The 144,179-nt window shown below is 33.3% G+C and overlaps 10 protein-coding genes, 1 long non-coding RNA gene and 5 pseudogenes across 13 annotated transcripts; 5 read left to right on the forward strand and 11 right to left on the reverse strand.

Moving 5' to 3' along the window:
* Positions 1-2,146: 2,146 nt before the first annotated feature.
* Positions 2,147-5,311, reverse strand: LOC114743835 (putative receptor-like protein kinase At4g00960; annotated as a pseudogene).
* Positions 5,312-26,422: 21,111 nt separating this feature from the next.
* LOC114743836 (cysteine-rich receptor-like protein kinase 29) lies at positions 26,423-27,974 on the reverse strand. Its single transcript, XM_028932044.1, has 5 exons — positions 27,818-27,974; positions 27,618-27,703; positions 27,127-27,350; positions 26,877-27,039; positions 26,423-26,734 (listed from the first exon to the last, which is right to left on the reverse strand). The coding sequence occupies exons 1-5, from the start codon at positions 27,972-27,974 to the stop codon at positions 26,423-26,425; spliced, it is 942 nt and encodes a 313-aa protein (XP_028787877.1).
* Positions 27,975-28,152: 178 nt separating this feature from the next.
* Positions 28,153-29,406, reverse strand: LOC114743838 (cysteine-rich receptor-like protein kinase 26). The gene is made up of 2 exons (XM_028932045.1): positions 28,683-29,406; positions 28,153-28,217 (listed from the first exon to the last, which is right to left on the reverse strand). The coding sequence occupies exons 1-2, from the start codon at positions 29,404-29,406 to the stop codon at positions 28,153-28,155; spliced, it is 789 nt and encodes a 262-aa protein (XP_028787878.1).
* A 1,300-nt stretch (positions 29,407-30,706) lies between these two features.
* On the reverse strand, positions 30,707-44,261 carry LOC114743839 (cysteine-rich receptor-like protein kinase 29; annotated as a pseudogene).
* A 7,417-nt stretch (positions 44,262-51,678) lies between these two features.
* On the reverse strand, positions 51,679-54,476 carry LOC114743840 (putative receptor-like protein kinase At4g00960; annotated as a pseudogene).
* Positions 54,477-56,639: 2,163 nt separating this feature from the next.
* On the reverse strand, positions 56,640-58,607 carry LOC114743822 (cysteine-rich repeat secretory protein 38-like). Its single transcript, XM_028932038.1, has 2 exons — positions 57,722-58,607; positions 56,640-56,714 (listed from the first exon to the last, which is right to left on the reverse strand). The coding sequence occupies exons 1-2, from the start codon at positions 58,533-58,535 to the stop codon at positions 56,668-56,670; spliced, it is 861 nt and encodes a 286-aa protein (XP_028787871.1). The 5' UTR covers positions 58,536-58,607; the 3' UTR covers positions 56,640-56,667.
* An 8,660-nt stretch (positions 58,608-67,267) lies between these two features.
* LOC114743841 (cysteine-rich receptor-like protein kinase 10) lies at positions 67,268-70,992 on the forward strand (annotated as a pseudogene).
* Positions 70,993-79,831: 8,839 nt separating this feature from the next.
* LOC114743842 (cysteine-rich receptor-like protein kinase 19) lies at positions 79,832-84,865 on the forward strand. The gene is made up of 7 exons (XM_028932046.1): positions 79,832-80,618; positions 82,898-82,934; positions 83,402-83,468; positions 83,604-83,814; positions 83,894-84,131; positions 84,220-84,370; positions 84,521-84,865. Exons 1-7 carry the CDS (start codon positions 79,832-79,834, stop codon positions 84,863-84,865), a joined length of 1,836 nt encoding a protein of 611 aa, XP_028787879.1.
* Positions 84,866-89,913: 5,048 nt separating this feature from the next.
* On the reverse strand, positions 89,914-93,014 carry LOC114743843 (cysteine-rich receptor-like protein kinase 10; annotated as a pseudogene).
* Positions 93,015-97,438: 4,424 nt separating this feature from the next.
* On the reverse strand, positions 97,439-101,602 carry LOC114743844 (putative receptor-like protein kinase At4g00960). Its single transcript, XM_028932047.1, is given in 9 exon segments — positions 97,439-97,790; positions 97,929-98,079; positions 98,175-98,412; positions 98,569-98,613; positions 98,616-98,778; positions 98,879-99,021; positions 99,811-99,849; positions 100,793-101,191; positions 101,305-101,602. Coding segments are annotated over 9 exon segments (1,770 nt in total). The 3' UTR covers positions 97,439-97,496.
* A 3,671-nt stretch (positions 101,603-105,273) lies between these two features.
* On the reverse strand, positions 105,274-107,682 carry LOC114743845 (cysteine-rich repeat secretory protein 38-like). Its single transcript, XM_028932048.1, has 5 exons — positions 107,315-107,682; positions 106,414-106,574; positions 105,742-106,110; positions 105,517-105,567; positions 105,274-105,347 (listed from the first exon to the last, which is right to left on the reverse strand). Exons 1-5 carry the CDS (start codon positions 107,680-107,682, stop codon positions 105,274-105,276), a joined length of 1,023 nt encoding a protein of 340 aa, XP_028787881.1.
* Positions 107,683-110,591: 2,909 nt separating this feature from the next.
* Positions 110,592-112,740, reverse strand: LOC114743846 (cysteine-rich repeat secretory protein 38-like). The gene is made up of 3 exons (XM_028932049.1): positions 111,933-112,740; positions 111,639-111,713; positions 110,592-110,698 (listed from the first exon to the last, which is right to left on the reverse strand). Exons 1-3 carry the CDS (start codon positions 112,738-112,740, stop codon positions 110,604-110,606), a joined length of 978 nt encoding a protein of 325 aa, XP_028787882.1. The 3' UTR covers positions 110,592-110,603.
* A 2,440-nt stretch (positions 112,741-115,180) lies between these two features.
* On the forward strand, positions 115,181-118,760 carry LOC114743820 (putative receptor-like protein kinase At4g00960). 3 transcript variants are annotated; one of them, XM_028932034.1, is made up of 7 exons: positions 115,181-116,023; positions 116,581-116,700; positions 116,801-116,934; positions 117,034-117,244; positions 117,515-117,758; positions 117,868-118,018; positions 118,146-118,760. In XM_028932034.1, the coding sequence occupies exons 1-7, from the start codon at positions 115,219-115,221 to the stop codon at positions 118,494-118,496; spliced, it is 2,016 nt and encodes a 671-aa protein (XP_028787867.1). In that variant the 5' UTR covers positions 115,181-115,218; the 3' UTR covers positions 118,497-118,760. The 3 variants fall into 3 exon arrangements, with proteins under 3 accessions (XP_028787867.1, XP_028787868.1, XP_028787869.1); XM_028932035.1 differs by having other exon boundaries at positions 117,521-117,758; XM_028932036.1 differs by lacking the exon at positions 116,581-116,700.
* A 4,212-nt stretch (positions 118,761-122,972) lies between these two features.
* LOC114743847 (cysteine-rich receptor-like protein kinase 10) lies at positions 122,973-135,839 on the forward strand. Its single transcript, XM_028932050.1, has 12 exons — positions 122,973-123,054; positions 124,083-124,471; positions 124,564-125,146; positions 125,311-125,348; positions 125,753-125,971; positions 132,735-133,470; positions 133,636-133,764; positions 133,863-133,996; positions 134,095-134,305; positions 134,656-134,893; positions 134,997-135,147; positions 135,265-135,839. Exons 2-12 carry the CDS (start codon positions 124,445-124,447, stop codon positions 135,610-135,612), a joined length of 2,814 nt encoding a protein of 937 aa, XP_028787883.1. The 5' UTR covers positions 122,973-123,054; positions 124,083-124,444; the 3' UTR covers positions 135,613-135,839.
* On the forward strand, positions 128,095-128,806 carry LOC114743825 (uncharacterized). Its single transcript, XR_003740031.1, has 2 exons — positions 128,095-128,179; positions 128,512-128,806. It is a non-coding gene; the product is annotated as an uncharacterized LOC114743825 (long non-coding RNA).
* A 3,477-nt stretch (positions 135,840-139,316) lies between the features above and the next one.
* Positions 139,317-140,057, reverse strand: LOC114743848 (cysteine-rich repeat secretory protein 38-like). The gene has a single exon (XM_028932051.1). The coding sequence runs from the start codon at positions 140,055-140,057 to the stop codon at positions 139,317-139,319; it is 741 nt and encodes a 246-aa protein (XP_028787884.1).
* Between the last annotated feature and the right edge of the window lie 4,122 nt (positions 140,058-144,179).

Raw genomic sequence — 144,179 nt, forward strand, 5'->3', positions numbered from 1 at the left:
GGGGAGGGGTATCCATTTTTTACCAATATTCCAAAAGATAATTAAGTATCAAACTGTGTTTGATAAATAGAAGGGTCAGGGGTGAAACTGCAGGTACGAAACAAAACTTAAAATATAGCATACGGCAAATGCATGGAAATTTCTAGAAATATAAAATATGTATAAAAATTTGAAAAGAAAAACATGTTTTGAAGTGTTGGGAAAAGATTATTTTGAAAAAGAAATTAACTTGAATCACTTCCTTTAAAGACTATCTTAAAGGAATCAACTTGAATGACTTTCGTTAATGTTTCATTCACCTTCACTCAAAGTTTTGCTCTATATATGTGTGTGTATATAATCAGTCAAGAAAAGAAATTAGCCCTAGAACAAATTATGCAAAAGCCAAGGTCTTGTTCAATAATCAACCCATCAAAAAAGTCAAGACCTCCCAATCTATACGGGCTGGCCGTTTTGTATGCATACCACAGTATGAATGGAGAACACATGCGTGCACGGTGGGCATTTAAATTCCAATGTTATAAATTGACCCTTGGAAGACTTGTGTCTACAAATGCTCATATCTTATCCGTAGACTTGTCTTTTCTTTTTTTCATAAAAAGATCAATTATATAAAAAGAAGAATCATATAACTAAAGTCGACATTAAAAGGATTAGGAAAAGGGAATGAATAAAACATCAGTTGCGTAAAAAACTTAATTAGGAAAAGGATTAAGTTATATTTAATCCTGTTTTATTGTTCACTGTTGGCTAAACAAAACTCATCAGTGATTAAGTCGCCATTTTCTCACACTTATACGGACATTTCACTTGCATCAAAATGTTTCACCACTCCTCCTGTTTTATGCTATGCTAAGCTACCATTTGGTAAACATGCTAGTCATGAGGTATCTGACTGAATTGTTAACTATGTAGATACATTTATTGAAGTTAATGCTTCTGTTTACACACAGACACACAGACACACACACAAATATATGTATATATATTGGCTTTTGCTTTTTATATTTTAGAGTTTTCAGTCTAAAATATATGGAAATCAAGATTTTGAGTGGCTAGATAAAGTTAATTAAGGGTCAACAAATTAATTAAGCATAAAGAGACAAATGTAACTATATTTACTGTAAGCATGTTCTGAAATTTTTTTTGTTTTCCAGTCCTCTTTCCTTGAATGCTTCTCGGACTCTAGAAAGGTAATTCGTCTGGTAATTCCACAACAAAGGCTAGCTATCGAACCTTATCTACAACCACAGAGTCTTCAAATTTCAATGGGTTTTGGAAATTCCTTTAGTCCATCTCCCTTCCTTCCAGGCATCTTTTGTTTATTTGGAAACTGCTTAACAGGGCTGTTCCTTCCTATGATATCCTCTCCCTTCACTATCTAAACGTTTCAGGGAATTGTAGCCTTGCTTGTGACCTACCAAAAACCATTGATCATATATTCATAAATTGCCCTTTCACCCGAGCAATTTGGCTTGGAAGCTTATCTATTCAGTTCAATGTCACAAATTTTGACTCCTTTAAAACCTGGTTAGTTAATACACTGCAGAATCTCAATATACAAAGCCACCAACAACTTCATGAGATTATCATTGTTATTAACACAATTTAGAGGTTGAGAAACCAAGTTATTCATGAGTCAAAGATTCTGAACTCGGTTATTTGCCACAAGAAATAAAAAGATCCTCCTTTCTTATTTCCTTGGCCTTCAATATAGGGAACAAGGCCAAACCTTCCATGCAAGGAAAGGTGGAATTCCATTGGCCTTCACAGCAATCAACTCTGCTACCCAGCAGAGATAAATGGGAAATCATATTTCAAAAGCCCAAAAGTCTGACAAAAAGAAAACTTGCAGTGCATGGATCAACCTCAACAACAAACGCTTACTCTGTCTCCCATGGAAAAAGGCCAAGATTGACTCTCCTCACTTTCTACGCATGTCTAGTTATATGCATGTTCTGAAGTTGAAACAAGCAGAAGTGTGCAGGATAAATCTTTGCCCCTCGTAAGACAACTTTTGGAAATGCTGTGAGAAACTTCACTTATTTCGTGATAAAAGCTTCTTATATAATACACATACAATCAATATATATTATATTCGTCAACATATACCTCCTTGTATAATGCTTTTGCCAAGACCAAAAGTCTAGCGAGGATATAGCTCCGTAATTGATAGATCATTTTGTGATGATTGATTAGAGTTTCTTCCTTGTTCACTTGCTCTTGTTGCCTCTAAACTGTTGTGTCTCAAAGTCATCGTCTCAGATGAACTGCTATAATTCACAAGAAATCGACGTTCTGAAGGTACAGGGAGAGAGGAAGAGAAGCTGTTCAGCATAAATGAGACTGAGGCCATGGTTGGTCGATCAGCTGCATTTTCTTGAACACAAAGCAATGCAATATGAATGCATCTCATTATTTCATTTCTTGAACCATTGCTTATCACAGGATCTACTATATTTGAGGTTGTCCCTTCCTTCCAATTTTTCCATACCTAAAAATGTTGTTCATTAATGGCAAGAATATTAGTCTTGAGCTACTTTTCCAACTGTATATATGTTAGCTGTTATATATATGTGTGTATATATAGAGAGAGAGAGAGAGCGGACATAAACGTAATTCTCTACTTTTGAGAGGGAAGAAGCATAGACTTACAAAACTTAATAGGTCCAGATGATGCTGTGTATTCTCTACATGAAAGGTGCAGCTGTTTATCTTGCCACTTATAATCTCTAGAACCAATACGCCAAAACTATATACATCTGATTTTACTGAACATTAACCGTATAGGACATATTCTGGGGCCATATAACCACTGCTTATTAAAATGAACAAATTTAGCTCAATATAGTAGTTATTAATAATCTTGTAGCTTTCAACCACTAAAGTCATCATTACGTACCGAGTTCCCACAATTCTATTAGTATTGCTTCGAGTTTGATCTACCTTAAATAGTCTTGCAGTGCCAAAATCTGATATCTTAGGATTCAATTCATCATCTAAGAGAATATTGCTTGCTTTGAGATCACGATGGATAATACGTAATCTTGAATCCTGATGAAGATAAAGTAGACCACGGGCAATGCCTCTTATAATCTTGTATCGTACTGTCCAATTCAAAAAAGCTTGCTGATTTGGATCTGCAAGATTTCTTGTTATATTCTTACCCGTTTGATGCTGTGATGTTTTAAAACTATACATGTCTAAAATATGGATTCTCATTCAAACAACAAAAGCAAAGTGACGGATATGAAAACTATGTTACTTACCAAATAAAAAGAAATCAAGACTTTTATTGGCAAGAAATTCATAGATGAGTAGTTTTTCTGTTTTTTCTAAACAGAAACCAAGTAATCTTACTAAATTCCGATGGTGAAGTTTTGCTACTAACATCACTTCAGTCTTAAATTCTAAATCTCCCTGTCTAGAATGCCTGGACAACATTTTCACAGCAACTTCTTGTCCATCAGGAAGCTGACCCTGCATTTATTTATTGGAGAAGAGGCATGTAAATCATGAACACATACACACTCTTTTTTTTTCTTGTTCACTTTCAACAATATAATGATGATATGTACTTCCAAGTATCAAATTTATTTTACCTTATATACTGGCCCGAATCCTCCTTGTCCAAGCTTATTTGCATCAGAGAAGTTATCAGTTGCGAGCTTGATGGTGTTATAATTGATTTGTAGAATCTCAGCTGGTTTAATTTCATCATCATCCTTCGCTGTAGCTTCAACTAAGGTAGAGCAAGTCATGAGTTCTTCAAATAGCATAAAGTACAAAAATCTTTTTAAACTCCCCACACTTTGTTTTGCTGAAAAATCTCAACATAAAAAATTTCTTGTGTTTGTTTTGCCAAAAAGGTTTTATTAATCGAAATTATAGTTAATGTTTTAAGAAATTCATTTAGACTTACTTTCATGGGTTTTCTTCTTTCTTCTAATCATAAAGAATGCTATGAGAAGGGCGATAATGGCACCATCTAGCACAACCACAACAATGATAGTTCTTGATTTATTGCTACTTCCTGCAAAATCAAAATCGAATTTGCAAAGAGAACTCATTGACATTATGTTACTAGATTACACAGAAAACCTCAAAACAAAATGACATTTTTTTAATTTCATAATTGCACTTAATAATATATTCACGAACTAAATTTTATATTCAAAAATTCATCTAACGAAACTTAAAATGAATCATGTGCATTGCATAAGGAGTTTAATGGGGTTATGAAAAATGTATCATGTTGAAGTTTAGTAATTTATATTTTTTTATGCTTTTATGTTTAGAGTATATTACTAGAATAAGAATGAGTACCTTTTGTTGAAGATGCAGGTTTTGGAAAATCAAGAACTCCTGGCATGTCACACAAAAGAAGTTTTATATTTCCTCTTCAAGCTTATCCGATCCGATCACAGGAATTAATGGCAGGTTAAATTTTTCATAGTGGCCACCATACACATAAGGCTATAAGTTTGAGAGAGATACCTTCTGGGGAAGTAGTATTTGTTGATGGAGGAAGAGCAGAGGAGAGAGTTATTTTTGTTGAATTGACAAGTGCAGGATCATAGAATAAGAAATTCTCAAATCTAATATTGCAGCTCAATCTGATGACCCTCCCACCGACCTTGTTCTGACAACAATTTGGGATATAAAAAATAGAATCCCGCAAACAATCAAAGCAATCTTGCGCATTCAAATCAGGCGTGCACTGAACAAGGCCATACACAACTTGTGATTGATGAGCTGATGCATTTCCTGCAGCCACTTTACTATAAGAGTCACCATCCTTAGCCTTGTCTCTTAGAGTTTGCATTAGATCTTTAAGTGCAACGTTGTATTTGCTTGCATCTGCTACATTAGTATTGTTGCTAGTACAGTTGTAAAAGTCCTGGTCTTGGTAAGTCCCAAACATTTGACGACTTGAGTATCGAAACATGCATGAATTATAGTATCCAAATGCCTCCTTCTGATATGGACATAGCTTTGGGAGAAGGATTGTGGCATTATTGAGACAATTACGACAAGAATCTGGCTTGGCATCTCCTCTACACATTCCAAGTGCATTAATTGTGTTGGGGCTTTCACCATAGGAGGAATTGTAGAAGCCATAGTCAATTTTAGTGTCAGAGGTGAAATTAGAAAGAAGGGTATTGAGGTTGGTGTGGTAGGCACTTGGTTTTGTGTAGTTACCACTTTCATTAAAGCACTTGTAAAAGTAGAAGTCAGGTTGGGCTGTAAGAACAAGAAGATGAGAAAGGAGAGAGATTAGAGCCAAGAAAATAGCAGCTATAGTTGTCATCAAGGAATGAATGAAATCTGACAAATGAGATTTGAGTGTGGAGCTTAGGATGCAGCAATCTAAGCTTCCTAGTACAATAATATCCTCAATATAAAACACAATACAATTGACAAGTCTGAAGATAAGATTCCAATATTCCTTGGAATACAAGTTGACAAGTCTAAGATAGGAATTTCTAGGAATACAGGTCTTCGAGGGGTTATTTGATTTCTCCATTCACACTGTGGTTTTTCCAAGTGGCCGACCACCATGTGCAGGTTGGGACGTTTTAACATTCCACATGCATGATGCTTTTCAGGAACTTAGTCTTTTTAGAATTTGTACTGGGGCCAATTTAGTATTTTGACTTTTCTTTCATTCTTTTTAGGTAGAAAACTAGATAGAGTTTTCTTTTTCTTTTTTTTGTTTTTTAAAGAAAAATGGTAGGAGTATTTTTTTGACTGGTAAAATATATGGTTGAGACTAAGCTTAAATAGAAGCAAGACTTTGGCGAGACTGAAACAGTTGACCAAATTAACGTGAAAGAAACTTTAAATTAAAGAAAGTGACTAATTTCTCAAAGATAATCCTCTTTCACACTTCAAATTAAACAAGTTTTTCCATTCTCTTACTCAAAGATAGCCTTCTCTGTGTCCTAGGTTGGAGCTCTACCATCGGTTCATGGTATTGTTTAACATTGTTGTCTTTTTTGCCATTACAAGCCTCCCTCCATTGTTGCCTTCTCTTATTTCTGGGTTGGAGCTGAGCACTATTGTGGGTTATGCCTGCGTGGAGAGAATGTTCATCCTTTTTTTTTTTTAAATGTTTTGTTTACTTTTCGTCATTTTTGGAAATGGATTAATCTTTAGGCCCCTATGCTTCAATTTCTTAAGATTCTTAACAATGGCTTCTCGAGTTCTCGTATGGTAATCATCATTTTAATATAAGCATGTTTTTTAATAATTTTATTCCAATAGAATCATGTTTGGCATAATTATGCAAATATTCGCCATAGTAATCATTATTCTCTAAAATTGGGAATCTAGAATGTTAATCCATTATCCTACTTCTTTATTACTCCATATATTGCATGTGATGTGTGAAACAAAATGAAACTGAACCATAGTGAATTCAGAAAGCAGCATTTATTCTGTCACAGAAAATCTGTAATTCACACGCAAGACCAAGCCTAGACTTCTATAGAGATCTAGCAAACTATTCACTAATTGAGGCCTCCTTTTTATGCTTGTTGAGTAGAGTTACGTACTCCCCCTCCTTCATCTTCCTCTTTGGTTTGCATCTCAAGCGTGGTGCTGAAATTCATTAAGCATGGAGGCTGTGAAGGTAAAGGGAGAGACGAAGAGTAGCTGTTTAGCATAAGTTCAATAGAAGCCATGGTAGGCTTGTCTGCCGCGTTTTCTTGAACAGACAGTAATGCGATGTGAATGCATCTCATTATTTCATCCCTTGAACCATTGCTTATCACAGGGTCTACTATATTTGAGGCTATCCCTTCCCTCTAATTTTTCCATACTTGCCAGAAGTTCCTCATATTATTCCCAAGGTACTTTTACAGTTTTGTGTGGTAGCTAGTTATGGCATCCATATATATAATCTTATCACTCTCCACTTTTGACAATTGAAAATATATACATAAAGAAGGTAGATACTTACAAAGCTTAAAAGATCTTGTATATCCTCCTCATCAATCATGCTACTATTCTTTTGGCCACTTATAATTTCAAGAGCCAGCATACCAAAACTAAAGACATCTATTTTTGTTGATATTTGTCCATGTATAGCATATTCTGGTGCCATGTATCCACTGTTTGTCCATGTAAAAAAATCTTAATTAGAGAAAGATGATATTAAATCTAATAATTTGTTAGGTACGGTGTTAATAATTGTAAGTAGTACTTACTAAGTTCCAACAACTTTGCTTGTAGTGTTATGAGTTTGATCTAAAGCAAATCGCTTTGCCATGCCAAAATCTGCTATTTTTGGATTTAGATCTTTATCTAGAAGAATATTACTTGCTTTGAGGTCAGAAGAATATTACTTGCTTTGAGGTCACGGTGAATAATGCGTAATCTTAAATCTTCATGCACAACCACTAGCGAACTGATGGAATGTTAAGTCCTAAAAGTATAATCACATAAAATACAAAAAATTAGAAAAGAAGGCATATCACCAAACACCTTTCGAGCATAGTAGGAATGCAGAATTTTACCTCATATATCGAGGTATATAACCCCAGGGCAAAATAAGATCTCATAGCTAGATCAACAACTACAAAATATAGTTTTGAAACTAATCAATATGTAATGGATTCAAAAGGTAGACACTCACAATACCATGCAATAGACAAAGAGGCGGGCAGACAATGCTTACACTGAATGAAGAATTAAATAGAAAAAAAAGACAATATGGATGCAGGGCCTAAACTTAAACTGATGGGCTTGGATCATCTGAATCGTCCCCTCCGGCTACGGGATTGTCTCCGTTCATATCTTTCCACAGGCTCAATGGCTAAACCCGAAGACTGTGAATGGATCAAACACAAAGCCCTGAGATACAACAAAATTGTCCTTTGGTGAACTTGCATTGGATTGGGTCGAGAATTTGGACTTCATGGATAATTTGGATCGAGATATGGGCTAAAAAGGTAACGCCCAATTTCAGACTTCAGTCCTCATAAATGTGATTAGATTTTCTTTTTTATCTTGCATGATAAGATTTAAATTGTCCTTTGGAAAATTCAAATCTAAACTTTTATAATTATAGTTGTTATATTATATATGTTCCTTTTTTTCAGAGTGGTTCTACCTTTGGTCTTTAACATAAAACCTAATTAATTAATTTGGTGAGATTAATGAAATTACTAAATTATTTAATTATAGCATATGTTACATGATCTTTTTAAAATATTTATATAAATCATTTGATTATATATCAATTTATAAGTGAGATAGATTAGCTGGGATAAAAAATGATAAATATAAACAGTGTAAAATAATTTAGCAAATTTCTTAATTTATCCAAATTAGTCAACTGGTCTTATATTAAGGATCAAAGATGGTAATTAGAAGATTATTTTTATTTTAAATTTTTTTATATTGAAGTAAGAAAATATTTAAAACATAAAAAAATTACAATAAATTAAATCTAAATAATCAAATTCTAATCAAGATAGTTTAGATTTAGAGCTCCTAACGAACGCGGAAACTCAACCCATTAGCAATCTTACGGGTTCAGGCTTAGGGAGAGAGAGAAACCCCTTTTAACTTATGAATTGAAAATTATGCCTAAAAAACATTAAAAAAGAACCATTATTTTGGCTGAAACTAGTTTCAGTACTCATCAAAATGATAAGCAACCAAGTTCATCATATTTCGACCATCCAAATCTTATTTTAATGAGTATAAAATATAAAATAAAGATAATATTTTAACCATCATTTTTTGGAAAATAATTTTTTATTTAAAAATACAAGTAAAAAGAATTAAATCCAGACCATCTAAATTAGATTTGAATAGTCTTAAATATGATGAGCTCGGAGTACTCATCACTCTGATGAATACCGAAACTCATTCTAGATTAGATTGTAACCACTTAAATGCAAATGACTTGTAAAGACTTTTGGGATTTTGTATATGAATGTACTAGTTAGAGCCTCTTCCTGAGTTTCATTCTTATATTTGTTTCTCTAAAGTCTGAATGCTTAAGGGACGCATAAAAAATGTAGTTATCATTGACGTTGCGCCTGTAATATACGTAGTCTGTGAGTGTTCATGTTGATTATCAGTTCAGGTTCAATTCATAGCAATTTCATTTTTTTATCACTTATTTAGGAGGCGTAGCTGTTAGTAGATCCAACGACATAAAAATTATTGGGAAAAAAACATGTAGAAAAATGTCACGGGTTTCAGCCACGGAATTAACCTCTTGAAAATAATTTTCAAGTAAAGTTGCCTGCATTAAATCCTGCATGACCTAGCCTTTCCTGAACCCTAACTGAACGAAGTACTCTTTGTGCATTATTGGGCTGCCTTTTTTCGTGTTGATGTTCCACATAATTTATATTTAATTACCATAAACATTCTTTAAAAAAATAAATTATATAGTATTTGTATTCATTTTGATTGAATTTTATGTTATTTTGATCGTGATCGATCACTTTGATTGAAATACAGACTTTTAAATCATTACCTCAACCAATTTGATTTTATAGTACCTTAATTATCATCAACAATCATAATGCAATTCGTGGAAAAGTGTTTTTGCTTTAAACTTATCCAATCACGCAGATAGGCGAGTCAAAATTTTCTAAGTGATCAACCCAATAGTCAATAGACATATATAAGCTGAAATTATTTGAGAAATAATATTGGAATATTTCTAGTAATACGCGCAGACAAGTCTACGGAATCGTTCTGATTCCAATGGCAGGCTGGCAAAGAACATTAACACGCTGTTTCAGTTTTTTTCTAATTAATTTTTTTACGCAACTGATGTTTTATTCATTCCCTTTTCCTAATCCTTTTTATGTCGACTTTAGTTATATGATTCTTCTTTTTATATAATTGATCTTTTTATTAAAAAAGAAAAGAAAAGACAAGTGTACGGATAAGATATGAGCATTTGTAGACCCAAGTCTTCCAAGGGTCAATTTATAACATTGGAATTTAAATGCCCACCATGCACGCATGTGTTCTCCATTCATACTGGGGTATATATACAAAACGGCCGGCCTGTATAGATTGGGAGGTCTTGACTTTTTTGATGGGTTGATATGAGCATTTGTAGACACAAGTCTTCCAAGGGTCAATTTATAACATTGGAATTTAAATGCCCACCATGCACGCATGTGTTCTCCATTCATACTGGGGTATATATACAAAACGGCCGGCCTGTATAGATTGGGAGGTCTTGACTTTTTTGATGGGTTGATATGAGCATTTGTAGACACAAGTCTTCCAAGGGACAATTTATAACATTGGAATTTAAATGCCCACCATGCACGCATGTGTTCTCCATTCATACTGGGGTATATATACAAAACGGCCGGCCTGTATAGATTGGGAGGTCTTGACTTTTTTGATGGGTTGATTATTGAACAAGACCTTGGCTTTTGTATAATTTGTTCTAGGGCTAATTTCTTTTCTTGACTGATTATATATATATATATAGTTTAAATTGGAGCAAGACTTCGAGCGAAGGTGAGTGAAACATTAACGAAAGTCATTCAAGTTGATTCCTTTAAGATAGTCTTTAAAGGAAGTGATTTAAGTTAATTTCTTTTTCAAAATAATCTTTTCCCAACACTTCAAAACTTGCTTTTTTTTTTCCAAATTTTTGTACATATTTTATATTTCTAGAAATTTCCATGCATTTGCCGTATATCATATTTTAAGTTTTGTTTCGTATCTGTAGGTGACTTTCACCCCTAACCCTTCTATTTAGGGGTGTTCATAAAGCCCCGGTTGCCCACTATGCTTGTCTAAGTCCGCAAAAAAATGCCTAGACCATCCTAAAAAAAAGGCCCAAAAGAACTAGTGGGCATGATCAGGTTGGGCAAATTGTTAGGTAGGACTGGGCATCTAGCATGGTATGCTGCTTTGTCCATTTGGCTCTCCCCGCAAAAATATATATAATTTTATTTATATATATTTTATTTGTCTCATATTTATTTTCTGAATTAAATGCACTGTTATATCAATATTTAATGTTCATTATACTAATTTATTTTTGAATGATTGTGAGAGTTAGAAACTAGAAAAACAATTAAGTTTAATAAAATATACAAACAATATTTTTTTGTTATAGTCCACTCCTCTTAGCTACTACAAAAAATAGTTTCATAGTATATTAATTAATAATAACAAAATTAAGACCAAGTTGTCATTTTAATATAAAGTTACATTAGATTATTTAGAGGGACATGAATAATTAGTTAATTAATATAGTATATTGACTTATTGGATATGAAAACCCGTCCTAACCCGCATTTGCCTAGCCCAAACTTAATGGGGCTTTTCATAGACAGGACTAGGCAACGAGCTGTATTTTTCAGCCCATTTATTCTTCGGACTGGGTATCCGGTAAGGGTCCTGTCCTGCCCTGCCCAACCTTATCCATGTGCAGCCATATTTCGATTTATCAAATGCAGTTTGATAATTAATTATCTCTTGGAATATTAGTAAAAAATGGATACTCTTACCCATTTTCAAAGTGCTTAAAGATTATAATTAAAATTTTATAATTGAATGCAGTTATAACTTCGTCATTAAAAGTAAATCAAAGGGAGAATCTGAAAAAACTACCTTTCAATTTCAAAATTTTAAATTAGTCTTGTTCATTATATTTTAATGACAATTGACAATATTTAAAAAATAAATAATAATATATTTTTGTAATCATTTATTTTAATATTTTAATTTTTTAGCAAGCGCATTATTCCCAGTGAGGGACATGGTCATGATGAAGAAATTAACTTTGAGTGAAAACTGAAAAGGACAAGCATGAAAAGACTCGAATAAGTCTGAAAATAAAAGTCTCGCCATCTTGGTACTCACGCATGTTTGGTTATTTGGACGCGGCATCTCGTCCTGAATTGACAACAACTTCGATTAATTTATGAGTCAAAGAGATACGAATAAGTACACAAATACAAGTGCCCAGGACTTCAACCTCAAAACCCTTCTTTATATTAACCTCACTTCCGACCCTAACACTGACCGTGGGTTCTACAGTAAATCTCAGGGTATGTGTTGTGATGAAGTTGTCATTTTATTTTAGTAAATTTTGAGTTATTAATTTACTGAAAACATAAGTCAAGTTGTCATTTTAGTAAAATTTAATGCAATTTACGCGAAGTGGAGGACGAACTCGTGTTGGCTTTCACCTTCGGCTTTAATACCAAGAAAGGGAAAAAGAAAAAGATTTCTAACTTTTTGAAAATTTAAAATAATATTATTTTAAAATTCTAACTTTAGATTTTGAAAAAATCACAAAAAAAAGACCATAAAATTAGAAAAATTACAAATTAAGACTCATGACAATATTAGTATAGGTTTTGATAACAATAATAATATGGGTTTTAACAGTAATTCTTGTAAATCGATCTAGGTATGGGATTGTTTAACTCGGTTTGACTTTAAGTCTCTCTCCATAGTGGGAGCTTTTCTCTCTCCTTGAGTGGGAGTTAGTTACGACGGTTATCGTCGCCTTCTGTGCCTCACTGCTCCGTCGCTCCCTACGACGGTGAGGAGGGAGCTGAGTGATCTCTGTCGCCCACTGCGACAGAGTAAAAGAGTGAGATTCTTGGTTACTCTTCGTAACAAAGGATCAAGTGAGCAAGGAAGAAAGGATTTTAGGATGGCTCGGGAAGGAAGGAATGAAGAAGGAGGATCAGGGAGAAGGCTGGAAGACTTGAACGTAGATCTGGTTTGGAATGAGTCAGATGCGAAGAAATTGAACGGTGGAACTCTAGCTGGAAAAATGATAACAGAGAAGAACCTAAACTCTGCTACAGTGATTCAGATGATACGAAAAGGTTGGAATCTGATGAGTAGAGAAGATCTTGAGATTGTGGATATTAATCGTAAGGCTTTCATCTTTAATTTCCGACGTAGAGATGAATACTTAAGAATTTTACGTGGAAGGCCATGGTCAATCAATGGATGCCTGCTGAATGTGCAATGCTGGAATGAAGATACGCCATTTGATGAAATCGACTTTAATTTCTGTCCATTTTGGATCCAATTCCATGGTTTACCTCCTGCAACGATTGATATAGAGAATGCAATAAGGTTAGGAGAGAAGATCGGAGAGGTAAAGTTGGCTGAGGATCCAAGGAGAAATAATTTGATTGTTAGAAGCTTCTTAAGAGTAAGAGTTGTAGTGGATCTAAGGAAGCCTTTGATTTCTGGTTTAAGAACTCCTAGACCTGGAAAGGATCCAATCAAAATTAAAGTCAGGTATGAGAGATTACAGAATTTCTGTTTTGCCTGCGGTGTAATTGGACATGATTTGAGAACTTGCCTTAAAAAGAAGGAGGAAGATGATGAGGTGGAGGTCGAATATGGTAGTAGGCTTAGTGTTCAAGCAGTGAAATGGATGGATGATTTAATAAAAGTCTGCAAGGAGAACTGGGAAGAACTAGGAGGCAGTAGAGCAGGGAAAACATATAAAAAAAGTGGAAGCAATTGAAAATAAAAGCAGTAGTGAAGCTGGAGTAGTCAAGAACTCCAAGCCGGATTGTAATGATGAGGAAGCTAAGAAGGTTGAAGCAACTGATGAAACTAGTCAGCAGAAAAGAAATGGTGAAAGTGATAAAAATCCTACTGATTCTACTAGAAACGAAAATGAAGGAAATGGGAAAGAACTGGTGATCTTGAACAGTTCTAAAGGAAAAATGGAAGAAAGAAAAGAAGCTATGGAAGATTGCTGGAAAACAAAAGAAAGAAAGGATGTTGCTGATGAAAATTTAACCAAAGCAGTTATTGTTTATGGTAGTATCTCTCCTATGTCTGAAGTAATGAAGGGATTGGAGAAAGTTGGCCTAAAGCGAAGATTTGAGGAAAGTGATACTAAGGTGAAAGTAAAGAAAAGGAGGCTTGACTTTGATAACCTGGTAGAAACTGATTCAGTGCAGCATGAAGTAATGAGTAAAAGAGGCAGCAGAAACGTTCGAATGGCTAAAAGACAAATGAGACGGAAATGCAATAGAATGAGAATAGATGGAGACCTAAGGGTAGATACAGAGCTGAATTATGATGTTGTGACTGATAATTCAGGCACAAATAGAGGAAGCACGGTTGAGTTAAATGATTTTGCTGAGGGTCTTGGTGGCTGGCCTCAAACAGCCACCAAAGAGCCATGAGCATATTGTGCTGGAACTGTCAAGGGTTAGGGGTTCCCTTGACAGTAAGAAACTTGAAACAAGTGGTAAGAAGCAAAAAACCCCATATTATCTACTTAATGGAAACTAAACAGAAAAAGAAAGTAGTGGATAAGTTGAGAAGGCGATGTGGAATGGAGGATGGGTCAGAAGTTGACCTTGTGGGAAGGAGTGGTGGTTTGTGTGTTTGGTGGTGCAAAGGAATTAAAGTGGAGGTGCTGAATGCCTCTAAAAACATTATCCACTTGAAGGTGGACTCGGGGGTTATTGAAATTCCAGATTATGTGACTTTTGTGTACGGTGCAGTGAAGGAAAGAGAAAGAGGTAGAATATGGAATACTATAAGGGAGCTCTCCCATGATATACGTGGCTCTTGGCTTTGTACAGGTGACTTTAATGATTTGGCTACTCAAGAGGAGAAGTGGGGAGGACGTCCAAGGGCAGTGAGGAAAATTCTGAATTTCCAGAGATTTATGGCAGATTGTGAACTGATTGACATGGGCTTCCAAGGACAGATCTTTACTTGGTGTAATAAGAGAAGAAATGAGGATCATGTTAAAGAAAGAATTGATAGAGCTCTTGGTAATATTGAGTTGAAAGAGCAATTCCCTAAAGCTCAGGTTTTCCATTTAGAACCAATTGGCTCTGACCATTGCCCTTTGGTGATTGACCTGTGCTTTAGTGGTATAAAAACTCCTTGGAATTTTAAATTTGAGAATAGTTGGATCCTTCACCCTGATTTTGAAGCAACTGTCAAAAGAGGATGGAAGGGGGTGGTAGGATTGGAGGATGACTGCATTAAGGATGTAATCAGAAGATTGAAGAATTGTGAAAAAGAATTGATGATCTGGAAGAGGAAGGCTTTCCCAAACAACAGGAAATTAATTGATAGACTTACTAACCAGCTGGCAGACTGCTATAAGGGCGATTTCTCTGAAGAAGTGGCAAGAAGGGTAGGAGAAATAGAATTTGAACTGGATAGACTATGGCAGAGTGAAGAACTCTATTGGTGGCAAAGATCTAGGATTTCATGGTTACAAGCTGGAGATATGAATTCCAGATTTTTTCACCTTACTACAGTTCAAAGAAGACAGAAAAATGCTATCCTTAAGATTAAAGGGAGTAAAGGGCAGTGGTTGGAATCTGAAAGTGATATTGCCAATTGTTTTGCTGATTATTACTCAAATCTCTTTAAACCTGCTAATAAGAGAAGCTTCGAAAGGGTGCTTGGTGATGTGGATAGTTGCGTTTCTGATGAGATAAATGATACTCTGACTTGTCCTGTGAGTAGACTGGAAGTCAAAGAGGCAGCATTTCAACTAGGAGGCAGCAAGGCACCGGGACCTGATGGCTTCAATGGTAAGTTCTACCACTCATCTTGGCAAGTAGTAGAAAATGAAATCTGGTTGATGGTTAAAGATTTCTTTGAAGGAAAAGGTTGCATTGAGGAACTAAATGGGACTAATATTACTTTGATTCCAAAGGTGGATAGACCTGAGGATGTTAGTCAGTTTAGACCCATTGGCTTATGCAACTTTAGCTACAAAATTATTTCTAAAGTTCTTGCTAATAGATTGAAGCCTTGGTTGAATACTTGTATTTCTAAGAATCAGGGTGCTTTTGTCCCGAGAAGACTGATTCATGATAATGTAATTGTTGCACATGAAATCTTCCACTTTTTGAAAAGAAGGAAGAAAGCTAAAAGGGTTGATTTTGCATTAAAAATGGATATGAGCAAGGCCTATGATAGAGTTGAGTGGGATTTTGTAGAAGCTGTTCTGTTAAAGCTTGGTTTCTGTGAAAAATGGGTAAGACTAATAATGAGATGTATCACCACTGTGAAACTGAATTTGTGCCTTTTGGGAAGAAAAGTAGCTGAGCTCAAACCTGGAAGGGGTTTAAGACAAGGTGACCCATTATCTCCCTATATATTCATTCTTATTGTGGACGTGATGTCAAGAATGATCTCCAAGAATGTTGATGCTGGTTTGTTGAAGGGTATTAGAATCGCTAATAGCTGTCCTATGTTAACTCATAGCTTCTTTGCAGATGATGTGATGTTCTTCATGTGTGCTATAGAAAATAACTGTAGGAAATTGGCAGATATCCTTAAGGACTATTGTGATGCTTCAGGCCAACAAGCTAATTTGACAAAATCAGGAATCTTATTTTCTAAAAATTCCACTGCAAAGGTAAGGAATTGGGTTTGCAGAATCCTTAATGTTAAAGATATTGATGAGCCAGGGAAATATCTAGGAGTTCCGAATGTGTGGGGAAAGAATAAACAGCAGGCCCTTCCTTATATCAAAGAAAGAGTAGGGAGAAAGGTTGAAGGTTGGAGCAGCAAACTTCTGACTCAAGCTGGTAGAGAAGTGATGATCAAAGCAGTAATCAGTGCAGTGCCTATCTATCCGATGCATTGTTTCAAATTCCCAAGGAAAATATGTAGGGAACTAGACAGTATTATTGCTCAATTTTGGTGGAATGGTGGAAAGGAAGGAAGAAAGATTCACTGGAGAAATTGGAATAGCATGACTAAGGCTAAATCTGATGGAGGAATGGGATTCAGAGATTTTGAAGTTATGAATGATGCCCTATTAGCAAAGACTGCTTGGAGAATCCTGAATAACCCTGATGAATTGTGGGTAAGGGTCTTAAAAGGGACTTACTTTCCCAATTCAAGCTTCCTTGCAGCAAAGAAGGGGGGCAAAGCATCCTGGATTTGGAGTAGTGTTCTGACCGGTAGGGACTTGTTGAAGAAGGAAATTTTTTGGAGAATCGGAAATGGAGAAGGAGTTAATGTTTGGAAAGACAACTGGATCCCAGAAGCTAAAGGCTGCCTAGTAGAAACAATAGAAGTCAATGTATCTGATCAGAATAGGCATTGGTGCGTAGCTGATCTGATTCAGGAAGGCTGTTGGAATTTGGAAGGAATGAGGGGCCTGGTTAGTGAGGAGGTATTGGGATGGATTGTGAAGGTACCTCTGAATTTCATCAATAGAAAGGATGAACCAGTCTGGAAAGTTGCAAGAAATGGAAAGTATGAAGTCAAAAAAGGGTATTATGTAACAAAAAACATGAATACTAAAGTAGTAGACAGGGCGAGTTCTTCCACAATTCTAACTGGGGAGTTATGGAAGAAGGTTTGGAGAATCAAGGCTCTACCAAAGATTATCCATTTTATATGGAGATGTCTGGTGAGAGCTCTACCTGTTAGAGAAGAACTTGCTAGAAGAAAATGCAAAGTCCCAGTAAATTGCCCAATCTGTAATAAGGAGGTTGAAACAATAGAACATGCCCTTTTTACCTATCCTTGGGCTAAAAGTGTATGGTTTGGTAGTGAACTAGCTCTGAGATTTGAGAAAGAAAGCTTTGGTAACCTAGGGAGCTGGTGTATGCGGGCTTTAGTGGAAGAAAAATTTCTTGATGATTTCCAATTAGCTTATGTAGCTTGGTTAATGTGGCTGATATGGAAAGAAAGAAATAATGCAGTTTTTGAGTTTATAGCAGTCAATCCGGTCAAAGTGATTAGTGAGACTGGTAAAGCTGTGAGGGAATTTTGGGAAGCTAAAGGATGGAGCAAGGTGGTGGAAGGGCAAAATGAGAATGCAGTGGCTGGGACGGGATAGAAAGCTCCTGAAGGGGATTATATGAAGATAAATTCTGATGGCTCTTTTGATGAGAAGTCTGGTTCAACAGCTGTTGGGGTTGTGTGTAGAAATAAGGACGGAAGTTGGCAATAGGGCTTTGCTGATAAAGTTGTAGCTAATTCTGCTATTGAAGCTGAAGTTCTGGCTTTACAAAAGGCTTTTTGTATTGTAAAGGATCTAGAATTTAAAAATGCAGTTCTGGAGACTGATTGTTCTGAGCTCTACTGGTGTTGCAAAATGAACTCTGTTGGGAATGTTGACTGGAGGTGCAGATGGGAATTGCAGACTATAATATCTGAGTTGAAAGGTTATGGAGGGTTTGAAATTGCCTTGACTCCTAGGAAAGGCAATGAGGCAGCAAACTGGATTGCTGTGGGCTGTAGAAAAGAGGTGTGCCCTGTGGGGTGGATTATTGATCCAGCACCTGCTTTGAAACACATACTGGATGTGGACATTGGTAGCAACAGGAAGTCTGCAAGGCCTATTTCTGGGATTGATGTTCGGGAGTTTGACAGAACCGGTATTGGCTAACCTGATATTGCTCCTCTTTCCGTTGGTTTTTGTACGTTTGCTGTCTTGTGTTCTTTTATTGTGCTTTTTAGGTTGTTTGTTAGTTTGGTGCTTTATTTTGCTGTGTGGTAGGTTGTATGTTTAGGCTTTTGAGTGTTTTTTCTTTTCAGGCCTTAAGTGGCTATTAGTGTGTGTAATTGTTTGCTTTGGTGATTAATAAAATTGTCTTGTTTTGGCCAAAAAAAAATCTAGGTATAATTTTTCTAATTCCACCATTTTTTTAAAAGATTTTTCCTTAGATTTTTACTTTTCTGCCAGCTGTATAACTTATATATAGATTTTATATTACTGGATGGCCCGCCCGCCCCACCTCCAAGAAAGGCAATTGGCCTGGACCACCAGTTTTGTTGAACGAGCTAGCTCGTAACGTTGATAAGAAGGACAGACATTCAGCTGGTCCCTTAAGGTAGACTCGTTGACTTGTGTAAATTTTATTAAAAAAAAACTTTTTGTGATTTTTAATATAGAAGCTGGATGCCAACGACTTTGCAACAAAGTTGTATGAATTCTTTGTTGTAAACGAAAAGTTACAAGTTTAATTTTGCTTGTAACTCCAGATAATTAGTACTTGCACATCGAATTAGAAAAAGAATAATAAAGGAGTTAGATAATTTGGATTAAAAAAAATTAATTAAGCCAATTATTTATAAAAAAAGATATATTAGTTTTCTTAAAATACTCTCTTTAATTATATTGATTGAAACCACCATTTAATACCCAATAAAATGTATACAACCAATGAGGAGAGCTTAGAAAAATATTTATAAATTTAGAAAATAAAATAAATTATGTTATTATATTGAGGACAAAATTCAATCATCCAACTAGTTTTTACAGAGGAACAATCTTGTTGTGACTATCAAATATACTTCCCGAATCTGATTTATAAGGTATTTTTAATACGTTTCACCTAAATGAAAAAAACCCTTCGACCTTATTAATTCTGTTGTAAAATTTAATGACTTTTTCAACATTAACCCTATTTAATAAATGTATTTTATAAGAAAATAACAATCTATTAAACAATATATTAAGAATAAAGTTATGCATTCATATAATAATTAAATTCAATGAGATGAGTTATAATAAGAACAATAACTTCCTCGCAGCCTATAAACAAGGCTAGAGGAGTATTATCTTATTGATCATCAATCTTGCTACTTAATTTCTAATGAATGAACACTGATGAACAAATTACAATCACCATGGGCTGAAATGACCAAAATTATCTTATATCCATCAAAGTAGGTGGCTAATCTGAAATGATCTTAATTAAATATTGTTCACTGGAAAAAAGTACTCTTGATCACAATGTCAAGATTCATTAAATATTCCAAGCTGTGGCAGTGGTTTTGTTTGACAATTCAAATCTTCTCCTTTAGGTTGACTCATAGACTTGTGTAATAATAAAAGCAGGGCAATTCCAGGGTCACTATGAATTCCAGATAACATAATGTTTATCATTTCTTTAACTCTGCTTTCTTTCCTTTATCTCATCATTCCCACCACCGGCCTGTTTATTAACTTCAGCAAATTCATACATTATGATTGTGTCAATGAAAGTGGAAACACCTATACAGAGACAAGCAACTACCACTTCAACCTGAATACTCTCCTTCACAAGCTCACTTCCAACACAAAAATTGACTATGGCTTCTACAATTCTTCTTATGGCCAAAACCCTAACATAGTCTGCGCAATCGGACTCTACAGAGGAGATTTGAATCCAGATTCTTGCCATGCTTGCCACAACAAGGCCGCAATGCTTCTCCCAGCAATATGTCCAAATCAGAAGGAGGCAATGGGATATAATGACGAATGCATTCTACAATACTCATATCACTAAATATTTGGGTTATATGAAAACCCTAAATTTTTCTTTTCATATAACAACCTTAAAAATGCAATAGATACGAACTTCAATGCAACGATTAATGATCTATTGCAAAAACTAGCAAAAAAGGCGGCGGCTGGTGACTCTCGTCATAAGTTTGCAGCATCAAATGAAGAGGGCTTGTTTCAACAAGCTATATATGGTCTTGTTCAACGCACGCTAGACTTGTCTGAGCAAGATTGTGGTAAAATGCTTGAACAAGGCCATCGTGGAACTCAATGATTGTTGTAATTACCAGATTGGTGCAAGGATTATTAGACTTAGCTGCAATGTTAGATACGAGGACTACTTGTTCTATAATAAAGAGGTGGTCAACTCATTGCAACTATCTCCTCCTCCATCTGTCCCAGTATCTACCACCAATTTGACTATATCACCAGGTATGTCTTCAAAACTTAACAAACTTCTCACTCGCTTAAGCACGACTCTTCGTCTGATATCCTGTAATATATTTATGCATCTTGATTTAGTCATATATTTCCTTCAATTTTAGACAGTTTTTCAAATTTTCATTCAATAGTCTTATGGAAATTTGAAAGGATGTCTTCATCCTGTGTTTTATTTATTTCTTTATGCTAAATTTGAGGTTGAAAAACATCCCAATGTAGTTGTATGGTGTGGGTAGCCCAATAGTAAAAAATTCTATAATACCGTTTTCTAACAATATGCAGGTCCCACTTCCACCTTTCTTTCTAATCTCTACCGACACTTCATTTAGAGTGGAAGTAGATTAGAGGGATTTGATCGAATAAGTTTGTACTATAGCACTTCATTTAATTGATAAAGATGAAAAAGATTGAATTGACGTGTGGATAGTTTTGATCATTTATACTTCTAGTCCTTATTAAAAAAGTTAGTTGACTAATTTGAATAGACTAACAAAATTAGGTAAGATAGTTATTTGTAATAAATATGTGTTGTTTTACTTAAAATACCTTCACTAATCAAATGTCATTTGATTAAACATTCAACATATACAACTACTATAAGAACTATCTTAAAAAAATGGATCAATATGGGAGACAGTGAATTAGAATCTTATATTTAGTACCAAATTAAAAATTAAAACTAGTTTTTATATTAAGCACTGACACAGTTGTTCATAAATAGGACCATTCAATTCAATTATCATAACTGGTCCTTGACTGGGCATCAGAGTGCCAATGACAAACAACCACCTGAATTGTGTCGGGAGGTTGGCTTGCTAGCTGTAAGAGTGGTTAGAGTAAAATTTCAATTTACTCATAATGATTGATTTAGAATTTTGTGAGTTCAAGTGATCAATTTTGTAAATGCAACCATCATTTTATTGCAATTTTCCCATTTTTTTCTATAAATAACTTACAAGAAAAATATGAGTGGTAGTCCTCTAGGACGGACCCTACCCGCTTGTAGCTGCTTCGCTGCTCCTTCCCTACCGACCATTAATTCAGCCCCAGGATTGGGCTGGATATCGCATGTGCCACGTTTACCTTTTTTTTTTTGGTTGGTTCCTGAGCCAACCTATCCACCAAATGAATGGTATCAAATTTCTATACAGTACATATATATAGACACACACACGTATTCCCTTCATTTTATATTATAATTAAGACGATTTGTAATGTATAAAATATTGTGTTTCAATTTTTAAGTCTATCGAAGAATTTTTATACGCAACTAATGTGTTTTTGGCCAAAAATGTTCATCTTTTGCAGGAAGAGGAAGCAACAGGTCAAGAACTATCATAATTATCCTCATTGTTCTAGCCGTTGCATTTATCATAACTCTCTCCTCCATCTACACCTACTCTTGAATAAGAAATCAAGAAAAACTATTGAAAGTAAGTCAAGGCAATGTTTCCAATTCCATTACCGTTATATATATATATATATATACACACACACATATACACACACAGAGTTTCAATCCTTAATATAAGAGCTCGTTTGATTTTTATTTTAATACTAAATATAAAACCTAATTCACTTTGTCTCTCATATTTATTCTTTTTTTTAAAGGTAGTCCTTATAATAATCATAGTTCTAACCAATATAGTTAACTAGTAAAGATATTTTAGGAAATATAACACCTATTTATTATAAATAACTAAATTAGTCTTTTAATCTACTCAAATTAGTCAAATAGTTCTTATATTAATGATCAGAGGTAGTATTTTGGAAATTATTACGTTGGCACAAGATCGAGTCCAATCATATGGTTTGTTTTTCATGTTCTTGTCAACTCAAAGGAAAAGGTAGACATAAACAAAAACCTATAAATGATCAAAGGCTAAAGTCGTTTTAAAATTTGTCGTCCCAGCAGTTAGGAGTGGTAATATGGGTCAATCCATAAGTTGGACCCATATGGGTGGGGTTCAAAAGGGTTGTTTGAAGGCTGGTTGGCCTGCCAAGGTGAGTTGGTGGGTTGGCCCCCCAACCTGCAAATAATTATTTACTTTTTTTAAAAAAATTCTGTCTTTTAATATTTTTTATTTAATATCCCAGAAATTATAACGAGATTTTTATTTTTTTCTTGAAATATTTGATTGAAAGCACCAAATAAATTATATAGGTATATTGCTTAATTTTTTAGATAGAATATAATATATAATAACATAATTATAATAATTTTAGGAAATTTTTTTAAAAAATGCGAGTCAGCCCGCTAACCGCAGAGGGTTGCGAATCTAGTCGTGTGGGTTGAAAAGATTTATTTACTGACGAGTTGACTTTTAGTTAATCTTAACCTTTCATTTTGACTGGTTAGACCTGTGGATTTAACCCATATTAGTAGTTCTACCAGTGGTGAGCTGAGGATGTTAGCTCATGATGGATGATATATACTATGGTGATAAAAGGATAGTAGTGTGCTGAAACGAATAATAAATTTAAAATATTTCCTTTAGATTTTATAAATTTTTCAAGCATTGGTCCATGAGTTTTTCTGTTCCTTTTTGTTTTTTTAGTAAAATAAAAGCAAGAGTTACTCCTATTACGTTGGGGAAAAAAATTCAAAACAAAATAGCTTTGGCAATATTATAACTTCAAATAACTTAAAGATGATCCTTTGAAGAACTAATCGATCTCTCTCCTCCACAGTTGAACTTGAAGTTACCCAAGATGAAATCATGCCGATTGAGTCATTGCAATTCAACTTTCATACCATCAGACTTGTGACAGATAACTTTTCTATTGAAAACAAACTTGGAGAAGGAGGATTTGGGCTTGTGTATAAGGTACACTAATAGTTATATATATATATATATATTTGTGTGTGTGTGTATAAAATTATAATAAAAAACTATATTGTCATTTGACTAAGAGGTTTATGTATAGCTATCAAAGAAGTAACAGCATGTCCTAACTTCAATAAATGCAGGGTAGACTCTCCAGTGGAAGAGAAATAGCTGTTAAAAGGTTGTCCATGGATTTTGGGCAAGGAGATTCAGAATTTAAGATTGAAGTATCGTTGGTGGCCAATCTTCAACACTATAATTTATTGAAATTACTTGGTTTCAGTTTAGAAAGAAAAGAAAGGTTACTTGTCTATGAATTTCTTCCCAATAAGAGTCTTGACTACTTGCTATTTGGTAATCATTTAATTCTTACTTTAGAGTAATATGAATTATGTTTATATTGAAACTCTAAATGGGCTTGAAATTATGATAGATCCTATCAAACGAACTCATTTGAATTGGGAAACACGGTACAAAATCATAGGCGGTATTGCTCGTGCGTTCTTTATCTTCATGAGGATTCAAGATTACATATTATTTATCATGATCTCAAAGCAAGTAACATTCTTTTAGATAAAGAGATGAATCCTAAAATATCAGATTTTGGTATGGCAAAACTCTTCTCCATAAATCAAACCCAAAGCAATACGAGTAGAATTGTTGGAACCTAGTAAGTATATTACTGATGACCTTAAACTAATGATTTGAGATTTAATGATATCTATGTTTGATTAACCTTGTGCATACTAACACGCAGCGGATATATGGCACCAGAATATGCAATGCACAGACAATTTTCAATCAAATCAGATGTTTTTAGTTTTGGTGTATTAGTTTTAGAGATTGTAAGTTGAAAGAGAAACAATATCAACTTTCATGAGGAGAAAGCCCATGATCTATTAAGCTTTGTAAGTCCGTTTTTTTTCACATAAGGTATGTCAACCTAGCTCCTTTTGATCTTATATTCTTGCATAAGTGTACATATTCTGAGATTAAGTATATATGCTGTAATAGCTTGCTAACATATTGTTTACTATTGATGATAAACTTCTTGCAGGCATGGAAAAATTGGAGGGAAGGGACAGCCTCAAATATAGTAGATTCATTATTAAATGATGGGTCAAGAAAGGAAATGATAATATACATCCACATTGGTTTACTCTACGTTTAAGAAGATATAGCAGATAGGCCCACCATGGCTAACGTTGTACTTATGCTCAGCAACCACTCACTCTCTCTCTCGTTACCTTCACAACCTGCATTTTTAAAGAATTATAGAACTTTACTAGAGATGTATTATTCGGGGGAGGCTAGTTTGGGAATAATAAGATCCACTAAACAAGATACTACTAGCTCCACTAAGCTACATGTTCGTTTTTCTAATTTTGCCACATTACTTTTGTTCAAGACTTTCTACGCAAGATCCATTGTTCATCTTTGTTATTTGTTGTAATTTAGGATTAAGTTGTATTTAATCCTGTTTTATTGTTCACTGCTGGCTAAATAGAACTCATCAGTGATTCAGTCGCCATTTTCTCTCACTTATACAGACATTTCACTTGCATCAAAATCTCTCATCACTCCTCCCGTTTTATGCTCTGTTGGGCTACCATTTGGTAAACATGCTAGTCATGAGGTATCTGACTGAATTGTTAACTATGCAAGTTGTTGAAGTTAATGCTTTTGTTTACACACAAACACACACACACACACACACATAAATGTATTTATATATGAAAATGAAGATTTTAGGTGGCTAGATAAAGTTAATTAAGGGCCAACAAATTAATTAAGCATAGAGAGACAAATGTAACTATATTTAATGTAAGCATGTTTTCATTTTTTTTTTGTTTTTCAATCCTCTTTCCTTGAATGCTTCCCGGATTCTGGAAAGGTAATTCATCTAGTAATTCCACAATAAAGGCTGGCTATCGAACCTTATCTACAACCATAGACTCTTCAAATTTCAATGGGTTTTGGAAATTCCTTTGGTCTATCTCCCATTCCTTCCAAGCATCTTTTGTTTATTTGGAAACTACTTAACAGGGCTATTCCTTCCTATGATATCCTCTTCTTTCACCATCTAAACGTTTCAGGGAACTATAGCCTTGCTTGTGACCTACCAAAAACCATTGATCATATATTCATAAATTGCCCTTTCACCCGAGCAATTTAGCTTGGAAGCTTATCCATTCAGTTTAATGTCACAGATTTTGACTCCTTTAAAACTTGGTTAGTTAATACACTACAAAATCTTAATATACGAAGCCACCAACAACTTCATGAGATTATCATTGTTATTAACACAATTTAGAGGTTGAGAAACCGAGTTATTCATGAGTCAAAGATTCTGAACCTGGTTATTTGCTTACGAGAAATAAAAAGATCCTCCTCTCTTTTTTTCCTAGCCTTCAGTATAGGGAACAAGGCCAAAACTTCCATGCAAGGAAAGATAGAATTCCATTGGCCTTCGTAGCAATCAACTCTGCTACCCAGCATAGATACATGGGAAATCATATTTCAAAAGCACAAAAGTCTGAAAGAAAGACAACTTGCAGTGCATGGATCAACCTCAACAACCACTGCTTACTCTGTCTCACATGGAAAAAAGCCAAGATTGACTCTCCTCACTTTCTATGCATGTCTGGTTATATGCATGTTCTGAAGTTGAAACAAGGAGAAATGGGCAGGATAAATATTTGCCCCTCGTAAGACAACTTTTGGAAATGTAGCGAGAAACTTCACTTATTTCGTGATAAAAGCTTCTTATATAATACACATACAATCAATATATACTATATCCATCAACATATACCTCCTTCTATAACGCTTTTGATTGGCATGCACATGCAAGAACAAAAATCTAGCGAGGATATAGCTCCGTAATTGATAGATCATTTCATGATGATTGATTAGAGTTTCTTCCTCGTTCACTTGCCCTTGTGGCCTCTAAACTATTATGTCTCAAAGTCATCATCTCAGATGAACTGCTATAATTCACAAGAAATCGACGTTTTGAAGGCACAGGGAGAGAGGAAGAGAAACTATTCAGCATAAATGAGACTGAGGCCATAGTTGGTTGATCAGCTGTATTTTCTTGAATGCATAGCAATGCAATGTGAATACATCTCATTATTTCATTTCTTGAACCATTGCTTATCACAGGATCTACTATATTTGAGGTTGTCCCTTCCTTCCAATTTTTCCATACCTGAAAACATTGTTCATTTATGGCAAAGAATATTAGTCTTGAGCTACTTTTTCAATTGTATATATGTTAGATGTTATATATATATATATAGAGGACATAAATGTAATTCTCTACTTTTGAGAGGGAAGAAGCATAGACTTACAAAACTTAATAGGTCCAGATGATGCTGTGTATTCTCTACATGAAAGGTGCAGCTGTTTTTCTTGCCACTTATAATCTCTAGAACCAATACGCCAAAACTATATACATCTGATTTTACTGAACATTGACCGTATAGGACATATTCTGGGGCCATATAACCACTGCTTATTAAAATGAATAAATTTAGTTTGATATAGTAGTTATTAATAGTCTTGTAGCTTTCAACCACTGAAGTCATCATTACTTATCAAGTTGCCACAATTCTATTAGTATTGCTTCGAGTTTGATCTGCCTTAAATAGTCTCGCAGTGCCAAAATTTGATATCTTAGGATTTAATTCATCATCCAAGAGAATATTGCTTGCTTTAAGATCACGATGGATAATATGTAATATTGAATCTTGATGAAGATAAAGTAGACCACGAGCAATGCCCCTTATAATCTTGTATCGTACTATCCAATTCAAAAAAGCTTGCTGATTTGGATTTGCAAAATTTCTTGTTATATTCTTACCAGTTTAATGCTATGATGTGTTAAAACTATACGTGACTAAAATATGGATTCTCATTCAAACAATAAAAACAAAGTGATAGATATCCAAACTGTGTTACTTACCGAATAAAAAGAAATCAAGACTTTTATTAGCAAGAAATTCATAAATAAGTAGTCTTTCTGTTTTTTCTAAACAGAAACCACGTAATCTTACTAAATTCCGATGGTGAAGTTTTGCTACCAACATCACTTTAGTCTTAAATTCTAAATCTCCTTGCCTAGAATGCCTAGACAACATTTTCATAGCAACTTCTTGTCCATCGGGAAGCCGACCTTGCATTTATTTATTAGAATGTAATCCATGAACACATACACACTCTTTTTTTCTCTTCTTCACTTTCAACAATATAATGATGCTATGAACTTCCAAGTAACAAATTTATTATACCTTATACACTGGCCCAAATCCTCCTTGTCCAAGTTTATTTGCATCAGAGAAGTTATCAGTTGCGAGCTTGATGGTGTTATAATCGATTTGCAGAATCTTAGCTGGTTTAGTTTCATCATCATCCTTTGTTGTAGCTTCAAGTAAGAAAGAGCAAGTCATGAGTTCTTCAAATAGCATGAAGTACAAAGGTCGATTCAAACTCCCCTCATTTTGTTTTGCCGAAAAATCTCAACATAAAAATGTCTTGTGTTTTTTTTTGCCAAAAAGGTTTCATCAATCGAAATTATATTTAACATTCATAAAGAATTTTTCCCAGCTGAAAGAATAAGAAATTCATTTAGGCGATAATGGCACCAATCAGTACAACCACAACAATGGTAGTTGTTGATTTATTACTACTTCCTGCAAAATCAAAGTCAAATTTGCAGAGAGAACTCATTGACATTATGTTGCTCGATTATACAAACAACCTCAAAAACAAAATGACATTTTTTTTAATTTCATGATTTTACTTAATAATATATTCATGACTAAATTTTATATTCAAAACTTCATCTAAAGAAACTTAAAGTGAATCTTGTGCATTACACAGGGAATTTAATGGGGTTATGAAAAACGTATCATGTTGAAGTTGTGTAATTTATATTTTTGGATGATTTTATGTTCAAACTATATTACTAGAATAAGAATGAGTATATTTTGTTGAAGATGTAGGTTTTGGAAAATCAGGAACTCCTGGGATGTCACACAAAAGAAGTTTTATATTTCCTCTTCATGCTTATCCGATGCGATCACAGGAATTAATAGTAGGTTAAATTTTTCATAGTGAACACCATACACATAAGGCTATTAGTTTTAGAGAGATACCTTGTGGGGAAGTAGTATTTGTTGATGGAAGAAGAGTATAGGGGAGAGTTATTTTTCTTAAATCGACAAGTACAAGATCATAGAATAAGAAATTCTCAAATCTAATATTGCAGTTCAATTTGATGACCCTCCCACCGACCTTATTCTGACAACATTTTGGGATATTAAAAATAGAATCCTTCAAACAATCAAAGCAATCTTGCCTATTCAAATCAGGGGTGCACTGAACAAGGCCATACATGACTTGTGATTGATCAGCTGATGCGTTTACCGCAACCACCTTATGATAAGAGTCACCATCCGCAACCTTGTCTCTTAGAGTTTGCATTAGAACTTCAAGTGCAACGTTGTATTTGCTTGCATCTGTTGCATTAGTATCGCTACTATTACAGTTGTAAAAGTCATGGTCCTGGTAAATCCTAAACATTTGACGACTTGAGTATCGAAACATGCATAAATCATAGTATCCAAATGCCTCCTTCTGATATGGACATAGCTTTGGGAGAAGGATTCTGGCATTATTGAGGCAATTACGACAAGAATCTAGCTTCACATCTCCTCTGCACATTCCAAGTACGTTAAATGTGTTGGGGCTTTCACCATAGGAGGAATTATAGAAGCCAGAGTCAGTTTTGGTGTCAGAGGTGAAATTAGAAAGAAGGGTATTGAGGTTGGTCTGGTAGGCACTTGGTTTTGTGTAGTTAGCACTTTCACTGAAGCACATGTAAAAGTAGAAGTCAGGTTGGGCGGTAAGAACAAGAAGATGAGAAATGAGAGAGTTAGAGCCAAGAAAAAAGCAACTGTAGTTGTCATCAAGGAATGAATGAAATCTAACAAATGAGATTTGAGTGTGGAGCTTAGGATGCAGCAATCTAAGCTTCCTAGTACAATAATATCCTCAATATAAAACACAGTATAGTTGACAAGTCTGAAGATAAGATTCCAATATTCCTAGGAATACAAGTTGACAAGTCTAAGATAGGAATTTCTAGGAATACAGGTCTTCGAGGGGTTATTTGATTTCTCCATTCACACTGTGGTTTTTCCAAGTGGCCAACCACCATGTGCAAGTTGGGACGTTTTAACATTCCACATATGTGATGCTTTTCAGGAACTTAATCTTTTTAGAATTTGTACTGGGGCCAATTTAGTGTTTTGACTTTTCTTTCATTCTTTTTAGGTAGAAAACCATATAGAGTTTTCTTTTGTTTTTTTTTAAAAGAAAAATGGTAGGAGTATTTTTTTTACTGGTAAAATATATGGTTGAGACTAAGCTTAAATAGGAGCTAGACTTTGGCGAGACTGAAACAGTTGACCAAATTAACGTGAAAGAAACTTCAAATTAAAGAAAGTGACTAATTTCTCAAAGATAATCCTCTTTTATACTTCAAATTAAACAATTTTTTCCATTCTCTTTCTCAAAGATAGCCTTCTCTGTGTCCTGGGTTGGAGCTCTGCTGTTGGTTCACGGTCTTCTTTAACATTGTTGTCTTTTTTGCCATTACAAGCCTCCCTCCATTGTTGCCTTCTCTTATTTCAAGGTTGGAGCTTAGCACTGTTGTGGGTTATTCTTACATGGACAAAATGTTCATCCTTTTTTTTTTTAATGTTTTGTTTACTTTTCCTCATTTTTGGAAATGGATTAATCTTTAGTCCCATATGCTTCAATTTCTTAAGATTCTTAACAATGGCTTCCCTAGTTTTCATATGGTAATCATCATTTTAATATAAGCATATTTTTTAATAATTTTATTTCAATAGAATCATGTTTGGCATAATTATGCAAATAGTCTCCATAGTAATAATTATTCTTTAAAATTGGGAATCTAGAATATTAATCCTTTATCCTACTTCTTTATTACTCCATATATTACACGTGATGTGTGAAACAAAATGAAACTGAACCATGGAAAATTCAAAAAGCAACATTTATTGTGTCACATAAAATCTGTAATTCACACACAAGACCAAGCCTAGATTTCTATAGAGATCTAGCAAATTGTTCACTAATTGAGGCCTTTTTTTTATGCTTGTTGAGAAGAGTTATGTACTCCCTCTCCTTCATCTTCCTCTCCGGTTTGCATCTCAAGCGTGCTGCTGAAATTCATTAAGCATGGAGGTTGTGAAGGTAAAAGGAGAGATGAAGAGTAGCTATTTAGCATGAGTTCAATAGAAGCCATGGTAGGCCTGTCTGCTACGTTTTCTTGAACACACAGTAACGCGATGTGAATGCATCTCATTATTTCATCCCTTGAACCATTGCTTATCATAGGATCTACTATATTTGAGGCTATCCCTTCCCTCTAGTTTTTCCATACTTGCAAGAAGTTCCTCATTATTCCCAAGTTACTTTTACAATTTTGTGTGATAGCTAGTTATAGCATCCATATATATAATCTTATCATTCTCTACTTTTGACAATTGAAAATATATACATAAAGAAGGTAGATACTTACAAAGCTTAAAAGATCTTGTATATCCTCCTCATCAATCATGCTACTATTCTTTTGGCCACTTAAAATTTCAAGAGTACACCAAAACTAAAGACATCTAATTTTGTTGATATTTGTCCATCTATTGCATATTCTGGTGCCATCTATTCACTGTTTGTCAATATAAAAAATCTTAATTAGACAAAGATGATATTAAATCCAATAATTTGTTAGGTACGGTGTTAATAATTGTAAGTAGTACTTACTAAGTTCCAACAACTTTGCTTGTAGGGTTATGAGTTTGATCTAAAGCAAATAGCCTCGCCATGCCAAAATCTGCTATTTTTGGATTTAGATCTTTATCTAGAAGAATATTACTTGATTTAAGGTCATGGTGAATAATAAGTAATCTTGAATCTTCATGCAGGTAAAGAATGCCACGAGTAATGCCTACTATAATTTTGTATCGCACTTCCCAATGCAAATGAGTTTGTTGAATTGGATCTGTATAATAAAGGTCAATCCTACGTCTATGATCTCTTAAATCTATCTATGTCTATAATATCACTTCCACTTTTACCCAATGTAAGTGAAGAATAAAGATAATATATATAAATCAAAATCATTCTTAATGTAATCAAGACTTCTGTTGGGAAGAAACTCATAAATGAGTGGCCTCTCAGTTCGTTCTAAACAGAAACCAACTAATCTTACTAAATTGCGATGTTGAAGTTTGGCCATCAATAACACTTCGTTTTTGAATTCTAAGAATCCTTGCCCTGAATTCATGGACATTATTTTGACAGCAACTTCTTGTCTATTACGGAGCCTACCCTGTATTTATTAAAGTTTGGACATGTAATTAATAGCACGCCAATTTTTCTAGACAATGTGATTTTATTTGTCTTGATCTAACATTAATGTGATTACATACCTTATATACTGGCCCAAATCCTCCTTGTCCAAGTTTATTTGCAACAGAGAAGTTATCTGTAGCGAGTCTGATGGTTTCAAAGTCAAATTGCAACAAATCAGCCGGGTTAATGTCTTCGTCATCCATTATTTCTGTCTAAGTGACATTCATAAATAAAATTAAAGGCCTTGTAATATATAAATATTATAATTAAATGTTTAATTTGTCCAAAATAAGCAAGAAACTCTTTCTTTCCCCCTATATCACTGTCAGTCATGAGGGACCATAACCAATGTAAAACCCTTAACCTTAAAAACATTATAACCCGTCATAAAACCACTACTATGGTAGAAAAGGAAAGCTGTTAAAATGAGTTACCAAAGTAGAAGAAAAATTTCATATTTTTAGAAATTGACTTTCAAACTCGGGTCAACCCGTAATCTGTTGCATGCAACTAAAAATCATTCATTTACATCTACTAGGCCTCCAAGCCTCCGGCCCGGGTAACAACAAACATCACATCAGCCCATCTAAATGATTCCCAACCAAATAATCCAGAGTTCATAAAACACTAGCAATGGCCTTCGGCCAACCAAAATAAGGAGATACATTCTCTCCAGTTTACAACAAGGCCGGGTAATCAAATATATCAAAAAGTAGTCCTAACTGTGGCAATATATACTAGTCATACATATACAAATGCTAGAGGCCTAAAGCTAACCAAGCTCAAGCCTCTGCGTCTCTTCCCGATGGCCCACGCCCAGAACCTTCACCTGAAAACATTGTAAACCACGGGGTGAGACGGAGTCCCAATAACCAACCTTTCCAATACTAGGTACTACTAAATAGATACTTGTGAGGTGTCAAGTGGGGGCAATTCACAAATAATATAATAACAAGAAAGCCACAACAATTCATAAGAGTGAAACGATGCAATTCCCATCAACCCTATCCCTCACTTTAGGGGATTTTCAAGAGCTGAAGCCAGCCTATCCCTCACTATGGGGGACGTAAGGAGCCATAAAAGGCCTATCCCTCACTCTGGGGGACGTAGGGAGCCAAAAAGGCCTATCCCTCACTATGGGGGACGTACTAAGCCAACCATCATGCATTAATGGAGGCCTTACCACGTGGTAGTAACAGACAAAACTCTCACCAATTCCCAATTAATGCATCATGCTCAAATCATAATCAAAGAATAATAATCATTTCACAATTAACCTCATTCAGTGGCATATCCTTCACAATTCCAAAATTCATTCATCATTAGTCAAAATCCCACAAGACGTTTTTCCTTTTTATACACAACATACAGTTTGAACATAATTACTACTTAGAGCACAAAACATAGATCTACTCACAATACCACAGAAGCAAGTACTAAGGATTGGAAAGTGGTTACCTCTCGCCTGAGCAAGGAACAACAAACCAACGATGTGGCCCCGTGCACCACCAAAACTCACAACTGGTCTACACAAGCACACAAACACACAACCATCATACATTAGCTTTCAAACTAATAATGTGGCCAAAACAACACTTGGGGACACAAAATTCCTATCTCCCATCAAAACTCTACCCAATTCAAAGGGTATAACTATCAAGGCAACACTCTAAAGTCATACCAATCCATTAAAACCTTAATTCCTTTCCAAACATCAATTAAAAATTCAAACCTCAAGGACCCACTATGGAATTCTACACCCAAACATCCCATTTGAGCAATTAAGGTTCCAACAACAATTCTAAACCGATTATACATCCAATTTAACCCTCCTTAACATAACCTAATTCACAAAACTCAGAATCAACCTCTACATTGTCATCCTCAATCCCAAATCATCTATTTCCATAAACCCTAACTCCAAAAATTCAAGATTCTTTAAATCCAAGAAAACTACACCGATTAAATACTTTAACTAACCCAATGCAATCAATTAAACTCAAAACAATCGGTCAAAAACCTCAGTTCCAACACAACCTAGAAAATCCTAGGATTCCACCAAAATTCCTCAGAAATTCCAAGAAATTCCAAGAAAGAAAGAAGATTAGAGGTTAAAATCACTTACTTGAGGTAATGGATCCTTAGAAATGTCTTTCCCAAGCCTCAAAACCGAAACCCTAGCAGAGCTCCTCTCTCCTCCTTCAGATTTTCTAATTTTTGCACAACTGAACCCTCCAGCGACTATATAGATTCGGGACCTTTCGCCGCGGCAAACTAATCCCGAGAGGGATTACTCGCCTGAAAACCCGACTTCGCCGCAGCGAACTCCAATATTCGCCGCGGCGAAAGCTTCCCGAGAGGAAACTCTCGCTCGCCCAGAAGAACTTCGCCGCGGCGAAACCTTCCCGAAAGGGAAGCCTCGCTCACCTGAACAACTTCGCTGCGGCGTCCCTATGACTTCGCCGCGGCCAAACCTTCCAGAGAAGACACTCCCCTCTAAAACTCCCGGTGCGCTACGGCGAAGTAAACTTCGCCGCGGCAAACATACCCTGAGAGGGGTACGTTCATCTATTCCTCCAACATACCTCAAATCCAACCCAAACACCAAGATCAAGATTTAATTACTAATCTATCCTCAAAATCAACCCAAAAAAAGCTATTAAAACCCGAGAAGACTTAGGATGTTACAACCAACATGGCTTTTAATTTCCATTTTGTCGCGCATGGGCCTGGTGGGAACTTCAAAAGCAATCAAAGTTTAAAAGCTTTGACTTAAAGATATTGAAGACTATCCTAATATTTAAAACTATTCCAGGGCGATGAATTGAAAGGTTGACATTGACAAATTACTACATAATAAAAATATTATTTTATGTATCTTCATGTTCTCAAGTCTTAACTTACTTTCAATGGTTTTCTTCGATTTCCTAACTCCAAAATAGATGAAAATCAAGATGAGAAGGGCGATGGAGGCACCAATCACCATGGCCACGATAATAATAATAATGCTTCTTGATCTATTGTGTTTTCCTGCAAAAGCCGAACATGCTCAAAAGTTGATTGATGTGTTTCTTGACCAGATACACGGAGAACCACAACAATAAAATTACTGACGTCTAGTTTCACAGTTGTGAATAATTTTTGGATAACCTGCAAATAAGAGAACAACGCACATATGTCAGACTACATCACTGAGGCAGAAGTAGCTAGGTACCTTCTCTAGTAGATGGAATGTTAGGTGAACCAACGGGTCCTGCAGTTTGTTACACAAACAATAATAGAATGATTTAATTAGGGACACATGATAAATTTATACAATATTAATAATCACTCCTCTACTCCTGTTTACATCTCTGGTCCTTAATATAAGACTTATTTAAACAATTTGATTAGATTAAGAAAATTAAGTAACTTAATCAAAACATCCTAATCATCTTCTTTAATGTCTTCCCTTCCTTTCCTACTTGATTATGATGGAGGGAATATTAGTACGGGTGATTTGAAAAAAATTGATCAAGAGGGGTGATTTGAAAACAATTGATTAATATTAAAAATATGTGTTACATTTAAGATCAAAATTAACCTCACAATAAAGTCCAAAATTAAGGATTGGAAGAGTATAAAGCAAAGAAGAAATTTTTTTAAATATGAGTCATGTTATTAAATTTTTGTTATTTGAATGTATAATTATACCCTTTATTTATTTTTTTTAATTACTCGTGGATATTTTTCTATTAAAGGCAAATCCTGTTCAAGACAAGATCAGGCATTAAACATAGACATCTCTCCCAACAATGATTTAAAAATTGGTTTGCCATGTCGTGAAGAATTAGCCCCTTTCACTAGACCCAATCATTTATTATTGTATACATTTTGTATTTTTTTGGTTGGGTATATATTAAATAGAGGTAAAGTTATAAGGTTATTAAATTTTAATATGTAATCAAGTTAATGAGTGTTTAAGTTATTACATAGAGATAAGACGTATTAGAAGTAACCTTAAGTAAATTTTCTTTCTTTGCCTTATAATTTAATAAGGTTCTTTCTTTATTTACAAGGCAAAGTAAGAGAAATTACTACCCTAGAAGCATCTCTGCAAATGAATTTTTTTTAATTATCACTTTGAGCAAACCCCATCTCAAAGGTTGGTATACGTCTAAATTTTTTTGAGTGATTTGCATAGTTAAGGATGAGTTTTGAGAGATACCTTGTGACGGTGTAGTAGTAGAAGAGGAGGAGGAGGAGGAGGAGGGAGGAGGAGGAGATGAAGATACTTGTATTGTATCAACAACATTAGGATTATAGAACCGGTTCTTCTCAAATCTAAGATTGCAGTTCTGTTTGATAACCCTACCTCCAACCTTGTTCTGACAGCAAAATAGGATATCTGATATCGCCTTTTTCAAGCAAGCTTCACAATTTTGCTCAGTCAAATCAGGCGTGCACTGAGCAAGACCATGTACATATTGAAACAGCATTGAGGCATTTCCAGCAGCCACCTTGCGATTAGGGCCACCAGCTGCAGCTTTGGTATTAAGATCTTGCATTAGCTGATCAAGCGTATGGATACACTGGTTTGCATCTACTACATCACATGGGTTATTAATTGCGTAAAAAAAATCAGGGTTCTGATATATGCCAAACATTGAGCTACTTGAATATTGAAAGCTGCAAGAGTCATGGTATATAAATGCCTCCTTCTGATGTGGCCATTTCCGTGGGAGAAGACTCGTAGCATTATTGAGGCAACTACGACAAGCATCTGGCATAAGATCTCCTCAGCAGAGTCTAAATGCGTAAACTGTGTCGGGGTTTTCGCCGTACAAGGAATTTTAGAAGCCATAGTCATCTGCTGTGTTGGAGGTGAAATTGGAAAGAAGGGTTTTGAGGTTGGTATGATAGGCACTTTTGTCTGTGTAAGTTCCTTTCTCATTGAAACAGGTTTGATTAACATAAGGTCGGTCCTGCTGGGCGGTAAGAATGAGACGATGGCAAAAGAATGGTAGAAGAACTAGAAGAATATTGACAATCAACGTCATTATTGGGGTAAATTAAAACTGTGATAAATGAAGAGAGTAAAGCTTCATAAGCAATTAAGATGCGATTTTTGAGTATTATTGATGAGCGATGAAGCAAGGCTTATTAGGACAACAATAACCTCAACATCTCTATAGGACACAAAAGTCAACAAGTCAACGACAAGATTCAAATAAGGGATATTGCATTTTGTTCCATATGTTTGGTTATTTTGACACGGCAATTCATCAAATGCCAACAATTAATGTGTCTGTGTTTCCACTTCCACGCGGCCTTGTAGTAAAATTCCGACACATGCACTGTGGAAACAACATATATAATTTATGTGTTTAACCACCAGAAACACTCTTAAGGAAAATAAATGATATAACGTTGTTTTTCTTCTTGATAAAATGATATAACGTTGTTGAGTAGGTAATAATCACTCACCCCGCTTACGCTATCATTCAGTGGGCACGTTACTGGTTGGCCTTTTTAATATATTCATACGTGACTAGGAATATATATAAGGCTTGCACTCGTTCGCTCCTTACTCATAAATCTTGCTTTTAGTTTGTTGTCAAATCTATAGAGAGTTATGCATATGGCATTTTTTTTAAAGATAATCCCTTCAATTAATTAAATTGGGGATAATTGATGAAGCATATTGAGGTTGGTGTGGTAGGCACATTTGTTTGCGTAGGTTCCTTTGTCATTGAAACAGGCGTGATTAAAGAGGTTCGAATGCTGATGGGCGTTGATGAGAATGAGAAGATGAGGCAGGAATAATGAAACCAAAGCACAACGAATGAGAGAAAATTTCATGGTTGTTGAAATTTAGGATTTGCAATTTCGGAATCCTATTTGGTGAATGATATGGGAAGGATTATTCTCAACTTTGTAACCCACTAATCAACAACTCAAGGAATATACATTCATATGTGACTAGGAATATATACAAGTCTTGCACTAGTTTGCTCATTACTCATAAATCTTCCTTTTAATTTGTTGTCAAATCTATACGGAGTTATGCATATGGCTTCGTTCTTGGGATGAGCATTTTTATGAGGTAAAGAAATGTAATTATTACAAAATACTACGATGTAAGATTTAAAAAATTAATTAAATTGACTACTTGCAAAAAAATGTGCGTTGGTTTTTTTTTTAAAGACATCCCTTCAATTATTTAAATTGGAGATAATTGATGAAAAGACTTCCTTAATATGTATAATTAATAGAGATAATTTAAGAAGTTATAAATTCAGGAAATAAAGTAAATACTTTTTTAATTTTAAAATCAAAACAAACCATTTAAATAGTTATATTTCAGAGACAGTACTATTCAATTTCTCAAAGTCAAAAGTCAAGTCATCCAAGACAAGAGGCAGGCCCAGCTAGCATGAGGCCATAAAGGAGCATAAATTACATTTTTAAAAAAACAAGACAAATTACAATAAGATTCAAAAAAAGAAAATAGCGATTAGAAAATCTCAGTAACAAGTTTTAAAATTGAAAATAATAACATATTTAATATATTAAGAAATAAAAATTTCTTCTTTTCACACTTATATCCTTCCTTCGTCCTTGCCTATTAATGGGATAGTTGGCACCACAAATTTCCGAAGGAACAAGACCGACCACACGGTCAACACATGTGATCCATCTTCTCCCATTAATCAGAGGTGGGCCCCTATGTTTTAATTTTATGTTCTTTTCACACTTATATTCTTCTTCGTCCTTGCCTATTAATGGGATAGTTGGCACCACAAATTTCCGAAGGAACAAGACCGACCACACGGTCAACACATGTAATCCCTCTTCTCCCATTAATCAGAGGTGGGCCCTATGTTTTAATTTTATGTTCAGACTTTAGCCTTTTGTATATTAAAAAAAATCAAAGGCAGACTCGGCAAGATTTACCTGTGGGGTAAAATTTGAAACCAATATTCTAAAAAGTATAATTACAAAAATTTATTATCTTGACTTGACCTAGGAATACATACACGTTGACTTAGGTCTTTGTCCAATAGCTTAAGGCAAATAGACCAAAGAGGGGAAAAAAAAGAATTATCATAAGTTTTCAAGAAAATAACTTAATTACTAAAAAATCCCAACAATAAATGGTTAGTATCAATATGTTGTTATTTTCTATTCTAAAACTTGTCATTATATACTCTTTAATTGTTAATGAACTTGAGGATAATTAAATTCCTTCTTTAGGATCTGATTGTAATCCTCAAAAAAAAAAAACAGAGAGAGAGAGATACAAATGGAGAAAAAAATTGGAAAGGAAATAGGGCCCCCCACTTGTCCTTGCACTCATTTTCTCTCCCACTTGATAGCATTCAAACTTCATCAGTGCTTAGAATTGATGACTACTTGCCTCAATTGGTCTCCAATGAACTTATTGCATAGTGTGGAATATACAAGAGAAGCCAACACATTCTCTCTCCATTTACTTATTGTTGCATAGATTAAGAAGTCTCATCACAATAATGACCACTATAATGCTTGTGATTATAGTGAGATCTGTATTGATTAAATACAATTTCAACCATTTATATTTAAAATTTTAAACTAATAATTTTTAAATAAATTTTTTTAAACAAGGACAATTAAAAGATTAAATGAATTTTTGTAGTTAATTTATTAAATTTCTTTAAATTATTTTTTTCAATTTCACTTGTACTAAATGAAATTACTAAAGAAATCCCAATAATAAGTGACGAGGACAAATGAATATATTATCATTTTCTATTCTAGAACTGTCATTACATACTCTTTAGTTGTTAATAAACTTTAAAATAATTAATTTTTTTCTTTAAGATCGGCATTCCTTATTTCTATTCAACATACGAATAGTTCCGTGATTTTGGCCAAGGGATTGTTGAATCTTTGCCTTGGAATAAATAGAAGAAAATAGATTGATATTAGTGCGATCTGACTCATTATCAGCGATCAATCTTGAACCAGAGAGATCATTCCTTTTTCTAATATACAAAATATGGGATTTCACTAAGTCAGTTCTTAGAAAATCTTGAATCAAACCATTTGTACTTCAATAAAAGAATGGCAGGTCTCTTTAATAGAAGAAATTTTTTTTGTCTTGATCCCAATCTCATTGTAAATGACATACCAATGGAGGAAAAAAATTTGGAAAGGAAATAACGCCTCCCACTTGTCTTTGTACTCGTTTTCTCTTACACTTAATGGCATTCAAACTTCATCAGTGCTTAAAATTGATGACTACTTGCCTCAATTGGTCTCCAATGAACTTATTGCATAGTGCGGAATATACAAGAGAAGCCAACATATTCTCTCTCCATTTACTTATTGTTGCATAGTTTAAGAAGTCTCATCACAATAACGACCACTATAATGCTTATGATTACAGTGAGATCTGTATTGATTAAATACAATTTCAGCCATTTATATTTAAAATTTTAAACTAATAATTTTTAAATAAATTTTTTTAAACAAGGACAATTAAAAGATTAAATGAATTTTTGTAGTTAATTTATTAAATTTCTTTTAAATTATGTTTTTCAATTTCACCTGTACTAAATGAAATTACAAAAGAAATCTCAATAATAAGTGACGAGCACAAATGAATATGTTAGCATTTTCTATTCTATAACTGTCATTACACACTCTTTAGTTGTTAATCAACTTTAAGATAATTAAATTTTTTTCTTTAAGATCAGCATTCCTTATTTCTATTCAACATACAAATAGTTCCATGACTTTGGCTAAGGGATTGTTGAATTTTTGACTTGGAATAAATAGAATAAAATAGATTGATATTAGTGCGATCTGACTCGTTATCAGTGATCAATCTTGAACTGGAGAGATCATTTCTTTTTCTAATATACGAAATATGAGATTTCACTAAGTCAGTTCTTAGAAAATCTTGAATCAAAGCGTTTGCACTTACTTCAACAAAAGAATGGCGGGTCTCTTCAATAGAAGAAATTTTTTTGTCTTGATCCCAATCTCATTGTAAATGACATATACCAATGGAGAAAAAAATTTGGAAAGGAAATAAGGCCTCCCACTTGTCTTTGCACTCATTTCTCTTACACTTGATGGCATTCAAACTTTATTAGTGCTTAGAATTGACGACTACATGCCTCAATTGGTTTGCAATGAACTTATTGCATAATACGGAATATACAAGAGAAGCAAATGACATTCTCTCTCCATTTACGTTACTCATTGTTGCACAATTTAAGAAGTCCCACTGCAATAAACGACCACCAGAAAACGTGTGATTACAATGAGCTCTGCATTGGTTAAGTACAAGTTCAACCATTTATGTTTAAAATTTTAAACTAATAATTTTTAAATGAATTTTTGTAGTTAATTCATTAAATTTTCTTAATTTTTTTTTGGCAATTTCACTTGTACTAAATGAAATTATAAATGAGAGAGAAAAATATAAGTATTCACATTTAATCATTAATTTTAAACATAAAATTAACAAATAAGTATTAATTACTCCATCCAGTTCAAATTATAAGATAAATCTTATCTATTTACGTTTATCAAGAAATTAGCTAAAATTAGTTTAGAAATATAAATAGGCAAGACATGTATTTTTTCCTCAAATATGTCCTCATTAATGAAAATAATAAGTAAAAGATGCAATAAATAAATCAAAGAGAAAAGAAAATATATGGGGGGATAAAATTGAGAAAATACTAAATGTTTTCTTATAAAAAAAATCAAACCCCTCTAATAAAGTTTAGCTTATATTTTAAATTAAGTTATTTATATTGTTGACCTAACTAATTTTTGTAGAAGTGGCTTATGTTTGTGATTAGAAAGGAGTACATTAAAACCTCACTGGCTCTTCTTTGAATATCTGTACATCCTTCCCGGGCAATATAAATTATAAAAGGAGAACGATCTAAAATTTCAATTTAAAAATACTTATGTACTAAAACATTGTGTTGTAAGTTATAATTATTGATATAAGTAATTGTAAATTTATTAGGATTCTTAGTTCTAAAAATCACCAAAAGTGATCTGTGTGACTTAAATATTTTATTTAATTTGCAAACAAGATTTCAATATTTGTGACTATTTAAAGTTGACATTTTTAATTATTTTTAGAAATTTTTTCCCTAAATATCATTAAATCAATTTTTTTTATATACGACCTAAGGGTTATATACCCCCATTTACAAATCATACCCTAACAATTTCTCAAATTTCGATGAAATGACTGGGGGAGAAAGATAATGAAAGTATATTCGTCACTTTCACCACTTTCACCACTTTCCACTGATTACCTTATCTTTCATATGGCAAGAATTAAAAATGAAATTTGTGACAGTAATTTATGACGCAAATCAAGAAAAATTTGTGGCAAATTAATTTGCCATAGATTGGTCCATCATAATGGAGCCATTGCAAACCTTTATGATAAATTTGTAAATTTTCCATTATAAAATTTGTCGCACAATTTTTGTAATAGATTTGCAATCGACTTTACAGTGAAACATATTTCATCGCAAATTTTCAATTTTCTTGCACTCTTCTACCCTCTTATATATTTTTTGGATTAATGATAAGGGTTAAAAAACACCACAAGGAATGTAAATTATTTCCTTGTTTTGGCGTATGCTCTTACAAAACTAATATAATATATATAAATATATTTTCTCATTTCCATCCAACCTATATATCCAACATAAATGAAGTGGTAGAAGTACAATCCAAATTGATCTCCATTTATTTCAACAAAAGAAAAAGACATCTTTAAAAAATGATCAAATAATCCTCACTTGTGGAAGCGGAATACTACTGTGGTTACAAAAAAAGATTAAGAGAAAAAGCAAAACCCCAAGGAATGACCAAAACTACAAATAATAATTAAGTATTCAAGTAATTTTATTGAGAACACATTCCTAATCCAGTAGCTGTTGTTGTCTGATTCCAAACAGAAGTAATATCAGTAAAGTGTGGTGAGGGCACCAATCACCACGGCCACGATAGCGACCATTCTTGAGGTTCTGTCGCTATTTCCTGCAAAAGCCAAACAAACTCAGGGTGATGATTAACGTATTCTTGAACATCATTATTACAAGAAAATTCAATTTGTGTGTGTGTGTATTATATTATATTTTTATAAGTCTACATATCAGACCATGTATATTGATCAAAATAGAATTGTACCTTCTGAAGCTTTGGGTGAATCAGCAGCAGCTCTTGGTGAATCAGAAACTCCTGTGATTCAATGTAAAAGGTTTATTTATTATTTTTTAAAAAAAATCGTAGGGCAATTTCAATGGATGCTCTTAATTTGTCCAAGACCGCTGTTATCACCACCGTGATCTCATCCAACCACATATATGGGTGAGTCCAATTTTTCCAGATGAACTCAGTATACATATATATATAAGCTTAAACTATTTGAGAGATAACTATATATGTGTATATATATATATAGTCACACCTGCAGGTGGTGAGGAAGTTGTTCTGCTAGACGGAGCATGAGCAGGAGGAAATGGAGATAATTGTGTTGAATCATAGAATTGGCCCTTTTCAAATCGAAGATTGCAGCTCGATTTGATAACCCTACCACCAATCCTGTTCTGACAACAGATTGGGATATCTGAGATAGCCTTTCTTAAGCAATGTTCACAATCTTTCTGAGACAAATCAGGCGTGCACTGGGCAAGACCAAATACAGTTTCATTCTGATCAGCCGTTGCATTTCCCACGGCCACCTTCCGATTAGAGTCACCGGCTGCGGCTTTGCTTTTTAGACTTTCCATTAGATCATCAAGAGCCTTGGTGTACTTTTCTGCATCTTGTGCTTTTTCTGGGTTGTTAAAAGAGTAGGAAAAGTCATGATCTTGGTAAATCCCAAAGATCGAACGATTTGAGTATCGAAACATGCACAAGTCATAGTATACAAATGCCTCCACCTGGTTCGGACATTGCTTTGGGAGAATCATTGTGGCATTTTTGAGGCAACTACGGCACGTTTCAGGCTCCACATCTCCTCTGCAGAGTCCAATTGCGTTCACTCTATTGGGGTTTTCACCATAAGAGGAATTGTAGAAGCCATAGTCAATTTTTGTGTCGGAGGCGACATTAGAAAGAAGGGCATTGAGGTTGGTGTGAAAGACACTTGAGTTTGTATAGGTTCCTTTGCCTAATGAACAATTGGAATAAACAGTAGGGTCAGGATGCTGGGCGGCCGAGAGAATGAGAAGATGGGAAAGGAATGAAACAAGAGCCAAGGAAATGGTAGACTTTGTCATCACTATTGGAATGAATTGTGAAAAATGAACCAAGGAATAATAAAGGAGCTTATTGTAAGATGCAATTCTGGGGTATTACTATTGATTGATGATGAGCAATATAAACATGGAGGAAGCAGGCTTACTATAACAAAACTATCCCCAACTTCTTTATAGCTCACAAGTCAACAAGTCAAAGGTTCGACTCGAAGGTTTCTATTCTAGCTGGGAATACAAAGTTTTGTACACGGTCACCAATTTTGACTTTTTCCCCTTATCATCTGGAGGTTGATTGGACTCGGCATTTCACTGTATAGTTCAGAACTTCTTCTCTCCTCTTTTCATCCCCTTTCGCCTTCTTCCTTTTCTATTTATTGGTTAATATTTTAACAATCGATATTTAAATCTTTTTAAAATTATTATATAAAATATTCAATTATACATATAAATAATAAATTACAAATTTTATTAAAAATTTATTTTTAATAGTTTGCAAATGCACTCAATTTTTTTAAATTTTTTTATAAATATAGTTTATAAAAAATTAAAATTTCAACCATTGAAATATGTTAATTCAATGGTTAGGGGAAAAAAAAGAGAGAGAGGAGCGGGTGGGAAGGAAAGATGAGAGTTTCAAAACCAAACAACATTATGATGACGTGCGTAGGAATACAGCCCTTGGGCAGAGTGTTAGATTTCGAATTCGCCCAGGATGGTGATGAGGTTATTTTAACTAGGATTTTTTTCCAGTTAAAATATAAATTAAATTGAAGTTAATTATTAAAGATATTGCATTAATTATGAGATTGTTAATTTAGAAGGAAGAAATAAATATTATTTTTAGTGTCTAGAACATGTTAATAATTTTTTAAAAAAAATATCGTCGCTACGTATAGTGCATTCCCTTCTCATCTTATTTGTTGAATTTTCCAGCCTCCTCTTATTCTCTCTCTTTTCCTCTCTGCGTGACGCACATGCTATTCCCTATTTCTCTCTTTTCCGGTCGGTAATACCTGGCGCACGGTCTTCCCCATTTCCATCCCATCTTCTTGACATATAGGAACGCCTTTAAAGAAAATAGAAGCATTTGGGTAAAAACCAAAATCATAATTTTTTTAGCTAAACAATGGTTTTTTTTTTCCAAAATCAATTTTACATAGAAAATCATGGTTTGGGGATATGGAAAATCACGATTTTTCAAAAGCCAAATTTTTTAAATTTTGGAGGTGGAAAATCATGGTCTGGGGTGTAATAATGAAAGTGGCAAACATATTGTATTCAAGGTAACCTTATCTTCTTCCTTTCAAACTGCATGAGCCATTGTTATCACTAAACTACTTTCATCTTAAAGACACTTTATTTATTTTAACATTAGTCAACAATAATAATTTTTTATTCATCTTACTATGACAATTTTTAAATTTATATAATGTATTTTATTATTTAAAAATACAATACAGTCATTTTTATTATTTTATTATGTAAATATTACATTAGCTTATGTCGTTTTACATCGTTTAGATACAGAAAAGTGATTCTCATTACGGTCATCCAAACATTTTCAGTTTATTAATTTATCTATTTAGGAGTGTTTGGAATAGCTTTTCAGAATTAATTTTATGAAGTTTGAAATAAATATGTGAATAGAATTTTATTTCAATTTTACATGAAAATATTTTCAAATAATCATGAGTGTTCTCAAATTCTCAAAATAACCTCTCTTTTTTTCAGAAACTATTCTCTAAAAATTAATCCAAACACATCTTCTGTGTTGTGTGTTCCTCATTCACGTCATAGAATGGGACGTTTTAGGTCAGACATGACGACGTGGGGCTTTTGATAACTTGGGGTTTTTGATGTAACTCCAACACAATTAATTTCTGGGGAAAAAATGGGTTAGTTCGAAGTAATCAAATACTACCTCAGATCCTAATTATAAGATATCATTTGTAGTCTATAAACAATATTTTATAATTAAGACTGGAGGTAGTACATGACTTTACATGAGCAATTAGTTTTGGGCCAATGCAAATAGATATTTTAGCGCGTTTCAATCTCAGAACACGCCTAGGAAATTATGAAACACAGGTTGATGGATTATTTAGGAAGAAAGGCTTCTTTGTTCAGCCGAAAAAAGAAAGAAAGAAAGGCTTCTTTTGAATTGGCTTTTTCTCCGATCCATCTAACTTTGACAATAAAAGCAAGGCACTGTGACAGCGAGAAAATATTGTGATGAGCAGTCAAGAAACCAATCTACACACCAATGACCATTTTTATTTTTATAATTTTAATTTTAATAATTCCCTAAGAATTATCACATTATATACATATAATGTAAGTATATTATTTGATAAAATTCAGGTTTTTTTTAGTCATTTTATATATAAACTATTTTTTTTATTAATCATCCAAATAAACTTCAGTTTCGCAAATAGACTTTTTAATAAAGCCAATGCAAAAATAAATTATATTATACTAACTGATTTTTATTCTCACTTAGGTTTGTAAAAGTCAGATAAAATAAAAACCACTTTTATTACCAATAATCCATACACACCCTTAGACTTTTCAGCAAACCTAATGATAAATTCCTATTTTAATATATTATCTAATATCTTCTTGGAAATATTTATTAACTAAAGTAGGATAATTTGCATTGACTGTGGATATTTTGAATTAGGCACTGATTGCATGAAATTAGATATTTAAAAGGAAATCTTATCATATTTTTATCTTTTCTTAAATAATTAATTTTGAACTTTATGATAGTATCTCAATTTATTTTTTACAGGTTTCAGAAAAGGAAATAAATATGAAAAAAAAGGAAGAAAAAAGGGAAATAAGAGACGCAAGGGCAGGGTATCAAAAGATTCGGTTGGTGTGTGTGTGCGCGCGCGGGCGCGCGCGCGTGTTGATTAGGGACGCCACATGAATACACAGCTGCCGAAGGCTCCTTCAAATACCATTCATATACACTGCCACACCGAAACATCAATTCACAAGCCGCGTACACAAGAAGTTCATATCCTCTCCTCAACGTCACGCAACCACACACCATCACTATCCGCTTGATCTCCATCCAACCTCCACGGCCTCATGGATTCATACTCCTTCAAGCATATTGGGAATTCTTCTAGAGTCATGAGAGGCTGATCCCATTGTGCTTCTTGGAGATGGAGGAATAGCTTGAGCTTGGAACTTCAACTAGGGGAGTATTTAGTTTTCCAATTAATTTTTCTCTTGGACTTCATTAGATTTTTCCTGTGTTAGAAATATTCTTATTTGCTTTGGAGACTGAGATTATGTGTTATAATTTTAATTAATTGGATTTTTGCAGTTTAATTTGAGTTATATTACTTAGGATTTGAATTTATATATGATGCATTTGCATTCATTAAAAGCGTGTTGTTGGATTATATGATTGAGATGTATTGCAGTTGAGTGTCTTTGTGAGCATTCTTTGAGAGAGAAACAAGTTTTATTAACTCAATTTAAATTGCACACCAGGTAATTTTTAAAGGTATCTTAATAATTTGATTACTATCTAGCGTTTAAAATAGTCAGATGTTAAGTTTACTTGAACCAAACCGTGTTTGAATTATATTGCTTTGTAACTTAATGCATTATTTTGCTCACATATTTTTATCAAGCAAGGATAGCTACATTCTGTTTTCAAGAAGCATTCTTATCATTGATTTTCTAAAAATTCAAATTTGTATTTTTCATTCTCTTTTTATTAAAAATACAAAAAAAAAGTAGTTTAGAATGATTTCTTTATTTTCATAAAAAGAAAAAAATCCCTTTTCAAATCCTTGATTTTTAATGTTTTTGTCATTTAGTTAACTTAGGAACTAATAAAAGTCTCCTCAGGAGATATGATTTGAGTTGTGCTTTACTATATAATTTGGTTTTATTTTTGATTTAACCCAAGATGACTAAAAAGCTTCAAATCACCTAACTGAATTAGTAACTTGGGATAGATTTGCCTGTCTAAACGCAGAAGAAGTCAAGTAGTTGAAGACATCAAGGGAGGCTGCTGAAGTTGTTGAAGCCACCCATGTGAACTTATAAGAAACTTCAAGGAATTGATTTGCATGGGGACCACACGTTTTAATGTTAAGGACCAGATCCATATAATCCCTCGTAACAGCGTTCTACAGCATTAATCATGGTTAGGGTATTCATTGCCAATGTTTGCATAACCGGCCTTAAGATATTATCGAGTAATTAATACCTCTCTATATATACATGATAAAAACTTCATCAGATGTAACAAAATTTATAAGTCATGAATAATATAACTCAATCACACATTCTATACTTACATGGAACCCACATTAATTCAAGGGGGAATTTCACTGTAGGACCGCAGAAGGCAAATAATCTCAAAGAGCCTCCAAAACTTTCTGAAACCTCACTGCAGGACCAAGGGACCAATCTGATATTAATTTTTAGAGTGAGATTACAATAATGCCCCTCCCTTTTTATTTTATTAAAAAAATAAATATTTACCGGAGTTACTGTTCCGGCCACGGAGGTCGGAGGTCCGGCCACCGGCGCTCAGGTGGCCGCCGTCGGGGTCCGGTCACCGGTGGCCGGAACAGTAACTCCGGCGGGACCTCGGTGGCCGGAGTTTTTTTGTTTAAAGCAAAGTGGCCAAGGGAGGTTTGAACCCAGGACCCCTTGGCACACCAAAAGACTTGTAACCACCAAGCCAAGCAACCCATTCAATCATAAAATGCAAATAAAACTACATATAACAAAATAAACGCAACAGTCCAAATGTAAGTGAACAAGTGAAATTAGACGATTTACAAGTGGAATTCAGAAATTTGCAATAAAAGTTAGGCAATTTACAAATAACATAATAGAAGTCATAACCCAAAATGCAAGTGTTTAAGTGCAAATGAGCAAGTAAAATTTGAAGATTTTACAATAAAAGTTTATGGATTTACAACCCAAATTTGGCAAACACAAGAGAATTCACAACCTAAATGTAAGTGTTTGAATGTAAGTGAACAAGTGAAATTAGACGATTTATAAGTGTAATTCTGCAATTTACAACAAAAATTAGACAATTACAAATAACATAATAGAAGTCACAACCCCAAATGCAAGTATTTAAGTGCAAATGAGCAAGTGAAATTTGAAGATTTACAATAAAAGTTTATGGATTTACAACCCAAATTTGGCAAACACAAGAGAATTCACAACCCACAATGTAAGTGTTTGAGTGTAAGTGAACAAGTGAAATTAAACGATTTACAAGTGTAATTCAGCAATTTACAACAAAAATTAGACAATTTATAAATAACATAATAGAAGTCATAACCCCAAATGCAAGTGTTTAAGTTTCACTTGCAAATCTATAAACTTTTGTTGTAAATCTTCAAATTTTATTTGCTCATTTACACTTAAACACTTGTATTTGGGATTGTGAGTTCCATTATGTTATTTGTAAATTGCCTAATTTTTGTTGTAAATTGCTAAATTATACTTGTAAATCGTCTAATTTCACGTGTTCACTTCCATTCAAACACTTACATTTTGGGTTGTGAATTCTCTTGTGTTTGCCAAATTTGGGTTGTAAATCCATAAACTTTTATTGTAAATCTTCAAATTTTACTTGCTCATTTGCACTAAAACACTTGCATTTTGGGTTATGACTTCTATTATGTTATTTGTAAATTGCCTAATTTTTGTTGCAAATTTCTGAATTTCACTTGTAAATCGTCTAATTTCACTTGTTCACTTACATTTAGACTGTTGCGTTTATTTTGTTATATGTAGTTTTATTTGCATTTTATGATTGAATGGGTTGCTTGGCTTGGTGGTTACAAGTCTTTTGGTGTGCCAAGGGATCCTGGGTTCAAACCCTCCCTTGGCCACTTTGTTTTAAACAAAAAAACTCCAGTCACCGGAGGTCCCGCCGGAGTTACTGTTCCGGCCACCAGTGACCGAACCCCGATGGCGGCCACCTGAGCGCCGGTGGCCGGACCTCCGACCTCCGGTGGCCGGAACAGTAACTCCGGTAAATATTTATTTTTTAATAAAATAAAAAGGGAGGGGCATTATTGTAATCTCACTCTAAAAATTAATATCAAATTGGTCCCTTGGTCCTGCAGTGAGGTTTCAGAAAGTTTTGGGGGCTCTTTGATATTAATTGTCTTCTGCGGTCCTACAGTGAAATTTTCCCTTAATTCAAATTCATCGGTTGTATAAATAGAGAATAGGTCTAGCAGAAGGGGAGGGGCTAGTCCTCATAATGTGATAAATCAGGATTCGAATCCCCGTTAGAATACGGTCAATCGATGCCTAGCAATCTTGTAATAACAATAATGAATAAATAATATTTTTTCTGGTCTTTTGTCCTCTGGAATCAATTTCCTTGAACTTTCCAGAGCATATCTAATTAAATATTGTGTAATTATTTTGAACTCACCTAGTTTGCTCTCTAGGCCATGTAACCTAATCAGGCTACGTATCAATCAGTTTTCCCCTTGTTTGTGTTAATCCACCATAAAATATAGAATTGTTTTTGTCCAGCCTGATTTAACCCAAACGAGTCTGAGTTATCCCACATATATACTTGAGTGGATGCAGTGCTGTGCAGGAGTAAGACCAACGTAACCTCACCTAATTTAAACAAATGACGTCTTAGTCAAAGTTAAGAAGTACTCGTTTTTAAAAGTTTTTCTAGACTCAATTTCCTTGAAGTTTCAGTAGATTTTAAGTTCTGTATAATTATACATGCATTAAATTTTTAGTGTGATTTCAATAGTTGCGTATGTTCATGCTTTGTAAAGAACTTTCTACACTGCCGGATAAAATATTGTTCCCACAAATCATTAATAAAAGATTATGTCTTTTTATTTACGCATAATAATATTCCTCACCTGTGGGAGAGGGCCATATTGTGGTTGCAAAAGGAGATACAAAGGAAAACCAAACCTGACACAAAAAAAATTAGAAAAGACAAATGTTACTGCTAATTATCAAATGTAATTGGCTTAACATTGAATTTTGTTTCGGAAATTTTCATGTAGAAGTTGTGGGCAGTATTATTCTTTTCCAAAAACTTCCAGGACTAAAATGATCAGAATAGAAAATATATTTATGCCCACATAGAATCATATATGATATAAGGTCCGACAAGATATACGTCTACTAGGATATCATTATAAGAGTTCGACATTTTTCCTATTTTAATGCTTGCAAAGTAACATTGAATCCAAAGAATATTCTGAATACACACAACTTTTACGTCAAAACTTTCAAGATAAAATTAAACACTAATTCATAATAACTAACTTAATTACGTGTGATAAAGCCTTTTATTAATTAAGATTATATATTCAGAATCCAATAGCTGTTGTTTCCTGAAGATTTACTATATTGGCAGCAATTATGATTGAGAGTATCACCTCTACAAGTCAAATTACTGAGGATATATATCAGTTATTGAGGCCTCATTTACTGATAATGATTTTGCAGATTTACTATATCTGTAATCCCCGGATAAACTTGTGTCATTCATAAAAAATGCAGGTTTCATGGGTTCTTGAAGTGAGAAAGTGTGGCTGCTGAGCATAAGCACAAGGGAAGCCAAGGTTGGTCTGTCAGCAGCTTTTTCTTGAACACACAGAAAACCAATGTGAAGACATCTCATTATTTCATTTCTTGAACCACCTTTTAACGTGGGATCTATAATCTTAGAGGCCATCCCTTTCCTCCAGCTTTTCCATGCCTGCAACAAATTGCTCAATTTTGGTAAGTATTAGTTCGAAACTTCTATATTTCATGCAGACCAATGAAGATTAATTTCCTAAACTCTTAAGAATTTCAAAGCTAAGGAGGAATAAATAGTGAAAAGGCTGAAAATGTGCCAAACTTGGTAGATGCTCTACATTCTCCATGTTATGAATGCCACCATTCTTCTGGCCACTCATAGCCTCTAGAATTAGTACACCAAAACTAAAAGCATCGGACTTTGTTGAGAATCTTCCATGCCTTGCATGCTCTGGTGCCATATACCCACTACATGTCAAAGTAATCAAATACAATATGTAACATTTCTCTTGACTATCATATTCAAGTTTTTCTTTTGCTTGGTCTTGGACAATTAGAAACTAATTAAATATGACATGTTTTGATACTTACTAGGTCCCCACAACTCTATTTGTATTGGCTTGGGTTTGATCAATAATAACTAGTTTTGCCATGCCAAAATCTGATATCTTAGGATTCATCTTCGTATCTAAGATAATATTATTTGCTTTAAGGTCACGATGAATAATTCGTTGTTGACATTCTTCATGAAGGTAAAGAAGGCCTCAGGCAATTCCTGCTATAATTTTATAGTGTGTTTTCCATCTCAATTGTGCACATCTAATCAGATCTATATCTCAATCCAATATATAATCATATAAAGTAGAGTCAGGGTATTTGCTCATTTATTCTTGCAAAAAAGGGTAATGAATTTCATTTTCCATGTAGAAATAGAATGTCTAACTTACCAAATATAAAGTAATCAAGACTTCTATTAGGAAAAAGCTCATATACTAGAAGCCGTTCCTTTTCTTTCAAACAAAAACTGAGGAGTCTAACCAAATTTCGGTGTTGAAGCTTGACCATTACTTGTACTTCATTCTTAAATTCAATGTCCCCTTGCCCAGAATCCGTAGACAACCTTTTTACGGGAACCTCTTTTCCGTTGGAGAGCTTGTCCTGAAAGTTGGACAACAAGCATCAAAATTTGACTGAGGGTGCTATGTTCATAATACTGCGTGTTATATCTATCTACCTTGTAAACGGGTTCAAATCCTCCTTGTCCAAGCTTGTTTTGACCGAAGAAGTTATTTGTAGCAACTTTGATGGTGTCAAATTCGAACTGTATTGACTCAGTGACGTCAATTGAATCATCAGCGTCAATCTCACCCTGGGCAAAATATGTTTATAAGCCATTACCTTAGATGGTGTTTAATCAAAGATGTAAGTTCTACCGAACAAAGGCCTTGAAAAAGCCACAAGAAATTTAATAAATTTTGACTTCGCTCAACATTGTCAGGCTGTTAGCTGTATATCAACGTGTACTTGGTAATTTTCTTCCTTGGTTTCTCACTCTTACACAAATCCAAACACAGATAAGCAACACAACAAATGCAGAAATTGGCACAACAATGGCAATGATAGTTTGTGATTTATTTCCTGGAAAAATAAAATCCCCCTTCATTAAGAGAGATAATAGAAAAGAATGTTGATTTTGAAGCCTTACTTATTTGCTAAAAACCACCCATTCCTCCCAGCTGGAACGTGAAATCTCAACAAAGGGGAAGTTTTTGGGGCTTAACTGCTAATGAAAGTGCCTTCTGAGGATATTGTATCTGCATATGGAGGAGGTGATGAAGATGTTGTGTTGGTGGATGGAAGTGATGGAGGCGTAAGCAGAGGAGGGGGAGGGGGAGACGACAGCGGCGACGGAGCTGATAAGGGTACATCAGCTGTAATTGCATAGAAGCGGCTACTTTCATATCCAAAGTTACAAATGGGTCTAATAACCGTACCACCCGGCCTGTGATTACAGCAACGTGGAATCTGTGAGATGGCCCAAAGCAAGCAGTTATTGCATTCTGACTCGTTCAGATTAGGTGTGCACTAAACAACAGCATATATATTTTGAAGGTCAGGTCCTTCTTCATTTCCTGCAGCAAACTTTAGACTGGAGTCACCAGATGCAGCTCTGCTACTTAGATTTCGCAGCAAAGCAGTAAGGACCTGATTATACTGATTTCAACTTTTTGCAAAGTTTGTGTTCCACATATAGACTATAACAATAGGATCCACTTGATTGCCTAATATGGAAGTGTTTGAGTAAGATAACATGCACTCATCGTACATCCCAAAAGCTTGCTTCTGATTTGGACATAGTTGTGGCAGCAGGACTGATGAATTTGTGAGGCAGCTACGGCAAAAGTCTGGCATAACATCTCCCTTGCATAACCCAACAGCACATATTGTATTTGGGTAACTACCATAAGAGAGATTGTAGAAGCCATAATCTATTTGTTTGTCGGAAGCGAGATTTGATAAAAGGGTATTGAGGTTGTTCTGGTAGGTGCTATTTGATGTGTTGCTGCAATAATAATCCCAAAATTCTGGTTGGCTACTGGCTCCATGTGATAATTGAGTGATAAGTACACAGAGAAATTGAAGCAATGCTAAATAAGCTCCGGCCATTGAACTTTGTCCGAGTATTATAGCATTCAGGGAAGGTTTAAAGTCTAAAGCCTTCAGCTCTGTTTCGTATTTCGTTTCGCTCTGTGAGGTTTTTGTTGTAAAATACTCATCCCCAGAGTTGACTGGACTTAATTATGGGTAAATTTCAAAGGTAGCTTTATCGTCTTTGAAATTTGTCACGCGTAAATGGTCTTTTCTTATTAGAGCCACATTTTGACATCTTCTGATGCCAAAATACAATATTTCTATGACTCTGTCTTACTGCAGCACCAGTCATCAGCATCATAACACACTATTTAACAAGTCATAAATGTTACTCCTCCGGTCCTAATTATAAGACCCAATTGACTTATTTGAGGAGATTAAGGAAGTAAGTTAAGTTGGTTATTTATAATAAATAAGTGCTGTCATTCCTAAAATATCCTTGCTAATTAAATATATTAGCTAAAACTATCATTATTAGAATGATTATTTTGGGAAAAAATACATAAATATAAGAGAATTGGGGTCTTATAATTAGGACCAAATAAAAAATCAAATGGGGTCTTATAATAAGGACCGGAGGAGTATAATTTATTCATGAAACTTGAAATAAAGAATATTAAAAGGTGGACAAAAAGTACCTATTTTTTGGTTCAACAATCTATTAATGGGTATTATTGACCATTGTAGATTGGCTTCTCTAGTTCTCTATCATCCTAAGAGTATGTTTGGCTCAATAGAGAAAATGGGAGGGGAGGGATTTTAGTGGAGGGAAATGAGATGAAAGGAAGAAGAGAGATTTTAATATTATTTTATTCGGATTAATACAAGGGGAGAGGAGGGGAGGAATTTTAGTGTTACCTTATTTGGTTTAGGAAGGGAGGGGAGGCAAAATATTTTTGTATGGCCAACTTTGCCCTTATATTATTTAAGTTGATTTTTACAAACTTTATAAACTAATTAATAAGATATAATTATAAATAATATTTAATATACGAGACCAACTTTTTATAATTAGCAAAATTAAATAAATATAATGATACTACCTCCGGTCCTAATTATAAGACCTAGTTGACTTATTTGAGGAGATTAAGGAAGTAAGTTAAGTTAGTTATTTGTAATAAATAAGTGTTGTCATTCCTAAAATATCCTTGCTAAGTAAGTGTATTGGTTAGAACTATCATTATTAAAAGGACTATCTTGGAAAAAAAATACATAAATATGAGAGACAAAATAGATTGAGGTCTTATAATTAGGACCAAATAAAAAGTCAAACGGGGTCTTATATTAAGGACCGGAGGTAGTAATACATAATTAATAGCTACTATATATCTAATAACTATAGTCGTGTTTATATCCAAAATCTGGTTTAATAAAATAAATATGTTTAATTTGAGTATGTTTTTTCTATCTTTCATTTTTCTCTGCATTGTTAAGACAAATAGTCAAATAACCTTTTCAAAGATGACATAGATACTTATTTGTATGTTTTTGTTTTCAATGCTTGATTTGCATTTGGAAATTAAAATATATTTGATAGCAACTTTTTTTTTTTAATATTTGATAGCATATAAATGAAGGAAGAGAAGCATGATTGAATCCATAAATATACCAAGTCACACACAATTCGGTAGTCAAGGATAACATGGGATTATTAAAAAAATAATATAAGCATATTAGTCAATGCAAACCAAAATATTACCCTTTCCTTCTAAATTACCCCAATTTTGGAGTGGAGGCCTATGAGGGGAGGGGAGGGAAAATGTTACTAAAAGCTCTAAAAGGTGTTGAAGAATATCCTAATATTTAAAACTATTCTAGGATGATGAATTGAAAGGTTTACATTGACAAATTACTACATAATAAAAATATTATTTTATGTATCTTCATATTCACAAGTCTCAGCTTACTTTTAATGGTTTTCTTGGATTTCCTAACTGCAAAATAAATGAAAATCAAGATGAGAAGGGCGATTAAGGCACCAATCACCACGGCCACGATAATAATAATGGTTCTTGATCTATTGTGTTTTCCTGCAAAAGCTGAACATGCTTAAAAGTTTATTGATATGTTTTCTAACCAGATACACGGACAACCACAACGGTAAAATTACTGGAGTCTAGTTTTCACAATTGTGATTATTTTTTGGATAACCTGCAAATAATAGAACAACGCACTATATCAGACTACATCACTGAGACAGAAGTAGCTAGGTACGTTCTCTGTTAGACGGAACGTTAGGTGAGCCAGCGGGTCCTGCAGTTTGTTACACAAACAATAATAGAATGATTTAATTAAGGACACATGATAAATTTATACATTATTAACAATCACTCCTCTACTCCTGTTAACAATCACTCCTCCACTCCTGTTTACTTCTTTGGCCTTTAATAAAAGACCTATTTAACTAATTTGATTATATTAGAAAAGTTAAATAATTTAATCATAATAAATATGACATGTTTTCTTCTAAAACATCCTAATAATCTTTTTTAATATCCTTTTTTCTTTTTCTACCTGATTATAATTGAAGAAATATCAATAGCGGTTATTTGAAAAAAAATTGATCAAAAGGGGTGATTTGAAAAAAAAAATGATTAATGTTAAAAAAGGGTCTTACATTTAAGACCAAAATTAACACTACAATTAGGTCTTACATTAAAGACAGGGTGAGCATAAAGCAAAGAAGAAAGTTTTTGTTTTGATGAGTCATGTTATTAAATTATTTTGTTTGAATATATAATTATACCCTTCATTTATTTTTTTTATTACTCATGAATATCTTTCTATTAAAGGTAAATCTTGTTCAAGACAAGGTCGACCACTAAACATAGACGCCTCTCCCAAAAAAGATTTGAATATTGGTTTGTCATGTTGCGAATAATTAGCCTCTTTTACTAAACCCAATCATTTATTATTGTGTACATTTTGTACTTTTTTGGGTTGGGTATATATTAAATAGAGGTAAAGTTGTAAAATTATTAAATTTTAATATACAATAGAGTTAATGAGAGTTTGAGTTATTAAATAGAGGTAAAATGTATTAGAAGTAACCTTAAGTAAATTTTCTTTTTTTGCCTTATAACTTAATAAGGTTCTTTCTTTATTTGCAAGGCAAAGTCAGAGAAATTACTACCCTAGAAGCATCTCTACAAACGAATGTTTTTTAATTATCACTTTGAGCAAACCCCATCTGAAACGTTGGTATACGTCTAAATTTTTCTAAGTGATTTGCATAGTTAAGGATGAGTTTTGAGAGATACCTTGTGACGGAGTAGTAGTGGAAGGAGGAGGAGGAGGAGATGCAGATACTTGTATTGTATGAACAAAATTAGGATTATAGAACCGGTTCATCTCAAATCTGAGATTGCAGTTCCGTTTGATAACCCTACCTCCAACCTTGTTCTGACAGCAAAATGGGATATCTGATATCGCCTTTTCCAAGCAAGCCTCGCAATTTTGCTCAGTCAAATCAGGCGTGCACTGAGCAAGACCATATACATATTGAAACGGCGTTGAGGAGTTTCCAGCAGCCACCTTGCGATGAGGGCCACCAGCCGCAGCATTGGTCTTAAGAACTTGCATTAGCCGATCAAGCGCAACTGTGTACTGGTCTGCATCTGCTACATCACTTGGGTTATTAATTGCGTAGAAAAAATCAGGGTCCTGATATATCCCAAACATTGAGCTACTTGAATATTGAAAGCTGCACGAGTCATGGTATATAAACGCCTCCTTCTGATTTGGACATTTCTCTGGGAGAAGACTTGCAGCATTATTGAGGCAACTGCGACAAGCATCTGGCGTGAGATCTCCTCTGCAGAGCCCAGATGCGTAAACTGTGTCGGGGTTTTGGCCGTACGAGTAATTGTAGAAGCCATAGTCATCTTTTGTGTTGGAGGTGAAATTGGAAAGAAGGGTTTTGAGGTTGGTATGATAGGCACTTTTGTCTGTGTAGGTTCCTTTGTCATCGAAACAGGTTTGATTAACATAAGGTCGGTCCTGCTGGGCGGTGAGAATGAGAAGACGGCAAAAGAATGATAGAAGAACCAGAAGAATATTGACAATCAGCGTCATTATTGGGGTAAGTTAAAACTGTGATAAATGAAAAAAGTAAAGCTTCTTAAGCAATTAAGATGCGATTTTTCAGTATTGTTGATCAGCGACGAAGCAAGGCTTATTAGGACAACAATAACCTCAACATCTTTATAGGACACAAAAGTCAACAAGTCAACAAAAAGGTTCAAATAAGGGATATTGCATTTTGTTCCATATGTTTGGTTATTTTGACACGGCAATTCATCAAATGCCAACAAGTAATGTGTCTGTGTTTCCACTTCCACGCGGCCTTGTAGAAAAATTTTGATACATGCACTGTGGAAACAACATATATAATTTATGCGTTTAACTATCAGAAACACTCTTAAGGAAAATAAATGATATAACGTTGTTTTTCTTCTTGATAAAATGATATAACGTTGTTGAGCACGTAATAATCACTCACCCAACTTATGCTATCATTCAGTGGGCACGTTATTGGTTGGCCCCTTTAATATATTCATACGTGACTAGGAATATATATAAGTCTTGCACTCGTTCGCTCCTTACTCATAAATCTTGCTTTTAATTTGTTGTCAAATCTATACGGAGTTATGCATATGGCCTTTTTTTTTTAAAAAGATAATTCCTTCAATTATTTAAATTGGAGATAACTGATGAAGCATATTGAGGCTGGTGTGGTAGGCACTTTTGTTTGCGTAGGTTCCTTTTTCATTGAAACAGGTGTGATTAAAGAAGTCCGGATACTGATGGGCGTTGATGCGAATGAGAAGATGAGGCAGGAATAATGAAACCAAAGCACAACGAATGAGAGAAAATTTCATGGTTGTTGAAATTTAGGATTTGCAATTTTGGAATCCTATTTGGTGAATGATATGGGAAGGATTATTCTCAACTTTGTAACCCACTAATCAACAACTCAAGGAATATATATTCATATGTGACTAGGAATATGTACAAGTCTTGCACTAGTTCGCTCATTACTCATAAATCTTGCTTTTAATTTGTTGTCAAATCTATACGGAGTTATGTATATGGCTTCATTCTTGGGATGAGCATTTTTATGAGGTAAAGAAATGTAATTATTACAAATTACTAAGATGTAAGATTTAAAAAATTAATTAAATTAACTATTTGCAAAAAAAAAATGTGCGTTGGTTTTTTTTTTTTTTAAGATATCCCTTCAATTATTTACATTGTAGATAATTGAAGAAGAAACTTCCTTAACATGTATAGTTAATACAGATAATTTAAGAAATTATAAATTCAGAAAATAAAGTAAATTGTTTTTTAATTTTAAAATCAAAACAAACCATTTAAATAAGTGTGTTATATTTCGGAGGCAGCACTATTCAACTTCTCAAAGTCAAAAGTCAAGTCGTTTAAGACTAGGGGCAGGCCCAGCCAGCATCAGACCATGAAGGGGCATAAATTACATTTTTAAAAAAAGAAGACAAATTACAATAAGATTAAAAAAAACATAGTTACTAGAAAATCTCAATAATAACTTAATAATAGGTTTTAAAATTGAAAATAATAAATTATAAGACTTATTTTATAATTATTTTTTATGACCTTATTCTAATTTTTTCTAAAAAAATAAAACCATATGTTTAATATATTAAGAAATAAAATTTTCTTACTTTCATACTTATATCCCTCCTTCGTCCTTGCCTATTAATGGGCAGTTGGGACCGCATATTTCCGAAGGAATAGGACGGACCGCAAGGTCAACACGTGATCCCTCTTTTCCCATTAATCAGAGGCGGGCCCCTATGTTTTGATTTTATGTTCAGACTTTAGCCTTTTTTATATTAAAAAAAATCCAAAGCCAGACTTGGCAAGATTTACCTGTGGGGTAAGATTTGTAAGAAATATTCTAAAAAATATAATTGCAAAAAAAAAGAATTATAATCAAGTTCTACAGAAGAGAAATAATTATTAAAAGGTCTCAATAACAACTTAACAGCTTGTAATGATAAGTTTTATAGTGAGAATAACAACTTTTGAGACTTGTTTTTTTAATTTTTTTTGTTTGGGACTTCATTATAATTCTCTCTTGCAAAAATTTATTATCTTGACTTGACTTGGGACTGCAGAAACATTTTGTCATAGAGCTTAAAACAAATAGGCCGAAGAGAAACTCTACTTGAATTGGGTGTCAAGAAAAGTTAAGAGGGAAAAAAATTATCATAAGGTTTTAAGAAAATAATTCAATTATCAAAAAATCCTAATAATAAGTGACTAGTATAAATATATTGTTATTTTCTATTCTAAAACTTACCATTATATACTCTTTAATTGTTAACGAACTTGAGGGTAATTAAATTCCTTCTTTAAGATCTGATTGTAATCCTCTAAAAAAAATAAGAGAGATACAAATGGAGAAAACAATTGGGAAGGAAATAAGGCCCCCCAGTTGTCCTTGCATTCATTTTCTCTCCCACTTGGTAGCATTCAAACTTCATCAATGCTTAGAATTGACGACTAGTTGTCTCAATTGGTTTGCAATGAACTTATTACATAGTGCGGAATATACAAGAGAAGCCAACACATTCTCTCTCCATTTACTTATTGTTGCTTAGTTTTAGAAGTCTCATCACAATTATGACCACTATAATGCTTATGACTACAGTGAGATCTGTATTGATTAAATACAATTTCAACCATTTATATTTAAAATTTTAAATTAATAATTTTTAAATAAATTTCTTTTAAAAAAAGGCAATTAAAAGATAAAATGAATTTTTGTAGTTAATTTATTAAATTTGTTTTAAATTATTTTTCCAATTTTTCTTGTACTAAATGAAATTACAAAAGAGACAGAAAAATATAAGGAGTCACATTATGTAAGCATTAATTGTAAAAATAAAATAAACAAATATGAATGCCAACTAGGCCTACCTGGTATTGAAGGGATTATCTTTAAAAAAAATGCCATATGCATAATTAATAAAGATAATTTAGTAAAAAATTATAAATTTAGAAAATAAAGTAAATAATTTTTTAAATTTAAATTCAAAATAAACTATTTAAATAAATGTGTTATATTTTGGAGGCAGCTCTGTTCAATTTCTCAAAGTCAAAAGTTAAGTTATCCAAGACCAGGTGCGGGCCCAGCCAGCGTGAGGCCATGAAGCGGTGTAAATTACATTTTAAGAAAATTATTAAAAAAATAAAAATTTCTTATGTTCAAACTTATATTCTTCCTTGCCCATTAATAGGGTAACTGGGACTACATATATTTCCAGAGGAACAGGATGGACCACATGGTCAACTAGAGCTAGGAAAACAGGTCAAGTCTATCAGGCCAGCCTGTTTAGGCTCGAAAATTATGATAGCTGGGTTTGAAATTTTTTCTCTAAAATGAGAAACAGGCCCTGTAGGGCCGAGGGCTTAAACGGGCCAGCTCTGCAGGGCCGAGGACTGGCTCGTTTAGGCCCTTTCTTATTTTTTTTTTTAAGAATTTATTGTGTAATTTTAACATTATCAATTTTTTACATGTTGAATGATATTTCAAATATTTAGTTATTATTTTCATTTTAAAATTAAATTTCACAGAATGGTTTGGTTTATTTAGTTTTAAACAATAATTTGTCCAATTAAATTTGGGAAAACCATATTGAAGGTACTTATACTTTCTCTCAATTTTTAATTTGGTACCTATGTATTTTTTTCCTTTAATTAAACATTTAATTTTATCTTTTTAGCAATATTAGCTCTTATAACTTTGGTCTATTGATATTTTTAGTCTCTACATAAGGATTAATGATGTTAATAGAGGAAAAATAAAGATTTAGTTAAGAACAAAAAACACATAGGTACCAAATTGAAAATTGAAAAAAAGTATAGGTACCTCCAATATGGTTTTCCCATTAAATTTTTAAAAAAGGGGTAATTTGGACTTTAATAATGATTTGATTTATATTATATGTTGATATTTTTAAACTATATATATTTGATAAGAGAGTATTTTTATACTTATATAACTGGTGATTCTATAACTTGAATTAGAAATTTATGAGTTTCAACGATAATGTTTCTCAAACTAAAATAAAATAATAGCTAGATTGTAAAATTTAAAAGTGAAATTTCTATAAAAAAGACAAACTTGATATTTTTGTTACAAAAAAAGGATACTTATGAAGAAGAGTAATTGATTATAGTAATGATGAAGTTTCAAAAAATTAATAATAGTATTTCTTTATTATACATTTGCACTATAGATGAAACTTTTAGATTTTGTTTTCTTGTTAATGAATGTTTTAAATGTTTTTAGATATTGATGAATATTTATATATAATGATATTTTATATTTCTGATTTAATTTTATTCATATTTATGTCTTTTTTAATAATTTTATTAGTTTATTTTTCTTTTTTGATAAAAATGTGAGAAATATAAAAAATAGTATTTTTTTTAAACTGATTGAAAGCTCGCGGCTCGACTCTGAGCCCGCTAACTTAAGAGCCGAGCCTAGTAAATTGGGGTATTTTTGAAATCTCAGTCTTGTAGGGTCGGACTGGCCTGTCCTATCTCTACGGTTAACACGTCTGATCCCTCTTCTCCCATTATAATTAGAGGCGGGCCCCTATGTTTTAATTTATTTTCAGACTATATTTGTTTTTTTATTATCTTGGCTTGGCTTGGGAATACAGGTCATCGTCCCATAGCTTAAGGCAAATAGACCGAAGAAACTCTGCTTGAAGCCTTGAATGGGGTGCCAAGAAAAGTTAGGAGGCAAAAAAAAAAAAAGAATTAGCATGAGGTTTCTAGAAAATGATTTAATTACTAAGAATCTCAATAATAAGTGATGATCACGCATGAATATGTCATCATTTTCTATTTTAGAATTGTCATTACATACTCTTTAGTTGTTAATAAACTTTACAATAATTAAATTTTTTTTTTTGAGATCTCATTGTAAATGACATACCAATGGGAAAAAAAAATTTGGAAAGAAAATAAGACCTCCCACTTGTCTTTGCACTCATTTTCTCTTACACTTGATGGCATTCAAACTTTATCACTGTTTAGAATTGACGACTACTTGCCTCAATTGGTCTTCAATAAACTTATTGCAAAGTACAGGATATACACGAGAGAGAATTGACGACTACTTGCCTCAATTGGTCTTCAATAAACTTATTGCAAAGTACAGGATATACACGAGAGAAGCCAACACATTCTCTCTCTATTTACATTACTCATTGTTGCATAGTTTAAAAAGTCCCACCACAATAAATGACCACCAGGATACATATGATTACAATGAGCTCTGCATTGGTTAAGTACAATTTCAACCATTTATTTTTAAAATTTTAAACTAATAATTTTTAAATGAATTTTTGTAGTTAATTCATTAAATTTTCTTAATTTATTTCTTTTGCAATTTCACTTGTACTAAATGAAATTATAAAAGAGAGAGAAAAATATAAGCAGTCACATTTAATCATTAATTATAAACATAAAATTAACAAATAAGTATTGATTACTCCCTCTGGTTCAAATTATAAGTCAAATCTTATCTATTTATATTTATTAAGAAAATAGTTAAAATTAGTTTAAAACAATAAATAAGTAAGACATGTGTTTTTTTCCTTAAATATACTCTTATTAATAAAAATAATAAGTAAAAGACGGAATAAATAAATAAATAAAATATACCGGGAAATAAATCCTGCAATATGTCACATCTACCCCCGGGTTCTGCTTTTTTCTCTTTCATCCCGTTCTTGCTTCCCTTCGATTGACTCTGTGGTTGCTTTCTTCCTGTATGAGCTTTTGGTCTTTGCCTAAAGGTTTTTTTGGCTTGCATCCATGTCCGTACATCTCTTCCAACGCTACCCCTGGCACACTGACCGGTGATTGCTTCTCGACTCTTTCCTCAACTGGCGTGCTGTGCTGTTCGGCCGACGTTGCGATCTCCAGTGACCTCTCCTGCGTGCTCATATTAAGGGGACAAGCTTCTTGGTTGTGACCATACATCCCTCACCTGAAGCATATAATTTCTATCCCCTCATATTCCACCGTATATATCGTTTTCCAAAGAACAAACTTTGACTGGAGCTGCTTGTTCAAGTCGATTTCCACACTGACTCGGCCGAACTTCCCTCTCTCCACCATTGTGTTCTTACCGTTGCAATGGGCTAATGTATTCATATCAGCTTTCAAGGCTTTACCAACTAAGTTCCCCAGCTTTAACATACATTCTTCTGAGTAACAATGCATAGGGAGAGGTGGGACCCTAATCCATACAGCAAGTTTCTTCACCTTATTGCAATATGGACTGAAATTTGGACTCCACCGTTGCACTGCCAGATAGTGTCCCTGGATAACCCACCGCCCCTCAAAAAGTTCCGGCATAGAGCTTTTTCCTCTGTCCTGAACACAGAATAGCTATTTGATAGATCGATGAGTTCGAAGTTCCTTGATTTTGGCAGCCAAGAAACTCGATCCCTCATCATATCGAGGTTTGTCTTCCTCCCCAGTATGGTGATGATTAGAGCATCCTTCCATGGCCTCCACAATTCTTCTAAGCAGTCATTTGGCATACTCAACTTTGGGAGTTTCTCAAACAGTTTCCTCTGTTTTTCAGTTAAAACAGGGGCGCTTTCCTCTTCCTCCCTGAGCCATTCTTTCATTTGCTCGTCCAAATCCTGGTCAAAAGCTTTCTCTTCCTGACCGGTGAGCTTCGCTTTATAGGAGACTTGGCTTCGCGTTTCTTTCTTGCTTGACTAAGGCTCCTGTGTTGCATTGTCCTTTAGTGTTGCATCAGACACTTCGTCCATTTTCATATCCCCACCATTCTCAGAGTGATTCTTTTTAAGTCCTTTATCACTATCCTCCATAATGGTATCTCCATCCATTCTCTTGATATTCCTTCCGAGGATGTCTTCTTCTTCTTTTGACGGTCCTTTTCCCTTATTTGGAGAAACTCCAGAGTTGATCGGTGAACTCTCGTGCACACCGCTTCTCTCACTACCTTTCTCACTCATCACTTTTTAGAACAAAGTTTTTAAACAAAGCCAATTAACCGCTTGTGGATTGATTACGGATGCTTTTATGAGAGATGGTTCTGGCAATCTGGCTTACCTGCAGTTTTTTTCCCCCGCATTAAACCATCATCACAATTCACAAACAATAGTCGTGTGAGGCACAAGATTGGAACAACAGCATAATCTTTTAGAAACAATTTTTCAATTTACAAATATGAAATATTTAATAAATTTTATTGCTACTAACGCAAACAATTACTTTTGGGATATGAGAACATGATCCCAATCAAAAGTGATTACTTATATGAATCAAAACTAAAATTGAGGTTACAGTCTAATCACGCATGATCAAATCTTCTATATTTTCTATCACTCTTACGAGTTAAGACCTTTTAAAATACCCAAGAAATTAGTCTGAAATCACTATCCTTTCTTCTACTGTTATACACAGTCTGAGACCACTAAAAAAAAACATTAGCAAAATGTGATTTCATTTTTAAAAAAAAGAAATTTTCTTATTGTAAAAATAAAAATGTTAATATAATAACCCTTTTACTGAAAAAAAGTTATTATTAATACATTTTTATGTTGAATTCATCATTATATTTATTATTCTTGCTGCGCTAAGTATTTGCATATCAGTTTTATTCTGAGTATCAAATTTTTATTTAGTATATTGTTTCTCCAAATTTAATTGTTAGTCAAACAAAGCAGCTTTCTACATTAACCATTAAGGGGGGGGGGGGAAGCGTTTAATTGTCAACCGTGAATATTTAAAATAGTCTATTGATGATAATGACACAAATCATCGTAATAGTTAAATACTCCTCCGGTCTTTAATATAATACCTAATTGTTGAGTTAGTTTTGATCCTAAATATGAAACTCATTTATCATATTTATTAATTTTCTTTAAATTACCCCTATAGATATTCCCTCAACCATAATCAAGTAAAAGAGGAAGAGAGGTATTAAAAAAAATAATTATGGTATTGTAAGAAAAACGTGTCATATTTCTTGTAATTAACTAATTTACCTAACTTCCTTAATATAATCGAATTAGTTAAATAGGTCTTATATTAAGAATAAGAAAAGTACCTAATTTTCTTTCACCGTCTATGTTTGACTTTGACTCCACTCAAGCATCTCTTGACAGAACAAAATTAAAAGGAAAAAAAAGTGAATAAATACATTGGCCATTTAAAACTAACCCAAATAGTTACGGTGACGTCTGACATTGGTAGAGACTGGTTATTCAAACCCCTAGATCCAATGGAAGATGAGAAAAGAACAAGTAACTTATACTAATTTTTTAAGGTTTTCTATAAATAGAGTATTTATTTATTTTTATTAAAATATACATATATAATCTAAAAAAAAGTAAAATATTTTAGGGATAGTTATTAACTTTTGTTATAATTGTACGCATTTTTTATTTTATTTTTGAAATGTATACAAATCTCCATATAATTACAAAATTTGGAAGATATTAACAAAATTATGCACTTTTAAAGTTAATGAAAGTATATATTTTTACGTGAATAGTGAAAGTATAAACAGCTGGAAAGCATTAATCTTTCTGGTTGTTTATACTTTCACTATTCACGTAAAAATATATACTCTTCCTACTGTGGTTGAAAAAGAAAACAATCCCCATGAAAAAGAATCTGTTCATGACCTTCTTGTTCCGCCCAATCCCACTGTGGCAACCAGGTTTCTGGAAAAAAACACAGAAACTGATAATACTCAGATAATGGTGGCTACCCTTAAAAAATTTGCGATGTTGTACACACTAGTTTACCTGTGTGCTTTTCTTAGCTTGAATACCTTAGCGTCTCCAACGTATCTTGCTGATTACTGCACAGAAAATGGCACCTACGCTTCTGATAGAAGATTTGGTGGCAATCTCAATGCTCTCCTCTCTTCCCTCGTCACCAACGCCACCCAGGTCAAGGGATATTACACTGTTATGGGATTCGGATTCACCGACGCCGTCAATGGACTTTTCAACTGCCGGGCAGACCTTAACATCAGCAGCTGTCATCAGTGTGTCACCACCGCAGCCTCCCAGATCACACAGCGTTGCCCTAACCAGACGGAGGCCATCATCTGTTATGAAGAGTGCATGCTCCGATACACAGACAGGTAAATAACAAAAGGCATGTTATAAGTCATTTATCATATTTTTCTTTTCATAAGGTAAAGGGTGAGTCCTGAAAGAACGTTAAAGTTGCTGCAATGTGACTTGAAAATCATAAAATTCAAATCCGAAAACAGCTTCTCCGTTTATAAGACTGCATACATCTATCTCTCCCAAACGCCTCCTGGTCGGAGCTGTATATATAAGAAATGGTTAGATTTCAAATGAAATAATCATAACTCAAAACACACACACACATATATAGGTACTTCAAGTCTGGAGGCACCGAACCTGGGAGGAACCTGGTGGACGGGAGGAACATATCTGGCAACAATCTGAATGTGTTCAATCAAACGTTGTTCAGCTCGTTGAATGATATGGCAGAAACAGCGGCGAATTCTCAGACGACCGAGAAGTTCACCACGGGGGAAGCAAAGTTTGGCGGCAACCAGACTGTGTATGGGCTTGCACAGTGCACCGTTGACATACAGTCGGCGCGGCGTGAGACTTGCTTGAAAAATGCCATCGGAACTTTTCCGATATGTTGTAGCAGAGCTGGAGGGGCAAGAGCATTTTACGGTTCATCTGATTCATCATTGACTTCTTCAGGTAATATACATACATCTTAATGAATAAAATTTCAAAACTTGCTTATTTCTTCTTTTTATATTTTTGTTTGGAAAGAGTTTGGGAAGTCCAATGAGCTAGTTTTTATATATAGATTTTCCAGCTGGGATTCATCAATTTCTTGTACATTTTCAATAAGAACTGTTTTAATACGTTAATGTTCTGATAAGAAGATTCTTCGAGTGTTCCAGATCCTACCTCGTTTTTGATTAATTAGATGAGATGAGATTGAGATCATATCAGAGTCTCGAAGGATTGGAAAACAATACTATTTGCCAGTGCCTTGTGGCCCAATGGCATAAAAATTTCCTTTAGGTGGGAGGTTGCGGATTTGTTTCTTCTTATAATCTCAAGCTATCAGTGCTTGACATTTTAAATTGCAAAAAAAGATTAAAAAAAAAATACTATTTTCTCAAGAAATATAAAAGAACAGCTTTTGTGGATTTAGAAGCTTCCTAGGCAATCACTATACCTTTTTGATAACTTACAGTACACATGTAATATTGTTAATTTCGTGTTTATTGTTTGCTTTTGAATCGTCAGAGGATGAATATTCTTTCTATGGATTTCTTTTAAAAAAACATGCAGGAAAGAAGAAACTTTCATCACGAGCAGTTGCCTTGATTGTTGTCCTTGTTATGGCTTCAGTAATTCTGTTGGGTTTTGTCAGCTTTTTGCTGCGGAGAAGAGCAAGGCAGAGGCAGAGAAGCATTTTACGGGAAAATTGTACGTAGTGTGAAGAAGATTTATAAAACCATTCATTCTCAATTTCTAATATGCTTACCTTTTAAATTCAACTGTGCAGTTGGGGAAGAACTGGCTACTTTGGAATCCTTGCAATTCAGTTTGGCCACGATTGAAGCTGCCACAAACAGATTTTCACATGAGAAAAAAAATTGGCAGAGGTGGTTTTGGAGAAGTTTACAAGGTGACTAAATGTGATTATTATAAATACATAGATATATATACACTTTTCATCCAATGTGCCTAACAAATGGTATGATTTTATCGAACTCTTCCGGATGGGAGAGATAGCTGTCAAAAAGCTTTCAAGAAGTTCTGGACAAGGTGCGACGGAGTTTAAAACTGAAATCTTACTAATTGCCAAGTTACAACACAGGAATTTGGTGGCTTTATTAGGATTTTGCCTAGAAGGACAAGAGAAAATGCTCATTCATGAATACGTACCCAATAAAAGTCTCGATCACTTTTTATTTGGTGAAGTTCCTCTATCCCTATCCCAACTATATTTTCAAGTTTACCACTGACAAGTTAAAATGCAATGTTTCATATATGATTATGGTAGCACCTCCCATAAAAAACAGAGTTCACCTTTGTACTAACTTCAATGACTCATGATGATGTGTAGATCCCAAAAAGGAGAGATTGTTGAATTGGTTTGAACGTTACAAGATTATTGGAGGCATTGCACGAGGAATTCATTATTTACGTTAGCATTCTCGACTCAAAGTTATACACCGTGATCTTAAACCAAGCAATGTATTATTAGATGACAACATGTATCCAAAAATTTCAGACCTTGGCATAGCAAGAATCATTGCTATAGATCAGGATCAAATAAATACTAATAGAATTGTTGGTACATAGTAAGTATTTTAATTCTTTTTGGTTTATCTTATCACTTCCACTATTTATCCCTTCATTGCACAATTTTACAGATAAACATTTTTTGTGGGACAAAGTATTGTTAAGCTCCCGTTAAACTTCAACTTTCATGTTCTCCTATTATTCTCCCATTAAAGTCCTATGCTTGTCAAGTGCCACTAGCAGAGGAGTTTATGTGAATTAGCTCTTGAATATGTTACGGATATAAGAAGATCCTTTTTATTGTTCCTGATATGCTCAACAATTTGCTTAATCTTATGCAGTTCTAACTAGTACTGTTGTCTTTTATAGTGGTTATATGTCTCCAGAATATGCAATGTATGGCCAATTTTCTGAAAAGTTTGATGTATTTAGTTTTGGCATCATAGTTCTAAAGATTGTTAGTGCAAAAAGGAATGCTCGTCCTATTGAAACACAAGATCTTGATGACCTCTTAAGTCAGGTAAGTACAAAATCCAATAATTTGTTTCAGACTTTGCTAATGATGTGCATATCACCATTCTGAGTTGTGTAGCAAACAAAGCCAAAAACAGAAAAGCAGAAACCAATGGTTCAATCATAAATGTAATTATTGATATATTAATTCAGGCTTGGAAACATTGGAGGAATCAGACACCGCTTGAGATACTGGACCCAGAAATAAAAGATTCATGTTCTCAGAGTAAAGTGATCAAGTGCATCCAAATAGGTTTATTATGCGTTCAAGAGCACCCAGAAAATAGGCCCACAATGGCAAGGATTGTTTCATATCTAAGTAGCCTGTTACTTGAATTGCCATTGCCTCGAGAACCAGTATTTCACATGGATATTGATTTGAAGCTGAACTTGGTATCATGGGAATCCAGTGCAGGTCAATCTAACTACAATTCTATGACATCCTCAAATCATGAAACGTCAAAGAGTAATCATTTTCCAAGATAGTACGAGTTTGATTATGCTTTTGAAGTATGAGATGCCAAATGTCCATTATAAATGAATAGAGAATTTCTCGGCGATGTAAATGCCAGATAATCTACGAGTGCTCTTGCCTTTATTTCCTTGTATTGGTCCTGCTCATTTTGAGATATACATTCACAAAATCTAAACTTTTTAACGACCCTTCAGGGATTACAATTCAAAGAGGGAGGAAAGAATGTAAAACTGGGACATTTCTCAAAGCTTAAGGAAGGTGCAGTATACTACTGACCTCGAAGGAAGCTTAAATGGTCGTCAGGCGCTATTCCATAAATGTTGAAAAGATCAAGACCATTTCTACCATAAAAACATGAAACTGGTAGGACGCAGCACGGGCCACGACCATTTGTAAACTAATTGAATAGTGAGTCGTAACACTGAAATCACATAAAGTACAACAAATTATGAAGAAAACATATCATCAAACACCTTTCGAGCATGCACGAGTGCAGATTTCCATATCACAGAACCATCAACCCCATGTCTTAATAGGATCTCTGTTTTTTTTTTTTAACCAAAATAGTATCTCGTAGTTAGATCAACAACTACAATTGATCAATATATAATAGATTCAAAGGGGAAATACTCCCATATAACAGACAACGGAGTAGGCAAAAGAGACAGGTCACAATCACAAAAGATATAAATTTTTAGTCTTTTACACGACCCTTCAGCTATTACAATTTACAGTGAGAAGAAAAGAATGTATCATTAGGGGAATTATCGAAGTCTAAGAAAGATGGAGTATATTACTAACCTCGAAGGAAGCTTAAATCGCCATCAGGTGCTATTTCCTTTAATGATGACAAGATCAAGGCCATTTCCACGGAGAACTGATAGGACAGAGCACGATGCACGACCACTAGCGAACTGATGGAATGTTAAGTCCTAAAAGTATAATCACATAAAATACAAAAAATTAGAAAAGAAGGCATATGACCAAACACCTTTCGAGCATAGTAGGAATGCAGAATTTTACCTCATATATCGAGGTATATAACCCCAGGGCAAAATAGGATCTCATAGTTAGATCAACAACTACAAAATATAGTTTTGAAACTAATCAATATGCAATGGATTCAAAAGGGAGATACTCACAATACCATTCAATAGACAAAGAGGCGGGCAGACAATGCTTGCATTGAACGAAGAATTAAAAAGAAAAAAGAGGGAATATGGATGCAGGGCCTAAACTTAAACCGATGGGCTTGGATCATCTGAGCCGTCCCCTCCGGCTACAGGATTGTCTTCGGTCATATCTTTCCACAGGCTCAATGGCTCAACCCAAAGACTGTGAATGGATCAAACACAAAGCCCTGAGATACAACAAAATTGTCATTTGGTGGACTTGCATTGGATTGGGTGGAGAATTTGGACTTCATGGATAATTTGGATCGAGATATGGGCTCAAAAGGTAACGCCCAATTTCAGACTTCAGCCCTCGTAAATGTGATTAGATTTTCTTTTTTATCTTGCATGGTAGGATTTAAATTGTCCTTTAGAAAATTCAAATCTAAACTTTTATAATTATAGTTGTTATACTCCTCCAATCCTAAATATAAGATCCTTATACACATTATATAAGGGTCTTATATTTAGGATCGAAGGAGTAATATATATGTTTCTTTTTTTAGAGTGGTTCTTCCACTGGTTTTTAATATAAAACCCAATTAATTAATTTGGCAAGATTAATGAAATTACTAAATTATTTAATTATAGCATATAACATATGATCTTTTTAAAATGCTTATATAAATCATTTGATTATATATCAATTTATAAGTGAGATAGATTAGTTGGGATAAAAATGATAAATATAAACAGTTTAAAATAATTTAGCAAATTTCTTAATTTCTCAAAATTAGTCAATTAGTCTTATATTAAGTATCAGATGGTAATTAGAAGATTTTTTTATTTTAAATTTTGTTTATATTGAAGTAAGAAAATATTAAAAACGTAAAAAACAGAATTAAAATAAATTAAATCTGAATAATCAAATTCTAATCAAGATAGTTTAGATTTAGAGCTCCCCATGAACGCGGAAACTCAACCCATTAGTAATCTTACGGGTTTAGGCTTAGGGAGAGAGAGAAATCCCTTGGTATGGCAAAGGTTCGAGTGGTCATCTGCTTCCATTTCCAACTTATGAATTGAAAATTATGCCTAAAAAAACATTAAAAAGGAACCATTATTTTGGCTGAAACTAGTTTTAGTACTCATCAAAATGATGAGCAACCAAGTTCATCATATTTCAACCATCCAAATCTGATTTGGATGGTCCATGTTTCATTTAATTTATTTGTATGTTTTTCAAAATCATTATTTTAATGAGTATGAAATATAAAATAAAGATAATATTTTAACCATCATTTTTTGGAAAATAATTTTTTATTTAAAAATACAAGTAAAAAAATTAAATCTAAACCATCTAAATCAGATTTAAATGGTTTTAAATATGATGAGTTTGGAGTGCTCATCACTGTGATGAATACCGAAACTCATTCCAGATTAGATTGTAACCACTTGAATGCAAATGACTTGTAAAGACTTTTGGGATTTTGTATATGAATGTACTAGTTAGAGCCTCTCCCTAAGCTTCTTTCTTATATTTGTTTCTCCGAAGTCTAAATGCTTAAGGGATGCATAAAAAATGTAGTTATCATTGACGTTGTGCCTGTAATATACTTAGTCTGTGAGTGTTCATGTTGATTATCAGTTCAGGTTCAATTCATAGCAACTTCATTTTTTTATCACTTATTTAGGAGTCGTAGCTGTTAGTAGATCCAATGACATAAAAATTATTGGGAAAAAAACATGTAGAAAAAGGTCAAGGGTTCCCGCCACGGAATTAACCTCTTGAAAATAATTTTCAAGTAAAGTTGCCTGCATTAAATCCTGCATGACCTAGCCTTTCCTGAACCCTAACTGAACGAAGTACTCTTTGTGCATTATTGGGCTGCCCTTTTTTCGTGTTGATGTTCCATATAATTTATATTTAATTACCAAAAACATTCTTTAAAAAAAATAAATTATATAGTATTTGTTTACATTTTGATTGAATTTTATATTATTTTGATTGTGATCGATCACTTTGATTGAAATAGAGACTTTTAAATCATTATCTCAACCAATTCGATTTTATAGTACCTTAATCATTATCAACAATCATAATGCAATTTTAAATGTATGATTGGACTTAGAGCTCTTAATTTGTGAAAAAATGTTTTTACTTTAAGCTTATCCAATCACGCAGATAGGCGAGTCAAATTTTTCTAAGTGATCAACCCAATAGTCAATAGACATATAAAAGCTTAAATTATTTGAGAAATAACATTGGAATATTTCTAGAAATACACGTAGACAAGTCTACCGAATCGTTCTGATTCCAATGGCAGGTTGGCAAAGAACATTAACCCGATGTTTCAGTCTTTTTCTAATTAATTTTTTTTACGCAACTGATGTTTTATTCATACCCCTTTCCTAGTCCTTTTCATGTCGACTTTAGTTATACGATTCTTCTTTTTATATAATTGATCTTTTTATTTAAAAAAAGAAAAGAAAAGACAAGTCTACAGATAAGATATGAGCATTTGTAGACACAAGTCTTCCAAGGGTCAATTTATAACATTGGAATTTAAATGCCCGCCACGCGCGTATAGATTGGGAGGTCTTGACTTTTTTGATGGGTTGATTATTGAACAAGACGTTGGCTTTTGCATAATTTGTTCTAGGGCTAATTTCTTTTCTTGACTGATTATATATATATATATATATATATATATATTTATATAGTTTAAATCGGAGCAAGACTTTGAGTGAAGGTGAATGAAACATTAACGAAAGTCATTCAAGTTGATTCCTTTAAGATAGTCTTTAAAGGAACCGATTCAAGTTAATTTCTCTTTCAAAATAATCTTTTCCCAACACTCCAAAACATGTTTTTTTTTTCCCTTCAAATTTTTGTACATATTTTATATTTCTAGAAATTTCCATGCATTTGCCGTGTATCATATTTTAAGTTTTCTTTCGTAGTTGCAGTTTCACCTCCGACCCTTCTATCTATCAAACGCAGTTTGATAATTAATTATCTCTTAGAATATTGGCAAAAAATGGATACTCCTACCCATTTTCAGAGTGCTTAAAGATTATAATTAAAATTTTATAATTAAAAGTAGTTATAACTTTGTCGTTAAAAGTAAATAAAAGGAAGAATCTCATAAAAACTATCTTTCAATTTTAAAATTTTAAATAAGTTTCGTTCATTACACTTTAATAACAATTGATAATATTTAAAAAATAAATGACAACATATTTTTATAATTATTTATTTAAATATTTTAATTTTTTAGCAAGCGCATTATTCTAATTGATTACATGGTCATGAAGAAATAATTGTGAGTGAAAAGGACAAGCATGAAAAGACTCGAATAAGTCCGAAAATAAAAGTCTCGCCATCTTGTTTCTCACGCTTGTTTGGTTTTGTGGACACGGCATCTCATGACCACAACTTCCATTAATTTACAAGTGAAAGAGATACGAATAAGTACACAGATACAAGTGCCCAAGACTTCAACCTCAAAACCCTTCTTTATATTAACCTCACTTCCGACCCTAACACTGACCGTGGGTTCTACAGTAAATCTCAGGGTATGTGTTGTGATGAAGTTGTCATTTTATTTTAGCAAATTTTAGTTATTAATTTACTGAAAACATAAGTCAAGTTGTCATTTTTAGTAAAATTTAATGCAATTTACGCCAAGCGGAGGACGAACCCGTGTTGGTTTTCACCTTCGGCTTTAATATCAAGAAAGGGAAAAAGAAAAAGATTTCTAACTTTTTGAAAATTTAAAATAATATTATTTAAAAATTCTGACTTTAGATTTTGGGAAAATCACAAAGAAAACGGTAATATTAGACAAATTACAAATCAAGACCTATGAAAATATTAGTATGAGTCTCGACAATAATAATAGTATTGGTTTTGGCAGTAATTTTTGTGAGCCGATCCAGTGTACAATTTTCCTAATTTACTTTTTCGCCAACTGTATAACCTATATATAGATTTTATATTACTAGATGGCCCGCCCACCCCACCTCCAAGAAAGGCAGTTGGCTTGGACCCACACCATTAAGTAGTTGCGTTGAACGAGCTAGCACGCGACGTTGCCCACCACACCTCCAGGAAAGGCAGTTGGCTTGGACCCACACCATTAAGTAGTTGCGTTGAACGAGCTAGCACGTGATGTTGATAAGGAGGGCAGACGTTCAGCTGGTCCCTTAAGGTAGACTCGTTGACTTGTGTAAATTTTATTAAAAAAAATACTTTTTGTGATTGAATTGGCGTTGGGCAAAACTGACTTCTAACCCAACTGACTTTTGTAATTGAAGTTAGAGTAAAAGTCAGTTAGTGTAATGTAATTTATGTTTGGATCGATGCTTTTAAAAAGTCAGTTGAAAAAGTTAAAAGTTGTTTGGATGATTAATAGAAAAGTTAGTTTAGTTGTAAAATGACTTAAAAGAATATGGAGTGGTGTTTGAAATTTTATATTTTTAATATGATAATAATTTAAAGAAACACGTAAAATTATTATGATAAAATATAAATAGTTTATTTGTAAAATTATAAAATAAAAATATTTGTTATGGAGAAAAATTTGAAAATATATTGTAGATAATTAATTAAATATACATAATGAACAAACATGAATATAAATTAAAATTTATTTGGTTTCTAATTAAAGTAAATAGAATCACATAACTAATTAGATCATAAGCTTTGCATAATTTTTTCATAAGTCAGTTAGAAAAGTTGATTCAGATTGCGTTGGATAAGTCAGTTAGAAAAGTTACTTTTTTTCATAAGTCAGTTAGAAACGAAATTCAATCCAAACAATCTTTTGAACTACAATAAGCCACAAACCTCAGTTTCACACTTTTCCGTGTGCTTTTGACATTCCAAACGGCAACCCGAACAAGTCCTAAGTAGTTGTGTTGAACGAGCTAGCACGTGACGTTGCCCACCACACCTCCAGGAAAGGCAGTTGGCTTGGACCCACACCATTAAGTTTTCTTTCGTAGTTGCAGTTTCACCTCCGACCCTTCTATCTATCAAACGCAGTTTGATAATTAATTATCTCTTAGAATATTGGCAAAAAATGGATACTCCTACCCATTTTCAGAGTGCTTAAAGATTATAATTAAAATTTTATAATTAAAAGTAGTTATAACTTTGTCGTTAAAAGTAAATAAAAGGAAGAATCTCATAAAAACTATCTTTCAATTTTAAAATTTTAAATAAGTTTCGTTCATTACACTTTAATAACAATTGATAATATTTAAAAAATAAATGACAACACATTTTTATAATTATTTATTTAAATATTTTAATTTTTTAGCAAGCGCATTATTCTAATTGATCACATGGTCATGAAGAAATAATTGTGAGTGAAAAGGACAAGCATGAAAAGACTCGAATAAGTCCGAAAATAAAAGTCTCGCCATCTTGTTTCTCACGCTTGTTTGGTTTTGTGGACACGGCATCTCATGACCACAACTTCCATTAATTTACAAGTGAAAGAGATACGAATAAGTACACAGATACAAGTGCCCAAGACTTCAACCTCAGAACCCTTCTTTATATTAACCTCACTTCCGACCCTAACACTGACCGTGGGTTCTACAGTAAATCTCAGGGTATGTGTTGTGATGAAGTTGTCATTTTATTTTAGCAAATTTTAGTTATTAATTTACTGAAAACATAAGTCAAGTTGTCATTTTTAGTAAAATTTAATGCAATTTACGCCAAGCGGAGGACGAACCCGTGTTGGTTTTCACCTTCGGCTTTAATATCAAGAAAGGGAAAAAGAAAAAGATTTCTAACTTTTTGAAAATTTAAAATAATATTATTTAAAAATTCTGACTTTAGATTTTGGCAAAATCACCAAAAAAACTGTAAAATTAGACAAATCACAAATCAAGACCTGTGACAATATTACTACGGATCTTGATAATAATAATAATATTGGTTTTGATGGTAATTTTTATGAACCGCTCCAGTGTGCAATTTTCCTAATTTACTTTTTCGCCAACTGTATAACGTATATATAGATTTTATATTACTAGATGGCCCGCCCACCCCACCTGCAGTTGGCTTGGACCCACACCATTAAGGGTATATTTGGATTGCAGTTCCAAACTGTAGTTGTGCCTTGGAATCTGTGAAACTGAGGTTGCAAACTGAGTTGGACCAAAACTGTTGTTTGGCTGGGCTAACTTTTCCAACCAACTTCTGGCTTTCAACCTCAGTTAGACTCAACGGAGAAAAATCTAACTTTTCAAACTGTAGTTTCAAACTGTGATTACTAAAAATGAGTATCCCAGATTTACCCTCACATTTTTCTCTCTGCCTCATCTCCTTCGTTAGCATAATAAGTTTTTATTTAGACCAAATAAATTTGAATTTATATTCATGTTTGTCTATTATGTATATTTAATTAATTATCTACAATGTGTTTTTCAACTTTTTCTTCATAACAAATATTTTTATTTCATAATTTCACAATTAAACTATTTATATTTTATCATAATAATTTTATATGTTTTTTTAACCTATTATCACATTAAAAACATAAAAAATTAAAAACTACTATTTAATAATGTTCATGCCCTTTTTAGTCATTTTACAACTAAACTAACTTTTTCATTCATCTTCCAAACAACTTTCAGCTTTTTCAACTGACTTTTCAAAAGCACCTATCCAAACATACTCTAACTGACTTTTACTCTAACTTCAGTTACAAAAGTCAGTTGAGCTAGAAGTCAGTTTTGCCCAACGCCAATCCAAACATACCCTAAATAGTTGCGTTGAACGAGCTAGCACGTGACGTTGATAAGGAGGGCAGACGTTCAGCTGGTCCCTTAAGGTAGACTCGTTGACTTGTGTAAATTTTATTAAAAAAATACTTTTTGTGATTTTTAATATAGAAGCCAGATGCCAATGACCTTGCAACAAAGTTGCATGAATTCTTTGTTGTAAACGAGAACTCATGAGCTTAATTCTGTTTGTAACTGGAAATAGTTAGTACTTGCGCCTCGAATTAGAAAAAAAAATAATAAAGAAGTTAGATAATTTCGATTAAAAAAATTAATTAAGCTAATTCTTTGTAAAAAAAGATATATTAGTTTTTTAAAATACTCTCTTTAATTATATTGATTGAAACCAGCTTTTAATACCCAATATAATGTATACAACCAATGAAGAGAATTTAGAAAAATATTTATAAATTTAGGAAATAAAATGAATTATGTTATTATATTTAGAACAAAATTCAATCATCCAACTAGTTTTTTACAGAGGAACAATCTTGTTGTGACTATCAAATATACTTCCCTAATCTAATTTATAAGTTATTTTTAATACGTTTCACCTAAATGAAAAAAAACCCTTCAACCTTATTAATTCTATTGTAAAATTTAATAACTTTTTCAATGTTAACCCTATTTAATAAATGTATTTTATAAGAAAATAACAATCTATTAAACAATACATTAAGAATAAAGTTATACATTCATATAATAATTAAATTCAATGAGATGAGTTATAATAAGAACAAAAACTTCCTCGCAGCCTATAAACAAGGCTAGAGGAGTATTTTCTTATTGATCATCAATCTTGCTGTTTAATTTCTAATGAATGAACACTTATGAACAAACTACAATTACTATGGGCTGAAATGACCAAAATTATCTTATATCCGTCAAAGTAGGTGGCTAATCTAAAAAGATCTTAATTAAATATTGTTCATTGAAAAAAAGTACTCTTGATCACAATGTCAAGATTCATTAAATATTCCAAGCTGTTGCAATGGTTTTGTTTGACAATTCAAATCTTCTCCTTTAGGTTGACCCGTAGACTTGTGTAATAATAAAAGCAAGGCAATTCCAGGGTCACTATGAATTCTAGATAACATAATGTCTATCATTTCTTTAACTCTGCTTTCTTTCCTTTATCTCATCATTCCCACCACCCAATTTAACCAGCTTGACTTCAACAAATTCATATATTACAATTGCTCCATTAAAAGTGGAAACACCTATACAGAGACAAGCAACTACCACTCCAACCTCGATACGCTCCTTTCCAATCTCACTTCCAACACAAAAATTGACTATGGCTTCTACAATTCTTCTTATGGCCAAAACCCTGACACAGTTTATGTAATCGGACTCTGCAGGGGAGATTTGAATCCAAATTTCTGCCGTTATTGCCTCAACAGCGCCACAATACTTCTCCCAAATAAATGTCCGAATCAGAAGGAGGCAATGGGATATAACGACGGATGCATTGTACGATACTCGGATCAGCAAATATTTGGGTCATATGGAAACCCTGAATTTTCCTTTCCATATTTCGACCCTACAAATGCAACAGATACGAACTTCAATGCAACGCTTAATGATCTTTTGCAAAAACTAGCAAAAAAAGCGGCGGCTGGTGACTCTCGTCATAAGTTTGCAGCATTAAATGTAGAGCACATGTATAAAAAAGATCTATATGGTCTTGCTCAATGCACGCCGGACTTATCTGAGCAAGATTGTGGTAAATGCTTGAAGAAGGCAATCATGGAACTCAATCATTGTTGTAATGACAAGATTGGTGCAAGGATTATTAAACTTAGCTGCAATGTTAGATACGAGGACTACTTGTTCTATGATAAAAACGTGGTCGACTCATTGCAACCATCTCCTCCTCCACCAGGTATGTCTTCAAAACTTAACAAACTTCTCACTCTATTAAGCACGACTCTTCGTCTGATATCCTTTAATATATTTATGCAGCTTGTTTTGGTCATATATTTCCTTCAACTTTAGACGGTTTTTCAAATTTTCATTCAATAGTCTTATGGAAATTTGGAAGGATGTCTTCATCATATGTTTTATTTATTTATTTATGCTAAATTTGAGCTTGAAAAACATCCCAATGGAGTTGTATGGTGTGGGTAGCCCAATGGTAAAAAATTCTATAATACTGTTTTCTAACAATATGCAGGTCCCACTTCCATCTTTCTTTCTAATATCTGCCGACACTTTATTTAGAGTGGAAGTAGATTAGAGGGATTTGATCGAATAAGTTTGTATTATAGGACTTCATTTAATTGATAAAGATGAAAAAGATTGAACTGATGTGTGGATAGTTTTGATCATTGATACTTCCGGTCTTTTGACTAATTTAAGTAGACTAAGAAAATTAGGTAAGATAATTATTTGTAGTAAATATGTGTTGTTTTACTTAAAATATCTTTACTAATCAAGTGTAATTTGATTAAATATTTAACATGTGTAATTACTATAAAGACTACCTTGAAAAAAATATATCAATATGAGAGAAAGAGTGAATTAGAATCTTATATTTAATATCAAATTAAAAGTTAAACTAGTATATTAAAAACCAAAGGTAGTATGATAAATGACACACTTGTTCATAAATAGGACCATTCAATTCAATTATCATAACCGGTCCTCGATTGGCCATCGGAGCGCCAATGACAAACAGCCACCTGAATTGTGTCAGGAGGTTGGCTTGCTAGCTGTGAGGATGGTTTGAGCATTTAAAAAAAAATTAAGTGGAAACATTATAAATTTACTAACATTTTAAAATTTCAATTTACTCATTATGATTGATTTAGAATTTTGTAAGTTCAAGTGATCAATTTTGTAAATTCAACCATTATTTTATTGAAATTTTTCCAATTTTTTCTATAAATAACTTATAATAAAAATATGAGTGGTAGTCCTCTAGGACGGAGTCTACCCAATTGTAGCCGCTTCATTGCTCCTTCCCTAACGACCATTGATTCAGCCCCAGGATTGGGCTGGATATCTCATGTACCACGTTTACCTTTTTTTTTTTTTGTTGATTCCTGAGCCAACCTATCCATCAAATGAATGGTCTCAAATTTTTATACAGTACATGACACCCGCGCACTCCCTTCATTTTATATTATAATTAAGGCAATTTTTAATGTATAAAATAATTTGTTTCAATTTGTAAGTCTATTGAAAAATTTTTATATGCAACTAATGTGTTTTTGGCCAAAAATGTTCATCTTTTGCAGGAAGAGGAAGCAACAGGTCAAGAATTGTCATAATTGTCCTCATTGTTCTGGCCGTTGCATTTATCATAGCTCTCTCCTCCATCTGCGCCTATTCTCGAATTAGGAAATCAAGAAAAACCATTGAAAGTAAGTCAAGCCAATGTTTCCAATTCCATTACCGTTATATATACACATACAGAGTTTCGGTCCTTAATATAAGAGCTTGTTTGATTTTTATTTTGATACTAAATATAAGGCCCTAATTTACTTTGTTTCTCATATTTATTCTTTTTTTAAAGTAGTCCTTATAATAATAATAGTTCTAACCAATGCAGTTGTTTAGTAAAGATATTTTAGGAAAGATAACACCTATTTATTATAAATAACTAAATTAGTTTTTTTAATCTACTTAAATTAGTCAACTAACTCTTATATTAATGATCGGAGGTAGTATTTTGGAAATTATTACGTTGGCACAAGATTGAGTCCAATCATATGGTTTGTTTCTCATGTCCTTGTCAACCAAAAGGAAAAGGCAGACATAAACAAAAGCCTATAAATGATCAAAGGCTAAATTCATTTTAAAATTTGTCGTTCCAACAGTTAGGAATGATAATATGGGCCAATCTGTAAGTTGGACCCATATGGATGGGGTTCAAAAGGGTTGTTTGAAGGCTAGTTGGCTCGCCAAGGTGGGTTGATGGGTTAGCCCTCCAACCCACCAATGATTATTTACTTTTTTAAAAAAAATTCTGTCTTTTAATATTTTTTTATTCAATATCCCAAAAATTATAATGAGATTTTTATTTTTTTCCTTGAAATATTTGATTGAAAACACCAAAAAAATTATATAGGTATAATTTTTAATTTTTTTGATAGAACATAATATGCAATAACATAATTATAATAATTTTAGAATTTTTTTTTAAAAAAAACCGATTAGCTAGCAATCACAGAGGGTTAAGGGTCTGGCCGTGCGAGTTAAAAAGATTTGTTTACTGGTGGGTTGACTTTGAGTTAACCTTAACCTGCCATTTTGAAGGGTTGAACTTGTGGATTCAACCTGTATTACCAGTTCTATCAGTAGTGAGCTGATGATGTTAGCTCATGATGGATGATATATACTATGGTGATAAAAGGATAGTAGTGTGCTAAAGCTAATAATAAATTTAAAATATTTCCTTTAGATTTTATAAATTTTTCAAGCATTGGTCCATGAGTTTTTCTGTTCTTTTCTGTTTTTTTGGCAAAAAAAGCAAGAGTTACTCCTATTATGTTGGGAAAAAAATTTAAAACAAAATAGCTTTGGCAATATTATAACTTCAGATAACTTGAAGATCATCCTTTGAAGAACTAATCGATTTCTCTCCTGCATAGTTGAACTTCAGGTTAACCAAGATGAAATCACACCGATTGAGTCATTGCAATTCAACTTTCATACCATCAGACTTGCGACAGATAACTTTTCTGTTGAAAATAAGCTTGGAGAGGGAGGATTTGGGCCAGTGTATAAGGTACACTAACAGTTATATATATAAAAAAATATATGTATATAAAATTATAATAAAAAACTATATTGTCATTTGACTAAGAGTTTTATGTATAGCTATCAAAGAAGTAACTGTGTGTCCCAACTTCAATAAATGCAGGGTAGGCTCTCCAGTGGAAGAGAAATAGCTGTTAAAAGGCTGTCCATGGATTCTGGGCAAGGAGATTCAGAATTTAAGAATGAAGTATCGTTGGTGGCCAAGCTTCAACACCGCAATTTAGTGAAATTACTTGGTTTCAGTTTAGAAAGAAAAGAAAGGTTACTTGTCTATGAGTTTCTTCCCAATAAAAGTCTTGACTACTTGCTATTTGGTAAGCATTTAATTCTTACTTTAGAGTAATATGAATTATGTTTATATTGAAACTCTAAATGGGTTTGAAATTATTGTAGATCCTATCAAACGAACTCATCTGGATTGGGAGACACGATACAAAATCATAGGCGGCATTGGTCGTGGCATTCTTTATCTTCATGAGGATTCAAGATTACGTATTATTCATCGTGATCTCAAAGCAAGTAACATTCTTTTAGATGAAGAGATGAATCCTAAAATATCAGATTTTGGTATGGCAAAACTCTTCTCCATAAATCAAACCCAAAGCAATACGAGCAGAATTGTTGGAACCTAGTAAGTATATTACCGATGACCTCAAAACTAATGATTTAGGATTTAATGATATTTACATTTGATTAACCTTGTGCATGTTAACAAGCAGCGGATATATGGCACCAGAATATGCAATGCATGGACAATTTTCAATCAAATCAGATGTTTTTAGTTTTGGTGTATTGGTTTTAGAGATTGTAAGCGGAAAGAGAAACAATACCAACTTTCATGAGGAGAAAGCCCATGATCTATTAAGCTTTGTAAGTCCTTTTTTTTCCACAATAATTTATGTCAACCTAGCTCCATTTGATCTTATATTCTTGCATTAGTGTACATATTCTGAGATTAAGTATATATGCTGTAATAGCTTGCCAACATATTGTTTACTATTGATGATAAACTTCTTGCAGGCATGGAAAAATTGGAGGGAAGGGACAGCCTCAAATACAATAGATTCATTATTAATTGATGGGTCAAGAAAGGAAATGATAAGATGCATCCACATTGGTTTACTCTGCGTTCAAGAAGATATAGCGGACAGGCCTACCATGGCTAACGTTGCACTTATGCTCAGCAGCCACTCATTCTCTCTCCCGTTACCTTCACAACCTGCATTTTTAAAGAATTACAGAACTTTGGCAGAGCAGCATTGTTCAGGGGAGAGTAGTTCAGGAACAACAAGATCCACTGAACGAGACGCTACTAGCTCCATCCAGGCTTCAAGTGGACGAGAATGTAACTCTGTTCAGGAATAAAAGGAAATGTGGCCTCATTTATAATACTGAGCTACATGTTCATCGACTAAGTGTTGCCCCTTGAAGGTGATATTCATATGTTTGGTTACGCTATGCAAGTTCTAGGAAGTCTAAGTTTCTCTCTGCGTTTTTCTAATTCTGTCACGTCACTTTTATTCAAGACTTACTATGCAAGATGCCCTGTTCATCTTTATTATATGTTGTAAATTTGGATTAAGTTGTATTTAATCTTGTTTCATTGCCCATTGTTGGCTACAAGGAACTCATCAGTGATTGAGTTGCCATTTACTCAGACTTGTACGAACATTTCACTTGCATCAAAATCTTTCACTATTCCTCCTGTTTTGTGCTTTGTGTAATATCCTAAATTTTATTTTAGGATTTAAAAAAAAAAGAGAAATAAAAATATAGTTAAAAAAATATATAAAATGTAATAATATTTTATTATTATAATATAATAATATTTTAGTATTAAAAAAATACCTCCTTTTCCACCGAATTCGGTGGAAAAGGAGGTAGCATTAAAGATGAAGAAGGAAATTTGGGAGAGAAGAAGTCAATGAAAGAAGAAAATTGGAGATGAGGTGGTTGGAGGATGGAATGAGGTGGAAAATAAAAGAGAGAATGGAAGGCAAAAGATGTGGGTGCGTGAGAGAGAAAGAGGGAAAGATAGAAAGAGAGCAAGAGAAAGATAGCAAGAGCGGAGCTGTGGTTTTTGTGAAGGAGAGGGCAAGCTTTTGAGATAATTTAGGTACATAAAATTACTTTTTTTCATTAAACTTTCTTCATAAATATTTTCTATATATTTTAAGCTTTCTAATGATAGTATTATTATAGTAATTAGAGAAAATTTTGAGACTTTTATATGGTATAAACTTTGGGTTTTGACAAGTGTTAACCATAATATTGTAGCTTTATTATAGTAGATCATTTCTATCAATTTAGATTTGTCCATTTGTTGGTTTTTAGTATTTAAATTAATTTATTTAGTTAAAAAATCTGTTATTTATGAGATATATCATATTTGTACCCATCAAAATTATGTTAAATAATTTATTTGAGTTGTTTGACATATTATTAAGATTTTAATTGGTTTAATTTTATCTATTGGATGACTTGAGGTTTTAAAATAATTATTTTAGCTAAAAAAGTTTATTATTTGTGAAGAAAAAGAAATATAATAGTTATACTATTAGAATTTTGAGTAGATTATTTATTTATAAATATTTGAGTTACTATTGAATTTTTAATGATTTTATTTTGAGGTTTAAACTTTAAATAGAATTTTTTTAGAATTTAAAATATAATAATTTCATATTTGAGAATTTTGGAGAATTCTTTTTATTAAAGTAAATAATCCAGAAGATGGAAATGAATATTTTAGCCTATTAGAAAAATTTCTAAATTAGTTCTAAAATACTTAATTTTGAGTTATGAGAGTTGTGGGAATTTAGAATACAAATTATTAAATTAGAAATTTAACTATATATATAAGCTTAATTAATTAGTTTATATTAATATGTGATTATATTAATTTGTGGTTATATTAATTGTGTAGATTAATTATTGAATTATTGGTTTGAGCATGGGGTTAACTTTGTGGTAATTCTAACCCGGGGGGTGTGGTAGAGTGGTGGGGGCTCATTCTCCCTTCACCAAGTGTCGAGGGTTCGATCCTCGCCTTGGGCATGGAAAAGCTTTAAAACTCCGGGCCAGTTGTCCCACCCATCGAGGTGCCGACAAACCAGCGAAGGGATTAGTCACTGGGTTCGTCGGTGGATACCCTGATGTTTCATAAAATAAAAAAACTTTGTGGTAATTCTTTTTATATAGCTTTGGCGAAAGGTAACCACTTTCCACTTGTTATGTATGCTTATATGATGTTTGTAAGTGATTTTGAATTATATGAGATTCTTGAAATGCCACTGGATTATGATTTGAGCAATGAAATACATTATTGTTGAAATTGCCTTGAGATACTTTATGTTATTGAAAAAAAAATAGTTATGAAATTATAAATTTATAAAATTGTCATGTGGAACAAGAATTTATTGAGAAATAGTTTTGAGGATTGATGTTGATTATTGAAAATTTGAAATCTCGATTTTGATAAATGTGAAAGTTATGATATTATTGGTAAATGATTATTTTATAAATCTCATGAGTATAAACACGAGAGGAGATCGTAAGCGTTGATTGATAGGAGACATATTATAGGGAGAATAAGGGGGTGAATTTTGTACATATTATAGAGGTAATAAGGTGGGAGGACGCCAGATGTACACTGGTTGATCCTTTGGCCCTTTCATGTGTTGTAGGGCGTATGACACCCTGCTAGTGGACTAGAGGGGGAACTCACGGTCCGATCTTATGCTCTGTGGATTTTGGCCTGTTCACATCACTTGATCAGTGAGCTTATTATGTTGAACTACCAGTTACATGGGAAAGTACTAGCCCATGGGTTCAGTCAGAGGAAATAAGGTGGAATTGAGAGTGAGATATTGTATTTTGATATGTATATATATATATATATATAACCATGTGACAATTGTGAATGTTATGATTTTAGTAACTGTTCCACTTGACACCTCTCAAGCACTTACTTGTATACCTAATGAGTAGGATTATTGGTTATTGAGGCTTTTGTCTCACCTCGTGGTTTAACATTTTCAAATAATAGCTCTAAGGCTGGTCCATCAAGGAAGGCGACAGAGGCCTTGCTATCAAGTTTATCTTGTATAGCCTCCTTTTGTCATGTGATGAATATTTGTATATTGCCACATATAGCTCTTTTTACGTACTCTGATTTATCCAAGATTGATGGTCTTAACTACTTTTGTTGATTTGGAAGAATTTTATTCAGAAAGTATCATGTTATGGGCTCAAAGTTAGATGTGACGTTCTGGGATTTGTAAAGCCCCAGGCTTAGTTATTGTAAAATATTATTAATTACAGTTTTTATACAATTTGTTTAGTAAAACTCTTATAATCATGATAAATATTTTGAATAATTAGCTCAAGCCTTTTCTATCATAGTTAACATTTTGGAAAATCAAAATTTCTTTTTATAACCATGATAGCCTTTTCAATGATTATACTAAGATTCTTTTCTACCATGATTAGTGTTATTACATTTGAATTTAAAAAGGTTAGAAATAACCGTTGTTACACTTTGCTGGGCTACCATTTGATAAACATGCTGGTGAGGAAGAATCTGACTGAATTGTTAACTATACAGATATATTTGTTAAAGTTAATGCTTTTGTTTACACACACACACACACAAATGTATGTATATATATTGGCTTCTGTTTTTTATATTTTAGATTTCTCAGTCTAAAATATATGGAAATCAAGATTTTGGGTGGCTAGATAAAGTTAATTAAGGGCCAACAAATTAATTAAGCATAAAGAGACAAAAATAACTATATTTACTGTAATCATGTTATGATAGTTTTTTTGTTTTCCATTCCTCTTTCCTTGAATGCTTCATGGACTCTGGAAAGGTAATTCATCTGGTAATTCCACAACAAAGGCTGGCTATCGAACCTTATCTGCAACCACAGGCTCTTTAAATTTCAATGGGTTTTGGAAATTCCTTTGGTCCATCTCCCTTCCTTCCAAGCATCTTTTGTTTATTTGGAAACTGCTTAACAGGGCTGTTCCTTCCTATGATATCCTCTCCCTTCACCATCTAAATGTTTCAGGGAACTGTAGCCTTAGTTGTGGCCTACCAAAAACCATTGATCATATATTCATAAACTGCCCTTTAACCCGAGCAATTTGGCTTGGAAGCTTATCCATTTAGTTCAATTTCACATATTTTGACTCCTTTAAAACTTGATTAGTTAATACACTGCAGAATCTCAATATACAAAGCCACCAACAACTTCATGATATTAACGTTGTTATCAATACAATTTAGAGGTTGAGAAACCAAGTTATTCATGAGTCAAGGGTTTTGAACCTGGTTAGTTGTCTACAAGAAATTAAAAGATCCTCCTCTCTTATTTCCCTGGCCTTCAGTATAGGGAACAAGGCCAAACCTTCCATGCAAGGAAAGATGGAATTCCATTGGCCTTCATAGCAATCAACTCTGCTGCCATGGGAAATCATACTTCAAAAGCACAAAGTCCGAAAGAAAGACAACTTGCAGTGCATGGATCAACCTCAACAACCAATGCTTACTCTGTCTCACATGGAAAAAGGCCAATATTGACTCTCCTCCCTTTCTACAAATGTGTGCAAGAGCAACCCTATCGTGGTTGGTTGCTCTTCACAATTTCGCTCTTGGAGCCTCTCTCAAGCTAATATTTATCTTCTTCTAAAACCAACAGCAGAGGAGAGCAGTAATTTCATTGTAGTTGATATTCACAAACTGTTCAAAAACATCAATGGCATCGTTGTCCAAGCACAACAATCCCCCTCCCCCCTTATTTGCTATACCTACTAGTGATCTTCTATTTTTGTAACTAAAACCTTGTTCTTTTTAATATATATTTGATCATTTTACCGGAAAAAAAAAGTTTTGTGCATCTCTGACTCCATCAAATTTTATACAAATATATATAATATATGCATGACAAGATAGATGAAGCTAATCAATGGTCAACAAATCAAACATCAAGACAAGGCCATATTTGGTTATATGCATGTTTTGAAGTTGAAACAAGGAGAAGTGGGCAGGATAAATCTTTGCCCATCATAAGACAAAAATTATGGAAATGCTGTGGGAAACTTCACTTACTTCTTGATTAAAGCTTCTTATATGATACACATACAATCAATATATATTATGTCCGTCAATATATACCTCCTTCTATAATGCTTTTGACTGTCATGCACATGCAAGACTAAAAATCTAGTGAGGATATAGTTCCGTAATTGATAGATCATTTCGTGATGATTGATTAGAGTTTCTTCCTTGTTCACTTGATCTTGTTGCCTCTGAACTGTGATGTCTCAAAGTCATTGTCTCAGATGAATTGCTATAATTCACAAGAAATCGACGTTCTGAAGGTAAAGAGAGGGAGAGGAAGAGAAGCTGTTCAGCATAAATGAGACTGAGGCCATGTTGGCCGATCAACTGCATTTTCTTGAACGCAGAGCAATGCAATGTGAATGCATCTCATTATTTCATTTCTTGAACCATTGCTTATCACAGGATCTACTATATTTGAGGCTGTTCTATCCTTCCAATTTTTCCATACCTGAAAATGTTGTTTAGTAATAGTGAAGAATATTAGTCTTGAGCTACTTTTGCAATTGTATAGTTAGCTGTTATGTATATATATAGAGAGAGAGAGAAGACATAAACATAATTCTCTAATTTTGAGAGGGAAGAAGCATAGACTTACAAAACTTAATAGGTCCAGATAATCATGTGTATTCTCTACATGAAAGGTGCTGTTGTTTATCTTGCCACTTATAATCTCTAGAATCAATATGCCAAAACTATATACATTTGATTTTACTGAATATTGACCATACAATATATATTCTGGAGCCATATAACTACTGCTTATTAAAATGAACAAATTTAGCCCAAAATAGAAGTTATTAATATAATAGTCTTGTAACTTTCAATCACTAAAGTCCTCATTGCTGACCAAGTTCCCACAATTCTGTTAGTATTGCTTCAAGTTTGATCCACCTTAAATAGTCTCGTAGTGCCAAAATCTGATATCTTAGGATTCAATTCATCATCTAAGAGAATATTGCTTGCTTTGAGGTCACGATGGATAATATGTAATCTTGAATCTTGATGAAGATAAAGCAGACCATGAGCAATGCCCCTTATAATCTTGTATCGTACTATCTAATTCAAAAAAGCTTGCTGATTTAGATTTGCAAAATTTCTTGTTATATACTTACTCGTTTAATGCTATGATGTGTTAAAGTTATACATTTCTAAAATATGGATTCTCATTCAAACAATAAAAACAAATTGATAGATGTGCAAAATATGTTACTTACCGAATAAAAAGAAATCAAGACTTTTATTAGCAAGAAATTCATAGACGAGTAGTTTTTCCATTTTTTCTAAACAGAAACAAGTAATCTTACTAAATTCCAATGGTGAAGTTTTGCTACTAACATCACTTCTGTCTTAAATTCTAAATCTCCTTGGCTAGAATGCCTAGACAACATTTTCACAGCAACTTCTTGTCCACTGGGAAGCCGACCCTGCATTTATTTATTAGAGAAGAGACTAGTAAATCATGAACGCATACACACTTTTTTTTGTTCCTCCTTCACTTTCAACAATATAGTGATGTTATGTACTTCCAAGTAACAAATTTATTATACCTTATACATTGGCCCAAATGCTCCTTATCCAAGCTTATTTGCATCAGAGAAGTTATCAATTGTGAGTTTGATGGTGTTATAATCGATTTGCAGAATCTTAGTTGGTTTAATTTCATGAGTTCTTCAAATAGCATAAAGTACAAAAATCCATTTAAGCTCCCTACACTTTGTTTTACTGAAAAATCTTAACATAAAAAAATTTCTTGTGTTTGTTTTGCCAAAGGTTTCATTAATCCAAATTATAATTAACATTTGTAAAGAATTTTTCCTAGCTGAAAGAATAAGAAAGCCATTTAGACTTACTTTTATGGGTTTTCTTTGTTCTTCTAATCATGAAGAATGCTATGAGAAGGGCGATAATGGCACCAATCAGCACAACCACAATAATGGTGGCTCTTGATTTATCGCTACTTCCTGCAAAATCAAAGTCTAATTTGTAAAGAGAACTCATTGACATTATGTTACTAGATTATGCAGACAACCTCAAAAACAAAATAACATTTACTTTTTAATTTCGTAATTGTGCTTAATAATATATTCATGAAGTAAATTTTATATTCAAAAGTGCATCTAAAGAAACTTGAAGTGAATCCTGTGCATTGCATAGGGAGTTTGATGGGGCTATGAAAGATGTATCATGTTGAGGTTCTGTAATTTATATTGATTGATGATTTTATGCACATATCAAACTATATTACTTGAATAAGAATGAGTACCTTTTGTTGAAGATGTAGGTTTTGGAAAATCAGGAGCTCCTGGGATGTCACACAAAAGAAGTTTTATATTTCCCCTTCAAGTTTATCCAATCCGATCACTCAAATTAATGGCAGGTCAAATCTTTCATAGTGAACACCATACACATAAGGCTATGAGTTTGTGAGAGACACCTTGTGGGGAAGTAGTATTTGTTGATGGAGGAAGAGCAGAGGAGAGAGTTATTTTTGTTGAATTGACAAGTGCAGGATCATAGAATAAGAAATTCTTGAATGTAATATTGCAGCTCAATCTGATGACCCTCCCACCGACCTTGTTCTGACAACAATTGGGATATAAAAAAGAGAATCCTGCAAACAATCAAAGCAATCTTGCCTATTCAAATCAAGCGTGCACTGAACAAGGCCATACATGTAACACCCTGAATTTTATGATTTAGGATGAGTAGAAAAGAGAAAAATTTATTAAAATTATTTAATAGCTCAAGCACAATTAGGGAAAATTATGGAATATTGATGTTCAGGGTTTAGAAATATTTTGGAAAAGTTCATTCCCCAAAAAGTGGCTTAAATGATTTTAAAGCTATTTTCATAGCAAAATGGGTTATTTTCTTAGAAAATACTTAGAGGTTTCTAATTAACTAGAAAATTTTAGGGAAATTATTTTATGGGTCAAAGAAGCTAATGGATAAGAAAAATCCATTTATGATATTTTGGTTTAATTTCTGGATATATCTTATATTTCAGAAAAATAGGAGAAGGGATAGGATTGGAGAAATAATTATTTTGGAGGGCAAAATGGTCCAGAAATGTGGTAACACACGTGCTGCCTTCTCCTCAAGACATCTGAATCCTTTCTCCATTACACAGCTGGTTATCCACGCGTTCTGATTCACTCCTCTATACATCAGCTGATCACCACGCGTTGCATTTCACTCAATCGGTGTCCAAAGAAAAGAGAGAGTGACGAGACAAACAGAGACAGACCGAGAGTGAGGACGGAGAGCGAGAGAGGGAGAACACGGGAGAAATAGTGATTCAGTGGAACCGGAAGAGCTATCGGGGGCTGTTTTGCTACATGCAATATTGGATTCTGAGTAAGGTGAGTCTCCTAAACCTCCTCCCATCTTTGTTTACTTGGGTTGGTGACTGGTTGGAGCGTTAATGATGAAAGAAGCTTAAGTTTCAGTGAGAGAAATTTTCGGTTAAAATTGGAACTTGACAATGATGATAGCTTAATGCTTGTTGGCCGATGAAACTGAGTTAAATGGTTCAGGGTTGGCGTTGGGTTTTGTGGAATTGAAGTGATGGATGTATATATATATATATATACATTTTCTGGTTGCATGTTGATTCTTACTCTGTTTTAAGTTCACCGAACAAGGATGGTCAATCATGCAAGTTGAGTTTCGGTATTCTTGTTTAACTGGTGTAGGAGTTGGTTGTTTTTATTTGTATGAGGAAACGTGGCTGATATATGCGGTTGCATGTGTGCTTGCTGGTTGTGTGTTCGATTGGCAGAACCCAAGCCCCTGTTTTGATGATTTTTAGCGTTGGAACTCTAGATGAATATGGAAAGACGGTATAGGTGATTAAATGTGTTGGTAGGTAAATATATAAATATATATAGGTATATATTAACATGGCTGTACAGGGCGCTAATAACTTGAGGTAATGATATCTGTTTTTCTTTCTGGTTGTTGGATGTTATATGGCGTCGGGTCTACCGGTTTGAGAGAAGACGAACTGATATATATGTATATAGTCTCAGTATATATAGTAATATATGACTTACGTGGGAATTTACACTGGTTATATTTTATATATAAGGGCCGTGGGATTATAATGGAAGGAAAGGTTATTGAGGAGGAATGTTAAAGTTTGAAGGAATTAGATGGGTAGATGTGTGAAGTTAGAAATGAATTAATACAATGTTAAGTGATTTCCATGAATTTAAGATATGGAGAAGTAAGGAAATAGATTAGCTGTAATAGAATAGATATAATGGGAAGTTTTAAAGATTGAAGAATTGACTTTGGAAGCCTAGAGTTGATGTGGAAATGCTGTCTAAATAAATAAATAAATAAGAGTGTGGTTTTAGAACTTTGATACTCAAAATTTACTAGGAGGAGAACCATGTATGGTTTGTTCTTAAGGTTTTGAATGATAAGTGATGATTATGTAAGTTAATTTGTTATATGATTGAATGGTGAATAGAAATGGTTGAAGCTTGGGGACTTTTGAATTTTTAAGAGGAAAATTGATTAGAACTCTAAAATGTGAAACTTTGAACCAAGGGATACTTTGTTACAAAGTGTTGAGAAATCATTGGATTTTATTGATAAAAGAACTTATAGAATGTTGAGTGGAATGATTTAGCTATTGGCATCCAATCTAGAATTTCTCTTTTAGACTTAAAGTGAAGAATTGTATGGATTTGGAAACTACAGTATGAAGTTAATTAAGCCAAGCCAATTTTAGAAGCAAGTTAGAAGTACAAAAATAATAATTTATACTCTAGCATAGGCGCCTAAGTGTTAGGTATTTGGCATGGGAAGTGCTATAAAGTATATATTTGTGTATGTGTACACACTTTCGATTAGTAAGCTTGTAAGGCAAGGGGATAAGAGTAATTAAAGGCTAATAGAGTTGTTATATATAGTTGTTTTGGAATATGGTTAGAAATTTATCAAAGTGCTGTGACGATGATTTTCAAAACTGGAGAATAATTTTGAGATTTAATATGAAGTGTTAATAGAAAATATTTTAAAGATAGAAGACTTGTGTGTGTATATAATATATTATTTTTGACCAAGATGATCAGTTACTAAGAAAAGTAACTATTTGGGTTGAGATAAAGAGAGAAACTCTCCACAGTAAATGTATTAAATAAGAAAAATTGTCCAGGATGACCAACTATTAAGTAAGGGTAGAGATTGAAAAAGGATTGGGATTTAAAGAGAGATTTCTAATTTATGAATTTTAGTTGGATCAAGCATTAACCTACCCTTACTAAAATAATAGGTTTTGATATCTGCAAAAGCCTACCGAAGAAGCTAAGAGAAAGGAAACAAGTAAGGTTTGATTTTGAAGCAGAAGGTTCAGGTAGTAGTTCTTTCCTACCTTACACTTGTGTATGATTGCTGCATGTCTGTTTGTGCCATATTGCTGTTTAAAGCATGAGAACATGTAATCCTTAATTCCTTGCATGTATTATTTAGCCGTGATCACGTGTAGCTGATAGACATGGGGCAGTGATTGCCAATTATTTGCGCATTATTTATTCAGCTTGTCTATCTGTCATTGCGCATAAATGCTTAATTGCATTAGCTTGCAAGGTTATGTTCCACTTTGGCTTGTTTTGCATGCTTTATGTAATCTGCACATTTGTTTGATGGAAATTACTACTATGGGGATTCGTTCGAATCTCACCCTCCCTTCCTATATTATACAGCTAGAGCAAGCAATTCCAAGAGTAAGGAGGTCATAAGTGCTGAAGGTGGGCTTGTATGAAGAGCAGGAATGCCTGCTGTTTTTGTACCTATAGAATAATTATTTTGATATTTAATTATCTGACTTATTAGATGTTTAAGAGCAAGTAACCCCCACTTACTAGTAATTATGCTATTTTGTATCCTTCTTTAAGGGAGTGTGTACTTTCAGTGCTCAGGTAAGGGTCATTGTCCTGAATGACTAGGGTAGTAACTTATATAATAGTAGTATTATTTTAAATCTGTGTACCTGTCATACGTGCTTCAGAAGTAGGGTTCAAGTGTGTGAATCACTCGTCAGTATTTATATATATACAAAAAAAAAAATTTGTCATTTTCTATAATAGAACACTGGTGTCTAGTGATCCACAGATGTTAAGTGGACCCTACTGGTATATAGAAAGTTAGGTGTTGCAATACACAACTTGAGATTGATCAACCATTGTGTTTCCCTCAACCACCTTACGATGAGAGTTACCATCCATAGCCTTGTCTCTTAGAGTTTGCATTAGATCATTAAGTGCAATGTTGTATTTGTTTGCATCTGCTGCATTAGTATTGTTGCTAGTATAGTTGTAAAAGTCATGGTCCTAGTAAATCCCAAACATTTGACGACTTGAGTATCGAAACATGCACAAATTATAGTATCCAAATGGCTCCTTCTGATATGGACATAACTTTGGGAGAAGGATTGTGGCATTATTGAGGCAATTACGACAAGAATCTGGCTTCACATCTCCTCTGCAAATTCCAAGTACGTTAACTGTGTTGGGGCTTTCACCATAGGAGGAACTGTAGAAGCCATAGTCAATTTTGGTGTCAAAGGTGAAATTAGAAACAAGGGTATTGAGGTTGGTTTGGTAGGCACTTGGTTTTGTGTAGTTACCACTTTCATTGAAGCACTTGTAAAAGAAGTCAGGCTGGGCAGTAAGAACAAGAAGATGAGAAAGGAGTGAGATTAGAGCCAAGAAAATTGCAGCTGTAGTTTTCATCAAGGAATGAATAAAATCTAACAAATGAGATTTGAGTGTGGAGCTTAGGATGCAGTAACCTAAGCTTCCTAGTACAATAATATCCTGAATATAAAATACAGTACAGTTGACAAGTCTGAAGATAAGATTCCAATATTCCTTGGAATACAAGTTGACAAGTCTAAGATAGGAATTTCTAGGAATACAAGTCTTCCAGGGGTTATTTAATTTCTCCATTCACCCTATGGTTTTTCCAAATGGCCAACCACCATATGCAGGTTGGGACGTTTTAACTTTCCACATGCGTGATGCTTTTTAGGAGCTTGGTCTTTTTAGAATTTGCACTAGGGCCAATTTTGTGTTTTGACTTTTCTTTCATTCTTTTTACATAGAAAACCAGATAGAGTTTTCTTTTGTTTTGTTTTTTTTTAGAAAAATGGTAGGAGTATTTTTTTGACTAGTTACATGTATGGTTGAGACTAATTTCTTCAAGATAATCCTCTTTCACACTTCAAAGTAAACAAGTTTTTCCATTCTCTTTTTCAAAGATAGCCTTCTCTGTGTCCTGGGTTGGAGCTCTACCGTTGGTTCACACTCTTCTTTAACATTGTTGTGTTTTTTGCCATTACAAGCCTCCCTCCATTGTTGCCTTCTCTTATTTCTGGGTTAGAGCTGAGCACTGTTGTGGGTTATGCTTGTGTAGAGAGAATATTCATCTTTTTTTTTTAATGTTTTGTTTACTTTTTTTCATTTTTGGAAATGGATTAATCTTTAGTCCCGTATGCTTTAATTTCTTACGATTCTTAACAATGGCTTCCCGAGTTCTCATATGGTAATCATCATTTTGATATAAGCATATTTTTTTAATAATTTTATTCCAATAGAATCATGTTTGGCATAATTATGCAAATAGTCTCCATTGTAATCATTATTCTTTAAAATTGGGAATCTAGAATGTTAATCCTTTATCCTACTTCTTTATTACTCCATATACTGCATGTGATGTGCGAAACAGAATGAAATTGAACCATAGGAAATTCAGAAAGCAATATTTATTCTATCACAGAAAATATGTAATTCACACGGAAGACCAAACCTAGACTTCTATAGAGATCTAGCAAACTGTTCACTAATTGAGGCCTCATTTTTATGCTTGTTGAGCAGAGTTATGTACTCCCTCTCCTTTATCTTCCTCTCTAGTTTGCATCTCAAGCGTGCTGCTGAAATTCATAAAGCATGGAGGCCGTGAAGGTAAAGGGATAGACGAAGAGTAGCTGTTTAGCATAAGTTCAATGGAAGCCATGGTAGGCCTATCTGCTACCTTTTCTTGAACACATAGTAATGCGATGTGAATGCATCTCATTATTTCATCCCTTGAACTATTACTTATCACAGGTTCTACTATATTTGAGGTTGTCCCTTCCCTCCAGATTTTCCATACCTGCAAGAAGTTCCTTATATTATTCCCAATTTACTTTTACAATTTTGTATGGTAGCTAGTTATGGCATCCATATATATAATCTTATCACTCTACTTTTGACAATTAAAAATATATACATAAAGAAGGTAGATACTTACAAAGCTTAAAAGATCTTGTATATCCTCCTCATCAATCATGCTACTATTCTTTTGGCCACTTATAATTTCAAGAGCCAGTATACCAAAACTAAAGACATCTAATTTTGTTGATATTTGTCCATGTATTGCATATTCTGATGCCATGTATCCACTATTTGTCAGTATAAAAAATCCTAATTAAACAAAGATGATATTAAATCCAATAATTTATTAGGTACAGTGTTAATAATTGTAAGTAGTACTTACTAAGTTCCAACAACTTTGCTTGTAGTGTTATGAGTTTGATCTAAAGCAAATAACCTCACCATGCCAAAATCTGCTATTTTTGGATTTAGATATTTATCTAGAAGAATATTACTTGCTTTAAGGTCACGGTGAATAATGCATAATCTTGAATCTTTGTGTAGGTAAAGAATGCCACGAGCAATGCCGACTATAATTTTGTAACTCACTTCCCAATGCAAATGTGTTCGTTAAATTGGATCTGCATAGTAAAGGCCAATCCTATTTAGGTCTATAATCTCTTAAATCTATCTATGTCTAGAATATCTATTCCACTTTTACCCAATATAAGTGAAGAATACAGATACCATATATATAAATCAAAATCATACTTAAAGAGGCTACCATCATCACTCACCGAATAACATGTAATCAAGACTTCTATTGGGGAGAAACTCATTTTGAGTAGCCTTTCAGTTCCTTCTAAACAAAAACCAACTAATCTTCCTAAATTGCGATGTTGAAGTTTGGCCATCAATAACACTTCGTTTTTGAATTCCAAGTCTCCTTGCCCGGAATCCATGGACAGCCTTTTGACAACAACTTCGTGTCCATTACGGAGCCTACCCTGTATTTATTAGAGTTGGGACATGTAATTAATAACATGTTAATTGTTCTAGACAATGTGATTTTATTTGTGTTGATCTAACATTAATGTCATTACGTACCTTATATACTAGCCCAAATCCTCCTTGTCCAAGTTTATTTGCAACAGAGAAGTTATCTGTAGCGAGTCTAACGGTTTCAAAGTCAAATTGCAACGAATCATCAGCTGGTTTAATGCCTTCGTCATCCATTATTTCAGCTTCATCTGAGAAAGAATTCAAAGATGAGTCCCTCGAATGCGATCAAGCAATAAGTCTATGTATGTATGTATGTACATAGGTTTTGTTGAAAAACTATTTTATTGATGTGCCCAAGAAGTGATTAATGTAAATTATAATTACTTCAGTCAAATTGATATTCACAAATAAAATTAAAGGCCTTTTCACTATATAAATATTATAATCAAATGTTTAATTTGCCCAAAAACTCTTAATTTTCTTCCCCATATCACTGTTAGTCGTGAGAGACCATAACCAACATGGCTTTTAATTTCCACTTTGTCGTGTATGGGCCTAGTGGGAACTTGAAAAGCAATCAAAGTTTTAAAAGCTTTCACTTAAAGATATCGAAGAATGTCCTAATATTTAAAACTATTCTAGGGCGATGAATTGAAAGGTTGACATTGACAAATTCCTACATAATAAAAATGTTATTTTATGTATCTTCATATTCTCAAGTCTCAACTTACTTTCAATGGTTTTCTTCGATTTCCTAACCGCAAAATAGATGAAAATCAAGATGAGAAGGCAATAAAGGCACCAATCACCACGGCCACGATAATAATAATGGTTCTTGGTCTATTGTTTTTCCCTGCAAAGCCGAACAAGCTCAAAAGTTGATTGACATGTGTCTTGACCAGACACACAGACAACCAAAATGGTAAAATTACTGAAGTCTAGTTTTCACAATTGCGATTATTTTTTGGATAACCTGCAAATAATAGAACAACGCACATATATCAGACTACATCACTGAGATAGAAGTAGCTAGGTACCTTCTCTGGTAGATGGAACGTTGGGTGAACCGACGGGTCCTGCAGTTTGTTACACAAACAATAATAGAATGATTTAATTAAGGACACCTGATAAATTTATACATTATTAATAATCACTCCTGGACTCCTGTTTACTTCTTTGGCCTTTAACAAAAGACTTATTTAACTAATTTGATTAGATTAACAAAGTTAAGTAACTAGTTAGTCATAATAAATATGACATGTTTTTTCTAAACATCCTAATAATCTTTTTTAATATCCTCCCCTTCTTTCCTACTTGATTGTAGTTGAGGGAATATCAGTAAGAGTGATTTAGATTATTTGAAAAAAATTAATTAATATTAGAAATAGGTCTTATATTTAAGATCAAAATCAACCTTACAATTAGGTCCTACATTAAAGATCAGAGAAGTATAAAGAAAAGAAGAAATTTTTTTTTTAATATGAATCATGGTATTAAATTTTTTTTTACCCTTCATTTATTTTTCTTATTACTTATGGATATCTTTCAATTAAAAGCAAATTGTGTTTGAGACACGGTTAGGCACTAAATATGGGCACTTCTCCTAATGAAAATTTGAACATTGGTTTGCCATACTATGAAGAATTAGCCTCTTTCACTAAACCTAATTATTTGTTACTGTGTACATTTTGTATTTTTTGGGTTGGGTATATATTAAATAAAAGTAAAGTTGCAAAGTTATAAATTTTAATATATAATAGAGTTAATGGGAGTTTGTTATTAAATAGAGGTAAAACATATTAGAAGTAACCTTAAGTAAATTTTCTTTCTTTGCCTTATAATTTAATAAGGTTCTTTCTATATGTGCAAGGCAAAGTCAGAGAAATTACTATCCCAGAAGCATCTCTGCAAACGAATGTTTTTCAATTATCAATTTGAGCATACCCCATCACAAACATTAGTATAAGTCTAAACTTTCCTGAGTGATTTACATAATTAAGGTTGAGTTTTGAGAGATACCTTGTGACGGAGTAGTAGTGGAAGGAGGAGGAGGAGATGCAGATACTTGTATTGGATCAACAACATTACGATCATAGAACCGGTTCTTCTTGAATCTGAGATTGCAGTTCCGTTTGATAACCCTGCCTCCAACCTTGTTCTGACAGCAAATTGGGATATCTGATATCGCCTTTTCCAAGCAAGCCTCGCAGTTTTGCTCGGTCAAATCAGGCGTGCACTGAGCAAGACGGTGTACATATTGAAACGTCGCTGAGGCGTATCCAACAGCCACCTTGCGACAAGGACCACCAGCTGCAGCTTTGGTCTTAAGAGCTTGCATTAGCTGATCAAGCACATCTGTGTACTGGTCGGCATCTGCTACATTATTTGGATTATGAATTGCATCGTAAAAATCAGGTCCTGATACATCCCAAACATTGAGCTACTTGAATATTGAAAACTACACAAGTCATAGTATAGAAAAGCCTCCTTCTGATTTGGACATTTCTGTGGGAGAAGACTCGTAGCATTACTGAGGCAACTGCGACAAACATCTGGCATAAGGTCTCCTTTGCAGAGTGCAGATGTGTAAACTATGTCGGGGTTTTGGCCGTACGAGGAATTGTAGAAGCCATAGTCATCTTTTGTGTTGGAGGTGGAATTGGAAAGAAGGGTTTTGAGGTTGGTATGATAGGCACTTTTGTTTGTGTACGTTCCTTTGCCATTGAAACAGGTTTGATTAACATAAGGTCGGTCCTGCTGGGCGGTGAGAATAAGAAGATGGCAAAAGAATGATAGAAGAACCAGAAGATTATTGGCAATCAGCGTCATTACTAGGGTAAATTAGAACTGTGATAAATGAAAAAGTAAAGCTTCTCAAGCAAGATGCGATTTTTGAGTATTATTGATGAGCGATGAAGGAGGCTTATTAGTACAATAATAACCTCAACATCTTTATGGGACACAAAAATCAACAAGTCAACGAAAAGATTCAAATGAGGGATCTTGCATTTTGTTCCATATGTTTGGTTATTTTGACACGGCAATTCATCAAACGCCAACAACTATTGTGTCTGTGGTTCCACTTCCACACGGCCTTGTAGTAAAATTCTGATACACGAATCATCTTAATTAATATCCAACGCGTACGTGAACGAACTACCAATATTTCCATCTCTGTTATACTTGAGAAAGAATTGTAACTTCTGAAGAAGGTGAAACTTTGGGTGAATCAGCAGGTTCTGTGATTCAACATAAAAGGTTTCTTTATTAAACAATTTCGAAGGGATGATTGAACTTAGAGCTCTTAATTCGCAGAAGATTGTTGCTATTAATTACCACCTTGAGTTTATCCAATCACACACTTCAGATAGGTAAGTCAAATTTTTCTAAGGGGACTTGATAATATATACTCCCTCTGGTTTCTATTATAGGGCATATTTTAGAAGTTTTTTTTTGTCCCGAATACAAGTCAGAAAGTAACTCAATACTTACTTTTCTTCTCAATTTTCCCTCATCATTAATTACTAAGGTTTAGTGTTTTCTTGATAAAGTCCTCATAATTGGTGCTTTTTATCTACATTTAAGTAGAGGTAAACTAGGTAAAAATTATTAATTTAGGACCAATTTAATGTTTTAACTTCCAATCTTTGGTATGCGAGAGTTAGTTATGAATGCCTATAATAAGAACCAGAGGGAGTATGTATATAATAAAGCTTACTATTTGAAATGCAAAATAGAAGTATTACTAGGAATACAAGTCCACAAGTCAAAGGATAAGATAGGAATCTTCTTAGAGATTTCCAAAGGGTTATTTAATTACTTACATTGGAATTTAAATGCCATATGCATGTTATGTTCTCCATAATTCACACTGTGTTTTTGTCCACATGGCCAGTTATGTAAGGATTGGGACGTACTTTTTAATTTTCCACGAATCAGGGGTTGATTAAAAGTATGCAGAGGCTAATTTCTTCGAAGAAACTTCAAAGCAAGTGATTCAAACTAATTTCTTCTTCATTCATCTGAATGGATCAAGAAAAATAGTTATCAATAAGATGTTGATTGAGGTGGTAAGCAGTCTCATTTCTATAAAAAGAAAAACACTAGTTTGAATATCAGAAAGCATAATTGTTGGGAGTGCTTTAACCTTAACACTCCTGATTTGATAAAAATTAGTTTCAGGTCTAAAGTAACTTGGAAAGACTTTAAATTTATATTAAAAAATAAAAAAAATAGTTAAACTAATTATTTATAAAAAAGATTAGTTATTTCCTCTATACTCGTTTGGTTACTTTAATTTGACACGGCATCTCATCAAAAGTCAACAGCGTCCTCATACGAAGAGACAAGAATAGGACTAGGAATAGGGGAACACAATAAGTCTCCCACTTTTTTTTTTTTGGCTAAAGCATAGGTATTCTCTTATTGGAGGCAATCCTATTCGAGGCACTGTCGGGTGCTAAATGTGGACACTTCTCCCAGCAAGAATTCAAACTTTGATTCATCACGTTGTGAGGGATTAGTCTCTTCCACTAGACCTAAATCCCATTGGTATAAGTCTCCCACTTTTTATGTCATAAAATTCCAAAAGTGCCGAACGCCCATGCGGACTCTTGATGAAGGCCTAATATTTCCATTTTAACACCGGAGGTAATGACTAGAAGTCACAAGTACTCATAAGTAGACAACAATGTGGCTCGCCTTTAGACTCCTTCTATTTATCACAGCCATAATATATTCAAAAATTATCTCTCTGATTTCATTTCAACAATTGATGTATTTTTTTTTATACTGAGATTTAAAACTTGAACTTTTGTCTTTGAAAAACTTCAACTAATAAGCTTAAGTTTTTGTTAGGTTTTTATGTTCAAATCGTTCGAATACCACTGTCCTGATTAGGAGGTTTATAGAAACGATGGCGCTTCTTTATTCGTGCCTGAAGTTTTTATAACAAAAACACATGCAGAAAAAATTATCATATACTCCCTCCAATCCTTATTAGAAGATTTAGTAACTAATTTGTGTGCATTAAAAAATTAGTTAAATTAGTTCATTGTAATAAATATGTGAATTGGTTTTTCTGGTATTGGGATTTTAAAAATATCCTTTTAAATCATGTTTTGCATTAACTCCTTATTGTGTGCCACGGATAGGGGATATTTTGGGGAAAAAATTATCATTTGAATTACAAAATATATTGAGGTATTATATTTTAGACTAATAAATTTCTTGTTTAGCTTATATATTTAGGACCAACAGTAGCACTGTGTAAGTACCATATGTAATTTATGCGTTTAACCACCAGAAACACTCTTAAGGAAAATAAATGACATAACGTTGTTGATAAAATGATATAACGTTGTTGAGTACGCAATAATCACTCATCCCGCTAACGGATATTTTTGGTTGGCTTTTTTAATACACCACTGGCTCTTCTTTTAATATTTGTACATCCTTCCCTGGCAATATAAATTATAAAAGGAGAACGATATAATTAGATCTAATTAAAATTTCAATTTAAATATAATTATGTACTAAAACATTTTGCTGTAAGTTATAATTATTGATATAAGTAATTGTTAATTTATTACGATTCTTAGTTCTAAAAATCACCAAAAGTGAACTGTGTGATTTAAATATTTTATATTTGCAAATAAGATTTCAATATTTGTGACTATTTAAAGTTGACATTTTCAATTTTTTTTAGAAAATTTTTTCTAACTATCATTAAATTAATTTTCTATATATACGACCCAAGGGTTATATACCCCCACTTACAAATCACACCCTAACAATTCCTCAAATTTCGATGAAATCATTGGTGGAGAAAGATAATGAAAGTGTGTTCATCACTCTTCCCCATCGCCACTTTCCTCTGATTATCTTATCTTTCATGTGGCGAGAATTAAAAATGAAATTTGTGATAGTAATTTATGACGCAGATCAAGAAAAATTTGTGGCAAAGATTGGTCCATCACAATGGAGCCATTGCAAACTTTTTATGATAAATTTGTAACTTTTCCATTATAAAATTTGTCGCACAATTTTTGTGATAGATTTGCAATCGACTTTACAGTGAAAAATATTTCATTGCAAATTTGTTATATATTTTTTGGATTAATGATGAGGATTAAAAAACACCACGAGGAATGGAAATTATTTCCTTGTTTTGGCGAATGCTCTTACAAAACTAATATAATATATATATATAATTCTCATTTTCATCCAGCCTATATATCCAACATAAATGAAGCGGTAAAGTCCAATCCAAATCAATCTTTATTTATTTAAACAGAAGAAAAAGACATCTTCAAAATATTATCAAATAATCCTCACTTGTGGAAGAGGAATACAACTGTGGTTACAAACAGAGATTCAGAGAAAAAGCAAAACCCCAAAAAATGACAAAAACTACAAATAATAATTAAGTATTAAATTAATTTTATTGAGAACACAGTCCTAATCCAGTAGGTGTTGTCTGCTTCCAAAGAGAAGTAATATTAGTAAATCGTGGTGAGGGCACCAATTACCACGGCAACGATAGCGACAATTCTTGAGGTTTCGACGCTGTTTCCTGAAAAACCCAAACAAACTCAGAGTGATGATTAACATATTCGTGAAGTGTATTATGAGCAAATTCAATTTGTGTGTGTGTGTGTGTGTGTGTGTGTGTGAGTGTATTATATTATATTTCTATAAGTCTACATATTAGACCATGTATATTGATCAAAATAGAATTGTACCTTCTGAAGCTTTGGGTGAATCATCAGCAGCTTTTGGTGAATCAGAAACTCCTGTGATTCAACGTAAAAGGTTTATATATTATTAAAAAAAAATGGTAGGGCAATTTCAATAGATGCTCTTAATTTGTACAAGGCCGCTGTTATCACCACCTTGATCTCATCCAACCACATAGATGGGTGAGTCAAAGTTTTCCAGGTGAACTCAGTATACATATATACATACACCTGCAGGTGGTGAGGAAGTTGCTCTGCTGGACGGAGCAAGAGCAGGAGGAATTGGAGATAATTGTATTGAATCATAGAATTGGCCCTTTTCAAATCGAAGATTGCAGCTCAATTTGATAACTCTACCACCAATCCTGTTCTGACAACAGATTGGGATATCTGAGATAGCCTTTCTTAAGCAATCTTCACAATCTTGCTGAGAAAATTCAGGCGTGCACTGGGCAAGACCAAATACAGTTTCATTCGGAGCAGCTGTTGCATTTCCCATGGCCACCTTAACACGAGAGTCACCAGCTGCGGCTTTGCCTTTTAGACTTTCCATTAGATCATCAAGAGCCTTGGTGTACTTTTCTGCATCTTGTGCTTTTTCTGGGTTGTTAAAATAGTAGGAAAAGCCATGATCTTGGTAAATCACTACTAAAAAACATCTGATTAGCGACGGAATTTACGGACAAAATTTTTATTTAGTGACAGAATTAGTGACGGATTAGTGACGAAATCATATTACAGACAGAATTAGCGATGGAACTGGTTCCGTCACTAATTTTTTTGTCACTAATTGGATTACCGACAGAATTGAAATTCCATCGGTAGTTACAGACGAAATTAGCAACGGAATCAAAATTCCATCGCTAATATATTTTTTTTTAAAAAAATTAAAATGCCACTTACCTTCGCTGCCACATGTCACCACCTCATCTCCACGTGTTGCTATTTCACATGCCACCTTGTATTGCCACATGTCGCCATCATATAATTCCTCCTCAAAGTGATTTTTCCACGGCTCGAACCAAAAACCTCGTTTGTGCACGCGCGCGACTTCACCAGTTGAGCTGCAATGAACTTACTGACTTATTATACAAAATTAGATATATATATATAATATTCTCTAACACAAATAATTATATATACACAAATATATTATTAGAAACTAAAAATAAACTATATGATAATTTTAATCATAACTGTTTTTGTAACAAAATAATTTTTAGATATTTGTTTTACTATTTATTTTATAATGATTTATTTTTTAAAAAAATTATTTTAAATAAAATATTAATTTCCAACAACACTAATTTTGAATTTTAAATAGTAAATAATTTTTTCATAAATATATTTTTTAAATTTAATTCTTTTATTTAACATTCATAACATATATAATTTAATTATATATTTATTATATTATTATATTATATTATATTAAATATTATATTTTAGTCACAGAATTAGCCACGGAAATTAGCGACGGAATAATTTTCCGTCACTAATTCCGTGGCTCATGGAAAAGTATTCCGTCGCAAATCTTAGTTATAAAATTTTAGCCAAATTCCGTGGCTAATTTTAATTATAAAATTTTAGCTACGAAATTTTCTGATGGAAAAAATTCCGTGGCTAATTAGTGACGAAATAAATTCTGTCGCTAATTCTGTGGCTAAGTTTAGCGACAGAATTTTCGTGGGTAACCCATCAGAAATTAGTGACAGAAATTATTCCGTCACTAATTCCGTCGGTAATTAGCTGTTTTTTGTAGTGAATCCCAAAGATCGAATGATTTGAGTATCTAAACATGCACAAGTCATAGCATCCAAATGCCTCCATCTGGTTGGGACATTGCTTTGGGAGAATCATTGTGGCATTTTTGAGGCAACTACGGCAAGTTTCAGGCTTCACATCTCCTCTGCAAAGTCCAATTGCATTTACTTTATTAGGATTTTCACCATAAGAGGAATTGCAGAAGCCATAGTCAATTTTTGTGTCGAAGGCAACATTAGAAAGAAGGGCATTGAGGTTGGTGTGAAAGACACTTGAGTTTGTGTAGGTTCCTTTGCCTAATGAACAATTGGAATAAACAGTGGCGTTAGGGTGCTGGGCGGCCGAGAGAATGAGAAGATTAGAAAGGAATGAAACAAGAGTAGCCAAGGAAATGGTAGACTTTGTCATCATTATTGGGATCAATTGTGAAAAATGAAACAAGGAATAATAAAGAAGCTTATTATTATAAGAAGCAATTCGGGGGTAATATTATTGATTGATGGTGAGCGATATATGCATGAGGAAGGAGGCTTACTATAACAAAACAATCCTCAACTTCTTTATAGCTCACAAGTCAACAAGTCAAGAGGTTCGAACATTTCTATTCTAGCTAGGAATACAAAGTTTTGTACATGGTCACCAATTTTTACTTTTCTCCCTCATAATCTGCAGGTTAATTATATGCCCACAACGTTATCATGACGTGTGTAGGTAGGAATACAACTCTTGGGCATAGTGTTAGATTTCGAGATCGCCCTTGATGGTGATGAGGTTATTTTAACTAGCATTTTTTTTCTAGATTAATATAATCTTTAATCTCTCAAATTTGTTCTCATTTTAGTTTTGGTCCTTCAAATTTCAAACTATGGATTTTGGTCCCTTAAGGGCAAAATGGTCCAAGTTTTTATTGGATTATAGAGACCAATACTTTAAATAAAATGAAACTTAAAGAACCAAAATATATAGTTTAAAACCTGATGGACCAAAATCAAAATGAGAGTGAACTTGAGGAACCATAAATTATATTAACTCTTTTTCTTAATTAAAATCATGGTTTAGAGTGTAATAATGAAAGTGGCAAATATATTGTATCCAAAATATCCTTATCTTCTTCCTTTCAAAATGCATGAGCCATTGTTACCCCGAAACCACTTTTTTTATTGTAAGGACACCTTATTTATTTTAACATTGGTTAACAATAATAATTTTTTTATTAATTTTAGTATGATAATTTTAAATTTTTCTAATATATTTTATTATTTGAAAATATAATATAATTTATTTTTATTATTTTAGTATGTAAATATCATATTAGCTTATATCTTTTTTCATAATTCAGGTAAAAAAAAGGTGATTCTTATTACAATCATCTAGATATGTTCGAAGTAGGTAAGTGAGAATAGTTTCATTTCAACTTACGTGAAAGTATTTTTTTTAAATGATTATGAGTGTTTTTAAATTCTCAAAATAATTTTTTTACCACGTTTTTTTCTGAATTTTTTTTTGATACGCTGGAAAGGATTTGTTTTTTCTTTTTTCTAGGTTGATGGATTATTTAGAAAGAAAGGCTTCTTTGTTCAGCCAAAAAATAAAAATAAAAAAGGCTTATTTGAATTGGCTTTTTCTCCATCTAGCTTTGACAATAAATGCGCCTATTGTGATGAGCGGTGGAGAAATCAATAATCATCATTATTGAAAACCAATGACTATTTAAATTTTAATACTTCTCTAAGAATTATCACATTATATATATAATATAAGTGTATCGTTTAATAAAATTTATATCCTTTTTAATTGTTTTACATATAAACTTTTTTTTTCATTAATCATTTAAATAAGCTTCAGTCTGACAAATTAACTTTTCTATAGAGTCAATCTAAATATAAATTATATTATACTAACAGATTTTTATTCGAATTTAAGTTTGCAAGGATCAAATAAAATAAAAACCAGTTTTATCACTAATAATCCACACACACCCTTAGACTTTTCGGTAAAGCTAACTAAATTGGTAACTTGGGACAGATCTAGCTGTCTAAACTCAGAAGAAGTCAAGTAGTTGAAGACATTGGGAAGTCGTTGAAGCCATCCATGTGAACGCATGAGAAACTTCAAGGAATTCATCTGCATGGGGACCACACGCTTCAATGTTAAGGACCAGATACATGTAATCCCTCGTAACAGCGTTTTACAGCATTAATCATGGTTAGGTATGCATTCCCCATGTTTGTTTAACCGGGCTTAAGATAGTCTTGTCAATGAATAAACACATTTTTATATGTTCGTTTTAAAAAAGTTTCTCTAGACTCAATTTCGTTGAAGTTTCAATAGATTTTAAGTTCCGCATAATACTACCTTGGTCCTAAATATAAGAGTTAATTGACTAATTTGAATAGATTAAGGAAATAAGTTAAATTAGTTATATGTAATAAATATGTGTTGTATTTCCTAAAATATCCTTACTAATCAAGTTTATTTTCTAGAACTACCATTATTAGAAGGACTATCTCGGGAAAAAAATAAATAAGTATGAGAGACAAAATAAACTGATATCTTATATTTAGGACCAATATAAAAGTCAAATAACCAGAGATAGTAGTTGCGTTTGTTCATGCTTCGTAAAGAACTTCCCACATAGCCGGATAAAATATTATTCCTACAAATCATTAATAAAAGATTAGGTCTTTTATTTATGTATAATAATATTCCTCACCTGTGGAAAAGGCCATATTGTGGTTAAAAAAGGCGATACAAAAAAAAAAACCAAACATGACCAAAAAAAAAGGGAAGAAGAAAAAAGACAAATGTTACCGCTAATTGTCAAATGTAAATGGGTTAACATTGAATTTTGTTTCGGAAATTTTCACGCAGAAGTTGCGGGCAATGCTATTCTTTTCGAAGAACTTCCGAGACTAATATTTATGCCCACATTGAATCATATATGATATAAGGTCCAACATGATATACATCTCCTCGGATACCATTAGAAAAGGGCGACATTTTTCCTATTTTAATGCTTGCAGAGTAACATTGAATCCAAAGAATATTGAGAGAATTATAATGAGATTTCAAGAAAGAACAATAATTACTAAAAAATCTCAATAACAACCCAAACAATATGTCATGACAAGTTCCTGAGTAGAGAATCATAACTTATGAGACTTATTTTGTAATTATTTTTCTTTTTGGGTATTTATTATGATTCTCCCAAGAATATTCTGAATACTCACAACTTTTACGTCAAAACTTTCAAGATAAAATTAGACATTAATTCATAATAACTAATTAATTAAGTGTGACGAAGTCTTTTATTAATTAAGATTATATATTCATAATCCAATAGCTGTTGTTTCCTTAAGTGTGGTAAAGGCAACAATTGCCACAGCCATCATAACGACGATTCTCGATGTTCTGTTGCTATTTCCTGCAAAAGCGAAACAAAGAGATAAATGAATCAAAACTTGAACTTAATTAATATCCAGGCAGATATACTTCCACCATTTAATTGTGCAATATATTAATTTAAACACATTTTCTTGTGCACCCTATTTATAAATTTAATCCGATAATAAATAAAACTTTCTATTGAAATTATGAATTATAATTTCACTAATTTTCAATAATTTAATTATTTATGTGAGTTATAAAATCTAATAGTATGATACAATATTTTTTCGGTTCTACGCCTCCAATGCAACTCATCCAATATGAAATAGATTTAGTAAATGAAGTGCATATTCGATAACCATCAAAAGCATAGTTAAAATTATTTGAATGCTTCAATGGCTAAATTTTGTTTGTTTTACAAAATTTAGTGTATTAGTTTTAGATTTGTAAGCACAACATTTACAATGATATAGAGATTAGCATGAAAAAACGCACGAGACATTCATATATTATTTTGCTGGGTCAAATTGTTCACGAAGGCCTGCGCATAAATTTCTATCCTTTTCTACTTTTCAACAAAATTTGATGGCTAAAAAAAAAAAAATCATATCAAACCAAACCCGCCACATTTACATTGGATGACATATGGGGAGAAAGGCCCAGAAAGCATTAAGCCGTGTGCCTTTTGAGAAAGTGATTAAGGTAGGTTAGGAATCTTGATTTCTTCAAAAAATTACTTTTTAACATCCCTAAATTAGCCTTAATTTCAACTATTGATTTAATTTCTACTTTAAAGTTATACATCCCACCCAAATGAACCAATTAGACGTGCAAACATCTTAGAAATAACTCATAAAGGTTTCACTAAATTTTAGAAATTGGTCTATACTAAGGACGAAACAATTTTTCTGAAAGGTGTCTTATATTGAGCACAACAATGAGTTTATCCTGTGTTCATGATTAGAGAGAATTGGTACCTTTTGAAGGCGAAGATATGGGTGAATCAGCAACTCCCTTTGGTGGATCAGCAACTTCCTTTGGTGGATCAGCAACTGCTATGGCACAACATAAAAAGTTTACTTGTTAAAAAGCAGTTTCAAAGGGAAGATTACACTTGAGCTCTTTGTCCTTAGAAGATAGTTGTTTTAATCACTAAGATGGGTAAGTCAAATTTTGCTAGGTGAATTCAATACATATAAATTTTAGGATACAAAATATAATGTAAAATTACTTAAAATAAGTTAATTCAAATTAAACACTATATATAGGACCTGGTGAGGGAGCTGTAGCAAGAACAGCAGACGGAGATTGTATTGGCTCAACAACGGCAGGATCATAGAACATGACGTTGTCAAACCGAAGATTGCAGCTCAGTTTAATTACCCGACCACCAATCTTGTCCTTACAACATCCTTGGATTTCCGAGATGGCCTTCACCAAGCAATCGTCACAATCTTGCTGAGTCAAATCAGGCGTGCACTGAACAAGACCATACACACTTTCATTCTCATCAGCTGTTACGTTTCCCACAGCCACCTTACTCAGAGAATCACCACTTGAAGCTTTGCTTTTTAGCCTCGTCATGAGATCATCAAGAGCATCTCTATACTTCTTTGCATCTTTTGCTTTTTCTGGGCTGTGAATCGCGTAGGAAAACTCAGGATTCTGATACATCCCAAGAATTGAAACATTCGAGTATCGAAGAATGCACAGATCATAGTACAGAAATGCCTGCTTCTGATTTGGACATAGTTTTGGGAGAAGTGTCGTGGCATTTTTGATGCAGTTCTGGCAAGCATGTAGCTGGGTGTCTCCTCTACACAGTGCGAGACCATTAACCGTATTGGGGCTTTCACCATAGTAGGAATTATAGAAGCCAAAGTAGTTTTCTGTGTCGGAGCTGAAGTTAGAAAGAAGCATATTGAGGTTGGTGTGGTAAGCACTTTTTTGTGTGTAGGTTCCTCTGTCATTGAAACAGGTGTGATTAATGAAGTCCGGATGCTGATGGGCGTTGACGAGAATGAGAACATGAGGCAGGAACAATGAAACCAAAGCACAACGAATGAGAGAAAATTTCATGGTTGTTGAAATTTAGGATTTGCTATTTAGGAATCCTATTTGGTGAATGATATGGGAAGGATTACTCTCAACTTTATAATCCACTAATCGACAGCTCAAGGAATATATATTCATATGTGACTAGGAATATATACAAGTCTTGCACTAGTTCGCTCATTACTCATAAATCTTGCTTTTAATTTGTTGTCAAATCTATACGGAGTTGTGCATATGGCTTCTTTCCTGGGATGAGCATTTTTATGAGGTAAAGAAATGTAAACGATGTAAGATTTAAAAAATTAATTAAATTAACTATTTGCAAAAAAAAGTGCCTTGGTTTTTTTTTTTTAAGATATCCCTTCAATTATTTAAATTGGAGATAATTGATGAAAATATTTCTTTAATATGTATAATTAATAGGGATAATTTAAAAACTATAAATTCAGAAAATAAAGTAAATACTTTTTTAATTTTAAATCAAAACAAACCATTTAAATTAGTGTGCTATCAAAAGTCAAGTCGTCCAAGGGTGGGCCCAACCAGCATGAGGCCATGAGATGAAGGGGCGTAAATTACGCTTTGAAAAACAAGACGAATTGCAATAAGATTAAAAAAATAGTTACTAAAAAATCTTAATAAGAATTTAATAACAAGTGTTAAAATTAAAAGCGATAACTTATGAGATTTATTTTGTAATTATTTTTTAAGATTTTTATTGTAATTTTTTCAAAAAAAATAAAACCATATATTTAATATATTAAGAAATAAATTTTTTTCTTTTCATACTTGTATTCTTCCTTCGTGCTTGCCTATTTATGGGGTAGTTGGGACCACATATTTCCGAAGGAACAGGACAGACCACACGGTCAACACGCGTGATCCCTCTTCTCCCATTAATCAAAGGCGGACCTCCATGTTTTAATTTTATGTTCAGACTTTAACCTTTTTTTATATTTAAAAAAAAATCAAAGGCAGACGTGGCAAGATTTACCCGTGGGGTAAAATTTGTAACAAATATTCTAAAAAAATATGATTGCAAAAATTTATTATCTTGACTTGACCTGGGAATACAGACATATTGACTTAGGTTGTCGTCCCATAGCTCAAGGCAAATAGGCTGAAGAGAAACTCTACCTTGAATTGGGCGTCAAGAAAAGTTAGGAGAAAAAAAAGAAAGAAGAATTATCATAAGGTTTTAAGCAAATAATTTAATTATTAAAAAATTTCAATAATAAGTGACTAGTATGAGTATATTGTTATTTCCTATATTATTTAGTTGTTAATGATCTTGAGGATAATTAAATTCTATTTTTAAAATCTGATTGTAATCCTCCGAAAAAAGGTAAGAGAGAGACAAATGGAGGAAAAAAAATTGGGAAGGAAATAGGGCCCCCACTTGTCTTTACACTCATGTTCTCTTTCAATTGACGGCATTCAAACTTCATTAGTGTTTAAAATTGACGACTACTTGCCTCAATTGGTCTCCAATGAACTTATTGTATAGTGCGGAATATACAAGAGAAGCTAATATATTCTCTCTCTATTTAGGTTACCTATTGTTGCATAGTTTAAGAAGTTTAATCACAATAATGGCCACTATAATGCTTATGATTATAGTGAGATATGTATTGATTAAATACAATTTCAACCATTTATATTTAAAATTTTGAACTAATAATTTTTAAATAATTTTTTTAAAAAGGACAATTAAAAGATTAAATGAATTTTTGTAGTTAATTTATTAAATTTGTTTTAAATTATTTGTTTCAATTTCACTTGTACTAAATGAAATTACAAAGAGAGAGAGAGAGAGAAATATAAAGAGTCACATTATGTTAGCATTAATTGTAAAAATAAAATAAACAAATAAGCATTAATTACTCCCTCTGGTTCAAATTATAAGATAAAATTTATTCATTTACATTTATTAAGAAATTAGAAAAATAAAAAATATAAGCCACATATGCTTTATTAATAAAGAAAATAGTAAATTAAAAGATGCAACAAATATATCAAAGGAAAGAAAATATATGAGGATAAAATTAAAAAAATACATTAAATGCTTAGACAAAAGTAAATGTTATCTTATTAAAAAAAAAAATCCCTCCAACAAAATTTAACTCATATTTTGAACCGGAAGGAGGGAGTACTCATTATTTATATCGCTGATCTAACTAATTTTGGCAAGGGACTTATGTTGTGGTTAGAAAGGAGTACATTAAAATAATCGTTTCAAAAAAATAAAAGTAAAAAATAAAATAAGATAAAATTCAATTTAGATCTATAGTGTGGTTTGTCCACAACTACCACTTTGAGTCGCATTCAACCATCACTAATAATGAACGTTGAGAATTGACGAGTCCTTGCCTCGATCTCCAATAAACTTATTGCATAATGCTAAATAAACAAGAGAAGAAGTCAACTAAAGACGCCAATACAGTCTCCCTCCATTAATGTTACTTCTAGGCTCATCTTTTTCCCCTTTCCGTCTGATTCCTAATGTCTTCCATTATTCCTTTGATTCTGCTTTGGTTCCTTTCTCATCTTACCACTCTCACCGCTGAGCCTCCCGACTTGAGATATAAACGCTGCTTCGATTCAAGAGGTAGCTACACAAAACCAAGTACCTACCGAACCAACCTTAACATCCTCCTCTCAGATCTCACTTCCAACACACAAAATGACTACGGTTTCTACAATCTGTCTTATGGCCAAAACCCTGACACAGTAAGCGCCATTGGGTTATGCAGAGGAGATGTTAAACCAAACAAATGCCGATCTTGTCTCAAGAACGCCTCCATTCTTATCCCCAAGTCTTGCCCAGATCTGAAGGAGGCAATGGGAGGCTACGATGAATGCTTCCTACGATACTCGAACCGACCAATATTGGGTGTCATGGAATACGATGTTTGGATCAGTTTGCCGAACCAACAAAATGCTACAGAACCGGGCGAGTACTATGAAGCGGCTAAGGAGTTATTGGATGGAATGAATGGTAAACTAACTGCCAACAGAGTTTCATCTGTTCGTAAGTATGAAGCAGCAAATAAATCGGGTCCAAATTCGCAGACTGTGTTTGGTGTAGTTCAGTGCACTCCTGATTTAACTGAGGGACGTTGTTCAGACTGTTTGGCGCAGGCGATCGACCAAATCCTGCCATGTTGTTATACAAACACAGGTGGTCGGGTTATTATGCCGAGCTGCAATATTAGGTATGAGAATTACCGTTTCTTTGATCTTGTGTCTGAGGATTCCCCACCACTGTCTCCTCTTTCTCCTTCAAAAGCCCCCAGCTCATCAAAAGGTATGTGTCCATCAATTTGGTGGTCTCATTAATTATCAGTTTGCTTGTGTATTCAGAATTGTCTTTTGTCTTTCCCCTTTTTAAGACTGCAAAATGCAGTCAATAGATTAAAGCTAAAATGTTAGCAAGTCATGACGGTGTATGTCAACGATCTGTTCAGTCCTCAAAGCTAAAATCTGAACATTACCTGAGCTTGTTTGGATTATCATTGACAAAATTGATTTTTATGCTTATGCAAAAGTTGAGATAAAAGTCGATTAGTATGTGATTTATCTCAACTAACTTTTCAAAGTTGTTGTTGAAAATCGTTGCCGAAAGTTTTTTCTAGTAGCATTTTCATAACCGGATGGTCTCCCACCTTGTGATCTTGAATTGTATCTTCACATTCATATAATCATCTTCCAATAATCAATTAATATTATGTTAGTCTTAATTCATGGAAAATGTGCTTGTAACCAGTATAATAATATCGAAACTATTTTATAGTATGATATACAATGTCATATCTGAACAATTGACCAATGAAACCATCACTAACATATATTTAGCTTTTTCAGGGAATAATAAAATATCAAGAACTACCATTGCTGTATTGGGGCCAATTGTTGCAATGATCTTACTGTTCATTTCTATCTTCATTTATTTTAGATTGAAGAAACCTAAAGAAACATATCAAGGTAAGTCAAACTAATGATCTCTTCAGTTTGCTCTTGTAATATTCTTCTTTAAAAGAAAATTATTGTGACAACTAATTAATTTGCTTGAATTCCTTCCCAGCTGATGCTGAACTTCATCGTGAAATTATACTTTCTGAACCATTGCTATTAGACTTTGAAAGCATCAAAACTGCAACCGATAATTTCTCTGACGCAAATAAACTTGGGCAAGGTGGATTTGGACCTGTTTATAAGGTAGAAAAACAACAATATCAAAATGAGATAGACCAAATTCACGACTTTGTAGAAAGTCATGCATACTAGATATATAGCTTCCAATTACGACAATTGCAGGGTAAGCTCTATAACGGAGAAGAAGTGGCAATCAAAAGGCTGTCCAGGAATTCTAGGCAAGGAGATAGAGAATTTAAAAATGAAGTGATGTTGTTGGCCAAGCTTAAACATCGCAATTTGGTGAGACTCATTGGCTTTTGTTTGGAAAGAGGAGAGAGACTACTCATGTATGAGTTTCTTCCCAATAAAAGTCTTGACTACTTATTATTTGGTAAGAGACATAGGTACTTTCTTTAATCATTGCTATAGCTTTATTCATTTGTGTTCTATCACTTTAATTAAGTTTGATTGAATGATCTATAAAGGATTGTGCTGATTTTATTAATTCTTTGGGTTTGAGATGTAAAGATATATACATGCAATATATTCATCATGAAACAAGAGGCAGTATGACAATGTAAATTTTTTTTAACCACTATAGTCATTCGGTTCACTGCTAAATTTTTGCTTTATTGAATTCTAAGATCACATAAACATGGAGTTGTAGATCCAAATCACCAAGCGCAACTGAATTGGGTGACACGTCACAAAATTATCGAAGGTGTAGCTCGTGGTATCCATTATCTTCATGAGGATTCCCGACTACGAATTATTCATCGTGATCTCAAAGCAAGTAATATTCTTTTAGATGGGGAGTTTAATCCCAAGATATCAGATTTTGGCATGGCTAGATTATTTGCTATGGATCAAACTCAATGTGATACTAGTAGAATTGTTGGAACCTAGTAAGTATAACAGGTTTAAATGCCTTATCAAGAAGAAAGAAACTTGAAGATGATTATCATGAGTAGCAACCTTCATTTTTTAACAAAGCTTGTTTATATCGACATGCAGTGGTTATATGGCCCCAGAATATGCAATGCACGGACAATTTTCAGTTAAATCAGATGTTTATAGCTTTGGTATACTAATCCTAGAGATTGTTAGTGGGAAGAAAAACAGTAGCTACTTTCATGAAGAGCATGGACTGGATCTGCTAGGCTTTGTAAGTCTTTCTCCCCTTTTAAAACTCTCTCTCTCTCTCTCTCTCTCTATCACACCCACACCTCTCCCCCCAATAGAATAGTAAAATTGTAAACTAAAATTAACTATTGATGAGGACAATGTTTCAGGCATGGAAAAATTGGAGGGACGGAACAGCCTCAAGGATAATAGATCCAGTACTAAACAATAGTTCAACAAATGAAATAATGAGATGCATCCACATTGGGTTACTTTGTGTACAAGAAAATATAGCTGATAGGCCAACCATGGCGTCCGTTACATCGATGCTTAGCAGCTACTCATTTTCTCTCCGATTACCATCACAGCCTCCATTTTTAATTAGTAGCACAAGCTCATCAGAGAAGAACTTTCACGAGAACAGTTCATCAGGGGCAACAAGATCAACTAAAGGAGGAAGGAATAACTATGCTGAATCCTCAACAAATGAAGTCTCTGTTACTGAGATTTATCCTCGCTGATTAAATTTGGCCTTGCAGATGACTGTCAAAGATCAATTGTAATTCATGCCACTAAGTTATGCACATGAAGTAATTGGTTGAAAAGTTGAATTATGCAGCAGTGAAATTATTTCTTACTGTGACGTGTAGACAGAAAAATAAAGAGCGTTCCCACTATTGCAAAATACCACAGTACAACAGCAAAGTGTCGGACACAGAAATGCAAATGAAAATGTAATTCTTAAATTACAATAAGCAATGCTATACTCTTGATTCATTAGCAAATGGGATTCATCTCAATCTCCTTGTAATTCTCAGAAATAATTTGCCTAGCTATTATAATATGAATAAAATTTATTAGGTCTGTTTTTTTTCACGATTATTATGTCAAGTTTTTTTTTTTTTTTTTGACGATATACATTACAAGAAGGTAGTGAAAACCTATTAGGACAAAAAAGAAAAAGACGTAAACCGCCTAAGCAATATCCTACAATCTTCTATTACCAACCTAAGTCCAAGTGTTGTCGAAATCTGATGCAGCAGAAACTTGAAGACCTTACTATCACGTGATTGTAGCTGCAGTGAGTATGCAAATAATTGATGAACCATAGACTGACTAGAGATAACCAACAAACCCATTTTAAGAATATGAAATTCTCCATCCACCTAAGCTTTGGTGGTGGAATTGGCCGCCTAAATGAAGTAATATACCCATATGAGAAGTAAATATCTATTGAAAACCACCTTGCAGTGGAATGTGAGGAAGATCTACATCCACTGACTGTAATTATAATTTATTATGTGTCTCATTTTTTTTAAATATCATTATTTAATAATAAACTCAGAAAAAAAGGACATATGATAAAACGTAATTAAAGAACTTGACATGATGGTAAGAAACTTGACTATTATCCTCTGTTCAACTAATTTGGGTTGATTTAAGGAAATTTAATTAGTTATTTGTTAAAGATGTGTTAATTTTCTTAAAATACTCTCTTAGATCATTTTGATTTAGGCTGTTTTTTTGATGCAAACTCTTTTAACATATGAAATATAATATATAGGGTTAATTCTTTTGGTTAAATCAGGAGACTGAGGTCTTATATTTGAAATTCGAGTCCTTTCAAAAGCCTTTTTTATCCTTTTCTTCTTAAAATCTCATCTTTATTGTTGGATTAAATAATAAATATTTTAGATTTATTATTTTAAAAAGTAGATATCTACTTTCTCTCTTTTATTTATGTAATATTATAATAATAGTTTTATAAAATATGAAATCTAAACTATTCATTATTTGATTTAACAGTGGAGATGGGATTCAGAGGGGAAAAAAAGGGCGAGTGTGGGATTCTTAGAGTATCTCCTCCCAAATATCAAGGGAGAAAATGTGATGACTATTCTTTTAAAACCCATTTAGATTAAAATTTTCAATTTATTCATAAGATTAACCATGATAGAAAAGAAGAAACTTTAAAATTTTAAAATCACTATCATGGTTAAAAGAAATAAACATATATCATGAGCAATGTCAATAAGTAACTTGGGCTTTGGACTTTCAAAGTCCAGGAATATCATTCAACCCTTAGGCCAAATAAAACTCATACTTTCAAATGAATGTCATGTGCAAAGTCTTAAAGGCCTCTGGCTTCTTAACAGTCATCTTATCAATTAGTAGTAATCAAATGTATTAGTTTACAACATCAAAGTAGATGAGTGATATATGGCAATATATAATAAAATAGCACATAAGACAAAATAAGAGAGGCTATACAAGAAAAACGTGATAGCTAAGCCTCCGCCATCTTCCCTGACGTACCAACCTTAGAGCTATTACCTGAAAATGCTAAACCATAGGGGTGAGACAAACATCTCAATAACTAACTTTCCAACTCATCATACTTACTAACATGGGCTCGTGAGGTGTCAAGTGAGACAATTATTAATTCTCGAGAAATATAAATATATCCATAGAAATATAATTTTAATAATCCAAACCCTCACTATGGGGCTAACACACAAGCCATATAAGTCTATCCCTCACTATAGAGGATCAATCAGACATATAGGCCTATCCCCTCACTTTGGGGGATGAATAAGAAGCCACAAAGGCTTATTCCTCACTATGGGGAAAGAAGGAAGAAGCCAACCAATGTGCACCAATAGTAACCTTACCATGTGGTAGGATAGAGCTCAATCTAAAATCCAAATAACAACCAATCATTTACAATATAACGAAAAATGTCTCAATCTTTTCTCAGTATAATCCATAAGATATAAATTATATATCTTTTCCAAACTTCTCAATCACAATTCTAAAAATCCCGCAAGACAATTTTCATAGCTCAAAAGATATAATATATCTACTCGAATTCCAAATAACAAATATTATTCAAAAATAGGAAAATACTCACAAACAACATATTAGCACATATAACAAGTAGAAAGTGGTTACTCCTCCCCAAAGTAATAGAAGGATTACCACGAGATCAATCCTTTGTTCAACCAATAATTAATCTATATAATTAATATAACCACATATTAATATAAACTAATTAATTAATTAATTAAGCTTATATATTAGTTAAATTCGTAATTTAATTTAATTTTCATTCTAAATTTTCACAATTCTTATAACCTAAAATTAAGTACTTTAGAACTAACTGATAATTTTCTAACAAGCCAAATTATTTATTTACATCCTTCAACTTATTTACTTTAATAAAAAGAATTTTTTAAAATTTCTAGATATGAAATTATTATATTCTAAATTCTAAAAATCTCATTTGAAATTTAAACTTCAAAACCAAACCATCAAAAATTCAATAGTGTCTCAAATATTTATATATATAAATGATCTAATCAAAATTTTAATGGCACATATATATTTTTGTAAATAATAAACTTTAACTACAATAATTATTTTAAAACCTCTAGTCACCCAATAAATAAAACTAAAAGATTAAAATTTTAATAATATGTCAAACAACCCAAATAAATTATTTAACTTAATTTTAATCTGTATAAATATGATATATCTCACAAATAACGTATTTTTTAGTTAAAAATTAATTTTTAAATACTAAAATCAACAAATGGACAAAACTAAATCGGTAAAATGATCTACTATAATAGATCTACAATACTGTCTTTAACACTCATCAAAACTAAATACTTACTCGAAACTCTATACCAAAAATTTTCTCTAAGCAACACAAAATTACTATTGTTAGATAGATCTGATTCAGTAGAATAATTTTTATGAAGGAAGTTTTGTAATTAGAAGTAGTTTTACTTACTAAAATAATCTGTAACGATGGAGAAAGAAACAACTGGGAGAGAGCGACGCTGCAAGCCACAACCTACAGAGAGAGAGAGAAGGAGAAGAGAAAAACAAACGGGGGAGAAGGTTAAAAGAAAACACTTGGGATAAACTGAAGTTAAAAACCCTAAGTAAAATGAAAAAAATAATAGTTTTAACCCCTTTTTTAAATTTTTTAAATATTCAAATCTTTGGAGTAGAATTTAAGATGTTACAGAAAATACTCTCAGGATCCCTCTTTCTAGCTCTTATATTAAGAACAATTATTAGGATCAAATTATTTTTCACACGTGAAAATAATATACGAATAAAACGTAAAATTAAAAGCTAAATGATGTGAAATAAGACAGAAATCAGAAAGAGGATACTCTCTCCATCCTTTTTTATAAGCAACCTTGAACTAAATCATGTAGATCAAAAAGTTAGTTAATATTAGTTAAAAATAATAAATATGTAAAAATTAATTTTTTTTCAAAATAATCTTATTTATAGAAGAGAGAGTACAAGAAAGAAAATAAAAAAGTCGTTATAATAAAGAGAATTATGAAAGAGAGAGAATGTTAATGGAGAGAGATTATATTAAAATATAATTTTCAGAACATTTATTATCTAGAAAATAAATTTTTTAGAAAACAAAAAAAATTAACTATTAAAATAAGTCTTTTAAAAATAGAAAATTTATTATAAAATTTTGAAAAACTTGTAAATATTGTTTATATTTAGGACATAATTGCTACTACTCCGACTCTATTAGTTGTTTGGAAACACCTAGAAGGATTTTTGAAAAGTACTTTTTTATAAATCAAAACAAATTTTTTTATATATTTATTTTGTAAACCATAAAATCACTTTTGAAATTATAATTTGATTACTCTCTAGATACTCTTTTAATAGGGTGAGAGAAGTTACTTTGTAATAGTTTTCCTTTTTAACGGGATGTTTGGTATTGAAAAAGCAAGCAAAGCAAAAGAACGAAAAGGCAGAGTAGAGGAGAGGAGGTAGGGGATGAAAACTGAAAAGTGAATAGAGGGGAAAAAGCCCCGAAGGTAAAAAAGAAATGATCGAACAAGATCGAGGGCACGCCTTTTTTTCTGTTTCTGTTCTTCTTCTCCTGGAGGTCGCGCTTGAAGCCGAAAGAGGAGACGAAGCCGACGGACAGGGGAGGGAACGCGAAGCTTTCTCGCCGCTCTCAATCTCATCTCCGCCACAACGCCGCTGACAATCGCCTCTTCTCCAGTCCTCCGTTTTGATTCGATCAAGGTACTTTCTATGCTTGTGTCATCTTTGCTCCAACTATCGTCTTGAGCTTGGATTTCACCAGCTATGGCTTTTTCCTCCCTCACTATTTTTTTTCCTGTTGCTGTATTCTGATGTTTATGTCGGTTTTTATTAGCTTCAAGATGAGAGGGTGATTCTTTGTAAATACTTTCTTTTGGGTATATTTCTTATGTTTGATTATTTAATCAGAGCATTTTATCTTAGATTTTTCAATTGGTTAGACTTGAGATAGATTATGGGTTAGATCTTAGCTTTGTCAGGAATTGGATCTTATGCCACATTTAGTGATATTAGAATTGGGGTAAATTAATGCATTAATTAATTGATTGCCTGTGAATACGACATTATAAGTTAGTTAATTCGCAGGCAGTGGACCTTTTTTCCCCCCCAAGTACAGGCACGAGGCACTAATGTAGACACAGAGCACTCAAACCTTGCTTTTTGTAAACCTTCTGTTAGACCCAACTCTCATTGATTTAGTAGACCCTAATTCTCTAGAATAACAGATGCATGGGATTAATAATAGAGAGTAGTAATTACTTACTCTTTATTAAGGGAAGTAATTGGCTTAAGTAGCCTTATCTGTCTACAAAATCAGCACTAACTTTAACTGGACGATCGGACAAGTCCTTATGAGAATTGAGCAGGTTATTCTCCTCATTTTTCATTATCGGAAGAAGTAGAAATTAAAAGAGATGAGGGTTGAAAAATTAGTTACCTTTTATTCAATCAATCAACACATATAATTAGAAATCTTATAACTTGTAAATATAAAAAATAATAATTCAAACACTAGCTCTAGTCCTTAAAAATAATTCCTCTCCCCTATGACAACAAACATAATCCATACACGTAGCATCCACTTAAATATCCTATCTTATTAAAATGATGAAGAATACTAAACTGTAAATGGGATCAATACAAATTAAGCAGATATTATTCCATCTCATAATTACGAATATGGAAAATTAATATTTCTCATTGTTTGCGTCGACTTTGCTACAATAAAGGGGAAGAGTAGAGTCTGGTCTGGAGTGCACGCCACGGCCCTTGAGCAGATATTATTCCATCTCTTTATGACAGCTTAACCGAATGGTCAATGCCATTGACTTAACCGGGTCAATGATCGACTTGACCCACAATGGAGAAGCAATAATTATGGCTAGCTACTTAAGTCAACTAGACCGCAGAATAACTATTCTCCGGTGAAGTTATAAAAATAATGCATGATTCTGAATAAAAAGCAGAAGTCTAAAAGGAAAGCACTCTGCAATGTCTACCAGTTCTCTGGTTTTGCTCTCATTGCTTTCTCATCTTACCATTCTGTGTGCCCAGCTTCCTGGTCCTGACTGGGCATGTACCTATTGTTTCCATGACAGAGGTAACTTTACAAATACAAGTACGTACCAGAGCAACTTTAATATTGTCCTTTCAAATCTCACTTCCAACACAGAAATTGACTATGGCTTCTACAATTTATCTCATGGCCAGCATCCTGATAGAGTAAGCACAATTGGGCTATGTCGAGGAGATATCACACCAGATGAATGCCATGCTTGCCTCAAGAATGCCTCACTTATTCTCCCTATGTCGTGTCCAAATATGAGGGAGGCTATGGCAGGCTCCGACGAGTGCTTTCTCCGACAATCAAACTGCTCAATATTTAGGGTCATGGAATCTAACGCTTCGTGCATATGGTGGAACAGGTATGATACAGCAGAGCAGGACAAGTACAATGAAGTTAGTGGATTATTGGAAGGACTGAGAAGCAAAGCGAAGAATGGAGATTCACTTCTTAAGTATGCAGAAGCATATCAAACGGCTTCAAACTTGCAAAACATATTTGGTGGGGTTCAGTGCACTCCTGATTTGTCTCAGCAAGATTGCTCTGACTGCTTGAAGACCGCTATCTCTGAACTTCCCAATTGTTGTTTCGCAAAGAGAGGTGGTAGGGTTATCAAACCCAGCTGCAATGTTAGGTATGAGAACTACCGTTTCTTTGGTCCCATGGCTGAGGATTCACCACCGCTGCCGCCGTCTCCTCTTTCCCCTCCAACGACGTCCACCTCAAAAGGTATCCAAGTAAAACAGGTCTAAAAAAAATTTTGGCCGGAAAAATTTACCTTTAAGCTATTACTTTTTAGTAGAAAATTCCAGTAAAAGTCTTACTTAGGTGGTTTTCCCTCTATTTTAGTGTAGGAGTGCCTCAATGAGCGTATATATGTTTGGCTTTTTCGGGGCATAGTAGACAGTCAATCATTACTAGCATTGCCATTGTTCTGCAATCATCCTAGTGCTCATCTGTGTCTTCAGCATTTGTTGGAGAATGAGGAAAGGCAGAGAAGCAGTTCAAAGTAAGTCGAATTAAAGATCTCTTCAGCAGCTCAGGTAATTTGCAATTTCAAAAAGAAAAATATTTTGAAAGCTAATCTGTTTGAAATTATTCACAGCGGAAGCAGAACTTGATGGTCAAATTGAATTTCTTGAGTCATTACAATTAGATTTTGAAACCATCAGAACTGCAACAGATAAATTTTCTGATGCAAATAAACTAGGACAAGTTGGATTTGGACCAGTTTATAAGGTAGAATAATAACAATGTCAGGATAAATAGATTAATGTCACCACTCTGGAAAATCATTTATACTAAGGTATAGTTTCGAACTTTTGACAATTGCAGGGTAAGCTCCATAATGGAGAAGTTGCTGTCAAAAGGTTATCCAACAATTCTGGGCAAGGAGATATAGAATTTAAGAGTGAAGTAAAGTTGGTGGCTAAGCTTCAGCATCGCAATTTGGCTAGACTCCTTGGTTTCTGTTTGGAAAGAGGAGAAAGACTTCTCATCTATGAGTTTCTTCCCAATAAAAGTCTTGACTACCTGTTATTTGGCAAGTTACAAGTGCTTTCATATCAAGAAAAAACTTGCATGTTCTTTAACTTAACTAATCTCTATATTATCTCTCTCTATTTTAAGTTAACTGTAATGATCGATAGAAGATTACACCCATTAATATTAAATTGGTTCTTTTGGTTTCAGGTGGAAAAACCAATACACACACCCTTGTGCGCACATATATATATATTTATTATTATCATTTAATATTAATTATTAGGACAAGTGGCGATCAAGATGTGAACATGTAATCACTCATCATTAAGTACAAGATAGCATGTTAGTTTTCATTTCACAGAAAATTTTTACCACATACCGATCATATCAATATGAAATTGTAGATCCTCAGCTAAATTGGGAGACTCATCACAAAATTATTATAGGTGTAGCTCGTGGCCTTCATTACTTTCATGAAGATTCTCAACTACGAATTATTCATCGTGACCTCAAAGTAAGTAATATTTTTTTAGATGTATAATTAAATCCCAAGATATTTGATTTTGGAATGGCAAGATTATTTGTTGTGGATCAATCTCAAAGTAACACTAGTGAAATTGTTGGAACTTGGTAAGTATAATATATATCAACAACATATCAAAATAAAACATAAATTCTAAGGGGCATGCAACAATAATCTTTTCTAATTAAACTATTTCATGTTGACATGCAGTGGATATATGGTTCTAAAGTAGGCAATGTGTGGACAGTTCTCAATGAAATCAGATGTCTTTAGTTTCAGTGGGCTAATCCTAGAGATTATAAGTGGAAATCCACCGAGCTTTGTGAGTCTTTGCCCTTTTTGAAACATACACAAGCTAGCGCATGCACATAAACTCACATCATGAAACAGCAAAATTGTACACTAAGCTACTATTGACGAGGAAATTCTTGTAGGCATGGAAAAACTGGAGAGGAGGGACAACCTTAAATATAGTAGGTCCTGTATTAAACAATGATTCAAACAATGAAATAAAGAGATGCATCCACATTAGGTTACTGTGCGTTCAGGAAAACCTAGCTGATAGGCCAACCATGGCTTCAGTTGCTCTAATGCTTGATAGCCACTCTATAACTCTCTCAGTACCATCAAAACCTCCATTTTTAATGTGTAAGAGAAACTTACCAGAGATGAACTCGAGGGAGAATAGTTCATCAGGGGTTAGAAGATTAGGTGGAGACACTACAAAAAAACAGCTGATTAGCGATGGAATTTGCGACGGAAAAAAATTCCGTGGCAAATTAGCAATGGAAACAAATTCCGTCGCTAATTTTTGACGGAATTGCAACGGAAATTCCGTCGCTAATTTTTTCAACAGATTAGCGAAGGAATTTCTGTCCGTTACTACATTCCGTCACTAATCTGTCAGAAAAACCGTCAATAAAATTTAGCAACAGAATCTTTTCCGTCAGAAAATTCTGTCACTAATTCCGTCGCTAATCCGTCAAAAAAAATTAGCGACGGAAATTCCGTCGCAATTCCGTCAAAAATTAGCGACGGAATTTGTTTCCAAAGCAAATTCCGTCACAAATTTTAAGAAAATAAATTACATAGGATATATATACAAGTAGGAGAATACTGTTTATCATAATCTATTTAAATCATTTAATTTTTTATATAGAATAGCTTATTAGATTTTATTATAGTAGTTATTTTTTAAATAACAAGATTTTTTGACTAATAGTAAATGATTTTCTTCAAATATATAAAACACATATACATAATATAATATAATGTAATATAATATATATATATATAATATTAAATTGTATATCTTATCAATGTTAATTAAAAAGTAAATTTAAAAAATATTTATAAAAAATTATTTATGATTTAAAATTCAAAATTAGTGTCGTTAGAAATTAAAATTACATTAAAAATATTTTTTAAAAAATAAAACATTATAAAAATAGTAAACAAATATTTAAAAATTATTTTTTCATTAAAATAATTATGATTAAAATTATCATATAGCATATTTTTAGTTTTTAATAATATATATGTATATATAATTGTTTGTGTAAAATAATACAATATATATTTAATTTTACATAATAAATCAATAGGTTCATTGCAACTGAATTGGTAAAGCCGCACGTGTGCACGGAGGAGATCCTAGGTTCAAACCATAGAGAAGTCACTTTGAGGAGGGAATTATGCGGTGGTGACATGTGACGCACACGTGGCAGGCAGAGGTTAGGTGGCAGGCACATGTGGTAGATAGAGGTGTGACACGTGGTGCACACGTGGCAGGTGGAGGTGAGGTGGCAATGACATGTGGAAGTGGTCCCCAATGATGACGTGGCAATTAGTAGAGGTGCCACGTGGCATTTTATTTTATTTTTTAAAAAATTGAATTAGTGATGGAAAAATTCAGTAGGTAATTAGCGACGGAAAATCCGTCGCTAATCAATTAGTGATAAAGGAATTAGTGACGGAACAAATTCCGTTGATAATTTCATCACTAATCCGTTTCTGTCGCTAATTCCGTCGTCAAATAAAAAATTTCGTCGCTAAATTCTGTTGCTAAAATCATGTTTTTTTGTAGTGAGAAGGAAGAGACTATGTTGAAGCCTCATCAAATGAAGTCACAATAACTGAGCTTCATCCTCGCTAAATTTTAGCTTGCAAGTGAAATTCCAATATTAGTTTTAATGTGCAGATTACTTTAGTGGAAATGAAAGCTAGCAGTTCACCTAAAGATAAGCAGGCTGTATATTGATGCAGAGATTTTACTTCTCAAAAATAAAATTATTAATTGCGGACTTTTCCCCAATTTTTTCTATCTAACATCTCTTGTAATTGCTTATTTATAAGAAAAAAATGAGTGTTTTCAGTGTAAATGAGGCTATGTATGACCCATTTCTCCCTCTGTGTGAAAGATAGGTTAGGTTTGTCCAACTTGATTTAATCCGAACTAGTCCAAGTTAAAGCTCACTTAATTTCCAAACTTGCGTGTGGATGGGAACCCATATATACTTGGGTAGAGGTAGTGTTGTCAATGAATGAACACATTTTTATATGTTCCTTTTAAAAAGTTTCTCTACATACACTCAATTTTCTTGAACTTGCAGTAGATTTAATTAGACGTGATTTCAACAGTTATATTTCCTGCTTTGTAAGGAGCTTCTTAAATAGCTGGATGAAAAGTTATTCATGTATTGATAAAAGATTAGGTTTTTGTTTATATCAACTTCTATAAATCATGTTTTTTTTTGTTAATAAAAAAAGTTTATATGAGTTGCGTCTTAGGAGTTTACCAGGGTCAAAGCGTGCTTCTAGCTTTTAAGCTTAGAGAGTACTTATAGAGGTACTTAAAAATTGTTCACTAACAAAATTTTCACACTGGCAGCAGAATTCAAACTTATGATCTTATGGGTGGTGAGTGGATTCCTTACCCAACCAAACCAACTTTTGTTAGTTATAAATCAAGTTTTATTTTATTGATTAAAACTCTTATGCTATAAGCCGTATGAGAATGAGGCTAACTCAGAGGTCAAGGGTGCGTGGGAGATGAAGGATTCAAACCTTTTTAATGTGTTAAAAAAAACTCATGCTATATCGATGCATTATAAACATAAGCCCAATTTTGGGACTCCCACTGACACAGTGGAGCTTGTATCTAGTCTTCTAAGGACAAATAACAATTAATAAATTGGCGTTTGAACACACTTTTTCTTCCCCAACCAATTTGAACACAGACATAGATGCATAGACCTTAAATTCTTGTGTAGCAGCTCATGCCTTTAGAATAAAAAAGAGACCAAGACTTTAGTCTTTGAAACCAGACGTGAGAAAAACTTCAAAGACTTAATTGCGTTAAAGCTGTGGCTGGAGATTCACTTGGCAAGTACGAAGAATGAAACCCAAAGACACAATTCAAAGCAAGTCAAATTAATATAATGCTCTATATATCCAGCAATTCTTGTGATAAACTATTTCAAACGGAAGTTAATTTTTATGACTACGCTTCGGGTTCTATTAATTATAAGGCAGAAAGAAAATCTTTTTTGGTCTTATTTATAAGTTACTTCATTAAATTTTTAGCGTAAATATACTATTTCGTCCTTCATTTGTTGTAGTGCAGATAGTTATCTTTTTTGATAGATGCATATATTAAATAGGGGTAAAAATGGGGAAGTTGTTATATTTTAATAAATAGTCAATGCATTTTAAGATTTTTTTTAGTCTGTAAAATATATTAGAAGTGTCTTGTAAATAGGACTTGAAAAGCACGTACTAAATTTGTTTGAAGATTCCTTTCCAGAAGCTGAATCAATAGTGGAATTAAACCTACTGAGATAACACAATTTGACTTTGACACTATCAAACTAACAACAGATAATTTCTCTGATGCAAATAAACTTGGACAAGATGGATTTGGAACAGTCTACAAGGTACAAACAATGTGAGTACGAGACAAAGTTCACCACCTTGGACACGCTAAGGTAACTTCCAACTTTGATAAATGCCGGGTGAGCTCTATAATGGAGAAGAAGTTGCAGTTAAAAGGTTATCCAAGAATTCTGGGCAGGGTGATGGAGAGTTTTTTTTACCAGCAGGGTGATGGAGAGTTTAAGAATGAAGTAATGTTGGTTGCCAAACTTGGGCATGGCTAGTTAGACCCCTTGGCTTCTGTTTGGAAAGAGGAGAAAGACTACTCGTGTATGAGTTTCTTCCCAGTGAAAATCTTAGACTGCTTATTATTTGGTAAGTTACACATAGATCTTTCTATTTTTCTTTTGAAAAAGGTTATAAATGCTTGAGCTTTATTAATGTGTATTATATCTCTCACTTAAAATTAATTGAATGAATTATAAAGGATTATATATATTTATCAGTTTTATTAGGTCTTTGGGTTTGAGTTGTCCGCAAACACACACATTTAGGTGTATCTTCATCAAATTTAATTTAAAATAAAAGGACAAGAGGAAATAGAGATACAAATTTGTAATCACTATGTTTATTCAGTACAATTCATTTTACTGCAAAATATTTGCTGTATGGAATTCTAAGACGATACATGTGGGGCTGTAGATCCGACAGGTGGTGCTCATTTAAATTGGGAGACACGCGTAGCTCATGGCCTTCTTGATTCTTGATTTCGAATCATTTATCGTGATCTCAAAATAAATAATATTCGTTTAGGTAAAGAGTTAAATTGTAAGATATCAGATTTTTGTATAACAAGACTATTTACTGCATATCAAAATCAAAAGGAGACAAATAGAATTGTTAGAATCTAGTAAATATTATACACGGCAACCTATTATGAAAATAAGAAAAGATATTATTATTTCCAATCTTAATTATAAGACTTTGTTTATAGACTATAAATAAAATCTTATAATTAGGAGAGAAGGTAGTATTATAGTATGAATATCAATATATACATATTTTAATTAAACTTGTTCATATTGACATACAAAAGATATATGACTTCAAAATGCGCATTGTATGGATAATTCTAAACCAAATAAGATGTTTCTAGTTTCGGGTGCTAATTTTAGAGAGTGTAAGCGGGAAGCTGATAAAAAAAAAAAAATAGCGTAAGCGGGAAGAAAAACAATAATATATTTAATGAAGATATCCTCGGTCTTCTAGACTCTGCAAGTCTTTGCTCTTTCGAAATTTATGAACATTGCATAGTGCTAACTATGGCCTCAGTTGTAGTAATGCTGAGCAGTCACTTTTTCTCTCTCCCATTAGCTTCGGAACCTTCGTATTTGGTGAATACAGCAATTCAACTGAGACGCATTTGAAGGAACATGCTACTTCCGGTTCTTAATATAAAATCTTATTTGACTTTTATTTTGATTTTAAATATAAGGTCCCAATTTACTTTGTCTCTCATATTTATGTATTTTTTTCCAATATAGTTCTTCTGACAATAGTAGTTCTAACAAATCACTTGATTAGTAAGGATATTTTAGAAAAAACAACATCTATTTATTACAAATAAATAATTTAATTTTTTTTAATCTTTTCAAATTAGTCAACTAACTCTTATAATTAGGACCGGAGATAATGGGCAACAACATCAAGTGTTGAAGGAGAAAGCACCTCTGTTCAAGAGTCAATATATATGAGGTCTCAATTACTCAGCTTTACCCTCCATAAATTTAGCCTTGGATGTGACACACATTCAATATACATGAATATTTTTAATCTGCAAATCATCCAGGAAAAGAGAAAACATAAAAATAATAATAAAAAAAATGGATTGTAGTTCACCTAGAAATAAAAACGACTGTCGATCTATTATTGCCTAGAAGTTTTTGCGCACAGGCTTGAAAAAGGTTTGAACTCCATAAATAATATGTCAAATATAATGTTTCCTTTTTGACGCAAGGTTCCTGTCAAATTCCTAGAACTAGTAGTACGGCTCCTATTTGTTTTTGGCTGCATTTTTTAGGAGAAATTACTAATAGAGATCAAAGAAAAATCTTAATCATTAAAAAGTTCTAATAACCAGAGAAGTAATTAATTAGTAGGCTTGTTAGTGGACCCCACCAGTAAGTATAATGACAACGTACGCGAACGTGATTAACGGCATGCCATTGACGTAACCGGGTCAATGATTGACTTGACCCGTAACATAGAAGCAAAAATTTTGGCCAGCTTATGTCAACTAGACCGGAGAATAACTATCCTGGGGTGAAATTATAAAAATAATGCGTGATCCTGAGTAAAAAGCACTTTTCAATGGCTGCGATTTCTCTGGTTCTGCTTTTATTCCTTTCTCATCATCTCATCATTCTCACTGCCCAGCTTCCTGAGTTGAGATCTATCTACTGTTTCCATAGCAGAGGTAACTTTACAAATTCGAGTACGTACCAAACCAACCTTAACATCGTCCTTTCAGATCTCACTTCCAACACAGCAATTGACTATGGCTTCTACAATTTGTCTCATGGCCAGTATCCTTATAGAGTCAGCGCAATTGGGTTATGTCGAGGAGATATTAAACCAAATGAATGCCGTTCTTGTCTCAAGAATGCCTCAGTTCTTGTCCCTATGTTGTGTCCGAATATGAAGGAGGCTATGGGAGGCTACGACGAATGCTTTCTCCGATACTCAAACCGCTCAATATTTGGGGTCATGGAATCTGACGCTTCATTCATATTGTGGAACAAGTATGATACAACAGATCAGGACAAGTACAACGAAGTGGTTAGTGAGTTGTTGGAAGGACTGAGAAGCAAAGCTAAGAATGGAGATTCACTTCGTAAATATGCAGAAGCAAATCAAGCGGGTCCAAACTTTTACACCATATACGGTGCAGTTCAGTGCACTCCTGATTTGTCTCAGCAAGATTGCTCCGACTGCTTGAAGACGGCTATCTCTGAACTTCCCGGTTGTTGTTTCACAAAGAGAGGTGGCAGGGTTATCAAACCCAGCTGCAACGTCAGGTACGAGAACTACCGTTTCTTTGGTCCTGTGGCTGAGCATTCACCACTGCCGCCGCCGTCTCCTATTTCCCCTCCGAGGACACCCACCTCAAAAGGTATCCATATAAACTTGTTGGCCTGAAAAATTTTTGGCCGGAAAAACTTACCTTCAAGCTATTACTTTGGGTAGAAAATTCCAGTTGAAGTCTTATTTCGGTGGTTTTTCCTCTATTTTAGTGAAGGAATGCCTCAATGAGCATATGTATGTTTGGCTATTTCAGGGCATAGCCGAAAATCAATCAAGACTATCATTGCCATAGTTTTGCCAACTGTTGCAACCATCTTACTGCTCATCTCTGTCTTCAGTATTATTTGTTTGAGAATGAGGAAAACCAGGGACGCAATTCAGAGTAAGTCAAATTAAAGATCTCCTTGGCAGCTCAGGTAATATGCACTTTCAAAAGAAAATACTTATTTTGAAAGCTAATATGTTTGAATTCCTTCGCAGAGGAAGCAGAACTTGATGATGAAACTGAATTTATTGAGTCATTACAGTTAGATTTTGAAACCATCAGAACTGCAACAGATAATTTCTCTGATGCAAATAAACTTGGACAAGGTGGATTTGGACCAGTTTATAAGGTAGAACAATAACAAAGTCAGGATGAATAGATGAAACTCACTGCTTTGTGGAAAATGATTCATGCTAAAATATAGTTTCCAACTTCTGATAACTGCAGGGTAAGCTCCATAATGGAGAAGAAGTTGCTGTCAAAAGGTTATCCAAGAATTCTGGGCAAGGAGACATAGAATTTAAGAATGAAGTAAAGTTGATGGCTAAGCTTCAGCATCGCAATTTAGCTAGACTCCGTGGCTTCTGTTTGGAAAGAGAAGAAAGACTTCTCATCTATGAGTTTCTTCCCAATAAAAGTCTTGACTACTTATTATTTGGTAAGTTACAAGTGCTTTCATATCGAGAAAAAACTTAATGTTCTTTAGCTTAATTAGTTTCTATATTATCTCTCTCAATTTTAAGTTAAACTGAATGATCGATGAAAGATTACATCCATTATCTTAGTTCTTTGGGTTTCAGGTATAAAGACCAATACACACACCCATGCACACACGCATGTATATTTATCGTTATCATGAAGTTTAATATTAATTATAAGGACAAGAGGCGATGAAGATACGAACACGTAATCACTCAGATTTTAAGGACAAGAGAGCATGTTAGTTTTCATTTCACAGAGAATTTTTTCCACATCAAGTCCTGAGATCATATCAATATGAAATTGTAGATCCAAATCATCGTGCTCAACTGAATTGGGAGATGCGTCACAAAATTATCATGGGCGTAGCTCGTGGCCTTCATTATCTCCATCAAGATTCCCAGCTACGAATTATTCATCGTGATCTCAAAGCAAGTAATATTCTTTTAGATGCAGAGTTGAATCCCAAGATATCTGATTTTGGCATGGCAAGATTATTTGCTATGGATCAATCTCAAAGTAACACTAGTAGAATTGTTGGAACTTAGTAAGTACAACATGTCTCAACAACACATCAAAATAAAACAAACTTTGAGAAGCATGCAACAACAATATTTTTTAATTAAACTTTTTCATGTTGACATATACAGTGGATATATGGCTCCAGAGTATGCAATGCGTGGGCAATTCTCAATCAAATCAGATGTCTTTAGTTTCGGTGTGCTAATCCTAGAGATTATATGTGGGAAGAAAAACAACAGCATCTTTCATGAAGAGAATATACTGAATCTACTGAGCTTTGTAAGTCTTTGGCCTTATTGAAGCACAGACAATGTGACTCATGCACATAAACACACATCATGAAACAGCAAAATTGTATACTAAAGTTAACTACTGTTGACGAGGAAATTCTTGTAGGTATGGAAAAACTGGAGAGAAGGGACAACCTCAAATATAGTAGATCCTGTATTAAACAATGCGTCAAGCAATGAAATAAAGAGATGCATCCATATTGGGTTGCTATGCGTTCAGGAAAATGTAGCTGATAGGCCAACCATGGCTTCAGTTGCTCTAATGCTTGATAGCCACTCTATAACTCTCTCAGTACCATCCGAACCTCCATTTTTAATGTATAACAGAAGCTTACCAGAAACGAATTCTGGGGAGAATAATTCATCAGGGGCCACAAGATCAGCTGAAGGAGGAAGAGACTATGTTGAAGCCTCAACAAATGAAGTCACAATAACTGAGCTTCATCCTCGCTAAATTTTACCTTGCAGGTGAAATTCAAAGATCAGTTTTAATGTGCCGATTACACTACTGGAAATGAAAGCTTGTAATTCAGCTAGAAATAAACAGGCCGTACATTGATGCAGAAATTTTACTTTTCAAAAACAAAATTATTAATGGACTTTTCCCCATTTTTTCCCATTTAAGATCTTTTGTAATTGTATATTTGTAAGAAACATTGAGTGTTTTCAGCGGTTTGGCTCACATAATTTGATCTCTAGGCCCTGTAACCAAATGAGGTCTTGTATTACCCAGTTCTCTCTGAGTGAAAGATAGATTGCGTTTGGGTTTGTCCAACTTGATTTAATCTTTTGGTTTTTTTTTTTTTTGGTGACAAGTGAAACTTGATTTAGTCTGAACGGGTCTGAGTTAACTCACTTAATTTCCACAGCTGGGTGTGGAGGTAGTGTTGTCAATGAATGAACACATTTTTATATGTTCCTTTTAAAATGTTTCTCTATATATACTCAATTTCCTTGAACTTGCAGTAGATTTAATTATGAGTGATTTCAACAGTTACGTTTCCTGCTTTGTAACGAACTTCTTAAATATCCAGATGAAAAATTAGTCCTGTCATCAATAAAAGATTAGGTTTTTGTTTATATCAACTTCTATAAATCAAGTTTTGTTTTATTAATTAAAACATATGCTATGAGCCATCTGAGGGTAGCTCAGGGGGCAAGGGTGGGGCGGCTGTTAAGCGGGGTCAAGGATTCAAACCTTTTTAATGTGTAAAAGAAATTCATCCATTGCGAGTATAAGCCCAATTTTGAGACTCCCACTGACACAGTCCGGCTTATATCTGGTCTTTTGAGGACAGATAATAATTAATCATGTGAACACAGGCTTAGTTGCATAGACTGTAAATTCTTGTGTAGCAGCTCATGCCTTTAGAATAAAAAAAGAGACCAAGACTTTAGTCGTTGAAACCAGACGTGAGAAAAACTTCAAAGACTTAATTAATTGCGTTTGGACCACCTTAGTTAACAGGGACCAGATACGCATAGCGTGGTCACACCAATTTTCAATTATGTGTCAGTATTACAAGGTTATAATTTTTTTGTAAGCATAACTATCCTATTATGCAAGAAAATCTTATTGAAGGTATTATTGGATATTAAACATATCACATTTTTCAGTGGGAATTCCAACCTTAAGACTAGTTACTCCTATTAGACCAACAAACGTTATTATCATGTCTTGAAGTTCATTCTTCACCAATCCGTATGATTCGCAATGTCGGTAATAATTTCTTTGCTTCTGCTTTCATTCCTTTCTCGTCTTCTCATTCTCACCGCCCATATCACTTCAACTCTTGTTTCCCACAGAAATATCACTATACAAATTCAAGCACCTACCAAACCAACCTCAATATCTTTAAGCTCTCACTTCCAACACAGAAATTGACTATGGCTTCTACAATTTGTCTCTTGGCCAAAATCCTGATAGAGTCAGCACCATTGGGTTATGTAGAGGAGATGTTGAACCAATCAAATGCCTTACTTGCCTCAAGAATGCCTCAGTTGTTGGCCTAAATAATGTCCAAGTCAGAAGGAGGCAATGGGAGGCTGTGATAAATGCTTTCTACGATACTCAAACAGATCAGTAATGGGGATCCTGGACGAACCTGAGTTTTGGCTCCATTAATGGACTGGTGGGAATAACGCAACAGATCCTGTAAAGTACAACCAAGCGGTCAAGGAGTTCTGGGAAAAGCTAAGAGTTAAAGCTGTGACTGGAGATTCACTTCGCAAGCATGCTGCAGCAAATAAATTGGGCCCAAAATCTCAAACTATATATATATATATATATATATATATATATGGTGCGCTTCAGTGCAATGTGAGTACGAGACAAAGTTCACCACTTTGGAGATGCTAAGGTAGCTTCCAACTTTGATAAATACAGGGTGAGCTCTGTAATGGAGAAGAAGTGGCAGTTAAAAGGTTATCCAAGAATTCTGGGCAGCGAGATCGAGAGTTTAAGAATGAAGAAATGTTGGTTGCCAAGATTCAGCATCGCAAGCTGGTTAGACTCCTTGCCTTCTGTTTCTTCCCAGTAAAGGTCTTGGGAAGAAGATATATATAGATGCTTCTATTTTTCCTCTGAAAAAATTCTAAATGTTTTAGCTTTATTAATAATTTGTATTCTGTCTCTCTCATTTAAGTTTAATTGAATAAATTATAAAGGACTATACCAGTTTTATCAGTTCTTCAGGTTTTAGCTAGGTGTAAACAAATATATGTGGTTATTCTGCACAATTTATTTTATTATAAAATATATATTTGCTATATGGAATTCTAAGATCAAATCTGTGGGGTTGTAGATGCAAATCGGAATGCTCACCTAAATTGGGAGATACATCACAGAATCATCATAGGTGTAGCCGATGGTCTTCTTTATCTTCATGAGGATTTTTGACTTTGAATCATTCATCATGATCTCAAAATAAGTAATATTATCAGATTTTGGTATGACAGTTTGCCGTGGATCAAACTTAAAGTGTGACAAGCAGAATTGTTAGAACCTAAATAAGTATTGTACACCACAACAACTTATGAAAATAAGAGAGAAACTTGAATATTGCTATAGTATGAATATCAATATATATATTTTCAACTAATATTGCTTGTATTAATATAAAGTGGATATATAGCTCCAGAATATGTAATGAATGAACAATTCTCAAACAAATAAGATGTTTTTAGTTTCAGGATGCTAATTCTACAGATTGTAAGTGGGGAAAAAAAAAAAGAGTATGTATCTTTAATGGAGATATCCTCGGCACACTAGACTTTGTAACTTGTAAGTCTTTGCTCTTTCGAAATTTATGAATATTGCATATTGCTTACTAAAATTAACGTATTTATGAGGACATTCTTGTAGGCAGCATGGCAAAACTGGAGGAAAGGGATCGGATGAGCCCAAATATAATAGATCCTGTGTTAGTCAATGGTTCAAGAAATGAAATAATGAGATGCATTAACGTTGGGTTGCTATGTGTTCAGGAAAATGTAGCTGATGGGCCAACTATGACTTCAGTTGCAGTAATATGCTGAGCAGCCACTCTGTGTCTCTCCCAGTCCCATCAAAACCTCCATTTTTAATGAATAGCAGCAGTTCAACTAATTGAGAAGTTTTTGAAGGATTCTAGTTCACCAGGGGCTAAAAGATCAACTGGTGGAGGAAAAAACGCTGTTCGATCGTCAAAAAATGAGGTCCCCATCAATCGTCTAAGATTCTGCTTTCGTAGCTAGCAACTCCTTAAAACAACACATTAACTTAGAACGGTCATAATTCTCTGTTCTTCTTTTTCCATAACATCAACCTCTTACAACTGCAAAAGCATTAGGTGTTTCTTATTCTCAACTTCTTGCAATATCATATGCGGTCTCTGATCCTTCATACATACATAATTCTAAGTCCACATATCTATACAAAGCTCATAATTCCACGTACATAACTTAGGAAGTGTTTGGATGGAAACTAAACTATAGTTTCAAAAATATTTTTATGGTTCATGAAGTAAATATGTAGAAAAGTTTGACTTATTTTGCAAAAAAGTGCTTTTTAAAAGCACTTGCCAAACACCCCCTTAAACACACATATATTCCACACATCACGCGTAACTCTAAGGCTCTTAAAACGAACTCTAAAAGCCTTTAATTAATTAAAAATTACTAACTATCATAGAAGGCGTAATGTTCATATCTAAGAAAGCAGCTCAGTTTGATAATCCTTCCACCAGTCTTGTTCTCCGAACAATCTGGGATTTCCGACACAGCTTTCGACAAGCAGTCTGTGCAATCTTGTCTGGACAAATATGGCGTGCACTGAGCAAGACCATAAATAGTTGAAAGTCGAGTTCTCATGTTTCCCGCAGCGTACTTACGCTGAGACTCAACAGCTGAAGTAGTGTTTCCTAGACTTTTCAAAAAACCATCAAGCGGACCGTGGTACATGTCTGGATCCGGGTCATTATTTGGGTTCGCCATGCAGAAGGAGAACTCAGGATTCTCGTATATCCCAACCATTGAATGACTTGAATATCGTAAAATGCAAAGTTCATCGTACAAAACTGCCTTCCTCTGGTTTAGACATAGATTTGGGAGAAGCTTCGCGGCATTGTTGAGGCAACTCTGGCAAGAATCTGGATTCACATCTCCTCTGCAGTACCCAAGTGCATGAACCGTGTAGGGATCTTTGCCCTGAGAAGCATTGTAGAAACTAAAGTCATCGACGTCGTCTGTGGCCGAAGTGAGATTAGAAAGAAGGACATTGAGGTTCGTGCGGTAGGGAGATGTCTTTGAGTAGTAACCATTGTCAGTGAAACATTCGTGAATTTCAGCGGTGAGAATGACAAGATGACAGAGGAATGAAACAAGAGCCAAAGAAATGACGACAGACGAAGAAGTTGTCATCATCATTGAGCTGATCGAAGTGTGAGGCAGAATATATATTCTGAAACGGATTTATATAGTACACATGTAGCAATACAATGGTCAAGTGGCAGGCTCATTAATTGCTCATAATTCTAGCTAGCTTGCATATTCGATTTCGTTGATTTGTCGTAGCTTCCCATGATATATAGACCAACATTAGTGTCCATCATTGAAATGGGATTATGAATGGCCACCACGCCTGCCTGGTATTGGGTCGTTTTTCGTCATTCGTAATGCAGAAACGCTCAAGTGTGGGCTCAAAGAGAGGTTTTGGCCCCTCAATATCAAATGCGCACTCAGAGATATATATATATATATATATATATATCTGAGTGCGCATTTGATCGTAGTGGGAATCATAATTATCTATATATAATCCTCTTGATGATTGCGTTTGAATTCGATTTGGAGGATGATTTTCACTCAAATTCTGAAAATTTGGATCTTTAGGCATATCAGCCATTGAAAGTTAATCCAATAATAAAAAGATTAAATAGAAAGTAAAGTTAGTGAAAGCATTCTTCTTCCCATCAAACTCATATTGTTAATATAATATTACAAATTTCTCTAGTATTAAATGATTTTAATGCATTATTAGTCTGCAAAGTCATACTCTTCTAGAAAAATTTACCTTGTCTTAATGCTGATGATTGCCTGTGACATTTTTTTAAAAAAAATTTATGGTCCAATTTCCACAACAAGATGGAAGATGATTTTCTCATTGATTTGATGATCGTTTTATCGCTAAAAATTAATTTCACAAATATCCCTAATATGCGCTTGAGCGGGGGGAATCATAATTTCTTATATACAATGAATCTTCTTGATGATTATATTGAAATCGATTTCGAGGCTTCGTGGCATTAATCTGTACGTGCGCTTCAGTCCCAAAAAAAAAAACTGTACGTGCGCGTTCCACATCATCCTCGCTTACAAGCTGTTTTGTTTGCCATATTATTTTCACAAGCTTGACTAATTAAATAAAAATAGTAATAATTTAATGATAATACTCCCTCCGCTGATCCTTATTATAAATTTCAAATAACTAATTTGCGGATAAGGAACTGTTAAAAGTAATAAGTAAGTTAAAAATATACTTTTATTTTTAAATATGCCTTTAGAATAAATGAGAAAATTGATAAAAGAGAGGGTATGAGAAAATGTGATAAAAGAAAGTATAGAGTCATAGAGAGAGAAAATAAATAATTAAAAACAAAATAAGAAAAACACATTAAATGTTAAGACAAACATAAATTAAAACTTATAAAATAAACCACACTCTTCTTCAAATTCAAAACTTATATAAATAGAATCAAAAAGAATAATAACTAACGTACTTCTCGATTAGTGGGGTGGATGGAGCCAATGGGGACAAAGGGGCTATAGTCCCCAGAATTTTAATTCTTTTTCTTAGTATATAATGGTATTATTGGAATCTAACATACCACTTTGATTCTTATTATTTATCACTTGTATCTTTTTTAATGTTTCATTTTCAATTTTGCCCATATTGATGAATTATAAAGTGATGAAGAGAGAGGAAATGTGTGAGAGAAAATATACTACCTGTTTAATAAGGAAAAAAGTGAAAGATTTTATTTATTTAATGCTCTCCTTAGTATGTAAGAAACTCCTACAAATAACAAATTAAAAGGATCAGAGTGGTATATAAATGAAGTTAGAAGTAGAATCCAAATTAATCCAAGGACTATAGTCAACAAATAACAATTATGACATCAAGACTTTTATTGAGAAGAAAGAGCCAGTGGCTATTATTATCTTTATTTCAAACAAATATATAGAAACCAAATTATCACTAAAGTGTGATAAAGGCACCGACAAGAAAAGCCGTAGCAATGACAATTCTTGATGTTCTGTTGCTATTTCCGGGAGAAAAAAAATTGGCAATGTTTAGTTTTCCAATTTTAATGTAAAAAACGTGCCAAGCCATATTATTTGGGTTGGAATTCGTACCTTCTAAGGAAGATGACGCTTTTGGTGAGTCAGCATGGGCAACTCCTAAATACGACATCAAAAATTTATTTATTATTGATAATATAATATTAATGACTAATAATTAATCAGCAATGTCATAGACATTATTAATTATAAAACTATACGTTGAGTTCTTAAGTTTTCATATCATCCCTTTAAGCTTCCTGAAAATGCCGGGCACGCTCGGAGTTTTGAAGAACATATTATTAGACACAAGTATATTAGACTTGGGCCAGGCCCACTATCATGAAATTATTGTATTCTGAATTCTAAAAATCTCATTTGAAATTTAAACCTCAAAACCAAACCATAAAAAATTCAATAATGTCTCAAATATTTATATATATAAATGATCTAATCAAAATTTTAATAGCATATATATATTTCCATAAATAATAAACTTTAACTACATAATTATTTTAAAACCTATAGTCACCCAATAAATAAAACTAAACCGATTACAATTTCAATAATATGTCAAACAACCTAAATAAATTATTTAACTTAATTTTAATCCGTATAAATATGATATATCTCATAAATAACGTATTTTTTAATTAAAAATTAATTTTTAAATACTAAAATCAACAAATGGACAAATCTAAACCGGTAAAAATGATCTACTATAATAGATCTACAATACTGTGGTTAACACTCATCAAAACTAAATACTTGCTCGAAACTCTATACCAAAAATTTTCTCTAAGCAACGCAAAATTACTATTGTTAGATAGATCTGATTGAGTAGAATAATTTTCATGAAGGAAGTTTTGTAATTAGAAGTAGTTTTACTTACCAAAATGATCTATAACGATGGAGAAAGAAATAGGAGGGAGAGAGCGACGCTGCAAGCCATAACCCAGAGAGAGAGAAGGAGAAGAGAAGAACAAACGGGGGGAGAAGATTAAAAAAACACTCGGGGTAAACTGAAGTTAAAGACCTTAGGTAAAACGTAAAAAATAATAGTTTGAACCCTTTTTTTTTCTTCAATTTTTTAAATACTCAAATCTTTAGAGTAGAATTTAAGATGTTACATAAAATACTCTTAGGATCCCTCTTTCTAGCTCTCATATTAAGGACAATGATTAGTCTCAAATTATTTTTCACACGTGAAAATAATATACGAATAAAACGTAAAATTAAAAACTAAATAATGTGAAATAAGACGGAAATCAGAAAAAGGATACTCTCTCTATCCTTTTTTATAAGCAATCTTGAACTAAATCATGTTGATCAAAAAGTTAGTTAATACTCCTCCGGTCCTAATTATAAGACCCAATTGACTTATTTGAGGAGATTAAGGAAGTAAGTTAAGTTATATTATAATAAATAAGTGTTGTTATTCCTAAAAAAGTATATAGCTAAACTATCATTATGAAAGATTATCTTGGAAAAAATGCATAAATATAAAAGAGAAAATGGATTGGGTCTTATAATTAGGACCAAATAAAAAGTCAAATTGGGTCTTATAATAAGGACCGGAGGAGTATTAGTTAAAGACAATAAATATGTACAAATTAATTTTTTCAAAATAATCTTATTTATAGAAGAGAGAGTATAGAAAGAAAATAAAAAAGTCGTTATAATAAAGAGAATTATGAAAAGAGAGAATATTAATGGAGAGAGATTATATTAAAATATAATTTTCAGAACATTTATTATCTAGAAAATAAATTTCTTAGAAAACAAAAAAATTAACTATTAAATAAGTCTTTTAAAAAAAAGAAAAGTTATTATAAAAATTTTAAAAAACTTGTAAATACTATTGTTTATATTTAGGAGATGATTGTTACTGCTCTGAATCTATTAGGAGTTTGAAAATACCTAAAAGGATTTTTGAAAAATACCTTTTTGTAAATCAAGATAAATTTTTTTATATATTTATTTCGTAGACCGTAAAATTACTTTTAAAATTATAATTTGGATACTCTCCGTATACTCTTTTAACAGATGTGAGAGAAGTTATTTTTTGTAATAGTTTTCCTTTTTGACGGGATGTTTGGGATTGAAAAAGCAAGCAAAGCAAAAGAACGAAAAGGCAGAGTAGAGGAGAGGAGGTAGGGGCTGAGAACTGAAAAGTGAATAGAGGGGAAAAAGCCCCGAAGG

This window comes from Neltuma alba, unplaced genomic scaffold (genome assembly GCF_004799145.2).
Source record: "Neltuma alba isolate B1F8T4 unplaced genomic scaffold, ASM479914v2 tig00004148_pilon, whole genome shotgun sequence".
In the NCBI taxonomy this organism is placed as follows: Eukaryota; Viridiplantae; Streptophyta; class Magnoliopsida; order Fabales; family Fabaceae; genus Neltuma; species Neltuma alba.

Excerpts from the sequence above, each read along its gene's own strand:
- LOC114743836 (XM_028932044.1), bottom strand. The coding sequence starts at position 27,974 with ATGACTTGCTCTTTCTTACTTGAAGCTACAACAAAGGATGATGATGAA. Across the intron at positions 27,351-27,617 it reads ATTTAGAATTTAAGACTAAA|CAAGCTTTTTTGAATTGGAT; the intron begins GTGATGTTGGTA and ends AATCCAAATCAG. Across the intron at positions 26,735-26,876 it reads ATCTGGACCTATTAAGTTTT|GTATGGAAAAATTGGAAGGA; the intron begins GTAAGTCTATGC and ends CAATGTTTTCAG.
- LOC114743838 (XM_028932045.1), bottom strand. The coding sequence starts at position 29,406 with ATGTGCTTCAGTGAAAGTGCTAACTACACAAAACCAAGTGCCTACCAG. Across the intron at positions 28,218-28,682 it reads AAATACTACTTCCCCACAAG|GAAGTAGTAATAAATCAACA; the intron begins GTATCTCTCTAA and ends TTGATTTTGCAG.
- LOC114743822 (XM_028932038.1), bottom strand. The coding sequence starts at position 58,535 with ATGACGCTGATTGTCAATATTCTTCTGGTTCTTCTATCATTCTTTTGC. Across the intron at positions 56,715-57,721 it reads CACTACTACTCCGTCACAAG|GACCCGCTGGCTCACCTAAC; the intron begins GTATCTCTCAAA and ends AACAAACTGCAG.
- LOC114743842 (XM_028932046.1), top strand. The coding sequence starts at position 79,832 with ATGTCTATCATTTCTTTAACTCTGCTTTCTTTCCTTTATCTCATCATT. Across the intron at positions 80,619-82,897 it reads ACCATCTCCTCCTCCACCAG|CTAGCAATCACAGAGGGTTA; the intron begins GTATGTCTTCAA and ends AAAACCGATTAG. Across the intron at positions 83,469-83,603 it reads GATTTGGGCCAGTGTATAAG|GGTAGGCTCTCCAGTGGAAG; the intron begins GTACACTAACAG and ends CAATAAATGCAG.
- LOC114743845 (XM_028932048.1), bottom strand. The coding sequence starts at position 107,682 with ATGACAAAGTCTACCATTTCCTTGGCTACTCTTGTTTCATTCCTTTCT. Across the intron at positions 106,575-107,314 it reads GCATTTGGATGCTATGACTT|CTCAACTGGTGAAGTCGCGC; the intron begins GTGCATGTTTAG and ends AGTTCATTGCAG. Across the intron at positions 105,568-105,741 it reads AACTTCCTCACCACCTGCAG|GAGTTTCTGATTCACCAAAA; the intron begins GTGTATGTATAT and ends GTTGAATCACAG.
- LOC114743846 (XM_028932049.1), bottom strand. The coding sequence starts at position 112,740 with ATGAAATTTTCTCTCATTCGTTGTGCTTTGGTTTCATTGTTCCTGCCT. Across the intron at positions 111,714-111,932 it reads TGCTACAGCTCCCTCACCAG|TTGCTGATCCACCAAAGGAA; the intron begins GTCCTATATATA and ends GTGCCATAGCAG. Across the intron at positions 110,699-111,638 it reads CATATCTTCGCCTTCAAAAG|GAAATAGCAACAGAACATCG; the intron begins GTACCAATTCTC and ends TCGCTTTTGCAG.
- LOC114743820 (XM_028932034.1), top strand. The coding sequence starts at position 115,219 with ATGTCTTCCATTATTCCTTTGATTCTGCTTTGGTTCCTTTCTCATCTT. Across the intron at positions 116,701-116,800 it reads ACCTAAAGAAACATATCAAG|CTGATGCTGAACTTCATCGT; the intron begins GTAAGTCAAACT and ends ATTCCTTCCCAG. Across the intron at positions 117,245-117,514 it reads TCTTGACTACTTATTATTTG|TTGTAGATCCAAATCACCAA; the intron begins GTAAGAGACATA and ends ATAAACATGGAG.
- LOC114743847 (XM_028932050.1), top strand. The coding sequence starts at position 124,445 with ATGACAGAGGTAACTTTACAAATACAA. Across the intron at positions 133,765-133,862 it reads AACCAGGGACGCAATTCAGA|AGGAAGCAGAACTTGATGAT; the intron begins GTAAGTCAAATT and ends ATTCCTTCGCAG. Across the intron at positions 135,148-135,264 it reads TACTGAATCTACTGAGCTTT|GTATGGAAAAACTGGAGAGA; the intron begins GTAAGTCTTTGG and ends AAATTCTTGTAG.
- LOC114743848 (XM_028932051.1), bottom strand. The coding sequence starts at position 140,057 with ATGACAACTTCTTCGTCTGTCGTCATTTCTTTGGCTCTTGTTTCATTC.